Source organism: Cyprinodon tularosa, unplaced genomic scaffold (assembly GCF_016077235.1).
Source record: "Cyprinodon tularosa strain WSP-4 unplaced genomic scaffold, ASM1607723v1 ctg540, whole genome shotgun sequence".
NCBI classification, from domain to species: Eukaryota; Metazoa; Chordata; class Actinopteri; order Cyprinodontiformes; family Cyprinodontidae; genus Cyprinodon; species Cyprinodon tularosa.
This window is the reverse complement of record NW_024039275.1, coordinates 79,249-223,427: the sequence shown is the minus strand read 5'-3', so window position 1 is coordinate 223,427 and position 144,179 is coordinate 79,249. Positions and strand designations below refer to the sequence as shown.

The 144,179-nt window shown below is 37.3% G+C and overlaps 6 protein-coding genes across 6 annotated transcripts; 4 read left to right on the top strand and 2 right to left on the bottom strand.

Annotated features, from left to right (window-relative positions):
* Positions 1 to 47,125: 47,125 nt before the first annotated feature.
* On the top strand, positions 47,126 to 49,243 carry slc25a4 (solute carrier family 25 member 4). The gene is made up of 4 exons (XM_038304762.1): positions 47,126 to 47,335; positions 47,891 to 48,377; positions 48,461 to 48,601; positions 48,684 to 49,243. The coding sequence occupies exons 1-4, from the start codon at positions 47,225 to 47,227 to the stop codon at positions 48,842 to 48,844; spliced, it is 900 nt and encodes a 299-aa protein (XP_038160690.1). The 5' UTR covers positions 47,126 to 47,224; the 3' UTR covers positions 48,845 to 49,243.
* A 581-nt stretch (positions 49,244 to 49,824) lies between these two features.
* Positions 49,825 to 61,816, bottom strand: cfap97 (cilia and flagella associated protein 97). Its single transcript, XM_038304761.1, has 5 exons — positions 61,629 to 61,816; positions 58,935 to 59,653; positions 57,808 to 58,088; positions 51,032 to 51,185; positions 49,825 to 50,473 (listed from the first exon to the last, which is right to left on the bottom strand). The coding sequence occupies exons 2-5, from the start codon at positions 59,626 to 59,628 to the stop codon at positions 50,364 to 50,366; spliced, it is 1,239 nt and encodes a 412-aa protein (XP_038160689.1). The 5' UTR covers positions 59,629 to 59,653; positions 61,629 to 61,816; the 3' UTR covers positions 49,825 to 50,363.
* A 2,601-nt stretch (positions 61,817 to 64,417) lies between these two features.
* On the bottom strand, positions 64,418 to 77,420 carry ufsp2 (ufm1-specific peptidase 2). Its single transcript, XM_038304782.1, has 12 exons — positions 77,310 to 77,420; positions 77,041 to 77,122; positions 73,473 to 73,647; positions 69,762 to 69,828; positions 67,724 to 67,878; positions 67,390 to 67,582; positions 67,155 to 67,301; positions 66,870 to 67,034; positions 65,277 to 65,401; positions 65,114 to 65,190; positions 64,807 to 64,931; positions 64,418 to 64,721 (listed from the first exon to the last, which is right to left on the bottom strand). The coding sequence occupies exons 1-12, from the start codon at positions 77,406 to 77,408 to the stop codon at positions 64,635 to 64,637; spliced, it is 1,497 nt and encodes a 498-aa protein (XP_038160710.1). The 5' UTR covers positions 77,409 to 77,420; the 3' UTR covers positions 64,418 to 64,634.
* An 11,922-nt stretch (positions 77,421 to 89,342) lies between these two features.
* gucy1a1 (guanylate cyclase 1 soluble subunit alpha 1) lies at positions 89,343 to 103,784 on the top strand. The gene is made up of 8 exons (XM_038304763.1): positions 89,343 to 89,830; positions 89,925 to 89,992; positions 91,478 to 91,566; positions 91,676 to 92,391; positions 94,443 to 94,928; positions 98,197 to 98,340; positions 101,453 to 101,607; positions 102,168 to 103,784. The coding sequence occupies exons 1-8, from the start codon at positions 89,591 to 89,593 to the stop codon at positions 102,304 to 102,306; spliced, it is 2,037 nt and encodes a 678-aa protein (XP_038160691.1). The 5' UTR covers positions 89,343 to 89,590; the 3' UTR covers positions 102,307 to 103,784.
* A 1,275-nt stretch (positions 103,785 to 105,059) lies between these two features.
* gucy1b1 (guanylate cyclase 1 soluble subunit beta 1) lies at positions 105,060 to 133,010 on the top strand. The gene is made up of 13 exons (XM_038304765.1): positions 105,060 to 105,195; positions 105,480 to 105,553; positions 110,495 to 110,595; positions 110,700 to 110,818; positions 114,700 to 114,897; positions 116,647 to 116,877; positions 117,046 to 117,162; positions 119,071 to 119,204; positions 122,936 to 123,133; positions 127,218 to 127,455; positions 128,116 to 128,256; positions 130,859 to 131,013; positions 132,100 to 133,010. Exons 1-13 carry the CDS (start codon positions 105,193 to 105,195, stop codon positions 132,248 to 132,250), a joined length of 1,860 nt encoding a protein of 619 aa, XP_038160693.1. The 5' UTR covers positions 105,060 to 105,192; the 3' UTR covers positions 132,251 to 133,010.
* Positions 133,011 to 140,613: 7,603 nt separating this feature from the next.
* Positions 140,614 to 141,845, top strand: fabp2 (fatty acid binding protein 2, intestinal). The gene is made up of 4 exons (XM_038304711.1): positions 140,614 to 140,775; positions 140,998 to 141,170; positions 141,387 to 141,494; positions 141,628 to 141,845. The coding sequence occupies exons 1-4, from the start codon at positions 140,709 to 140,711 to the stop codon at positions 141,676 to 141,678; spliced, it is 399 nt and encodes a 132-aa protein (XP_038160639.1). The 5' UTR covers positions 140,614 to 140,708; the 3' UTR covers positions 141,679 to 141,845.
* The last annotated feature ends 2,334 nt before the right edge of the window (positions 141,846 to 144,179 follow it).

The window sequence follows — 144,179 nt, the reverse complement described above, 5'->3', positions numbered from 1 at the left end:
CATTCTTTAACTTTTAAACAGGCTGGATGTTGCCAACTCTTTGAACACCTTATAATTTCTATGTCATACAGAGACTGCTAGTTTAAATGTAAATTCTTTCATTACTTTCTGCTTTACAGAGACTCCCATCTCACTGAGACCTCCTAACAATTCATCTGCACCAAATGCAACCATTTAATGACCAACAATGGCATAAAGTCATGACAACAAAACATATGTATACAATTTCTGCTTATTTTATTGTAATTCTCTTGTGGAAACTCAATGCAAATATTTTATAAAAAAGTGAAATGTGCTTAATATACACATACCGTGACATACTTATTTGAAAATATCACTCTGTTCTTTATGTTTATTTATTTATTTATTTTATTCCAAAGTAAATGAGAACCACTATGGCAGGTCTGATGTGCCACTTGATCAACACGTTGTAAAACCCGACATCTGAACTCAGGAACATTTTTATAACTTGTGCATCATAAGTTAAAAAAACTTTTGTGTGCAGTGTGGCAGGGCTCAATCATTAGAGAAAACTAACTGTTACAGATATCTGATGAGGAGGCCTCCCTTTGAAAACACTCTGGTTTAGAAAAGCCTTGAGATCCCCCTGGCTAAGCTGGAGACTCTTGGTGGGGAGAAAGATGCCTGGCCTTACCTCATCAGACTGGTAATGTTGGACAGCAAAAAAGAGTGAACAGATGAGAAGACAAAAGCAAAAATTAAGAATTGCCAAAAAAGCAAAAAACATAAAAAAGAAGAAAAAACAGAAAAAAAGAAAAAAACAGAAAAAAGAAGCAGAAAATCTTTTTACCTGTGATGTTTGAAACACAACTGGAACTTCATGTTAGAGGTGGGATTTCACTTCATTAAATATCCAAAGACTGAACTCTTTTTGGGACATCTTAAATAATTAAACTGTGATTTTCAAAATAATTGTGAGCCTTTCAAACAGAGATAAAAATTATTTAGTTTGAACTAGTCTATAAACTTTTAATGTAATGGTAACATTTGACTTTGGATTGCTCAGGTTTTTGCTTCGCTGCACCAAGAGCATTCAGTAATGTCTGCAGCTTCAACCCAGTCATGCCTGTGAGGCTGCACAGAATGGTCCAGCCCTGTCATAAGGTGACACTTTAGCAGCGTGTGGAGGATATGAAATCTGACATTGTGAACTGGGAGAATGCAACAGGAGGCACCCTTATAAATCTGAAAGGCAGTGTGGGTGTGATATGGTCAAGTGGTCACCTGACAATCTTGACGCCCCTAGCGACACTTTGAAGAGCTAGAAAAGAGCAAATAAAACCCAGAGGTCCTAATGTGCTCCCTGTATGCTTGGCTGAATTTGCAGGGATCAGGCACAGTGTGTTTGCCTTTTTGTCCGGCAACATGACGGACACTCCTCTGCATTTAGTTGCTCCTGGGGGCCAGAGAGGGTGGACCCCAGGGCTCCTGAGGTCAGCATCTGAGGTCACCATGTGAGGAACCAGTGGAAAGAGAGAAATAAAGCAGAGGTGAGGCTGGCACCCAGTTGGACTTAGAGACTTAATTTCAATGACTGGGTGCAGCCAGACTGAAAGACATCCAGCTAATCAATTTTCAGCAATGGATTTTATGGTGTGACCAAACCAACAAAGTTCTCAGAGGTAAGGGCCTTGAAATGCTACTGAAGAAGCATATTCACATGCTGAACAGCAAAGATAAGAACCGTCCTAATCACAGGAGTCAGAGTCTGCAGAGAGAAGGCTTTTTTTGTTGACCTGCAGCAGTTTTACCTTTAAAACTGAATTTTCTTGGCGGGCTCAGCAGTCAGAAACCCTCTGATCTCACTGTGACCTTCACAGCTGGACACCATGTTTAACAAGCACAATCCTACAGCTCAGTGACAAACAGCAGAACCTCTGACTGATAAACAGAGCCTTCATTTCATTCATATGTTTAATAGTTAAACAAAATGCTCATAAGTGGTATATTAACAGTTTATGCTCAACAGGTTGTCTATATAGATTTATTCCCTGCAGATAGTAACCTATTTAGGATTTGCAAGTCAGTCTGATCAATCAGAGGAAGTTAAAGGTATAGTGGAGTATTTTTCGCGAATTTTTGAAAAGCCCTGTCCACGTAAAAAAAAAAGAAAAGAAAAAAGCCTGTACCTGCCCCTGAGAGTGAACGCCTATTAAACACGTGCGAGAGCGTGCATGAGCGTGCATGAGCCCATCTCTAACATATATGATTGACAATTAGAAGGACCACTTATTTAGATGATTCACCCGGAAAAAGAACACTCCACTGTACCTTTAAGTATGGAGTAAACCAGTTTTTTTATGCACACTTATTTTTGGAGGGACAGCTAGGGTGATATGTGTGTCACAAACAAAGACAAAAAAAACATTAATCCCTCGATGAAAGTTATGTTTATCACTGATTAAATGTAATAAATAAAGTATATCTTTTGAATAAAATTTGCGTTGATAGATATTTCATCTGCACAGAATGCTGGTAAAGATTCCCAGTCATGCAGGTCATAGTCATTCCAAAAAAGTTAAAAAACAATCCACTGGGCTTTGTTTCCAAGTTTGAAGACGTTTGGCTTCCCATCCAGGAAGTTTTTTTCAGTTCAAAAAAAGCTAAATTTAGAATTAAAAAAGCTTCCTGGATGGGAAGCGAAACGTCTTCAAACTAGAAATAAAAGTTTTGTGTTTTTTTTAAACTTTTTTGGAAGGAATCTGCAAGAGAGACACATTTATACATTTATTTAGTTTTGTATGAAATATTCTTTGTGTCTGAGCCTTTTAGAGTGTAAAGACCAACAATAAGATGTTGGGTACATGGACACTTACTGTGAAAATAGGCATTTCATTTAGTCATGAATGAGCTGCAGATAGGATGGGATCTCACTAGCCACCAGAGTGCAGTGTTGATGCTAAACTTCCATTATGGTGAAAACCTAATCTCTCAACCCATGTGTAAGCAGAGGTGGATGATCCAGGTCCAGAAATTAAAAACCCTGCCTTGTTTTCCTTCATCCTGTTCACTTAACAGGGCTGTTTTGTGGAGCTGGAAATGCAACTGGTTGGAACTGATCTCTGCACAGGCCTTTCTGGACCTGGATTATCCATTTCTGTCTTTAAGTCTAGCAGTAAAGAGAAAATTACGACTACATTCCCATGTTATTGAAACACTAACTACAAACACTTTACTTATCATTGGTTATTGGTTTGGATTCTTGATTTCATATTCAGAGTGAAAAAGCTAATCATTGCCATGGAGTTTTCTACATTTTGGAGGGTTAGAGCAACACAGCTTATTTTCATGAGCTAGACTTACATTAGATTTCTTAATTATGTATGTCTTATTTAAAAAAATATTTTTTTTGTTTGTAAATAATGTAATCATTTTTCACAGATTGTTCAATTAAATTCAGTTTATTTCTATAGCGCCAATTCAAAACACGTCATCTCAAGGGACTTTGCAGTTCACCAGATCGTACAGTCAAAACCTGTTCTGATATCCCTGATCAAAATCCAGTGAAAAAGAAATACTTTCAAAGGTTAACTTCATAATGATTGGAGTCAAGCTATCTGTGATCAATTTTCTTAGTATGAATAAACCATTTTATAAAAGTTTTAGAGAATATAAGCGATTAAAATAAAAAAACATGTGGACCAGGAAACAAAGAAGAAAGTACAAAAAGAAAGCTGTAGAGGTTAAACAATGAGACAAATGTTGTTCTAATAGAAATCATATATTTAAACTCATTTGTTCTATAAGTTTTTAAAAACATTTTCAGCAAAAAAAAAAAAAAAAGAACAGATAAGACCTCTGTGCTTTTTATTGTTCATTTATTATATTCCTATGGCTGCATGGATTTGTTAGGTTTTTCTCATTTTATTTAAAGATGTTTGATTGCTTAAAAGTATAAAAAAAAAACAAAAAAAGATTTCCATTAACTGTGCTAATGTGATTGTTGAAACAGTGTCTGAGAAGAACAGCTAAATTATAAAGCACAGAGAGAAACAAGGGGATTAAAACCACAAAACAACAAGCCTACTTTTGTGGCGAGAAGACACCCACAGATAACTTTCCTGAATGACTGCTTTTGCTTCTCCTTTTCTCCTTCCATCCTGAGACGGCAGACGAGAGAGAAAAGGACTAACAAGATGCACATTTTTCACATTGAAAACTGTTATTGTTCCTCTCCTAATCTGGCCCACCATCTGAGAGAAGGGCTGCGAAGAGAGCTTTAATGGGAGGACGACAGCCAATTCGGATGCATGGGAGGAGAAAGGGGGTGCTTTACACAGGGGATCAGTTGGGAAGTGCAGAATGGATGTTTCTTTTTCGCAATGGGAGAAAACTTTGTGTTTGACTGCTGATTGTATCTGTCACTCAGGGGCCTGATCCCTTTGGGCTGTGGCAGGGAGATACCTCGATATGTGTTTGCATGTGTTTACGTGCGTGTGTGAGGCAGAGAGGACTGATGGTGGGATCTACCCTTCTTCTTTCCTACAGCTGCAGCTCAGCGGATTAGCCGTCATCCACAAGGCAACATTACACAAGTAGCCTTTGAACAAAAGTCATGGATACCATTAATGATATGTTAATCCGTAATGGAGCTACCTCCCAGTAGTGATTATACTGACATGGGAAGAATGTCCAACAGTCCTGGATGCAACAACCTAAACAACACTGTGGCTATTGTTGCCAGACCTGGTCTGAGGCCTGCACCAACATCTACATCCCTTCCTCCTACACATCCACACACACACAGAGCCACAAACTTGACACCCATCCCTCCACACCAATCATCCAATGAATAAAAATGAAAACCCAGAAATGGCTGGACAAGGAAAGAGGGAGGGAAGGGTTGGGAGCAGAGGGCATAAAAACAAAGTGTCTTGGCCGGGATAAGCCAGGGATTTCTTCCTCTGCGGTTCCCACACACTGACTAGAGCTCTTCTCTCTCACAGCCCAGACCATCCTCTCACCTCAAGAGAGGACCACACAGGCACAGAAAGATTTCTCGATTCAGCCCCGGTCATTTTTGGAAACGATGAAAGCTGAGTTGGTGCTCTCCCTTTCAATTATACTTCTGTGGTGGCGTAGCTAGGTTTGATGTGGAGATGGAAGAAGGATGAGGGGGTGCTTGTAAGGGTAAATGTTCTCTGTCGGGTCAGAAAATCAGAAAGTTGTGGCATATATTTACATTGAGGCTCAGGGTTATTAGCTTCTCTTGAGCTCAGGCTGAAAGGCTTTTAGGTTTTATCTCCACCAGGCCTGACCAACTAGATTCCTCATTAAAATATATCTCAAACTTGGTCAGATTAGCTTGAGAGTGAACATAAGCATCAGTTTCCAGGTCTTGCTCCACTGGCAGAGATGGGAGATGTGGAGTCAACAAGTCATCTCCATGTTGTGTATTTGTTCAACCAGTGAACATGGTGAGTCAAATCTTCACAATTTAAATTACTGTGCAGATTGGACTCACCTAGTCTAATGGCTGTGAAGAACAAATACATGGCATGAAGATGACTTGTTGACTCAACAGCTCCCATCTCTGGTATCTGGTATAGCCCACGTAAAGCAAATGATTGAATCACCTGCTTTGTGGAAGTTATTTAGATTTTTTGCTTACACTCCTATGTGCGCCACCAGGTGTAACTTTGTGTCTTTGTAAAGTATCGTATATAAGGAAAGAACATGTGGTCAGGGTCATGCATTTCTGGACATAGGGACCAACACTGCAAAAATGATCTAGAAAAGTCATTTTTAACCTTATTTTTGAGTAGGTACATAAGATGACTTGCAAAAGGAATTAGTATTTTTACTCTTAAAGATATTTGCATAATAAAGAAATAAGACAATGCAATTGGTTTTTATTTTAAATGTAACTCGTATTGTTCCATAGGCTAAGTATCTCAGTTACCTCCTCAATTCAAGAACAAATGCACTTATTTTACAAAAAAAAAGTTACTTATCTACATTTCAATTTTTTCAAGTGAAAGCCTTTGACGTTAGCCTGACGTAGTCCGACTCAATTCTAGTCAGAATATGAGTCTGATACTGCTCCATAGAGCTGTGATTATGGGGCGTGTTTCGAATGAACCAGGAAAAAAATGCCTCTGCACTCAATTGGATAGACCTACAACCAATAAGAGCAACGGAGTGCGTGACGTATGTTAAGCGAGGCATAGTTGTTGTCCACAAAAATCAAAGCGTGCAGTTTCACGCCTAGAATAAGAAGATGAGACTTGATCGCGTTTCTCTGTTCCTCTTTTAAAATTAATTTGCTGTCGATATCTTCTAGAACAGACCTAATAACAGAATCTACTCACCCAAACTCTCCAGCGGCAGCCATTATTGTTGTCACCCAAGCGCGCTTTGGTCACGTGGTTGATAACGTTACTCTTGATCATCTGTCCATCATCGTATAAAGCCCGCCCTGACAATTTGATTGGATCGCCTGACAGTGGGCTTTAATACTCGCGCTACTATGGAGCAGAGCCAGACCGAACTTCCGCGAACTCAAACCTTGTGGGCGGGACTAAGTTCGGACTGGCACCCAGGCTACTTTGACGTGCTATGAGGTTAGGATTTATGTTGAAATCTAGAAAAGCAAACTGATCTATAGTGAGCAATAAATGCTTAAACAGACAATATGGGCACTGTTTGTCATGAAACAGGACTGAGGACCCAGAATTCAGGAAGAACAGATGGTGGAATAACTTTAAATAGTTGTTATTGAAAACAGGCAGGGAAACGGATTTGCAGTGGCTGCAGCTTGGGCATCTATAAGCTCTGTTGAAGAGAAACACAGGTTAATCTAACGGAGGATGATTATCCATGTAAGTTGCTAATCTGGTTTAACAGTTTATTCCATCACCATAGAATGAGGTAGGATCTAGCCTGTGGGCTGCCAACAGGATGCGGCAGGCCGCCCAGATGCTGTAGCCCTGGAGATCACGCAGGAGTCTAAAACCAGGTCAGCAAAACAGAACAGAAAAGGAAGCCTCAGAGGTCCAGGAGTCCAAAGACAGTTCAGGCAACGTGCTCAGATGGGAATAGACAGGCACAGCAGTATAGAAGCAGAACGGGTCAGGATCAGGAAATCAGAAACACTATGGTATGCTAAAAACTGCTCTCTCCACTGAGATCAGAGAGGAACAGGCACACTCACTGGATGAGAGGCAGAACAGGTCAGGACCAGGAAATCACAAACACTATGGTATGCCAAACAATTCTCTCCCCACTGGCCAGCTAGAATGATATGGCCCTGATGGCTGGGACTGAGCAGTTTAAATAGAAGCAGGAGCAGATCGATCAGAGTTACACAGGTGAGTGGAATGAGCAATTAAGCCAGCCATCAGTGCCAAGATCATGACACTGTTGGGGTTATTGTAATCTCTCAACACCACTGATTTTCATAACAAGAGGCATCTTGATAACCCATTGGTGGATTTAAACATAGGGTAACAGAAAGTGTTACACAAGCCTATTGATTGTTATTTTTTTAAACAAATTGCAGTTTTAAAATAGATCTAGCCGAAATTAAATGATCAAGACTCTTAGATCTGCAGGTCTGCACTGAAAAAAATGGAGTAGCATTTACATAGAAAAAGCTAGGTAACTTCATCAACTTCAACAAACAAACTTAAGCAAATTGACTACCAAATTTCTCTTATCAACAAAAAATTTACTTTTGTTTTGCCAATAAATTTTACACAGAGAGGCACAAAGAGATGCATGCGCACACAAGGAGAATCTAGAGAAGCCATTTAACCTAACAGCTGGAGAACACAGCGAGAACTCACGTATATATGTGGACAACATGCAAACTCCATGCATTAAGACCCTTGACTGGGACCTTCATGCTGCAAGGCAAAGGGGCCAAAAACTGCAACATCATGCAGCCATAAAAGGAAAAAATATCTGACCTAAACTTGGTTAAGCATGGAAAAAAAATCATCAAGTTTAACATATTACTTGCATCTGTTAAGTTGAAAACTTAACAATTAAATTGTTTTGTTTATACTCTTTGGTAAGATGAATTAAATTTACTTGTCCTTTGGTGGATATAGATTTAGAAATTGATTCTAAGTAACACATTAAATAAAATAAGTCATTTTGAAGTAAAGGGACTTGCATGGCAACTTGCAGTAAATTTTACATAAAAATAAAGGTAATATTTACAGGACCAAAAAGTCTCTTTTTTCAGGGTGTGTGCAGATGTCTGCCCAGATAATCCTTTTTAGGTAAAATTTGGTCGTTCTGCTTCCTTTGGTCCCCACACTGCTCCATCTATGGCCCACCTGCAAGACTCACCAGTGCACTCGCCATCAGACTGTCCATCCAACATGCCTTCTTCACTGGAAGTTCCTAAACATTGTCCAAACTTTCCAAGCTCAGCTAAACATGTTGGTTGATTCTCATTGTCTTCATGAAGGCTGAGACGCTGCCATCTTTTTATTTACAAAGCTGTCATCGTTCTACCTCCCATTGCCTTTCAAGTCTTCTCTGACTCAGGAGTTTGTGATTGTACAAGTCTTTGCTGTCAGAAATTATTTTTATTTTCAGTCCTGAGGTAAAGACCTGAAATGGGAAAGAAAGGCTCCTTCATATGCAGGTAATTTTGCTTAGAACCCTGATGTTGAAAGACCTAAAACATCACAATGACCCAGTCTGTCTGGATGGTTAAAAATGAAGAGTACTGGGTGATTTGGACACAGTTACGTCCATCTGTAATTGCTGTGCTTGATTTGGGGATTAAAAATGTCCATCTTATCTCTATTATTTTTTTTTATTTGTGTTTTTTTTTTCAACTAGGTTTAAAATGTTTCTGTTTCAATGGGTTTGGTAGTTTGATACCTGTTTGCTTTTCTGCTGTCCTGGCCAGAACATTTTTGGAAAAGAGATTTCAATCTCAGTAAGGCTTTACTTATCAATTAAGTTTGGATTAAAAAAAAAAAATCATCCTATGCCCAACCCAAGCAAATTGAGGAGGGTAAAGAGCATTCATTTTTTATGAATAATACATGAGGGGTAATGTTTGAATGATGAGCTGATCCAATAAAATTATATCAAATAATTTTAAGTTGACATTTAAACTGAATTATGATTGGGAAAAAATATAAGGTATTATTCCATTAGTTTGAAGAATAGCTGCATGCCATTGCTCATGGATCATGGATTAACTTGCATAGATTGTTGAAGAGCTAATGATGCCTTAGGCAATAGAGGAAATGCCCTAGAAACGACAAAGCAGAAAAGAATAACAAGGGTCCACCATAATCCCCAGACCTTAAGACTTTAGGGGTTATATAACAAATAATGTATCTGAGTCAAAACCACCCCAAAAAATAGTTGAGTAATTGTGGAAAAAAAATTCAATGGCCTCAGGTTAGGATGTATGAGCAATTTTCTTTGGTGATAAGCAGCTGGAAATTTGCATGCATGCTAGGAGTCAGAGATTAATGTAGAGTTAATGACACAATGCAAGTGAATGTTTACAGTCACAGTATGCTCATCCAGGAGTAGTAAACCCTGCAAAGTATTAAATTATGTATTAAATTTTCTCTGTAAAGTGAATTGGAGCTATAAAAATAAACTAGATTGAAAAATGGATTTGAATACTTTGTAACAAACAAATGCATAATGTATAGGAGTTTTAAAAAGAAAGTTAAAAACATAGGGAGGAAGAGCACGGTGGCAGATATAAAAAATATACAATAACAACAACATAAAATTAAATAGTATTTTCATATGTTGAGCTTTCATATCATTTTCAAGAAATTATATTTTTTGTTTACTTAAATGCAACGCAGAGGTGATTAAAACAGGGATATTACAATTTAACACTAATCCAGTGATCAATAGTAAAACTTTACTTTCAGTTTATAATGTAAATGTTTGTTTTTTGATTCAAACATATTGAATATTCTGAACTGTCCAACAAACCCAATGCTCCCCACATGTAGATTGATAAAGCACTTGATTGCTTTTGTTCCTAATTTAACTTCCATGTTATCCAGTTATGTTTAAGTTATTAAAAGCTATTATTAAAAAATAGAGCTTTAATCACTTTTCAAACAACACTATAATATTTTGAACCTAACCAGCATATACTGTGTGTATATATATATATATATATATATATATATATATATATATATATATATATATATATATATATATATATATATATATATATATATATATGGAAGTGGCGGAGTCACGGCTGCGGCACAGGACTCTGGTGGGGACAGTGGCTTGGGGAAGAGCAGGCCTTGGTAGCAGCACAACACCTTGCTGCGGGAAGGCAAAGGAGAAGAGGAGGAGGACGCTGCTCCAGGAAGAAGTGCGGGCAGCAGTGGAAGAAGAGCGGTCCGGCAGGGTGCTTGGAATGCGGCAGCAGGGAGCCTGGACGAGATGGGAGCAAGCAGCAGAGCGCAAAGTCACGTGGACTGAGCTGTGGAAAGCCGACCCCCAGCGCATAAAATTCCTGATCCAGGCTGTATATGACATATTGCCAAGCCCGTCTAACCTGTTCTGTTGGGGGAAGGTGGAGTCACCAGCATGTGCCCTGTGCCAGAAGAGAGGGACCCTGGAGCACATCTTGAGCTGCTGTCCGAGGAGCCTGAGTGAGGGGCGCTATCGCTGGCGTCATGACCAGGTCTTGAAGGTCATAGCGAACTCCATCTGCAGTGGAATAGCCCACTGCAAGCGCCTCCGCCCAGCGAAGAAAGCTATCTCCTTCATCAGAGCTGGAGAAGGACCACCAGCTGTTGCCAGGGTCTCTTCCTCTGGCCTGCTCACAATGGCACAGGATTGGGAGCTGATGGCAGACTTGGGGAAACAACTGAAGTTCCCAGAAAATCACTAAGCCATAACATCACTAAGGCCAGACGTGGTGCTGACCTCAGCAACATCGAAGCAGGTTGTGCTTCTGGAGCTCACGGTCCCTTGGGAAGACCGCATCGAGGAGGCCAACGAGAGAAAGAGGGCTAAGTACAGCGATCTGGTGGAGCAGTGTCGGCTCAATGGGTGGCGAGCAAGGTGCGAGCCTATTGAGGTGGGATGCAGAGGGTTTGCTGGCCAGTCCCTCTGCAGGGTGTACAGCATGCTGGGCATCACAGGGGCCAGCAAGCGAAGGGCCATCAAGGAGGCCACAGAGGCAGCAGAGGTTGCCTCGCGGTGGTTGTGGATCAGGAGAGGAGATCCGTGGGTAGGGTAGCGCTACCTGGACACAAGCTGGGGTCTGATCAACCCTGGCTGGGTCGCCTGGAGGAGAGTGTATGATGTTTGAAAGACCCGAAACACTCTATGATACCAGGTAATATCACTGATGATGTGTCCAGGTTGCATCACTAGTTGATGTATGTACAAAGCTATATATATATATATATATATATATATATATATTATATAAACAAAATATAAACAAAATTGAATAATAAATACTAACTGTACGGTTGCCAAGGTGTGCAAACAGCATCCAAAAACATGATACAACAGCAAATGCAGTAAAAGCATGATTTGCACAATTACAAAATCCTGCAGACACAACAATAAGGCTAACAGACACATCCAAACAAAAATTGGCTCAAAGGAAAAAGGGTTTCAATCATAAAAAAAAGAAACCCACTGAAATAGATAAAGATGTTAACACACAAAACACATGCAGAGGGGAAATGTTGCAAGTAGCAAAAACAACTACAGGTTAAGAAATGTTACAAACTAGCTCTGCATAACGTGATCTGAACTGCTAGAGGGAGAGGATCACCAACTCCTGTGGGAACAGAGCCTAAGTAAAGACATAGGAGAAAGGCTTAGACACAGTAAGTAATTAAAGCCCATAGCTGCAACTTTTTCATCCAAACAATAAACTTTTAAAGAATATTACATCTAAGGAATGTCTGGATTGGTTAAAAGAATAAAAGTTTTTTTTTTTACTGTGGGGATCAAATATAGTATATTTAAAAATAATAATTATTTTATTTTGATGGGTCCAGATAATAGAAATATTCATTTCTGGTTATGATGCCAACAGCAACACAAAAGATTTAGTAGAAATAGTAGATTGTTGTCACATCAGAGCTCCAAGATCCAGCCTTTAAAAACATCAGTTCACAATTTTTTCACTTTGAGTAAAGAGTTTTAACAGCAACTAAATCTTTTCCTAAGGCAAATATCCCTTTTGGCTGTAAGAAATGTTGCTTTGCAGGTCTCTGCTGTGATCCTTCTGTAGAGTTTAAATACTACCTTATATTATATGATGGTTTTCTCTGAACACTCCAATGCAAAGTGACCTAGTGGGTTCAATAAAATCCAAAAGCCACAATATAACAGTAAAAGCTACAACACAGCAAAAGCCACATCACAACTGAAAAAGGTACAACACAACAACCAAACAATAGGGTGTGGATCAGAATACAAAAAACACTGCTACAACAATGTAAAAAATAAATAAATCAAATATTATCTTAATAATAAAGGACAATCATCTTTCTCTTAAAGGCCTAACTAGCTTCAATTTTAAGATCACTTCTGTTGTAGCTTTTGCAGCTGTTTTGCACCTTATGCTGCCATGCTGTGGCATTTGGATTTTGCTGACCCCTCACCACTGAGGTATGTTAGACCAAAAACATTAATACTAACAATAATACACAGGAGGACACTGGAGACCCGTTTAGGGGTAAAGAGGTTTAGATGATGTACTGATTATGTGACAAAGATGATCAATACATCATATAAATTGAAGAACAGATAACACCACCCACAAGAAACTCTAGCAAGGCAGCACACAGGTCAATGGTGACTCTAGGGGAAGTGTGGAGACTCACAACTCTGTGACAATACAAATACCACTAATGTGTGACATGGAAAAAAACTGGATGAGAGATTAAAAAGTCGGATGCAACCTGTGTGACCTGGGGTTAAAACATAGTGGTGGAAGACTTATGCTATGGGAGTGTTTTTTTCTAGCATGGACAGGATAGCTGGACAAACTATTAGGAAGAGGGAGCTTAAAACTAAAATAATCCCATGATATCACCAGGCGCGCTGGAAGCTGTTTCAAGCGAGGGGGGCTGATGGCTGGGTTCGAAAACACATGACGTCATTATGTTGAGGGCTGTGGCTGACGTTTTTAACATATAACGAATATTGTAGGCCTATATTTGTCGCCAAAAACTGCCATTTAAAATGCAGCGGAACAAAGCATGAACATTTTAAACTTTATTTCTTCTCTTTTAATCATTCAAAACAGACAACAGCTCCCAATCAACAGGATCAGGAATACTTGAATAAAACATGGCCTAAATATAGCCTAAACTGAGCATTGAACGTCTTGAAAGTCCATTCGACTACGGATATGGGGAATGATTTCTTATCTGAAACAAAAAACACACACACAAAAAAAAAAAATTAACTAATTTCATATTTTGTCAATAAATAGCTTAATACAGACATAAAATTTAGTGATATGCAGCCTTATTCTAGCGTAGACTTCTTCAGCCTCAGGACTTAGATGAATAGGCACATAAATAATGCTAAATGCGGCAGTATAGGGGAATTAAAACCATTTCTTACCTCGAAATAGTCAGAAATACGTTTCTGCTGCCTATTGCTAGCCATGCCTAAACGAATGTGAGGTGGCGGAAGCCTCTGGGGGAGTAGCCTAGTTTTTTATGAAATATTAAAATAATGAATCATTAGTTTATATCTTATACACAGCCCATCATTTTAATCCCATATCAAACACAGTCTTTAAAAAAATAAATACATAAATAATTTCATGTTTTTAAGTACAATATTATGTTACTCCACAGCCCCCACCATGGGGGGCTGATGCTATGACGAGGGAGGCTGCAGCCCCCGCAGCACCCCCCTTCCCGTGCCACTGGATATCACCTGTCACTGGGTGCAAAAAGGGAGTCATAATTGATAATAAATTGTTGTGGAAGCCTCCCATCAGACACACACAAAAAAAGCCTTTCATACTTGAATAAAATCAAACCATATCTTAATGTGGATCCACTCTGTACCCTGTACTGTCCCTTTGTTTTCCCATATCTCACATATTGTGTGGAAGTTTGAGGAAACACCTACCAAAACACAACTAATCCTTTAGACACAGTACAGAAGTCTGCGATGCATATCATTCACAAGGGTTGGTATTTGGATCATACTCACAAGCTCTTTCTTCAGTCAAAGTTGCTCAAGCTTTGATATCTTGTCAAATAAAATTATTCTATTACCCAGAATATAAAGCATCTGACAAATGCTGAGAGTTCCAAAGAGGGTTTATAATTTGATAGGCTATGTTGAGTTCACATACCATAGTTCGACCATTTTGGAAAAGTTTTTTTTTTTGTGTGTGTGTGTCTGTATGTGAAGTGAAACTCTGGAACAGTCTGAGTTCACAACAATGAAAATGAAAACAATGAAAATTCACAGATTTGAAATCCTATTCAAACAGATTATTTGGTCACAGTAAGGTCAGAGAGGATCTTTTAAATGTATATAAGTTTTCTGTCAATGTGTGCTTGTAGTTCTTTTACCATTGCTGCTATTTGTCCATTACCATAGTTGTTATGCTTCTATACTATAGTTGATATTGTGTAAACTATTTCCATTGCTGGTATTAATAACTGCTTGTATGATAGAAAACAAAAAGCTACTATGTAATAACTATGTAACACAATTGTGATTTTGCTTATTTGTTCTCAGTACTGAAATAAATATAATTGTTTTATAATTGCTTTGCTTGTACAATTTTGTGTTCTAAGCTGCGGTTAAAAAAAGGAAAAAAGAAAAGAATGAAAACAAAAGTAGCTGAAATCGTATACGTTTACTATGAATGAGCAATAGGGTGGGATTTTATATGTTTTCTTCATCCCACTCCCTTTCAGGTCTTGTTTTTTCTTTTGCTCTTTTTACTTATATTATGTCTCCTAATTTTGAATTGATGAACTGGCATTCCCTTGGGTGTTGTAATGTGTGCAATTGCCTGAAATTAATAAAACTGGTCCAGCAAAGGCCAGGCCAGATTTTATATCAAAAACTGTTAAATTAGGTGCTAGATATGCAAAGCTGGTGTAGACAGCCCTCGATAGGCTGTAATTACTAAATTATGGCTCTACAAATTATTGATTTAACTAGTATAGACAGAAATGCATGCTGATCCCTTTCCTATTTGTAAAAGCAAAACATTTAGATATATATGCATCACTATCTTTACAGTTCATAAATATACTTTACTTGTTGCATGATTATCACATAAACATTAAGACAAAATTGAATAAAAATATTCAATTTTGTCTTAATGTGACAAAATGTGAAAAGGTCTGAATCCCTGTTGCAGCATCAGCCCTTCAGGAAAACAAACTGTGGTGAAAATTACAATTTAAGGTTTTGTGTTAAAAGAACTAGTTATTTCATCCATCCTTCTAAGGAGCATTTGAAATCCCACTTCTGCACCATTAGTCTGCCCGTTGAAAACCCCTTTTTGTAGCAGCTCTGTCCTTGCTTGACTGATATGTCAAAGTTGAGGACAAGACAGAAGGAAGAGAATGTGAATGCCACACAGGCACTGACATGGGGATCAATCCGATTGAAATGATTTAGCATTTATGCATTTTGAATAAAAATGAGTGCGCTAGACGGTGGAGCAGTTTGAAGAGTTGGATCCCTAAGTCCTCTGGAGCCTTCACCAGTAGAAGAAAAGTCTTCTTTCTCTCTTTTCAGAGGTCCCTTGGTTCCCCGGCCTTTTTCCTCACTGTTGGTATTACAAAATCCCTATTGAAAACAACCCTTGTCACCTGTCAGCTAAGCTAGGCCGCTTTGCTAGGTCTTTATCCTCAGCACATAAACTCACACATCTAGGACTGACTCCCAGCCCCCACCCCCTATTTATGCACATATCCCCTACATTCATACTGATGCACGGACACAACCGCAAATCCTAACTGCACACACACACACACACACACACGCCCACCCACTCACACACTAGAACCGCATGTCTGAGAGCTGTTACTATAGCGGTTTAAAATTCATTACCCTGTTCACTTTAACTAGAGAGCACACTGGGACGGGCCGATGTCAGCTGGGTTTTTGTGGCACAGCAAAATCCTGTCCGTTTGTATAGTGGGTCCCATAAATAGTCAGGGGATATCAGAGGGTTCTTAAGTTTGGAAATAAAATAAATATAAAAATTTAGGCTAATAATTTTCAAAGAAAATTATTTTCTAACCTCCTGATCAGAAACCAGCTCCAATATCATCCGATTGTATGATTTTCTTCCATCATTTAAGCAACAGTTTGTCTAAAATATGATGTCCTCTCAATGATGTCAGAACCAGGGTGAGAACAATAGATAGACATTTATTTATTTTGGTTAGTTGCTGGATTTATTTTAGACTCAAATATTTCAAATAAACATCTTAGTCCAAATGCTTATTGAATGATCCAGTTTAGTAGTTTACAGGTTAGGCCTGTTGTATACATTAAAGTTATTCTACATAGACACATCAGCATTTGGCCAAAAACATCTCCGACCCAGAAATTGGGAACATAAGAGGAGTCTTTGAATGTTCTTGCAAAATAAGAAACAAATATGTATGTATGTATATATGTATACATAAAGGTATGTAAGGGGATCATCAGAGATTTGGTTCAAAGCAGACCTACACTTCCTTCTTGATGGTCATGAACCAAGAACATTGCTGCAGGAGTAGCCTTTATGTTAAATACATACATTTTTGGGGCCTTTCTATAGGTAAACACTGCCAGTTGTTTAAACTGCCTTAAAAACTCAAGATGTCAGGATTTAAATACCAAATTGGTGTATATGCTGTCTCAGAATAAAGTTTTATGTAAATAAAGCTAGCAAAAAAAAAAAATAAAAAAAAAAATATATATGTATATTTTCTTTTTTAAAAAATGTAAATATATATATATTATTATTATTATTTTTTTTTTTTATTAGGGTAATATATTTCGTTTCATGTGCCCTTCAATAAATCATATAATTTAAATAAAACGTACCGTATATATTTGAAACTTTACACTCTAGTTTTAGTTCTATTTATCTTTGCTGTTGCAGGACAGCAAGAGCTAAAACAGCAGCTGTACAAACCTGAGCTTAAGTTCTAAATACAGGCTTCAGTCTGAGAAAGCCCAAAAGGGGCGAAGGGCATCCGACAGAATGACAGCAGAGGGTAGTCGTCCGGTCTGGCTACTCGGCATGGCCGTGAACAGCCGTCGGTCATTAACCCTCTGATAGGAGCTTCGGACACTGAGAAGCTCCGCCTCCACAGAAGAGGGTCAAGAGGTCAAACTGCCCACTCCCCGGCCATTAAATCAAGATGGACCAACAAGCGATGACTTATCCTCTAATCAAAGGGTCAGTGATGCACTGTCAAACACGTTAACAAACACCCCCCCCCCACACACACACACACACACAACTCAACACCCACAAAAACAAATTGATTTATCAAAAGCTTTAAGGCCCTTTTAAATCTAATCTACTTTCAAGGTTTAAGTTAATCTCAAAACATTTAAAGACAGACATAACAATATAAAGACATTACGTTTCCCTGAATTTGTGTGACATTTATTAGGGGTCAATATATTTAATCGGAGTGCATGAAACAGACTAAGCTGATTAAACTATCAGTAAAGCAACTGATTTGTTATGTTGTATATAAATGTTAGAGAAATTTGAATTTGTTAAAAAATCCACTCTTACCATTCAAATTAAATGCATACTAAGTGGAGACCAAATAGATGTACAGAAAGGGAAATTATTTGAAATGTCACTTTTAGATGATGGTCTCTTTATCACAGTGTTGGACCGAAGCTAAAACAAGTGGTTTAGTTAACCTGTAAAATAAAATTGCTGGAAATACAATTTATTTAAAAGAAATAAATCAATGTATAGATTTACACTTAAAGAAAGAAGAAAGTATGATTCATAACCTAGGTAAATCTTTAAGTTGGAGAATATCCAAATTCTAATCTTATACAAACAAACTTAAATATATATTAATTTAGTATTTGGACATTAGTTAATAAATGCCTTCTTTGTTTTCAGATACCTTCTCTTAATCTGCAAGATTAAAGAGAGTGATGGCTTACTGTGAAGTGCTGCAAGTATGCCCAAGAGGGAAGTATTGAGGTCCTGAGTGTCAGAGCAGTGATTGAGAGTGAGCAGGCAGGAGGAGAACATGTTCACAGTATGCCAGAGAATATTTCGCAAGGGAGTTCCTGGAAGTCAACTGGAAAAGCATCTTAGGGGAGATCAACCTGGAGGTAGAGAGCTGAGGAATCAGCTGGCAGGGAAGGGATCCACATAGAGCAAAATTCTAATTTTGAATTACTGGGGAATCTGTAAAAATACAGTAAAAACGCTGCAGGAGACGATGGTGATGATGCACAGATGTGCCACCTGACCCTGGGGAACTATGCCCTTCAGCAGAGATCTTCAGGAAACAAAAACAAAAAAAATCAGCATCCTGACAGTCCAGGGTGGATGAGTGACCCCCACTGACCTCTTGATAGGCACCACCCCCCTGAGACCTTTTTAAGGGAAAACAAAACAAAAACAAACGTCAGATTAATGTTTCAACAAGATATTTTGTGTCTTCTTGAAAAAAAGTTATCACTAGAGGAAAAAAAGGGTCTCTAACAACATAATTTTCATTTTAGTAAGGGCGGAGCCATTAATTACTTTTGCAATAAATTTGCAATTAAAAAACAAAACCCACTGTGGTCAAATCACAGAAAAACTTTTGGTCACATTACTTATAAAAGTTTAGACACTGACTTTCTTCCTCCTGGCCATTAGATGTCGATAAGATGTTCAAAGTCGAATTACCTCTGGACAGAAGGAAAGAGTTACTGATAGCATGCAGATCAATGCAGGTGAGCAGAAGTAAGCACTGTGACAATGGACTATGGACAAACAAGTTGTTACGGTCAATAAACAATAAAACCCTGCAGCTAAACATATAGTTTGTGCAAAAGATTTTCAAATCAAATAGCAATCTTGGCTAAAAAAAAATCACTAATTCGATCTAAATCTTTCAGCCCTAATTACTTTTTAAGATATATTGAAAAGTGAACACAGCAGAGCCTCATATTCCAATCAGAAATCTCAGTAATTAAATGTTCAAATCACAATAAATTTAAATACGTTTTTTTGATTATATCAGTTCAACTTGCATGTTTTTGTTTTTTTTTTGTAGTTAAACTTCATCTCTAGTGTAACACAAGGACTTAGGAAGTAGGGTTGTCAAAAGTATCGATACTCAAAAAAGTATCGATACTAAAACGTTGTATCCGGATACAATACTCATTTTCAAAAGTATCGATACAGCCATCTAAAGTGCAGAATACTGGAAAATGTGCTTTCTGAACACTGTTTGATTGAATAATTCTGTGCATTTTTCAGTTTCAGACTTTTTTTGTAACAGGTGGAGCTGCTGAGAATTATTTTTGTTTACCTGGTTTGGCTAGTATCATTGTTATGTCTGCAAAACTTAGCCAAGGAAGGAACACTTAATTTTAATTTTGTAATTTTTTTTTATCAAGCTTTGTTTAATATTGTGCACAGCATACAACCTCAAAATATTATTCTTATTGTTTTTTTTATTTATTTCTTGAATTTTTTTAGTAATGAAAATATTTCTGTTGAATTTTAGAGTCTTTGTTTTTATTCTTGTGGTATCGAAAATGGTATCGAGTATTGAATATTTTACGTAGTATCGGTATCGAGTTGAAAAGTTTAGTATCGTGACAACCCTAATAGGAAGTATACTTTATTACTCAGAATTCTTTATTGTATCAGGAGTAATTAACAGTCAGAGAGAAAAATCCTCCATTACCTAAAAATACTTCAGCTTCTTGGTATAAAAACTGTTCAGTAGAACTAAATGTCATTACGTGCTATATTGCCTTTCTGGAATTTATACATATCAAATTGGTTGGATTTACAACATGAATAGAAAAATCTTTTCTTTTTTTTTTTTCCTCATTTAGATAGCAAATATCATTATGTTTCTAGGATAATATTATCAATCAGTTCTCTGTTTGTCTTTGCTCTTACACTGATTTTTTCCTTATCTAAAAAAAATACTAATCATAACAAAAATGGGCAAAATTCACAAATGTTTCTTTTATGTATAAGACGATTCCTTTGAATTATAGAAATAGTCATGATATTTTCAAATAATTAATTAGTTAATAAGTTGCATTCATTTTGAATTATAAATAGGGTGAAGGGATTACAATACCAAGAGGGAAATGTGTAATAGCTGATAATACTTTAGAGCAGAATGGCAGAACCCATGATGCACATACTGTAACACAGGCAGGTGAGGACAGCTTTTCTGCTGACCTTGTTAAAAGTGTGCTACTCTTTGCAGATTGTTGGCGGTTAGAGAGATGATCAGGATGGAAAATAATAAAGTACTTTTTAGGTGTCAGAAGAAACAAATATTTGGACCGATGCAGACCTTAGAAGAGGTGATATCGATCAGGTAACCAAACTCTGCTTCTAATCAACTCTGAGTTAAGCACAACCATGCCCATAGAGGAAGCACCCATTAATGGAATGCAGATAATGTGGTTCGCCAAAGCAACCTGAGGACAGAAGCTTTGAGTGTGTATTTCAGTGCGATTGGTTTAGACAACATGAAGACAGACTATGCAGACTTTCAATGGAATAGATGATAAATGCAATCTATGTAAATCATTTAAAAATAACCTTTACTCATTAAGTAGCAAATTACCTAGATTATAATAGGTAAATCCCATCTATCCAAAGAATTATAACTGCAGCAAATGACACATGGAAATATCTTATAAAATGTAGCCTAAATAAGATTGTTGTCTGTATATAGCAATGTGCACATCTGCCAGGAAGTAACAGCTCTGCTGCACCCTTTAGAACAAAAGTGGCTTGCAAAAAGGAAACAGTGCAATGTTAAAAATCAGTTTTCATTCCTTTAATCTAATTACCGTATGTAAACAATAATTTGATCCAACCCTATAGGGCCTCCCGTCTGCATGGAGAATTTTAAGGTTATGCTTTGGAAATTTTACTTTTTCTTTACCTAAATTCTCTTGTGTTTTATAACAACTGAAATCAGATACACCTTATAGATAACATTTTTTTTTTTAATTCACATAAACAAACTGAGTACTTTGGTAAAATCTATAGATTTTTTAAAGTTATGTAACTCCTCTGCTGCTGCTGCTGCTGCTAAAGAATAAAAGCAAGCTTGGCAATCTACTGCAGTCCAAATCAATCTGGGAGTGACATATGAGAGAGAATCAAAGTTTTATTGCCCTCCTCACGGTATTCAACATCTGAGAAAAAATATATTTATTGTGTCATTTGAATATGAGGATAAGTGCAACACAACGGGTACCAGAAAGACATGGCAGTGGGAGAAGCTGAAGTAAAAATCACAGCTCAATCAGGTGAGATCCAGTTATAAGCTATTGCATTGTATGTGTGACTTTGATCCATGTCCATTAACTATATTTATGAAATGCGTACATGCCATGTTTCCCAAAAAAATCAATGTGTTAATTTGTGTCACACTGCTATTTTACTCTGCAGTTAATGGTAACATGAACATTTTCCCATATGTATCTAATTTAGAGTCTGCTATATATGTTGATCTGTTAACTTGCCACACCAAAATGGTCGAAAACGATTTTGAAACACCTGAAAAAGCGTAAATTAAATCAGCTGCTGTTTGTTAACCCCAGAAAGGGTCTAGCCTGCCATGTAAAACCCTTGCATGGGGGACAGAAGCATTATTTCTGCAAGATGAGGCTGTGAATTCGAAGGCACAATATAGGCTACGTTCCTCGGAAGAGACGTGGCTAGTTAAGGGGTGGACATCTGATGTCTTTATTAAAGTACATTTTTAAGAAGAGATATCTCAAATATAGCAAATCGTGCTCTGATCATCCTCTCCTGACAGAGATATCTTCAGATTATTGGTGCTCCAACCTCAACATTTTCTTTCAGAAAAGGAAACACGGTTTCCAACACTTCCTTGTTGAGATCTCAGCCAAGAAATAGGAACAACTCACCACTCAGGGTAGCTTCTTCCTAGCTTTCTGAGATGGAAAAGCCAGGGTCTGAGGGTATGCACAGCTGAGCTTACTCTGGATAACCGCTAACCCTGCTTTGTGGAATACTAAACCGATCCTCCAGTTTTCTTACTAGAATAGAAAACACCCCTCCCTCCATCTAAGTTGTGCAAAACACTAATTTTTCCTGTTGTTGGTGGTCAGAGGCCTGGTGATGCAGATTGTATATCAGCCTTGCTTCGTCAGCCTGCCCCAGGACAGATGTGACTACAGTGTAGCGTACGACGATCAGCGTTCAAATGTGTGAGAGTCTGACTAAATTTTGTGTAAACCCCTTTGTAGTCCTCAGACTTGATAAACAACTTTACAAGTACAGGCCATTCATCATCCTCTATTCTCTCACAATTAAGAGAGGCATGTGTTTCAGCAGCAAGTAGGAAAACTTTTATAACAGAAGAAATAAATCCTGCAAAATTATTAAAACAACATCCTCAGATCATATAAATGGTGTGACTGATTAGGATGATTTAAAAAAAATGCAGGAATTCTATATATAAACAGCAAAATACTATTGACACGCATAGGCGGATCTACTGGGGTGGCATAGGGTGGCAAATGCCACCCTAAATAACAGCCTTGCCACCCCAGCTGCCACCCCAGTTGGCGGTAGGGGTGGCGAGGCTTATAAATTATGGATCATTTGAGAATTACAACCGCTAATTTCTAATGTCGGACTGCAGTGAATGCAGCACGAGATGACGCGAGAGCAACTGAGACTGATTGTTTTGAAAACCGAATGGGGCAAAGCGAGGGAGCCAGGGGTCATGGGGAGAGGAGAAACGGGATGAAACAGGTAAAAACTGATTAACTATCTATCGAGAAATTAAATCATAATGAAAGCACAATGTTGCTAGCATAGCTGCAATGCTGATTTTGAGATGATAAAAATCAGGTTTTAGAACGTTATTTCTCTAACTATGATGTTAGTTAGGCCTGACGTCTCAGGCTCATAAAGACATATTTGCGGTCAACTATGACAGAAAAGAGACGATCAAGTTTGGTTGTACTCAAATCAAAACGCACAAAGGCATTGGATCAAAATAAAGTTGTGAAGCGTTTTGCTGAGCAACATGGAAATCACTGCATTCAGCTGTTATAGTCATGTTAACTTTATGTTATGGTCTCTGGTGAACCTTTACAGGGCTGTTACATTTTGTTTTGGCACCTGAGAAAATCTGATATTTCCTTTAATAAAACCAAAAGTGTTAAAAGTTAAAAATGTGATACTGGTGTAAATCCTGCTTAATATGAAGCAGTGTTGTTGTTTCTTTTTTGTATATATAGTATGAAACTATCCAGAAATGACCCGTATGAACCTACTCACAAGCAAAATGTATTTTTATGTTGCTTCTTTTCAGATTTGTGGAGATTTTGATGTAACATACAGAACCCGCCTTTTTGTTGATTTGTTGATACAGCAGTATGGAGGACCAACTCTGCCATGTTTAAAAATAAATACATAAATAAATAAATGCTCAATAAATAAATAAGCATACAATTAATTGCCACCAAAAATACAAACAACAAATAAATGTAAGTAGAAATTAAATTATACAGCTAGTCATAAAGGTATATAACTCTTTTTTATTTCTTTGCCTTTTTAATATTTACCCTATTTATTTTTTTTGTCATTTATTATCTTCAACTTCATTTTTTAATTACTTATATTTTTAAGTATTTATTTATGTGCATGTTATAATATTTTTGTCTGTTTTATTCTTCCTTTGTATTTTTTTACCCTAGTTATTTCTTCGCCGCTATTTCTTTCTGCCTGCCCTTTTAACATTTCTGCCTGCCATTATAATATAATTTCTAATTACATTTATTTGTTGGTTGTATTTTTGGTGGCAATTAATTGTATGCTTATTTATTTATTGAGCATTTATTTATTTCTGTATTTATTTTTAAATATGGCAGAGTTGGTCCTCCATATACAGCTCTATCTACAGCATATTTACATGCATGAAATGTCCCTTTCATGTTGCCGTAACTGCTGTATGTCAAGTTACTGAGGAACAAATGGGGTAAATGTGTGTTCAGAGTAAACATTACATAGATGTCCAGTACCTTGTTTGGGTGCCTTGACCCATTTATTTCTACTGTGTAGTTCTGCTCACTTTATTCCAGCTCAGTCCATAGATCTCTGATGGGAAACTTTTTCTTTCTATAGTTTCTTCTTGTGCAAATGCTGCAAAGCTGCCTCTCTGACAGTCAATCTCACACATCTACTACTCAGCACCTGTGTCTTACCTTAATACCTTTCCTGTCATAAGGCCCCTCTAGAAGTAGTGTTATCATTCTTCTATCTCCTATTAAGTGAGATCACATTGTACGATGTATTATTAATATGAACTGTTTCACATGAAACACTAGTACTGTACATACTATTCTCACCAAACTGTGATAACTGTGATTAAATTCAGTGTAAACAAATGCCATATGTTGCCACCCCTAAAAAATTCCTGCCCCCCTCTTGCCACCCCATAAATATTTTCTAGATCCGCCCCTGATCACGGCCCCAGAGGATGACATGCCAGAGGATGAGGAGGGGGAGAACGTGTTGGAGGCAGTCAGTGGTGCTCCATGGCGGGACCAGCTGTCTGCCGAGGTGTCTGCCCTGGAGGAGGGTCTACCCGACCACCGTTACATTTAGATGGCAAGTAGAATCACATTTTAGCTGTTCTCATTTCAGGGTTTTGAAAACAGTTTTAGTAAAGTCATTATTTTCTGCGTCTTTTTAAACTTTTTTAGTAACATGGCAGCCGTCGATTGGGTCAGCCCTGCAAACCCTGATGGACGATGTGGTGAACAGTGGAGAGAGGCACCCCGACCCCCCAGATGATGTCCCATTCGCAGTCAGAAGACTCCAAGCTCATCTGTGTGCTGCTCAGACACTGCAGCATCTAGCCCTGGTGTGTCCTCAGGGATGGAGGCAATTAGGACAGGTGGGGCAAAAGACGGCCTCTGTCCTAATACCTCATCCATGAGGACAAACCAGGGCCAGGTGACAGCAGTGGGCTTCCCACTGACCCCCTGCCCTGGATCTTTGCATTCCTAAAGTAGAGGAAAACAATTTGTATCAACAAATGATATTTTCTGTAGTGTTTCTTTAAAGCTAGAAAAAAGGAATGTTTGATGATTTGGATGGATTGATGAAATTCTACAGAAAAAGACTTTGGAATGGTAACCTGGAGATTACTTTTTCAAGCTTACTCAAAGTGTAAATTAACATGAATATAATAAACGAAAGATGTTATTGTTATTTCCCTACACACACACACACACCTATATTTACATTTACATATATATATATATATATATATATACGGTATATATATATATATATATATACCGTATATATATATATATATATATACGGTATATATATATATATATATATATATATATATATATATATATATGTAGACTGCCACCTAGTGGCTATAGTAGTCACATGTTTTTCACGCAATTCGTGAAACACGGGGAGCGTGAGTGAAGTGTCCATTTCCAACCAGCGCCCACTGTATGTACTGGTCCTGCCCCGCTCATGGTCATTTCTGGACAGATGTTTTTCATACAATATCTGGGTTGGCGGGAGTGGTGATAACACCTGGCCCTCTTCTGGCTCTGTTTGGTTTTAGTGGTGAGGGGTCGCCTTTACTGGCCTCTAAACGGCAGAACTGGCATTCTGCTCACTGTTAGCGAGGCGCACAGTTGTAACCAGGTGGAAGAGTGCGGCTCCTACAACTCACAAACAGTGGTTATTTGACCTCATGTCATGTCTGAAACTGGAAAAAATTAAATGTTCTATCCAACTTTCAACATATCCAGCGTTCGAGTCGATGCATTCAACTGGTTTACCTTGGATAGAAAACTTTAAATCAATCTGACTTGATGATCTGGTTAAATTGTCTCTATAAAGTGACCTGAGAAGACATGATGTGAATTGGAGCTATAGAAATAAACTGAAACTGAATTTAGTGAACAACTAGGTTTTTGATAACAGCTGACTGATTGAACCTTAGTCCTACGTCAGTCTGACGGACTATGTAAATGTTTATTCCTGAGAGATTAGAAAATGGTGAATGTATCCTTTTTCTCCTAAAAAACTCATGCAAATGATTTAAAAAACATTTTTTGTACATCTTGCTTCTTGCAAGATGTACAAAAAATGCATCTGCCCTATGCATCTGGGCTGATAAGATGATGAGACTGAGGAAATTTGGGTGCAACAGTGGCAAAAACAAGCAGAGAGAGAAGAAGAAATACATATTCAGCACATGAAGTAAAATGAAAATATTGGAAAAATTGGTTTTTGACTATGCGGGAAACCCAGCGTACCTGGAGAAAACCCATTGGGGGGGAGGGGATGGGGGAGAGGAGGCGAGACAAGGCAAGCAGTTTAAGTTTTGTTACCAACTTCCTGGTTGTTCCCAAATGTGGTGTTTTCTCTTTGAACCACGGTTGGGAGGAAGTCCCGCTGCCACCGAGCACTCAGGTTAAGGAAATCTCTGGAGATTCTTTCCAAGGCGCTGTTGACGGCAGAGACTATCCTGTTTTTTTGGGGTGCTTTGATTTTTAAGCTGGTTTTAAGATAATCCAGTAATAAAACATCAAATGATGTGTTTAAATTCAGGCCTGCGTTCATAAATTTTAGAATACTCCCATATTCATTAAAGATGTCCTTGGAAATCCTTTTGATAACCAATTCCAGCTGTTGGATCTGCGGCTGAGGGTGAGATTTGGTTTTATCGGGGCAGAAAGTTATTAGCTGGTACAGACGTTCTACTATGGTTTGAAGAGAACCTGACGGGAGGGACTTGCCCGCTGTCTTGGAGCTGTTTATAACATTTCTAATTAGTAGAGCCAGAAAAACAGCGTTGGGGTTCGGAGGCTCCTTCACCGGGTTGATAAAATTGAACGCATTCACTTGTTTAGTGTTTTTGAGTCCCAGGTCTTTTTCCAGACTTTTGATAAGAGAGGAATCAAAAGTCTTGTTCCGCGCCATGGCGGCCTGAAGCAAGTGTTTAGTTGAGCCAAATATTCTAAACAAGTCCTGAGAAACTGCAGTTACTATGTCTGATAGATTATCCTTTAGAATTATATCCACACAAGGCTCTTTTGTACACATTATCAGATTGGAGAGACGATTTCTAATTTTCTCAAAAGAGCTTTGAGGGATTTCATTCTGAACTCTTTTGGGGCAGTTTATCATGTTTCTGAAAACCAAGACAGAGAACAGAGCATTTACCTTGTCTTGATTTCCAGGGCTTACACATGCCAGATCGGTGTAAAGTTTATTCTCCATCCTTAAATACAGAAAAAAACTGCGACTTGACCACAGAATGTCCAAGGCTGGTCTGAATGAGTACAATTCCACTTACTCACTTAGATAGGCAATGGAATTCTGTAACCGCCCTTTGTGACGTCACAGCATATGGAGGGCGTGGCCGAGTTGTGACGTCACAGCATATCGCACAGAGTGGTGCGTGGACGGGATTAAAAGGCGGAGTCTAAGACCAAGATTGATTTTCTTTCTTTTTTTATTTAATTTTTTTTTTATGTTTTATTTTTAATTTTATTTATTTATTTATTTTTTAACTTAAAAGAATAAATAAATAAATAAAATAAGACCAAGATTGATATAAAATTCATAAATGTATATTTATACAGTGTGGAAGTATTAAATATAACAACTGAATTCATTTTATTTTGTTTCATTGTTTTTGTAAAGTTCAATTCCTCCTCACTTAGACCAAAAGAAAACATCAATATCAATTGAACAGTCCCAGAAAGTCCAGAAAATGGTTTGTTCCTGACTCAGCGGTCTTTGGTAACAGTCAGGTGATGCGCCAGGAAAGAAGGACAGTGATGAGAAATAGGAAATACAAAGAAAGGACGGAAACAGGGTCGCCCCAACCAAAACACAGAAAATTCGCCTTGAGCCTCGTTCTTCCGCTGGGGCCACATTTGCGCTTGTTTGCGCATATGCGCAATGGATGCGCCGTGTTGCGCTATACTGTGCGGAGGAGGGAAAGAGACCACCTGTAATCTGACCGTGCAATGCATGTCAGCGCTCATCTGATAGTGGTGCGCCTGCAGAAGATTAGAACATCAACATGTGCTCTTAAGAAAACCATGAAAAGCGAGAGGGGGGGGGGGGGGCAAAACATGAAGAAACGTGTGCTTCCCTTGAAGGAAGGAACATTTAGTAAATAAAACTTTGGGACACGAACACCTACGTTGCCTCTCAGAGGGTATTCTATTGGCAGCCTCTGTCTAAACAGGAGAATTTGACTGATTATTAAATGCCTTGTTCATGCCTTTTGAAGAAATGGAAAGAACACTGATTGAAATTAGTCCAATCATGCATTTGATGACAGAGGGAACAAAACCTAAATGTACATTTTTATAACTATTCTATAACTATTCGAACCTGAATTATGTTGTTTTTTTTTACTATAGTTTTTGTATAAAATAATACAACTATATTAATGATAATACTAAAATTCTAATAATAAATAGCAATGGGAGTCAAATCGATTTGATTCGAAACTAGAATCAGTCCAATTTTTGAATCAGTTAAGGACAATTTTACTTGGATATGGAAGGCATTAGCTAAAGAACTAATGAAACTACCTTTAGTAAAATTATGAATATTAAAATTAAACTTTCACCACATGCATCCACATTCATCATGTAGCCTACCTTTTATTCACCAAAACAAAAATACAAAAAAATGTAAATAAATTCATACCACAGCAAAGGCTGCATAAATAAAGTGCCTACAAAACATTGCAAACTTAAAAAACTCTCTTAATTTCCGTTTACTGTCTCACAAAGTTTTTCTGCAGATCTGAGTGATTGCAAAACCAATCTTTATCATAATGATATAATATGTAATGGTCAGGATCAAATGATACTGCGATGCCATACCCCCCCCTTTATTTTTTGGATTGATGCTTCACGTAACTGTCTGCACCTGAGTAAAACATAGAGTAGCTCCAGAATTCTCACAAGGCCACAGAAGCTGTTATCTTCAACCACGCTGTGGGGTTAAATTTCCTTACAGATAAATGTAGTGACAGCCTTCGTAATTTTCTGGGCTCACAGAGAGATTGCCGGTAACTTGCACACAAATGACTTCTCAAGCTGCATTTGCTTCGGGGCAGATAGGGTTTGCGGGTGGTGTCTCGTTAAAAGGTTCGTTGTGTTGCCACATACTTCACCACTCTTGCATACCATTCGGCTCTTATCCAGTTCATTGCTGCTGTCATCTTTTTAAAATCGGAAACATTTCCGATTTTGTTGGTGGTGCTTTCAAGGGTTTTTTTCAATCCTGTTTTTTTTTTTTACACTACTCACACTGTTGGTAACGAGAACTCACATTGTTTCCTGATAACTCACATGGTGGTTTAGGGAAAAGACATATTTAAAAGATTGAATGAAGGGTGTTATGAATCAATATGGATATGGAAAGGAAAATAAATTCAAATTGATTCATTGATTTTTTTTCAACCCATTCCTGGTAACAGGCCAGAACATTGGTGGTGCTAGCAGAAGTCGTATTGTATTATAGATTCATATTGGAAATATTCTGTCCTGTGGAACCAACTACCAGTCAATGAGGCAGACACCCTGTCTACTTTTAAGGATAGGCTTACAACTTTCCTTTTGATAAAGCTTATAGTTAGAGTGGCTAAAGTTATCCTGAGCTAACTCTATAGTTATGCTGCTATAGGCTTAGACTGCTGGAGAACATAGGGACCCCTTTTCATCATTGTGCTTCATTCTATCTCTATTCACCCACTCTGCAGTATCCGTTCTGCTCTCTCTGCTTTTTCTCATAGTGGCATCATCTGGTCTGTTCCTGTTTGACTGTGACTCCATCCTGGAGAGAAATATCAGCTGTGCTGCTGCCATCAACACCTATTTTTTTTTATAGATGTTGGAGATCAGCCTGTTTTTCAGTGTATTCCTGTTTCTCTGACTGTGACTGGCTGGATGTGCTCTCTTTCATCATCGGAGCTTGTCTGCCTGGCTGTGTGTTTCCTGGACGGGGCCGCCTGTGGAGCTGGTTTACAGTTACCTTTTGTATCTCTGCTTATCTTTCTGTCTGCTTCTGTCTCCTCGAACCCCAGTTGGCCTCAGCAGATGGCCGTTCACACTGAGTCAGATTCTGGTTCTGCTGGAGATATCTTCCTGTTCAAAGGGAGTTTTCCTCTCTATTGTTGCTGCATGCATGGTCGGTTTGATAGATTTCTGAAAAGTCAAACTAAATGCAAGCTACTATTGTTGCAACAAGCTCATCCAGGAGGATCATGTCCTGCACAGCCATGACTTGATGCAATGAGATGGTTTTCCTTGATAGAAACCTTTAACCAATCTAATTCAATTATCTCTATAAAGTGCCTTTAGTTGATGTGTTGTGAATTGGTGCTGTATAATAAACAGAATTGGAATTGAGCTGCTGGTAATCTTCTAAACTTTCCTTCATTAAGTCTGTCCTGTGTTTGTCAATCTGATTGAAATCATCCATAAAATAGGTCCAGACTGCAGTGAGGAGACATACAGAATGGATAATCTATAATAACATTAGCTCTATCCAGATATGCTACAGGTCTATGGATAAGGAAAAAAACATGCTTGCAAACCCCACATATCCTTAGCCAAACCATCTGGATGTTTTTCATTAGGTTGATAACACAAATTTCTTTTAGCTAAAATCAACCAATACAGAGAGACAGTTTCTTGTTATCAACCTAGTGAACACTTAACAACCACTGTAACACAAATAAGATCATTTTTATTTAAACAAATTTAACCAGGTCTTTCTTTAGCAGAAATCTGAATGCATACATGTTTGCAAGAATAATATTCCATTTTCTGTTTTTTTTATATATATTTTTGTACCAAGTTTCTTTGTTGTGAGAAAAATCAAATTCTCTCTTAAATTAACCAACTTGGTGATTATCCATCATTTGATTGCAAACCTCTTTTCATGAGAATCATGAAGATGTAAAGTAACAGCAGCATGCTTGGGCGAACAAGGGCTGATAACTTGGAGGATGAAAAGAAAGCCATGTTACACAACAAACGCTGCGTCTTTCTGTGGTGTGTTTCTTTATTTATTCCAGAAAATGATAACAGCATGTTTCAATGACTGAGGGCCGGGACGATGGTTCCTTTGCAAAGTCCAAAACCCATTCTGTATCCGTCTCCTTGGCAGTGATCTGAAAACAAGATGTAATCAGACATTATTACAACATAAAAATACTTAACTTATCATCGTAAGACATCATAATCTATTGCAGAGGTCTTCAACGTTTTCCAGGCCAAGGACCCCAAACTGTTGCCGAGATGGAGCGGGGACCCCTAATTATATATATGTATTGTATGAAATTCTGATATATCAAACTGGTCCTATAGTCACTCTATATATGGATTAATGAAACAAAAGTAATTTCACCCCGGGATTATTAAAGTATTACTGATTCTGATTCCTGTTTTATGGGACAGGTGTTGTGAATGAAACGGTGCCCAGCTTGAAAGAGCTCCTATGTGTCGCTGAATGCGTGTATTGATGACTGAAAGACATCTTTTGCCTCCATTTATCTGAATTCATGTTAATGTGTATTTAAAGACATTTCAATTAGTGGAAAAAATGCAGGGGGCAATATACAAAAATAAAAGTAAGCAACCAAAACTTTCCTGACCCCCATGTAGTACCTCTGTGGACCCCCTAAGGGTCAAGGACCCCCTGTTGAAGACCGCCACTCTATTATTTGGAACACTGTTAAAAATGTCCTCTATATTCAACGTGTTTAGTACGGTACATGTATGTACACACATGTAGTAGGGCAGAAGAAGAACCAGTTAAGATGCAGCTCTGTAAACTTCTAAATGTACTTTATCTAAAGGATTTATTTTTCCTTCAACATCATAATATCTAACCTTTGATAATTTGCTTCATCTCCATCCTTTAAGAATGTTCTAGTTTTTCCTTCTTCAACATCAATGGTATTTGATCATCTCCAGGACAGCTCCAGCATAGACTCAAAACTATTTGGATTTTGTCAAAATAAAACAGGTTGAGCGTTTTAGTTTTCTCTGTGCACTTCCCACAGGCCAAGAATGATCTGCTGATTTTTGGTGTTTAATGGGGTTTTAATGGTCGTAACTACCCTCCTTACATCATTTTAAACGTAAAAGTTTGGCATTATTGGAGAGTTACCTCCTGGCTGATGGATTCTGACCAAAACTGAAACATCTCCTCCAAACTGCCTTTTTTACAACATCAATTTCCCTTTACAGTCAATTATTTCAAAGATGTTAATGTTAGAAAATTAAAAAACAAACCACTGAACTTTGATTTCAAGTTTGAAGACATTTCGCTCCCCATCCAGGAAATAGCTTTGAGTTTGAGGCTTTATAGAGTAGCCCAAAACAATTCCTTGTTTTGGTTTAGAAAACACGCAAATTGACCCTAATGAATTAGTCCGACCCTAAGGAATGGGGTTGTTTGGCTTCTTTTTTAGCCTGCATTGCCATACCTGTCTATGCCTCTGAAAGGGGGTCGTTAAAGGGAATTGTTGGTCTGGCTGAATAGGCGAGGTCTTCTGTTCCCCTGTAAAGGGGATGGGCCTGCAATGATAGCGGAAAGGGATCAACACTATTGCTGCATTGTAGGTTTTTGAAAGCAGAAATCTGAGTCCCCCCCTATGTTTAAGTTGGGTTTTTTCTGTCTTAACATAGATGGCTTTCTTCTTGCCCCTCTCAAACCACCTATTTTATTAATCCAAGATGGGAACATTATGATCCTCAAAAGAATGTACTTTGTCCATAAGGTGTAGATGTACAGCTGAGTCTTGAGGTCGCTCTTCTTGTTGAGCCATGTGTCTGTGGAGAGGTTGTAATAAAGATCTGAGCATTCCTCGCTCATATTTGTTATGGGGGTTTTGTCTTTAGGATGCACTAGTCTCTGTTAAAGGGTCTTGTTTGGTGTGAAATGTAGTGGGATTTTGTGTTTAGCATAACTATGACCTGGATGACTGAGAATCTTCACCAGCATCCTGCCATGATAATAATAATTGAACTTTATTGATCTCACATCAGAGACATTTACCTCTGTATTTAACCCAGCAGTGGGCTGCCATTGTGCGGCGCCTGGGAAGCATTGTGGGGTTAAGGGTCTTGCTCAGGGACCAATAGTGGCAGTCCGTGGGAGTGGGGCTTGAACTCAGAACCTCTAGATTCCAAGCTCTATGCTATAACCCCTAGGCCAGCACTCCCCCATACTTATGTAGAAAAACATTAGTAAATCTTTCTAATGTCTGTTGATTGCTTTGTATTTAAGTTACACTAAATATGGTTTGCAGACCAAATTTCCATGCTTTCTTACTAGCATTATAAGAGCAGCATATTTTTGACGCTCTTGTTCCACATAACCCACCTAAAACCAGGATTGTCCTTTTATATATTTTACACAGGGTGTGTTTTGGCTCTTTCAAATTTCCTGAGGCAAGTGATAATAAAAACAGTGAGTTATTAGTAAGCCATGGTACCAGAAGCCAACAGGTCTCCTGGTCTGACATCGCATTAAGTATGTAGGTGAGCTTCTGCTTCATTGTTCAGTATATGTACTTCATACAGAGAGAAATAGTTGATAAGCTCATATAAAAAACTGTTTTTAATCACCAGTATAAAACCTTTGCCTTTAGCTTTAAAAATCAGATCTACTGTAGATCCTCCTCTTTCTACATAGTTTCCTATTTAAGAAACTGGTTAGTTTGCAGCATGTTCACCTGAAGATAACAGCTAATTCATCACTGAAACAGGAATTATGAAAATGTTCTAGATTTGTGGTCCCTTTTGAAGCATTTTGTGCTTAAATGAGCCTGATTTATACCTTGTACTGTACATTAATTAGCTGTTTTGTTCCCCCTCTGGTCTGCAGCAGCAGGACACTGCCTGTCTATCAGATATCTCTGCTGAAGTTTGAGCCTCTGTTTATTGAGATGAAAAAACACCTGCCAGCCGCCGCGGTGAAGAGGAGGAGACCCGCCCAGAGGCTGCTGTTGAATTAAGTTTTCAGGTAGAAAAATAGAGCGGGAGCAAAACTGAGTATGATTGTGCTTTATTCATGTATTTATTACAAAGTATTAATCAAACCCATCAAAGTCATCATCCTCTGTTTCTGAATTAAACAGCTGCGCTAAATCAGACATGCCAATTTCCCCTTCTTCGCTGTCGGAGTCACTTTCCGTGCAGCGCGGCTCCTCAGAAATAATGCCTGCTTTTGCGAAAGCTCGAACAACAATGCCAGCAGACACGTTAGTCCAAGCATCAACAATCCATCCGCAAACGGTGGCGTAACTTGCCCGGCGCTGCCTTCCACTTTTCATGAAACTGTGGTCTCCGTCTGTCATCCATCGCTCCCACGCCGCTCGCAGCCTTACTTTGAACGGCCGGTTCACACCGATGTCGAGCGGTTGAAGTTCCTTTGTCAGACCTCCCGGATAACAGCAAGAACAGCGTTTATTTGTTTCCCCATGTTTTTCACATCAGCTGTGAGATGGGCATGCATGGAGTCACAGATTAACAGCGATGGTGATGAGTGGAAAAAAAACACCTGGTCTCCTTACATTCACCTCCCTCAGCCACTCTTTCATCATCTCCTCCATGAGGTGGTCTCAAAAGTCGCAGTTACAACACACATAGGGCGCACCGCACCAAAGGGCGCACCTCACATTTTGAGGGAAAAAAAAGAAGTTTATGTGCGCCTTATAGTCGTGAAAATACGGTAAAAAAACTAAAGTATTTACTAGTAGACAAAAAAATAAACAATCTGCTGTTATTAGAACCAAATTAAAGGTACTGTGTAGTGTTCTACACATCGAGACATGGCTATGAGTTTGCATTCAATTAGGGTGGCCATTTCTATAGCACCAAAAAGGAGGACATTGTGCGGCATATCAATAAATTACTAAGGTGTACATAAGAATCGGGTAAAGTCACATTTATAGCACAATTCTTAGTAGTTTAAAGAGGATGCTTGTGTAGCTGAATAGAACAAAATATTAAAGAAATGTAAAAAAGAATTGGTTCCCAGCATTTGTATTTATTTAATACATTGTGGTGTTTAAAAAGTGACAATTTTTTAACACAATTAATATGCGCAGAACTGCTACAATTGATCATAAAGCAGTTGTTTGGAAAAGAAGCTCGAGAAAGAGCTAGAGAATAGGATGATGCAAACTGCAAAAAGTGGCTGGAAAAGAGGAATTCATGACATGGCTGCAGCCTGTTGAGAGTAAAGAAGATTTCACCATGTTCTCTATCTATCCATATCTATCTATATATCTATCTATCCATATCTATCTATATATATCTATCTATCTATCTATATATATATATATATATATATATATATATATATATATATATATATATATATATGTATAAACTTGAGTCATGGAACTGTGCTTACAGCTCCTTATTTCATGTAAACTAATAACTTGTGTACATGACACTTGTTGATGGCATTAAAATTATTTCTAATAGCATTAAAAGAGCATTAAATTAGAGTTCCTCATTCCTGTATAAAACCTGTGAACGCTTAATTTAATCTGACATATTAAAAAAATCCCCATCATCATCCAGCAGATGTTCAGTTTCTGCCCAAATATTTTCTTTCTGTTGTGGATTTTTGTAACAGGGATAACTAGGATCATACATAGTTTGTATGAACTCTGTTTATTCTCTGCTTCCAAACTCATCATCTCTTCATCCATTCCTGCAATAAGAATTTTCTTTTAAAGTTGTGAGATTCACTCTAGAATCTCACAACTTCTTCCTGGTCTGTTGAAGCACCAATAGTCTGCATCCAATTATTTAATTAATTGCTCTTAGTTTTTGGGAATATATACAAACTATGCTCTAATTTCTAGATACCGATCTGTTTTTACTATAATTTAATTTGACAAACCGGGTCTTCTCTACATTCTTTTTTCTGTTTGGTGCGATTGCAAAAGTCTTGATCTGGACGGACCGGAGGGGAGCAAAAAATAGCTCAGCTCCGTATTTTGACGGTGAAGGACGGAGAAGACGTACGTGGGCGGTGACGAGCGGAGGATGTGGAACAGCTCTCATTGATTTACATGACAGACAAGTACCCCGTACGTGAGCGGGGCGGAGCGCTGACGGAGTATGTGGAATCTGGGGGTAAAGGAGGACAAATACACGTCCGGCTGGGTGCAGCGCCGGACGCCGGACAGTGCAATGAAAATCCGGACTGTCCGCCCTAAAGCCGGACATCTGGCCACCCTACATTCAATGGACATCTCTAGGGAAAACAAAACCCTACAGTACAAAAGGCATCTTATTTCTTTAGGGTCTCCCTTAGAGAAAACTTCTTCAGACCTCAATTAAACAGTCGATTCAAGTAACAAATGAAACTGTTTACAAAAAAGGTGAAAAAATAAAGACGCTAATTAAGAGATATATATACATTTATGTCTCACTGTATAATTTAATTTCTACCTACATATTTATTCATTGTATTTTGGGGTGTAATTAATTGAATGCTTATTTATTTATTGAGCATGTATTTATTTATGTATTTATTTTTATATATGGGAGAGCTGTTCCTCCATACCTAAAAAAATCTTATCTCTGCAAATAAGCCTTAAAACAGATATATGTAAACATCCTGTCTGGTAAATTAGGCCATGAAAATACAATATCTAAGTTTGGCTACTGCTCTCTAATGAGAATATCTTAGTGGCACTCATCAGATTGAACTATCTGGAAATTAAAGGCGCCAATAAAGTTAAAGCTGATATATTTTTCTCATTTTTATTTCAAAAAATTGACTGCAGTTGCTTGTTTTAATGAGTGTTTGGCTATGTAAAACAAATGGCTAGTCTTGGCCACATGAGCTCTCTATGGTCAAGAACCGAAATTTGAACACATACTTTTTATCAGAGGATTCAACAAGTTTCAAAATCTCTGAAGATAAGGCGCTCTGCTCCTGTCTCCTCCTCCATGCTGTGTGTGTGGGTGTCATTCATTGAGTTCCTCTACAGTGCGCATGCGCATGTTTCGTAGATACAGACAGGAAAGGCAGAATAGAGGCTCATGCGTGAATGTCCAACGAATAACTCCGATTGTTGTTTCAAAAATAGAAAACCTGGTTTCATTTCTTAGTTATGCCCTGGATTTTGTAGCGTTTGTGGACGCTACGTCGCTACTTGATAAAAATAATAACGTCACTACTGGAAAGTTACTTGATAAATAAAGCAGCGGCGCTACGGTCAAGCTACTGGAAAATGTAGTTAAACTACTGTAATAGCTTCGCTACCTGTAGCGGCGCTACTGCCCATCACTGTATACCAGTTATTAAATAAACGTTTGTCAGCAGATTGATGAATATGTTTAAATATCAAATTTTATATTTATTTGCAAGTTTGTAATTTATTTGTTTGTAACTTTAGTAATTTGAATTGAATAGTTAAATGTGTACAAACCCTGTAAATAACTGACTTAAATCACTACTTTCACTATCACTAATGTTGTGTTGAGAAGCCAAACTGTTGAGAAATAAATCATTTTTTGTCTAAATTGTTATCCCCTTATTGCCTGATTTTATTTGCAATTATATATATAAAAAAACATAATACAGGAAAAAAATAAGTTAAATAGTGGATCTACATCAAGTAACATTTAAATTCTAATAAATCATGTAATAAAGATAATGAAAAAAAGATAGATGACTGAATAAAAGTAAATATTTTTGTCTTTTTTTTTCTACAGGTCATAACAGCCTGTGCTGTCCTGCACAACATCTGCCTGGGAGCCGGTGACATCACGGCCATAGGCGGATCTACTGGGGTGGCATAGGGTGGCAAATGCCACCCTAAATAACAGCCTTGCCACCCCAGCTGCCACCCCAGTTGGCGGTAGGGGTGGCGAGGCTTATAAATTATGGATCATTTGAGAATTACGACCGCTAATTTCTAATGTCGGACTGCAGTGAATGCAGCACGAGATGACGCGAGAGCAACTGAGACTGATTGTTTTGAAAACCGAATGGGGCAAAGCGAGGGAGCCAGGGGTCATGGGGAGAGGAGAAACGGGATGAAACAGGTAAAAACTGATTAACTATCTATCGAGAAATTAAATCATAATGAAAGCACAATGTTGCTAGCATAGCTGCAATGCTGATTTTGAGATGATAAAAATCAGGTTTTAGAACGTTATTTCTCTAACTATGATGTTAGTTAGGCCTGACGTCTCAGGCTCATAAAGACATATTTGCGGTCAACTATGACAGAAAAGAGACGATCAAGTTTGGTTGTACTCAAATCAAAACGCACAAAGGCATTGGATCAAAATAAAGTTGTGAAGCGTTTTGCTGAGCAACATGGAAATCACTGCATTCAGCTGTTATAGTCATGTTAACTTTATGTTATGGTCTCTGGTGAACCTTTACAGGGCTGTTACATTTTGTTTTGGCACCTGAGAAAATCTGATATTTCCTTTAATAAAACCAAAAGTGTTAAAAGTTAAAAATGTGATACTGGTGTAAATCCTGCTTAATATGAAGCAGTGTTGTTGTTTCTTTTTTGTATATATAGTATGAAACTATCCAGAAATGACCCGTATGAACCTACTCACAAGCAAAATGTATTTTTATGTTGCTTCTTTTCAGATTTGTGGAGATTTTGATGTAACATACAGAACCCGCCTTTTTGTTGATTTGTTGATACAGCAGTATGGAGGACCAACTCTGCCATGTTTAAAAATAAATACATAAATAAATAAATGCTCAATAAATAAATAAGCATACAATTAATTGCCACCAAAAATACAAACAACAAATAAATGTAAATAGAAATTAAATTATACAGCTAGTCATAAAGGTATATAACTCTTTTTTATTTCTTTGCCTTTTTAATATTTACCCTATTTATTTTTTTTGTCATTTATTATCTTCAACTTCATTTTTTAATTACTTATATTTTTAAGTATTTATTTATGTGCATGTTATCATATTTTTGTCTGTTTTATTCTTCCTTTGTATTTTTTTACCCTAGTTATTTCTTCGCCGCTATTTCTTTCTGCCTGCCCTTTTAACATTTCTGCCTGCCATTATAATATAATTTCTAATTACATTTATTTGTTGGTTGTATTTTTGGTGGCAATTAATTGTATGCTTATTTATTTATTGAGCATTTATTTATTTCTGTATTTATTTTTAAATATGGCAGAGTTGGTCCTCCATATACAGCTCTATCTACAGCATATTTACATGCATGAAATGTCCCTTTCATGTTGCCGTAACTGCTGTATGTCAAGTTACTGAGGAACAAATGGGGTAAATGTGTGTTCAGAGTAAACATTACATAGATGTCCAGTACCTTGTTTGGGTGCCTTGACCCATTTATTTCTACTGTGTAGTTCTGCTCACTTTATTCCAGCTCAGTCCATAGATCTCTGATGGGAAACTTTTTCTTTCTATAGTTTCTTCTTGTGCAAATGCTGCAAAGCTGCCTCTCTGACAGTCAATCTCACACATCTACTACTCAGCACCTGTGTCTTACCTTAATACCTTTCCTGTCATAAGGCCCCTCTAGAAGTAGTGTTATCATTCTTCTATCTCCTATTAAGTGAGATCACATTGTACGATGTATTATTAATATGAACTGTTTCACATGAAACACTAGTACTGTACATACTATTCTCACCAAACTGTGATAACTGTGATTAAATTCAGTGTAAACAAATGCCATATGTTGCCACCCCTAAAAAATTCCTGCCCCCCTCTTGCCACCCCATAAATATTTTCTAGATCCGCCCCTGTTGACACGAAACATAAAGAAACCTGTGAAATTAACATGATAAAGTTTAAGAACTTATTAAGCCTTTTTGGAACAATTATTATTATAAAGCATAACAGCTGTTGGGAGGAAGGATCTTTAATAGAGCGGCTTAGTGCAGTTTTCTGTCACTTAAGGAACATCCAACACTGCAAAAGCTTCAAACATTGGGTGGGCATCATTGTCCTACTGTGATGTGTTGTTGGTTTTTTTTTTTCAGAGTTCTTCTGTCTTCTGCCACCTGCAATGTGTCGATGGGGCGTCCCAGAATAGAGCTTATCTTTCCCATGAGCTTATCTAACCTCTTCCTTGCACCTGTAGTTGAGCTGCTGCTTCAACAAACTACACTAGATGGCCAGCGCCTCGCCACACTCCAGCACATGCTGCACCTGAATATTTGGAACCTGTCCCTGTAGTATACTTCCTATTGAGGGTTTGGCAGAGATGAAACACATGTTTTTTATTGCTGAAACAGTCCCTGTTTAACAACGAAAAACATCTTTATTTGCAAAAGAACACATCTATTTTTCAGGTTCTTATCAGTTACTCCTGACCAATAAACAGATACTAAAACTTGTAAAGCATCATCAAAGTATCCACCAGCTTTGCTACCTATTTTAGAAAAGTAAGTAAATTACTACATATTAATAAAGTAGTAAATGTTAAATATAATATTATTAAACATTTAAATGAATTTATTATAAAAGCTCAAAATAAAAATCTAAAACCAGAGACAGTTTCTCTTTAAATTTTGTAACATACTTATGCTAATTTGTATTGAAACATAATCCCATACATTTACTTCTATTTAAATCTTTCAGCTGTAGTTTTGATTGTATTTCTATAATGTCTATGCTGCAAGGTGAACTTCCAAACCTTGTCCAAACATGTTTCAGTTTGTAAAAAGTTGTCTTCCAGAAGAAGAGATGTGGAGTTCCTCAAGGCAGGATACATGGTGCTATAACTGTTATACAATTGCCTAATAACAGGGAAGGTCCCCTGCATGGAGCTTGCATGTTCTTTCATTACGAAGTACACATTTCTGTTCTGTTATTTTCTTGCGTCTTTAAACAATAAAAGCTATTTTTAACAGATACAGAATACAGGTTCTATTTTTAGTTAGACCATAAGGAATAAAAGTGGAATAAACGTTTCAGAAAAACTGAACAGTCCCATGCATGTGTGCTTTTTATTGGTTTTGACGGTTTAAATCCATTCAGAGATGTTTAATCTATTGTCTTTTTAAATCTACGGAGTAAAAAAAAAAAACAATCTTGTCACAGTTGATTTTCTTAACTGATAAAATCAGTGACTGCATTGGTGTGTTTGAGTGATGTGTAACGGCTGTCTGTATGTGTGTGTTTGCATTGGTGGGGGCTAACTGTCTGACACCTGCAGCTCTTCATACTCAAAATGCAAATCCTGGCTCACCCCATCCGCACCGTGACCCCTCCTTCAATCTCAAAAATGTGGGGTTACCGGGCAACGACTTTCAGTAATCTAGATCAGATTTAGATTAGAGTTGAAGGCAGACGGAATAAAACGTAGCAACATTTTGCTTAGAAAATCAATTTAATTTAAATCATAAAGTTAACCTTACTCTGATGTTATTTCCAGTTGTTTCCAGATGTAACATTTCTTTACATTACTTTTAACTGTAAATTATGATATTTTGATATGTCTTTAGCCCCTTTAAGTATTTTATTTCATATCTATTGTAGTTGTTATTGGTGTTGTTGATTATGATGAGATGTGAAAACTGAATCAAGTTCCTTATTTGTTCTCACAAACCTGCTGGTTTAAGTTAATTCTGATTCTGATAAATTATGAATTTGTAATACAAGCATCTATGATTCTAATTTTAATATTTATAAAAGCAAACCCAACTGATATGATTGTGTTTCATGTGAAGTCAGCTTTTAAAACTTTGAATAAAAAAAAAACATATATTAATAGTGTTATTATGCAGGGAAAAAGGTATTTTGCACAGAGACTGAGTTTTTCTTGGCCCAAAGCTGCAGGTGCTGAACTCCTAACCAGCTCTGGGGTCGCAGTCCTGAAGCTGAGCCTGACCTCTGACCCTTCTGCTTGGAGCTACTTCTGAATGTCTCCCTTTAGGGAACAAGTAAAGTGCTGAATTAATTGTTATTGTTGTCTGGCAAGTAAGCGAAGAAAGGCACCTGTTTTATCGGGTACCACATTTACTCCCTGGGGATATCAGGGACGCTCCTGTTTATTGTTCAGCTCTCTCTCACTCCCTAATGGGTCATTTGTGTATTTCAGAAACAAAGCAGGTGAATCTACCTCTAAGCAGCAGCGGTACACTCCTATAAAAAAAACAACCAAAAAAGCTGAACTTAAAAATAAACTATGAGAGCAAACCTCTTTAGCTAAATTACCTGTATAAAATTAAAAGTTTAGATTATTTTAAACATGTTTCAGAATAAAAGAAAAATAAATCCAGCCAGGTGAATAGCTTTATATCTTCATGTTTAAAATACCATTATCAAACTTGTGAAATTCCTAATAAAATTATGAAAGTTTATATAATCCCACTAGTCTTGTATAATTTTATCATCATTTTGTTAAGAGAGACACATATTAACAAATAAATATATAGATCATAAATCTATAAAATAAACACATCCCTTCTGTCAGTACTGGAATGAGTTTCAGGATAGTTTTCAATGTCGAGGCTCCGATTCAGCAAATGTTCACATTCATTCTTTAGAGCTTTTCTGCCTGAGCATCACACCATTGCAGGTTCGACAGCTTTACATCCCCAGAATAAAATTTCCCATTCCTCCACCTCCCAAAGATGCTCTGTCTCCTGACTATGGAGGCCTCTGGATTACAGTGAACCTGTTGCAAGTTTTGAGGAAATATATTTGGGATAAATAAAGCTTTTAGACATGATCTATTCTCCAGCTAGAAGCAATCTTCAGAAGATGGATACATTGAAAGTGGTGTTATTCATAAAGGGGTGGATATGATCAATAATTATACCTAGCTAGGTTGTGGTGGTTATATTGTGTTTATTTATAAACAGAAGCTCAATGTGCCCCAAAAAATAACTCCTTCACCATAAACCTCCTGTGAAAGCAGAATGGGGATGTCTTTTTATCACACATTATGACCCTGTCATCTGACTGTTGGAGCTGGAATTGATACACAGACACTTATATTTTTCTTTGATTTATCACAGTATCTACAGTATTAGTGTCCTATTCTGATAGGTGTGCTAATCTTTATGGTTTTCTGTTGGTTTTTCTGTTGGTTCTAAATGAATCCTCCTCATTCTCATGCTTGGTTTGAACTTTAGGAAGTCATATCTCAGTGCCTGAGTGCATTGAGTGGCTGCTATTATAATTGCTGTTTGTATCGGTAATATTAAGGATATTAAATAGGTTCACTTAATATATTTTCAAGCATAAAACTACACAAAAAAACCCTTCTCACTCATACCCTTGAAGTAATGATTTAATAAAACTGTAAATCATTTTGCATAGATGAAAAGGAAAGCAAAAATCGAATTAATAGTTCCATTTTATTAAGTCAAGGAATCTGCTGCAGTTGAAAATTTGCACTTATCTGTTCTTTTCTGCAGCCTCAATACCTTATTCAGTCATATATATATATATATATATATATATATATATATATATATATATATATATATATATATATATGACTGAATAAGGTATTGAGGCTGCACCTTCATCAACATGAAAGCTCCAACCTTCATCTTTTTGGAATTATTTGTAAGGAATCCGTATGGTCATTTGGCACCATCTAGTGGTTAAAGAGGAGACAGCACCACAGTTTTATTTTTATTTGTTTAAAAGGGCAAATTATAGCCTATTTTCCAAATTTGACCTTGTTTTTGAGTTTAATATACCTGTAATCATATGTTTACAATGTATTTTAAGGTATCTCTGTAATGAATTGTATTATCAATAACAAGTTGCCTAATCCCAGTGATCCCTGTCACTAGTTATGAAGAAACCTCTTGGATGAGAGGCCAAGACTTCACGTCCAGTTGCCTAAACTGAACTTTTTAAGTCTGAAACAGAACAATTACAACTAGATATAGAACAACAAATTTTAAATTACGATTAAAAAGATTACTATTTAGTCATATGTTGTATCACTGACATATATTGTCCTACTGTGTGTTCTGAATGCTATCTTGAATAAATAAAAATTGTGTTTATAGCATTTATTCAGGAAAGCAAGGTACAATTTGGCCACCTTTTCTAAATGATCATATAAAGGGTAAAATCACTCCTTAATCTTAAAAGATTATTTAGATCAACTCTGCAAACTATTGTATTTTTTTCTCTTAGACTCAGGCTGACATTCTCTTTTGCACTATTGATTTTTACCTGTATTACTCCTAAACCTGTTGAGCTACAGAACAAATGACGCGTGTCATGTGACAGAATAAACAGCACCACACTACAACATTTATTTTATTTTGTCTTTCTCCTTTTTTGCCGGTATAAGAAATTGCGTACATTTTATAGTTTCGATCATTAAAAGCTTTGTGATGATCTAGAATTTAGGATCCATTTTTGTCTTTTCTCTTTTTTCACAGTTGCTTCCTTTTTTCTGTAAGCAAAATATCATTCTCATCTAAATGATCAAATACATAAATCAAAGCCATTTCCCTCCCTTACTAACCTCTTTTTGGTTGGTTCCAAGCCAAACAGCTTCACTACTAGTGTAAACAGGATGTACTGTTCCTATTTTAGTAGGTCACTTTTTGTTACATTGGTAAGATGGATGCTGTTTTGATTTTCCTCCCCCTTTTTTTCCCCTTCAGTTTTATTCTTAAAATTGCATGCTGCACATTTTCTGTCTGCTTTGGGGTGGCATGTGAAGTGTGGAGTTTTTTTATTGGTAAAGAAATGTAATCTTCATCATGTGAAACTTTAACAGAGGGATGAGCCAAGTTTGGGATGCATCAAACTCTTTTTTTATTTCCTAATTCTTTTGTACATTTCTCCAATTCTCTCTGAACATGTTCTGCTAGATGGAGAATCTATTGGACAGTGAATGGCATCCCTTCTTTTTTCTTCATACATGGAATAAGGAAAACAGTTAGACTCAGACTTTCAAACATCCATGATCATATTAACACTTAGTAGTATTTGTAGTGTTGATAGTGTTTGTGTTCTGGACTTTCAACCTCTCATAAATCTATGCCTGCCCAATGTCAACTGTTATTAGCTGATCTCCTCCCCCTCCTTTTCCTAATGCAGGGCTCACCCATCTCAGTGTCTTCACACACTCTCACTCCATATTCCCAATTTCTCACACTAAAAAATGACAGACATTAAAACTCAACTTCATTCCACTTATTTATGTATAAAAAATACCATGGTGATCAAATTACAGTCTGAGTTTTTATACAACCTTAGTGCTCACACACGAGGACATGCCACCTATTCACTGTGTCAGATATTGAAAAAAGACAGTTGTTACGAGGTATGTCATTTTAATTTTTATCTTATCTCATCTGGACTAGGATAATTCTCTTTGTAAATCATTGAAGATTTTAAGTTCTTGGGAAAATATGAATAAAAAATACAGCAGCTTGCTTAAATTCTGTGAAGTCTGGGTGTAGGGTCAGGTCAAATGGAGTGTTTTCTCTTTACCTGGTGCTTTTTTGGTCCCAGTTTTAGTCCATGTTTTGCTCGCAAGTTAAATAATTATTGCTCAGTCTAGTTTGATAATCTCCCTTTGGAATCTAGGAGTAATTAAACAAACACTAATATTTTAATTCTTAAAGCTTTCAGATTTGCCTCTCAAACCCATAGAAGCTCCACAAAAAGAAAAATAATCATTGCATTTAATTTTTCAAAAGATCAGCCACCCAAGAAACGACCAGCCACATCCAGAGAGGATGTGCAGAACAGCTCAGTTATCCTGGATTCGTAGAGGAGAAACCACAGGGATGTTCTTCTTTTTTTATTACTTATCTATTCATTTATCTTTATTTTGGTTCATTGAATATGTTTAAAAACTTAATTTCCATCACACCTTCCAAACTGAAACATCCAGAGAAGTGCCGTCTCCTGGCATTGTGAGTTTTTATAAAATCTACAGCCTCCTAGAAGGTCGGAACTGTTTAGCTGTTTTGTCAATTATAAGAAAAACTAATAACATAATGAATAAAGCTTTTTAATCCTTAGCCTATTACCAAATACTCATACACAGTGTAGTTTGCATGGGATTCAATTGCACTGGTTCCTGTATCAGTGCCAGTAATCTAGTAATAGCTTATTAGTTTCCCATTGTTTAATTCACTTGAAATGCAGAGAATAATTAATGAGCAGAGTTTTGAAAATCTTAGTTTAAGGTATATTTAAGATGCAAGTATTTTAGTAGGACCCTTTCTGCTTTACTTCAATTCTCTAAAAATCACCAGAATGTAGAAAATAATGTATACTGTGAAAAAAATGTTCCACATAACTACAGACCACTTATTGTTAAATTCCACATTTTGCCACTTTGTTTTAGTTAAATCCTCTGAGAACCTGCAACCTATAGCTGCACCAGTCCTCATCTAACCCTGGGCTGCATGTCCAAATTATTTAAAAATCTCATCCCAAGGTTTGGTGAAAAGTTGGCAGCCCTGTTAATGACATTTTCTCTTTTAGTTAGATAGATAGATAGATAGATAGATAGATAGATAGATAGATAGATAGATAGATAGATAGATAGATAGATAGATAGATAGATAGATAGATGATAGATAGATAGATAGATAGATAGATAGATAGATAGATAGATAGATTCCTCTGTTAATGAGGGGGAGACCAATGTAGGAATTGTCAACAACCATCATATATAACGTATTTTATCATAGTAATAATCTGTCACCAACACAAATGTCCTTTAAACGTCCCCGGCTTAGGCCGACCCCCACTTCCATCCAGAAATATGGCGCAGGACCTGAACTTTAACCTCGGATATTTTTCCAGCCTCGTTCATCTGTTCGACAAACTGCAAATCCATCACTTAAACTTCTCGCGATAAACGACCTTGATATATAAGAAACAGCTAAGGGGGTGCTCAGTCCACTTGGTGGGGTGTACGGTTTCCCTTGAGGAGCTTGGGTCGAGATTTGGAACAGCTAAGTGAAGAGGGGAGACTGAAAACAACCAGCCATGTCGGACGCGGTGGTCAGTTTTATGAAGGACTTTTTGGCCGGTGGCATCGCCGCTGCCATCTCCAAAACAGCTGTTGCTCCCATTGAGAGAGTCAAACTGCTGCTGCAGGTAACCAGACTGGACCAGCTGTGAGTTGCGCTGTTAATTGTGCATAAAGTGTGTGTAATTGGTGCATTACTGACAACCTATTCATGTGGAAATCACGTTAAAAGATGAAAAGTTCCATTATGCACGATGATGGTTCATATGATCTCGTGCGTAATGGCACATGGCACGTGATTGGATCAACGTGGAGATCCTTTTACGCACAGGTCTGAGGGATGGTGGGAAGGTATAATGGTGTTGGATCAGAATAAAACAGTTACATTATTTGTCCATGATGTTATTTGAATATTTTTTACTTAGATTGAATGTACTTTTTGAACACATGCTCGTAATATGACGTGGAAAAGAATTGCTAAAATTAACCTAAAAGATGTAATCCAATACGCAGGGAAGTTTCAAGTGACTGGGATTTGCCTTTTAGACTACTGGGCAAACTAAAGTAGATAATCCCTGGGAGCTGAGGGAAATTCAGTGTCTCTGTTGAATAAAAAGGTTGAAATAAAGATTTTTTCCTGAAAACACACCAGGTGTAAACCCCTCTTGTTTATTCTCATTTAGGTGCAGCATGCCAGCAAACAGATCACAGCTGAAATGCAGTACAAAGGAATCATGGACTGTGTTGTTAGAATCCCGAAGGAACAGGGCTTCCTGTCCTTTTGGAGAGGCAACCTGGCCAACGTCATCCGTTACTTCCCCACCCAAGCCCTCAACTTCGCTTTCAAAGACAAGTACAAGAAGATCTTCCTCGGTGGCGTGGATCAGAAGAAACAGTTCTGGCGTTACTTCGCCGGAAACCTGGCGTCCGGTGGTGCTGCTGGGGCCACTTCGCTTTGCTTCGTCTATCCGCTCGACTTCGCCAGGACGAGGCTGGCTGCTGACATCGGCAAGGGTACCGCAGAGAGGGAGTTTACCGGACTGGGTAACTGCATTACCAAGATATATAAAACAGATGGCCTCAAGGGTCTGTACCTGGGCTTCAATGTATCGGTGCAGGGCATCATCATCTACAGAGCGGCTTATTTCGGATGCTTCGACACAGCAAAAGGTGCACAAACCAACCATCAACCAGTGAAATGCCTCCATCTGCTGTATATGTGCATTTGTAATGCCTTAACTTCCCTCCTACAGGCATGCTGCCAGATCCCAAGAACACACACATCTTTGTCAGCTGGATGATTGCTCAGACTGTTACAGCTGCAGCAGGCCTGGTTTCCTATCCCTTCGACACCGTCAGACGTCGCATGATGATGCAGTCCGGGCGTAAAGGAGGTGAGTTTCTCCCTGCTTGCAGCAGTTATTGAATCAATGACCAATTCGAGATATTAATGTCGATGTTTAAATCTCCTCCCAGCTGATATCATGTACAAGGGCACAATCGACTGCTGGAAGAAGATCTTTAAAGATGAGGGAGGAAAGGCCTTCTTTAAGGGGGCATGGTCCAATGTGATCAGAGGCATGGGTGGCGCCTTTGTGCTGGTGCTCTATGATGAGATCAAGAAGTTCACCGTCTAAGAAGACACTCCCAACCCCTCAAGGAAACCCCTACACTTTATTAGTCTTATTTTTTTTGTGATATGGTCACACCGACCTGGTGAATTAGGAATCTGGGTTTGTAGGCTACCTCTTCTGTGCAGCAGCTATGAGGGGGCAGTGGATCGGTGTACCTGACCTGGGTTTACGCTTCATTGCACGTGTATATAAAAACCATCAACCATATACTAAAAGGATGTCTTTTAGTTTTAACAGCTGGTGTACATGATGTGATGAGACAGACTATAATACAGGCCAAATGCTTCTCCTGTTAGAGTAAAGGAGCAGTGGAGGCCCCTATGATATGCTGTGACTACTCTGACCCTTGTATTCCACCTCACACATTAATTTATTAAGAATAAAGACTGTCTATAATCCAGACTCTGTTGTCGTGACGATCATTGCTTTAGCTAACATGTTTGGCTTTCATTAATCGCTGTGTTAATGGGTAAACCTGACTAATAGAACCTCGTAATTAGTTAAAAACAAAAAAAACAACATAACATTAAAATAAGGTCCAAAAAGAGCAGCCCTTACAAATACAACATTACATTTACAAGCTTATTTAATTGTTGATATACCATTATGTCGCTAATGTGAAGACTAAGAAAATTGACCAATTGATCACTCACTCACTTCTTTGAATCTTTTATAGAACCACCTATTGTTTCAGCTACAGCTGAAAATCTTTTTAGGTTATCTTTCTACAAACTATACGTCTTCTTTCTTAGCTGAACAAGACGAGCATCCCCACATCATGATTGCGCTACCTTCGTGTTTGAATGTAGGAAATATGCAGTGTCAGGTGGACTGCTTTACAAACTATCCCTTAACTGTATTCCTGACCAGTCATGTTGTTCTTGATGTTCCTAATGATGGAAACCAAGGACAACATGGTAGAGGACTTCTCAAAGTGGCTTTTTTTGCTCGATCATATACAATTACAATAAAACATACCAACATATTTCTAATTTTCATGTTCTATCAGAATTAAAACCTTCAGATGATGCTGTATCCCAAAAACAACATAACAGCTATGTGATGCTCCATACATCTTATAGCTTTATGTCATCTTTTTACTACAGCCTGAAAAAAGAAAAATGTGTGACATATTTATTGGCTTTCAAACAATCATTTGGTAGAATAAAAAAACAAACAAAAAAACATCACATCTGTAAACAACATCCACTCCTTTTTCCGTTCAGATATTAAACAGCAGCAACATTAAAGTGAAGTGACAACTTACATGTTGAAGCCAAAATATCTGCTGCAAAAGTGATTGTATTTAAAGGTTAAACTAAGGTAATAATTTAAATGGCTTTGATATCAAAGCATAAACTGCAGCATAACTGAACAAAAAAAGAAAGCAAACAATAGAGCAGCTTTATTAAACAATATAAAAGCTAAAATGTCCTAAGCTTTGCAGCATATAAATTAATCAACATCAAATGGCAGGTAATGTGCTTTGAAAGAACCAAGATGCTCTTTATTAGATGAGTTTTTAACACCAGGCAGGACGACTTGAGCTCAGTTTGCTTGAGCTGGGAGCAGATGTTGAACTGGAATTAGGGTGAGCAGCCCTGGAGCTGAGTGCCGTGGAACTCCTTAATGCTGGGAGAGAGAAAGAGGAACCCTTTTAGCTCATTTAGACATAAACAGTTATCGTTTTCAGCACAAACATTTCTACAAGTGAGTTATATAGTCTGCAAGATTCAGAAAGTGTATTTAATCCTCATTGAGATATGATTTCTTGCACTATAATAAGATAGAGATGATCAAAATTAAAAAGCTATGAAACAGTAGGAAAATTAGCATGAAACAAGTGACTGATAAATGAACAAGTGATTCCCAGTAAGAGCTTGCAGCTGCTCCAAACGGCTTTAATGTCCTCTCTTTGAGGTAATTAAATCTCTGCAGCCATCTGGATGCAGCAGCTCAGATGTATCATAAAACCTGCAGCTTGACTTTATGAAGACTGCTGATGATCCTCCTTTTCTCTGATTTAAAATCAACAATCCCCATGAGCACCGCATGCAACAAAAAAGTGGACCTACAAAGTATTAACTGCAGACTTAATGTCCACCACATGCTTTATTTCTTTCTATGGGCGAAAAAGTTGTCATTAAATAGTTAAACACACTGATCATGATCAGCTATGAAGAAATTTACCAGAGGATGTATTTCTGGTCCTACTGCAAGAGATCCTAGAGGCAGGATATGACGAAGCACCCACATATCCCTTCAGGCGCTGGTGGTCTGCCAGAAGTTTGGTTCGGCTAAGCCAAGGTGAGGGTTTGGTGGACTCTAGCTTCTTAAGAAGAGCCTGTAAGAAACAACAAGACCTTTATTCACTAACATCCTGCTAATAAATAGGCATTAATTATTTACACTAAACATTCTAAAAAGCGAGGGTGTTGGTGTCTTTAAATATACATTTAGCTCCTCTAGTTTAACCTATATGGAATAAGAGGTTTTATAGTTTTTTATCTATTTCACGTTTACTAGCATTAACATCTACATTAAAAGTTCCTCCAAAAAAAACATATTTGGGCAAATTATTGACCATTATCATATATATATATATATATATATATATATATATATATATATATATATATATATATATATATATATATATACACACAAATAAAAAGCATTAATTTTGCTCCAACATGGTTAAGCGAGAATAGTTTGGTTTGTTTTCATTATACGTAAATCAAATTAGATTTGACAAATAAAAAGGTAGGATGAATAATTTGCCCTGTATAAAAATTATTTGGACTCAAACTTGTTTAATAATATTAGCTTTTAAAAAAAAAAAAAAAAAAAAAACTGTCTGTAGAAAAATGCATATACAGTAAAAAGTCCACACATGTAATATGCGCAAATTGAGTACCACAGGGTCCCAGTATATTGCACACACGAGAGTTTACTCTTTCTCTCTCTCTTAAGGTTTATTTATTTCAATTAAATACACCTTAACTGTAATAAGTAATGAGATTTATTATTATTACTGTATGGTTTTATAAGTTTTATTCACTCAATGGCCTTAAAATATATTGATCTCTTCAGAAGCTCCTTAAAGTTAATATACCAGTTGCATTTTTAGTCCTTTATAAATGTTACATGTGTGATGTTCAGGGGAAAACACTGATCACACGGCAGATTCAATTACTCCTCTCTAAGAATAGAGGAGGCAAAGAGCACTCCTCACAAGATGGAGTTTGGAGAGAACAGTTAGTCCAAAAAATGACTAAAACTCCTCCTATATTGACAACCTTTGTCATCTTTAATCAATAACTAATATAACCTTTAATCAACACATGGAATAAAAGCATTAAACAAAAAAAATAAAGGGGATTATCACCGCAGCACACCATTAGCTGCCAGCTACTAATTTCTCTGTTTCCAGACAGATTCAGTAGCAGTGCCAATAATGTTAATTTGATTTAAATGCTAAATACTATAGTTAAAAGATGAAATATGAAGGGACTGGATACATCTGCAGTCTGAAAGGTCTCATAACGTGTCTCAGCAGCTCCGCTGCAAGCTGCCACCTGCTGCCATCTGTCATAGTTCATCAGTATCTGCTTTCAGGGGTCCCCATTTATGGAGGCAGACATCTTTGAACTACGGAAGCACAGAGCTGACAAACTAGTTACTGTAGAGAACGACATTACACTTGAATGTGAATCCAGCAAGTTAGGCCTGTGTAAAATGTATATACTGCACAGACTAATTAAAATCTCTAATACGATCTATGCAAACAAACCTTGTCATCAGTCAACAGAATAGGTGATGCGGATGTTGGGAAAGCTGCAGTCTGACCATTAGATATTGCTGACAATTGTGATAAAAAAAATAAAAAAAAAGAGAACAAAAAACGAAACCGGTTCACCCTCTAAAAGGAAGCATTTCTATTGGTTTCATGTTATAGGAAACTAACCTGCAATACTTTAAGATAAAACAATGAATAAACCTTTCAGTACAATAAAACATGCTTTGTTATTTAATGCTAAAGCCACAATAACTAATGATCAACACGAGACAACAGAAAGCTTAGACATTTTTTAGCTGCATCAGGCCGTCTATTCTGATTCTATAAATAAAATCAAACTGAAATTCCATCAAATTTGAAGACAACAATATAAATTTAGGAGAGAATCAACACAGAGAGGCATAAAATAATTACATCTAAGGCTCCGAGATTAACTCTGAGTGGAATCAATGACCAGCCTCTATGAGAAAATAAACACTAAGAGAATGCTGTCATAGTAAACCTGCTGCAAATCAAAGGCCTTCCCAAATCTAGTCTGGCAGGAAACAAGTTGCCGCCCATGTGTAGGGCCCTATAAAATCCGTTTTATATTTTCCCAAATTCCGTTTAATTTTTTCCCAAATTCCGCTTGTTTTGGTTTTAATTTTTGAAAATTCCGCTTTTTACGTTTTATGTATGAATTTCTGCGCTTCCAGTCAATGGAATGTTGACAAAATTTGCAAAACAATTGTTCACCTGACACGTAAAAGTATCGAGGGAACTGCTCAGCTCTGTACTCAGGGCTTAGCGCCGTGTTTCTCAACTTTTTCGCTGAAAGTGGAGCTGTGGAGAGCCGCTTCGCCATTTTTTCAATGTTTTGATGGGGGATGGTGAGCGGAAATGATGGAGCGGGAGGGGTTGTGTCGACCAGATTTGCGTCCCCTGGTGTGCATTTCCTCCGACGTACGTTCTTCTCCCACACAAAAACAGAATTTCATTTCAATTGTAGAAATTCCGCGTTTACACTAGATTCCGCATTCATTTGCCAGTTCCCCGATTCCGTGATCGCGGAAATTATAGGGCCCTAAATGTGAAAAGACAACAGGATAATACAGTCCCCAGTTAAGGCCACAACCTCCCTCTTACACAGTGGAGAGATAGAATTAGAAAAGTCTAGATTATGGAAAAAGCAACATCAAGACCACAATTTAAGATTGAGACCTTTGAAACAAAAAGGTAGCCTAGTAAACTGACCCCAACTGACTGTGTTTTGAATTTTTGGATGAAAAGCGGGTGGAGTTTTGAGGGTGTGACAACAAAGCTGCGCGACACTGGAGAAAGCACAAGGAAGATGGCAACAACTATTGAACAGTAGCATGCTCTGCGGCAGCAGCAGCTTTCAATGGAGCGCTCTATTGAAAGTTAAAAGTTCTCTTTTCTGTTGCTGTAGTTCAATAAAAGTACATTTTAAGATCATTTGAGGCCAGAATATTATACTTTAAAGTGTCACTATATGGTCCATTTAGCGATTTAATGCAGAATTAAAAAAACAATTTCCAAAGTTGAGAGGACCGCGGCAACCAGTGGAGCTCTGAGGCTAACGGCAGCCAGGGCTAACCGCAGCCCGTCTGCAGTGGCCCTGTCTTGGCATAGTCATGTGTGAAGGAACGCTGGCTCTGATGGCGATTTCTGACTCAGCTTTGGAATCAGTTTTGGAAGCATTAGGCTTGAGGTTTTCGTGGAAATGTGAGCAGGAAGAGGCTTTACGCTCATTAGTTTTTAAGAAGGACGTATTCGCAGTTTTACAGACACAATGTTTGTTGAAAAGCCTCAAAAGCAAAATTTAAAGGGGGTCTTAAATTGTGTAAAAAAATTTTTTAAATAAAATATTTTTTTGTCACTAAATGTTTTTGTAATGATCTCAGAATATTGGACCCAGAACAGCGAACAGCGAGACAGGCAGTGGTAAAGTTCAAAGCGTTTATTTAATAACAGGTGCGCAGGGCTGCTCGTCTGCTGCGGGGCGGATCTCTGATTCAAATTTCAGTTCGTTCACGGAGAACATCAGAATCCCGGAGGGTTTGACCGCAGTTGCAGCGGGCTTTGCCCCCCAGAGTTCCTAGAGAGCGAGCGGAGCTCGTTCCTAGAGAGTTCCTGGGCGAGCGCCAGCCAACGCCGAGCAGCAACAGTCCAGAAGGGAAATCCAAGGCCGAAGTCAGAAGACAGTTCCAGGTTCAGAAGCCGGTAGAATCCAGAACCAGATACCACAAACAGAGCAGACAGGGGCAAGGCAAAACTCGAGATCCTCAGGGCAGAAACTGGTCACAATCGGGAATACAGACAGACTAAAGATTGCTAGGTAACGTCTCACAAAAACACACGAATAACCTGGCGCTGATGGGAGGCAAGCACACAACCTAAATAGGGGAAGAACCAGGTTGAAATGATCGGCGATAATCAGCCGCAGAACCAGTTAGACAGGGGAGAAAGGAGCAAAGGAAAAAACCAAACCATCAGCGCCAAGATTATGACAGTTTTTAAGCTCAACATGTCCAGTATTTAAAATTCAAAACATTTATTCACAAATATGTTCTGTTTTTTGCCAAGTGCAGCCAGCCAATCCTGCTCGCGTATGCAAATTAGCCATGTGCTTTTCCGCAGTTAATAACACGGGCAACGCGGAACAGATTGCGCAAAGACAGCAGGTCTTCACTCCTGTTTGTGGACATCAACGGACCTCCTCTGGACAAATTCAACCCAGTTTCATTTGTCAGAAACTGGATTAAAGCAGGACATGTACGTGCATGAAAGAGAGAGACAGACAAAGAGACAGACAGACAGACAGTCTTTCTGCGTGCGTGTGTTTTCATAGACTGACTGTCTGTTCAGGCTCTTGCCCGCTGCACCAGATTCACAGAAAGCTTCATCCACCAAGCTGTCAGGAAGCTGAGCCCCCCCCAAAAAAAATCACCCCAGACAAACTGTCTCCTGCACTACTATTTACTATATTTATTTACTGTTCTTTTGCACTGTTGTTACTGTTACAAATACTATATTATATGGTATTTGTAACAGTAATTATATAATAATAATAATAATTATTATTATTGTTATTATTGTTATTATTTTTTTTATTTTTCTGCTGGCATTACCATCTGCCTTTTTGCACTAGCATAAGTATTGCATATTTTATATTATTGTACATTTTATATTTTATTGTGAAACTGAATGTTTAAATTTTAGTATTAGGAACTGATCTTATCTGTTGTGCCTGTGCACTTTATCTGTTTCACTGTTGGTGCATGAGAAACATCCTCTTGAGTCCTTGTGTGTCTGGTGAATGTAAAGAATTGACATTAAAGCTGACTTTGAAATGTTATAGGCCTACTGCATATTGAGAAAATTTAGATCGGTATTGCGCAACAATCGGGAGATGGGGACCCCCCCAAATAATCACAGGTATTTCGCACACTGATGGAGACCTATAACTAAATTCACATTGTAACCTTGACACCTCTATTTATTAATTTATTTGCCTTTGTACTTTTTAAATTTATTATGTATTATTATTACTGGGTACTTTTTTTACTTTAGACTTTATTTTCATTATCAGGGTTCCTACAGCATAAGGCAAGTTAAATTCAAGACTTTTTAATGCCACCTGAAATAAAAATCTAAGACCAAATTCACAAGAAACAGAAGAAAAACTTAACCCAACTTAACCCAAAGGTTTATTATAACATAAACCACTGCACTAATGTTTCAAATTTTGAAAAGTTTCCCATACAGGTAGAAAGCTAAAAACACACAAATGACAGATATATTTTAACAATTATTTAACTGAATTCACAAACTTTGTTTTGGCAGGGAACAAAACAAATCAGTTTTAAAGCCACAACATAACCAGTGCTAAGACTTTTTTGCAGCTATTTTTCTTTGTATCGTTTTCTTAGTATGTTTGATTTGGTGATAAGTGGAGGTGTTGCAGAGACAAGGGTGAAACAAAACTGAGAAATACCGGCTGTTTCTCGGTAACTCGATTTTGATGCTTTGTGTTTCGCGCTTCGCATGTGACTCCACTACCTTAATTCCCTTCATTCCAAGCTTGAATCACTTCTTGCACAAAATACACTGTGCCTAATGTGTGTTCTCTGATACTGGTTTTAACCATGGAGAAAACTCTTGGCTGGAGCCAATTTTCGTTACATTTACACTTGCTCATATTTTCCAGACAAAAGGTAAATGGCGCATTTCCCAAATGTCCCGGCCGTAGCCCCGTTTTTATCGGTTCCGCTATCGCGACGGAACAAATAATGGCAAGCCATTATTGTTTTTAAATAAAAAAAAAAGGTAAATTTTAAAGTTTTATTTAGATTACAAAAATAAATCATAATAAAAATAATCCTATTTATGATGTTTTAAAAATTAAGACCTACGAAAGACTGATGAAAGACATTTTAATACCAATTAATTCCTTAGTTTTATTTTGAAGAATTCAATGCCTTTTAAGACTTTCTAAGGACCCGCGGGAACCCTGATTATGTCTACTATTGTCCTTTTCACTGCAATCATTGTGATTTATATATCCATGGATGCTTTTAATGAGTATATGTTTCTCTTAATGGGGCTAATGTCTGAAGGAAAAGTGTCTCTGTTTGACTGTCTACTCCATCTATAATCCCTAAATAACGTTTGGCAGAGCTGGAAATTTAACAGCCTGTTTGCTTGGCGCAGGTGGAATGTCTGAAAGAATTGGAGTAAATAAGATGCTAAGGACCCAGCTACAGACACTCTCACACATTCATGGTATTCTCTGAAGATCTCAACAGCCCTTTCTCTTTGCTAACCTCCTCCAATTGTATCAGTTCATTTATTTAGGACCACTTGCAACCATCTGGAGTGCATGAGGCATCTAAGGAATTCAAAGGAAGCTATTTGTCTGATGCTGATCTTCGTATTTAAAAGAGAAAATGCAAGGAAACCCCTTTTGCTTTATTTTATCAAATATCTTGTTCTCCTCCTCATCCACCAAAAACGTTTTTAACAATCTGGTGAAATATTTCACAAGTTTAATTTGATGTTAATAATGGAAACAGAAAATGTCAGTTACTAAAATTTAAATTTAAGCCATCCAATTAATGCGGAATGAGGGGAATAAGTACCAAACAGTCAATGTTAAACAACTCACCAGGTTCTCCTCGTCGATGCGGCGCTGTTTACGCTGCCGGTTTAGCGCGCTGTGTGGAAGGTAAACCACTGGTGATATATTGGGCTCATTAATTTTCTTCCTTGCCTTTTTTTCCAATCTGATCCCTGAATAAGCATTTGAAATCCTCTGAAGAAGTCGTTGGTTCTCAAGATCTATGCGTTGGACCTCGGTTCTGGAAAAGGTGTAGTTCTTCCCGGGCCTTCTTATTGGACTTTGGAGCACCAGCTTCTTCTCAAGTTGACTTTCCAACCTAAATGAGCCTGAGTGAGAGCAAGAGCATCAGTCCAGCTGGTGTTCCTTCATCTTTAATAATAAGGATTCTTCAAATATAAAATAATGGCAATAATTAAGGAAAACAAAAATACTAAACTAATATGTCAAGAAGCGCAGTCTTTAGTCACACAGCCCATTTTTACATTTGTCATGGTACAACAAAAAGTTGAATATTTTAGAGTTTAATTTATTAAAAGTCTAAACAGATTTGTGGAAAATAAGATCCGTCCTGTTTTTTACTTATTTTTTAATAAACAGATATCTGTAAACAATGGATTGCATTTATACTTGCCCGCTTATTTCACATACCTCTTAATAAAATGACTAAAGAAAATGGCTGAAACTATTAACTGTGGTTGAACAATTATTGAAATAATAACTGAAGTATTCAGACTCTTGGGAGAAAAAAAGCTGAAATGTGTAAATTGAATCATTTATAAAGCAAACAGTTATTTGTGCACTTCACTGATCTCACCGATCTAGAGGAGGAGTTTTAAAAAAGCCAGACAATGTTGGTGTGCACTTAGCCAGAAGCAGACAGGATCAAGAGGGCAGTCGTTTCAAATAAGACCTAAAACACCATTCCCATCATCAAACACGGTGGTGGCAGCACATGCTGCAGGGACTGTTGATCCAAATCTGTTTCTATCTAAAGGTTCTGAGACAGTGATGTTTTCTCTTCCCTCCAAAGTAAAGAGATAAACTAACCTTGACAGAACCAAGTATGTATCATTTTTATGTGAAATCCGACAGCTGTTGAACCATGTCTCCATTTTGTACATCTGCCTTAAAAATAAATCAGAGAAAAAGAAGGAATAGTCTCTCTTACTCACATTCATACCCATCTGTATTCAGGTCTGCCTCTTGTGAACCAGGTTCAGGAGAGAAGGGGGGGGTCACCTCTGACACCAAGCTTGACTCATCTGTACTCCAGTTGGGCAAATCCTGGGATTCAGCTGGGCCTCTAGCTTTACGCCGTACAGACTTGATAGGTTTGGAGTGTGAATTACCACTCTGAGTGCTGCAACAACTCTCAGAGTCTATGTTGGCCTCCTTTGAAACAGAAGCTACATTTTTGGATTTCTTTCTAAGAAACTTTGGATTCTTCTTTCTTGACTCGGCAGTGAATGCTAAGGCACCTTTGCCTGTTTCTGTTACGCTCTGGTTTTCCTCTGCGTTTGGCATGTTTGCCAGCAAAGCCAGAAAAGCCCCGCTGGGTCTTTTAGAGTGAGGATTTGAGCCTTCATGTTTGGCTTCATTTGGGTAAGATGATACATCAGATTTCTGGCCCGTCTTGTTTATTTCCACTTGTCTCAAGTGCGTCCCTGTTCTTTCATTCCCCGGGGAAAGTTCAACAGCAAGATGTTCAGGAGGTTTTGCAGGTTCCCAGTTATGTGTGCCTGGGTTCTGCTTTTCCCCCTTCAAGTCCTCCTCTATTGTTTTCTGTCCAACATTGCTGTCGTCGTGGCAATCACTGTCAAAAAAGCTGTGATCCACCTCACCTTCTAGCTCATCAGGGTTCAACATAACAGCCCTCTCTCATGGACAGAACCTGCAAGATATTACAGGAACAAATAAATAATAAATTCAGGTTTGAAAAACATGAGGAATTGGTAAGCACGCTTTAGCCAAAGCAGGTGCCATGATAAGTGCTGTCCGTGTAGCGATGGCAACAAAGACGCGGTAGGAAAAGAAGCTTTTATGCTTCCTATCATAGTTCCTTCAGCAAAGGGAGCTTGTGAGGTCACTCACTGGTGCTAAAGAGCTACAAGGTATCCATCAAGCCTATATGCAGCATTTAGACACAGATCACCTCAGGAAAATAACAAAAAGACATTATTGCTTCACATGACATATTATTGTAAGAACTTGTGTTTTGGTTTTCATTAAATTTTTCTACACCAGATTTCTTCTAATCCAGTACAAGCACTGATATTTTAGAACTTGTCGGTACTAAGTATCGATACAAGTGCTATCCTTTGTCCAATAGAAAATGTTTGATCTTATTTTTTTTTTCAAATGCTAAGTTGACAAATTCAGACTTTTACCTTGGATCCAGTACAGCTTAGCTGCAGTATAGGGGGCTTTTTCCAACAGGGAAGAGCGTTTCGATAGCTGCAGCTCGGGCAACCTTATAGAAGTGGTATCGGTTCAGAGTATCAAGTTGTTTGTACGAGTACAACTACTTGGCACTTGTATTTGGTCCAATAATAATATCAGTATAAGTATCAGTGCATCCATTGTTTTTATAATAGAGAGCTTCTTCCTTTTGTTAATTTCTTGTAGCTTCTTTTTCCAGAAGGCTGCAGTCCTAGATTTTGACAAGCATCATCCCTTTAAGTGTTTCAGTCAATCAGAAGCTCCTTCCCTTCCCTATGATAAGAGTTCATACTGTAAAAACCCTTTGGTGGGGTTTAACAGTACAAATATATATATATATATATTTAATTCAGCAACAATTAGATGAAATCAGACACGGCCAGTGTATCCAGAGTTCTTCAGGTTCGCTGTAAAACAGGAGATACTTCCTGCATACATCTATTAACATCGACAACAGATTGTTAAAAAAAAAAAAAATCCCTTTATATCCCTTTGACCTCAGTAAAATATTTCTGAATCATCGCTGTTAACCAGTTAAGTCATTTTTGATTAAATATAAAAAGGATATTGATACCACCTGCACTTTCTGTGTCAGTTACTCTGAGTCTGTCTCTCACCTGTTTTGGTGCTGCGAGTACACCAGGCGTCCATGGCAAGGTATTTGTCACTAAAATCTGGACAATATTTCCGACAAAAAATTTGAGCTTTAAATTAAGGATGTTTTATTTGGATTTACAGAATAAAAAAAGAACTCTCTGACCATTTATTTTTATGTAATCTGTTGCTTCTCTTGGCCAAATTTGTTATCCATAAATGTAAAATTACTATGACTAAACCCTCATGTATTTCTTTCTTAAAGGAAGCAACTACATTATCCTCTTCCAATAACAAAAAAGGCTGTTAAAACTTTATCTCTATGCTCAAAATTCAAAATATTTATGTAATCCCCTTATATCCTTCTATGTCTTCAGTTTACTATTTTTACGTTTATTCAGTTATTTTTTTAATTTATTATTACTATTTTTGTTCAAAACCCTGAAGATTGTTCTTTGGAAATTGTACTTATATCTTCTTGTAGTACAAAATTCTTAATAGTTTTAAAAAACAAAGAAGTATTACTGAATTGAGCTCTGTGGATCTTGCTGAAAAACTGCTGCCTTTCAGGTTCGGGATATTTGTGGGAAAAATCAGCTTTGAGAGAAACGATTTGAAGAGTTGAGAGAACTTAAAAACACACACATTTTAACCTCACGTCACTTGGCGTTTCCAGACGTTAAACTGTTGTTATCATAGTCACAGCAGGGTGGAATAATTCAATTACATTTTGTTATTTATATTAGAAAAATGCTAAAAGTCGGTATCTAAACTCCGGGAAACACACGACGGTTGGCAGACATAACTGAAGCTAAGCCGGACACGGGCTGTACCGTAACAGGGTTTTTTCCTCTTCAATGGAGACTCGCATGTGTTCAGGTCTGAGCTGTAGAGAAAGCAGACGGCCTGGGTTTTAAGAAAACAAACACCTTTTGCTTCTGAAAACACAAAGTCAACAGGGCACGAAGACACATAAACAGAGGACGCAGCTAGTAGCTACGTGATGACGTTCCCTGGTAACGGTTACGCTGTGACCGGAACTATGGTTTGAAATTCAAAATAAAACCAATGCAAAAAAAAAAAAAAAAAAAAAATGATAAACTGAAAGGAAAAATGCTGTTAAAATATTCTATGCATGGTTAGAATAGAATAGATATCTAATGAAGAGAAAGAAAAAATGTAATGATTTTTACATTTTATTTCAGAATAATATGGGAAAATTCTGAATTGTGGGATTAAATTCAGAATTCTGAGATTAAAGTCAGAATTCTTACTTATATATATATATATATATATATATATATATATATATATATATATATATATATATAAAATTTTTAAATCAGTTAACTCTTTTTTTTTTTTCAGTGGCCCTAATCCTCCTCCGTAGTTATCATTTAAATGTTTTTTCTTTTTAGATAATGGGTCAATAAGGCTATATTTGTGTTAAGAACAAATGTTGTCTAGGATATTTTTTCCCGTTTTAAAAATCTGTGCAAGATGTTTCTGTCTACCATGATGCTATATTCATACCTGATAAACAAATTTAGAAAAAGTACTGACCATTTTCTCCAATGTCTTAGAAAAGCTTTATAAAAGACATGTGGAATTGCTCTACTGAATACACTGAAATCAGACCTTCCTTAAAAGGGTTTAAATAAATATTAATAAAAACATGATATACAAAACACTAGTATTTTTTTCCTCTAATAAATCCATCCCCCCCAGAGAACATCGGGAGCATCTTATTCAGCAATAAAGGTAATTATCTGACGTAACGTCCCCTGAAGTCGGACATTGTCGTGGTTCTACTCTTTATTAAACACTAATGTGATGCATGGTCATGAGCTACCAATGTGCTATGTCAACTGCACTTAGGGCAATCTGCGCATTAAACCTGACGGACGACCATCATAGAAAAAAAACCAAAGACATAAGGTAGAGATGGCGACTAACTGAAGGACATTTTTGCATCAGGTTCAAAGCTCTTAGAAATGGAACTCTGATTGAACAAGGAAATTTTCCATCATCTATCGCTTGTCTGTCAAGGAGGCCGGCCCATCAACAGTCTACGGGTGAAAGGCAGGATCCACTCTGGACAGGCTGTCAGTTCATCTCAGAGCAACACACGTGTGTGTGTGTGTGTGTGTGTGTGTATATATATATATATACATACACACACAACCCTGCACACACAACCTACCTAACAGCAATTTACAGTAAATAATTAAGCTAACTGTCATGTTTTTTGACTGTGGGAGGAAAGTGCCTGAATATAACCCCTACATGCACTTTGAGAACTTGCAAACTTTTATGCAATTGGTTAAGCTAAGTAAGGCAGATTTGAGAGGATCAGTGGACATCATGTTTCAGGTCTTGAAACAGACTGTTGAACAAGAAAAGCATCCACACAGGTTGATGTGTTTCATCGCAGGGATTTTCTTTTGCAAAATAGTTCAAGTTCTGTCCCACTGTAGCTACACACATAAATTGATTGAAGTCTGAACCTTGACTGGGATAATTTAAATCATGGATATGTTTAATTCAAAAATGCTTTCAGACACCCTATGGTCTATAACAGAGGTAACCAATTAAAAATCAGTGGGGTCCGAATAAAGAAAATCATCAACCAGTAAAGATCCGAAGACATTTTTAATTATAATCTGTTAATTTAAACAGAAATAAACACTGAAATAAAATGAGGCGTTTATGCATCCATGTTATACATTTAATTTTTAACTAATAAATATATAAAACTAAATGGAACACTTTTCAATTTTTTAATCTAAGGTGTTTTTTTAAGTAGAGAACAACAATCGTTCAGTTTTGTACATAGACAATATTTTATAAAACACCTGAACTGACCATTTGTCATTTTATTTATTTATTTTTTTATAGCTTAATGAGAGCAGTGGGCTTTAGGCTGCCCTGCAAGCCTTTAAACCTGGGTTTGATTGGCAACAAAGACATTCTCAACACATATCAAGGTGCTCATTTGTGAGCCTGGATCTCTATATTTGATCATGGTCATGGTGGAGAATCCGGATTCACAGCAGCAGGTTGAGCCAAACATACTCAAAATGTGCAGGGTCATCTTTGAACACACATTTCACTTTTCTTTCACCAGTTCACAGCGGTTCTTCAAAGTCTACACTTTCTCTGCTTTCATTTTCCCATCTTCTCCTTCTTTCCCATCGCCCGGCATGCCACAGGTTTTCCTGCTGTGTCTAAAAGTGGCTCGCAACATTGACAGTTCATTGGCTAATTTGTATCACATGTAGCCTGGTCCAGACGCTCCGGAAGGCTTTACCATATTAGAAATTTGAAGTTAGATACAGACGTTGGACAACATGCAGTAATTTATAAATGTTTTAAATCAGGTTGGGTCTGCTAATCAGTGAGTCTGGTCTACAATAATCAAATATCTACAAATTAACTTTTAAACAACTTTTAAAACTGAACCTCACCGACTGTATAAAGGCATCCCAGTATTATAGCAATTAGTACAGGCAAAGAAATATAACAGAAAGCAGTCCTATTCTTGCGTCGCAGAAATAAACTAACTTCCTAAACCTCTACTCACAGGAACTTACCCAGATTACCAAATAATCTCACAAAGATCTAAGGTAAAGCTATATCTTTAATGACTATTTGAGAGAGCACATCAGTATCCATAACAAATGAGACAATTCTTTGAAATAGAAATAGACAAAATGCATTTCTGGTTATGTGATGACTAGCTTGGCAAATCCAGTTTAAATTACCGGTAAGAAACCTGGATTTATATTTTCAGCCTTTAACCATTGTTAAGTGAAATTCATCTGAAAGTCTATTTCAGCTCAAATCACTCTTGGCCTCTGGGGTAAACACAGGTTGTAATATGCAGTTTGATCCCAAAAGTCTGGTCCTTTCCAGCCACACCAGCCCTGTGGAAGACAACATTCAAATAAAAATCAGGACCTGCATATCAATTCTTATCAAATTAGCTGAGAAATCTGCTGGCCGTCTCACCTTATCTGTAATAACCTGAAGATCCTCTGCTCCGGTATAATGTGGATCCAGGATGAGATAGCGGATTTCACCAGTGGTCTCACTCCAAGCTACGCCCAGGATAGTGTGAGCCAAAACTCCCCCACCTATAAAACACAAAATAAAAAGAGAAACATTGAAAAACTTTAGCTGGGGTTTCTAAATAATATTTTTCATAAATTTAAACACATTTTAACTGAACAAAATACTTATTTCTGGGATTTCAGGATTTAAAACAAACATTGCATTAAGAGACTCAAACTAATGTGGTTTTAATGTATCAGCTCACCAATCATGACTGGGGTTCCTTCAGACAGAAAGTGATTGGCCAGTTCTCTTCCCTTGGAAGCCAATTCAGATCCCTGACTGAAGATGACAGAAGAAAGTTGATTATTCTACAACATTGAAGAGGAATATTCTCTAAGAGGCTGTGTAAAGGAACGCAACCCAACCTCACAAACATGATTTTCGACGTGACTCCAAGCAGCTGGTCTAGAACAGCCTGAACCTCAATGGATCCAATCCACTGACGGGACCCCACAAAGGACGCCTGCTTGTCTCCAACATCCACCAAAGCCTGGAAAACAAGAACGCCAGTTAAACTTTGACATTTTAAACACCACAACTGGGCAAATTTAAGAGGAAAATATTCTTTCAACCAGAAACCCTAAAAAAGTACTAAAGTTAAATTTGTTCATTTTAAAAGAGAAGTTGGAGGTTTTTTGAAAGCACAATGTATAATAGCGATGTTTCCTCAATGTTAGACAGAAAATGTCTCTACCAAAATATCTTTGAGATATGATTGGCAACACAGAAAAGGATGCATTGAGTTTGTACACTTTGCAAGAAAGATCCGATACCCAGGATGAGATTGAGAGGGATTAAGGAATGATGGATAGGTGAATGGGACATCTGAAATTAATTTAAATTTAATTTCTCTCTGTCAACACAAACATCTGTTAACCTCCATGGATCTTTTTAACTAAACAAATCAGCAACAGCTCCATCCAGATGTTTGCTTTGCATATCAATACATTTCATCAGCTGCAGTAGTATTTTTCTCAGTGCCTACAGTACAAACACCACAGATATTGCAAATCAGAATTTAATATCCTCCCCGTCTTCCCAAAAGGGATTTTTAAGAGCAATATGCCATGTTGTTACATAACTCAAACTCTATAATACTTATAGATTTCAAGTTACATAACAGTACGTCCTTAGAATAGCATTTACGCACAGAGCAGTTAAATCCTCATAGATAAAACATGGACTAATTCTATGTTGAAAAGCAAAAATTTGAGAGGCCTCAATATTTTACACAATGGTGGTGTGGGCCTCTAATACTACATCTAATACTACATGATGCTGATGCGAACTGGAGCAGGAATCCTAACATCTCTGAATCCTGACAGATTTAATCTTTCCTTTTTTGTTTAAATTAGCGCTACATAAAAAATACTGTTGATACTAGAAATATGGAAATTGACAGATTTCTGCATGAAGGGATCTTTTAATTTTACCCTTTGTGTAAATTTTTATTTTTTAACTAACTGAAAGTAAAAGTAATGCTGCACATTAGGGTGATGATGACTAGGAGGCCTTCAACCTAAAAAGCTCATCAAAGACAGATTTTACTTATAATTTACTAGCAGAAACATGGCAAAAATTTGGCCAGCAATAAAAAGGTTCTGACTCCTGTTTTCTCAATGAAAATAGTCTGTGATGATTAAGAAAGGTATAACTTTTTTGAAAAAATAAAAACCAAAAATTCTATTTTAATCTTTTTTGATGTAACTCTATGGTTGTCTATTATTATCACTCAGAGAAGCCTTTTGAATTTCTCATCAAAAGCAAATGCTTTGATTTAGTCAACCTGTATGTAGGTAGACAGGAATTTCTATTGAGCAATATAAATCCTAAGGCAGGATGTAGTTGTAAAAGAGGAAAAAGGGAAACACTGTTAAACTGGGATATTTTCCACTCATAAAACCCAGCATACATGCAGATATGCTTCAATGGGAATCAGATTAATAAACAGGGTCAACCTGCTGGATCTCCTTGTGAGTGGGAACGCATCTCTCTACATAACCCTGCTGCTTGAACCAGGAGCAGATGGTCTGCAGGGACCGATAGGCACAGCCCCACCCATTGTCATCCATGCGGTCCTGCATATAGTGGTGGTAGCTGTAAATTCCCTGGACCAGGTATACCTTAAGAAAAAAAAACAAAAACATTAACACTGCCTTCTCCTGAGTTCTGATTTGTTGTAGTGTAACAACACTAAAAACTTTAAAAAGATGCAAAACATTATTATTGCTTTGTGAATTTACCTTCCCATTGTCAAGGGCAGGGTGAGTGAGAACCGCATGAGGGTTTCGGAGATACCCGTCTTTGTAAGGCTCATTAGGAAAGTGAAAAGTGTTTGCTCTTCTGAAGTATGGCTTGTCATCAGGAAGCTCAAACTGTTTATGAAGCTCCTGTTTTGTGAAAAGTATATTATTGTCACTGCCTGCTGAAATTTGTTTTACTTATCAGACCAGACTGTTGATGGTGATAAAACTGTACCCTGCGCTGTGCTTCCAACTCTTTATCTGGCAGATCTCTGGGAAAGACCACCGTCACCAGCCCGTTTGGCTCTGGAAGGAGGAAGTGAAGGGGCTCTGGGACAAGCACCATCGTCCCCCTCATATGTTGGAGAAACACCTTCTCCATCTCAAACAGCTGGCGAGTCAGTGCCTCCAGCAGTCGTCCACAGCCACTACAGAACCAGACAAGAAAACTTTCACTATTAGACAAACATTTTATTAAAGCTGAACCAGTGGCAACCCCAACATTATGCTATTTTTTTATATATTCCAATTAGCAACATGAAGTCAAATGTCTTTTAGATAAGACCTACTCTTTAATGGGGTCGCTGCAGCTGCTGCAGACAGCACAGTCCACTTGAAGAGTTGCGCAGAGAAAGTGGGACCTCTGGACGGTTTTAGTGAGGATCGGAGCAGAGAGAGGGCCTGGCTTCGTCACCTCCGTCATCAGGGAGAAGTTTAAGACACTCTAAGGAAAATACTTCAATCATTCACCAGCTCTGATTCCATCCCCAATCCCAAAAAGTGCATCTTTGCTGAGAACAATGCAACATTTGAAAACCTGATCTACATTCAGGAACTTGTGCTCCTGAAACTGTACATTAGTAATTTCAGAATCATTGCAATGAACCCAGCTAGCTCCTGCTGATGTTTTTATCCATTGCATTAACACCAAAAAGCTATGCTAACATTAGTAGGGTTCATGAACAGCTTTAAAAAGCTGGTGTTCTGTGAATTTTAGCAGGAGTGTACCAATTAGCAAAAACAAAACAAAAATGTTTATTTTAACTTTAAAGCTACAGTGTGTAACTTTTAGCGACATCTAGCGGTCAGACTGCAGACTGCAGCAACATGAACATCTCCCCCCCACCGCTTCTCCCCCCCAACAGTACGGTGAACGTTACGGGACAAAATGTCTTCTACGACGTCCGCATCACCTACCTTCTCAAGTGATGAGGTTTGTTTACATAGATCATTTTACAGATAGTATTTCATTAGTCTGTGTAGGGTATAGATTTCATGTAGACTTAAGATAATAAATATATCCGTTATTTTTTCTACATCGTTGTGACGTTTTGGCGATCTCGCAATCGCTAGTTTGTTGGCTCTGCGCTGCCGTAGCGCAAAGATGTCTGCCTCCATGGCTGCGAGACCTGCTCCTATGTAATTCTAAATAACGAATTCTAAGGCAACGCAAATATTAAGGTTAAGAGGCTGAGCTCGTAGATGATGATAAATAACATAGTTATGTATAATATATTACATTTCTGACTGTATATCCCTGTAATTATTACACACTGTAGCTTTAACAAAAGAAAATCAGCTTTGATTATACTGTTATTTCTTGGATGTTGAAAGAAATGATTGAAGTTTCCGGGATGATGAGAGAAGAAGCCTCTATAGTTAAAGCCATATTAGTCAATATTAATTTAAAATAAGTTACTTTTATAGTATAAAAAAAAAAAACCTGTGTACGGGATTTTAAATTTGGTTAAATTTTGTTTTCATGTTTAAAATCATAGAAAACATTGGCTGTGGTTTATTATTGTTACTTGGAATTCATTCAGTTTGGATAAAAACTAAGCCTATGCCAATCTGACAGTGTATGCCGTTCAGAAAGAACGCTGGCTTTATAAGTGGGCCTGTAAAATTCTTCAATGCGGTTACAGTTAATCAAGTTCTTTAAAGTTTGATCCATGTGTGCATGTTTAGATGCAGCTCTGCTCTGACACAACCCAATTGATTGCTTTACCACTGCAGCAGTCACAGTGTGTGACAGATGCCAATAAGCCAATCATGTCAGGTGTGCCACTGCAGGGAAATGCCTGAAACATGCAGGACTGCGGGCCCTGAGCTTGATGCATATTGGAAACTGTCTAATTAACATTCCGGGTTCCAGTGTTATCGGCTGTAAAAAGCATCTGCTGAGGCCAGACTGCAGCATTAAATGCTTTGCAGTCCGACAACAAAGATGAGGTCTAACGAAGCAGGCTTTCTATTTTAATGCCATCTATAAATAACGATAAAAGATTTTTTTTGTTTTTCTTTCCCAGTCAACTGATGGTTGACTTACAGTCCTTTGCTAAAATATTTACATCCCACAAACATGTAGTATAAAGCAAAAAACAAGTTCTTTGTCTTTGTCATGTTTCTTTATATTTGACAAGTGTTTAACAATGTGTTTATGTTTGAAGTTTGAAGGAACAGAACATGTTTTTTTTTTCCAAATCAACATAAAATTGTGGTGCGTTTTTAAATTCAAACAACAGAGAAGTTTTACTAAGATTTCAACAAAAAGTTTTACTTCATGGTTTTGTTCCCTGCGACAGAATCCCTATGGAGTATACTCACTGCTGAAAAACATTTTCTGTTTTTCTTTTTTGTTGTTCTCTTCCCACCGGACTCCTGGTCATTTGTTCTAGAAAAAAAGATTTTAGGAACACTTGCTTAAAACACATCCAAAAAAGTAAAAAAATAACAGTTTAAGGTACTTTAAATAGAATTTGAAAAGCTAAATAAAACCTACAATAAAAAAAAGCATGAAGATAAGTGCTGTAGCCTTTTAGAGATAAAGACCATCTGTTCTGGGTTGTCGTCAGTGAAGCATAATGTCTTCTAGCCAACTGATCTATCCACTGGAAAATACTTGAATACTAACATCTTAAAAAATTGCTATTGTGAACCAGAGGCTTATTGCACAAAGTCTGAATTGAAAAATCTAATATAAGAGTTAAATCCAGGTTTGACCTAGAATGATGGAAGCACTCTGACTTCATAACACACATTTCTTTTAGCTAAAAACAATAATTTAAAGAGTTACTTGTCATTTTTCTGAAATGAACAGCTTTTACTTTAAAATTAAAGTGGAAACTAATGCTATAATATCTTACATATCCTGGCATTTATTCTCTGTGGTATAAGTCTTACCCTTGAATGTGAAAGACTCAGGATCAAGCCTTTGGTACATCACGGGATGCATAATGAATGCCATCCGACAATGAAAAAGTTTGCCAAGCAAGGGATATGATTTATCCCTTTCTAGGTGACCCATCTTTTTTATATTCATGCAAAATAATTAGAATAGTTTGCAGTTGATTCAATGTACTAATGACTTTAAAATGCCTGCACACTTATTTGATCCCCTTCCTTATTTTAGGTGTTAAAAGAGGCTCATATGTCTGGCGCAGAGGTTGGCTGACCATCCCCTGCATTAATGCCAGCAGGATATCTGGCCTTTAACCAGGGAGGGAAGGCTTTGGAAGTCATGGACTGAGCCTCCCTGTTGCCGAGGACGCAGTCAGCATCAGAGGCTACCTTCATACTGCAGGCCTTAATCCTCAATTCCGATTTTTTTGTGAAATCAGATTGTTTTGTGTGGTCATTCACATTTCCAAATATATGCGACTTGTATGTGATCTCCTGTGTAAACTGCATTCATACAACTAAACAGTCTCGCATGCGCAGTTAGGGCTGGGTACCGAACATTGGTTCTTTTATGGTACCGACCGAAATGCTTCGGTTCTACAGAGTATCGAAACATGCCTCGTCTTTCGGTACCAAGTTTCGGTGATTGGCTGTAACACTTAACGTGATTGCGTCATCCAGGAAAAATACATAGTTGATCACGCCTACAGCCAGGGTTCATGTGTATCTGTTGTGAACTGGTTGCGAGTGTCGTGGAACCCCTTTAAAATGCCCCCCAGGTCAAAAGTGCGGCTTCACTTTATTAAGACTGATGCCAATAGTGCGCAATGCAATACATCATGCACGGAAACAATTTAAGAGCAGAAAGTTGCTCGGTGTTTGACTGCAAGAAGAGCGGACCGCAGCCAGCGCGACCATCCTCCTCTCAGCAGCCCGTGGGCAGAGCAAAGCCAGAGCGGAGTGAATCATGGTGCTTTCAAACTGGACGCAGTTAGAGCAGCAAAATCGCATCGGCTTCCTTTTTGCTGCTTGTACCAGTTAGTTCTGACGCGCGGCTGAAGCAGCTTTGCTGCCCTGGCTGCGCTGTCGAAAAGTGGCTCTGACGCGCGTTATTTGCCTTGCAGCTATATTTGCAGTGGGAATAAAGTAGTTTTATTATGTTTTTAAGTGAGAAAATTCACCTGACAACTTAATCAGTGCAGTCAGTTCATCCAGATTACCATCCTGCCTTCCAATATTATTTCTGTCGGAGCCGCTCAGACTCCCACATACCAGCGGTGCGCTGTCAGTAGGAATCCCATTCAATGGGCTTGTTTGTCTCCTAAGAAAGCAGACATGTTAAGAAAAACTGCTAAGTAAAAAGGTCCTCACAATGTAACAGTGAATATTAGACACTGACTTGTTTGCAACTGTTTTTCAATGAAAAAAAAATGTTTTATGTAAGAGGAAAAATGTAAATGGAAAAATTAGAGCTTAAAATAATACTCAAGATTTGTACTTTATTATGTTGTGTAATTTTCTTTTTCTTCGAATTGATATTATAAAACTGGTATCGAAAAAAGCATCATTCAGGAACCGGTATCGGTATTGGTACCGGAACCGAAAATTTTTGAACAATACCCAGCCCTACGCCAGTAGAGGATGCAGTGAAGTTACTCGTAACAAGTGCTCTCTCCGTTTACGGAAGCAAACATGGATCATAGTGTTGGAACGCATCTAGTTATCTTTTATTTCTAACCTGAGCCAGCGCATTAACACAGTCTTTTTAAGCAAATCAAAATGAAATACTGCTCTCCGCATTATCGTCCGCCATTGTTGATTTTCTTCCTGCTTCTGCTTAGCAGAAGAATAGAGACCTTTGTGGAGTACTTATGATGCAGGTCGGATGAATGCCACCTATCCGATCAGGCACAGGTTGCACTTTAAAAGATCAGATATATATTGGATTTAGGAGCACATAGCTAAGTGGCCTGGGCTGCATTTGAAAAAAAATCAGATCGATGTTGTTCAGGTTGTCAAGAAAAGATCAGATACATAAAAAGAAAAAATGGGATTTGGGTCACTTTAGGCTGCTGTGAGAACACAACTAGAGATTATCTTAAAGAGTCATTTCTTTACTGAAAAATATATTAAAAATACCATTATTATTTGACCCTTTATGACTAATATGCGGTTTGATGACAGAATGACACCTCAGTAGTTTAGCGCTGATGGATCAAAGCCTGGAGCCTATTTTCCTTAATTTACTCGGCAGCTTGGACATCAAGATGTCCATGTTAAATGAGTCCGACCAAGCAAACGACCAAAGCCCCGAAAATTCAAGATGGATTTGGTGGAAACTCCACGGCGAATGGCATCCTGCTAAACTCAAGACACCAATGGCAACTCCACATAATGTGTACACAGAGAAAAAAAAAAAGAAAAAAGAAAAAAAAAAGCAACTTGTCAAGTATGAGCGCGAGGTATGAGAACAAGCTGAAGAGTGTTGCAATTCTGTGTTTTTGCATCAGGTGGCAGTATCATTAGAAAACTTTGTAATTCCTCTTAAACCAATAAAGTGTGTTCTAGTAATAAAATTTCCATAATTATATGAATTTATGTGTTTGGCAGGCCTGTCTATAATTCACTCTGACCTGAATTTGTGTTGGGCTTAGTTCTTTAGATAATAATGACTGCTATTAGCCGCATCTTCAGAAGTGTATGTTTGGCATAAAAGGGCACATCTTTTTTAGTACGGGCGGGAGTGGTCACCTAGTGTTTAGGGCATAGAGCTTGGAATCCTGAGGTTGTGAGTTCGAAATCCACTACCACAGACTGTCACTCTGGATGTCCGAGCAAGACCTTAACCCCACACTGCTCCCTGGGGGCCCCATACTGGCAGCCCACTGAACATGTATGGCAGCAGGCTTAACTACGCTCGACTGCTAACCTGGAACAGGCTAGCTGCAAATAACGAATTGCGATGGTAAACCGCTTGTTACTGTTTTTGTGCAACTGAGTCAACACTTCATTAATCAAGAATATCTGGAAAATCTTAATTGCTAATCTTGATTTTGTGAAATAGGCATCAGAAGCTCAAATGTAAGATTAGAAAAAAAAAAAAAACAGGTCAGTGTGTTGATTTAATACATAACTTACTGTATCCACTGAAATATGTCTTCACATGGTGTGTCTGGGCTTATTTCTTCATAAACACATTTGTTTGGCCAAATAAGAAGAGGACTGTCGCAGATCGCCAGGACACAGGATTTGGATTTTACCTGCAAACGAAGTGCCTCAAATGCTCTGGAGATTGCTTTTTGCATAAACACCACTGGAAGAAAACAAAAGAAAAGAGTCAGTCAGCTTTTAGCTGCTATTACAGTTTTAAAATGCTTTAGTGGATATGGCTATTTTTTTGTACCGGTAATAAACATGAATCTTTCACTGCAGTCACAATTAGTATAGCCAATGTGTTTCATATTAGCAGAAAGCAGGGCTGGGGGAACATTTTGGGAAAGCTTTTAGTATTGTGGGCAACCCTAGTGAAGATGTTTAAAAAGACTGAAAATAAATAATGGTCTCTGGATTAGCATAATATCCCTCTAAAATAATAGAAGAAAACAAGTTGTTGAACATGTAAAATCTGAACAATTAAGGCACAATAAATGGAAATGGAAGATCTGGTTAACTCTAAGCAAATGATCTCATTTGTAAGGTTGTATTAGTGTAAGTCTTTGCTTTCGTTTGCTTGCAAGTTATGGATTTTCTGTTCACTACATGTGTCTGATTATATAAATAAGATTATTCAAGAACAAAGATAGCACACTGATTATGTTAAGGCCTCATAAACTCAAATATTATACATCTGGTGCTAAAGGATGGAAAACTTGAAATGCAAAAAAACTTTATTTTGTTGAATAAAATGGCAACAGCTTTTCTTATGAGAGATATTAAAAAAAATGTGTATACAGGTGCTGGTCATAAAATTAGAATATCATGAAAAAGTAGATTGATTTCAGTAATTCCATTTAAAAAGTGAAACTTGTATATTATATTCATACATTACATACAAACTCATATATTTCAGATGTTTATTTTGTTTAATTTTGATGATTACAAATGACAACAAATGAAAATCTCAAATTCATCATATCAGAAAATTAGAATATTGTGAAAAGGTTCAAAATTGATGGCCCCTGGTGCCATACTCTAATCAGCTAATTAACTCAAACCACCTGCAAAAGCCTTTAAATGGTCTTTCAGTCTAGTTCTATAGGCTACACAATCATGGGGAAGACTGCTGACTTGACAGTTGTCCAAAAGACGACCATCGACACCTTGCACAAGGAGGGCAAGACACAAAAGGTCATCGCTAAAGAGGCTGGCTGTTCACAGAGCTCAGTGTCCAAGCACATTAATAGAGAGGCGAAGGGAAGGAAAAGATGTGGTCGAAAAAAGTGTACAAGCAAGAGAGATAACCGCACCCTGGAGAGGATTGTGAAACAAAACCCATTCAAAAATGTGGGGGAGATTCACAAAGAGTGGACTGCAGCTGGAGTGAGTGCTTCAAGAACCACCACACACAGACGTATGAAAGACATGGGTTTCTGCTGTCGCATTCCTTGTGTCAAGCCACTCTTGAACCACAGACAGCGTCAGAAGCGTCTTGCCTGGGCTAAAGAGAAACAGGACTGGACTGCTGGTGAGTGGTCCAAAGTCATGTTCTCTGATGAAAGTAAATTTTGCATTTCCTTTGGAAATCAAGGTCCCAGAGTCTGGAGGAAAAGAAGAGAGGCACTTCATCCACGTTGCTTGAAGTCCAGTGTAAAGTTTCCACAGTCAGTGATGGTTTGGGGTGCCATGTCATCTGCTGGTGTTGGTCCATTGTGTTTTCTGAGGTCCAGGGTCAACGCAGCCACATACCAGGAAGTTTTAGAGCACTTCATGCTTCCTGCAGCTGACCAACTTTGTGGAGATGCAGATTTCATTTTCCAACAGGACTTGGCACCTGCACACAGTGCCAAAGCTACCAGTACCTGGTTGAAGGACCATGGTATCCCTGTTCTTAATTGGCCAGCAAACTCTCCTGACCTTAACCCCATAGAAAATCTATGGGGTATTGTGAAGAAGAAGATGCAATACACCAGACCCAACAATTCAGAAGAGCTAAAAGCCACTATTAGAGCAACCTGGGCTATCATAACACCTGAGCAGTGCCACAGACTGATCGACTCCATGCCACGCCGCATTGCTGCAGTAATACAGGCCAAAGGAGGCCCAACTAAATACTGAGTGCTGTACATGCTCATACTTTTCATGTTCATACTTTTCAGTTGGCCAACATTTCTATAAATCCTTTGTTTTTATTGGTCTTCAGTAATATTCTAATTTTCTGATATGATGAATTTGAGATTTTCATTTGTTGTCATTTGTAATCATCAAAATTAAACAAAATAAACATCTGAAATATATGAGTTTGTATGTAATGTATGAATATAATATACAAGTTTCACTTTTTAAATGGAATTACTGAAATCAATCTACTTTTTCATGATATTCTAATTTTATGACCAGCACCTGTATGTGTCCTTAACGACTTTTATTTTGCTGAGTTTGGGGCAAAGAAACTCGCTTAAGGGGATATTTTAACTGCTCTAAGTGATTGCTTCTGGCATAAAAGATTCATTGTTCTGTCAGATGAGCTTACACGGTCAGACCAGCATACCCATAGTCAGTACAATATATATATATTCCTTTAGTTTTTCCCCGTTTATCCCTCTAGTTTTGTACGAAAAAAACAAATTTAAACTACGTCATGGGGCATGTGTCCCTTCATCTGATCTCACCTTAAATTGTTGTTTTTTTGTCCATGACTAAAGGGATACACGTCCGTTGAGGTATTTTAAAGTCTATTTGTAGATGACGTCTTGCGCATGTGTATTGGACTATGGGTATGCTGGTCTGACGGGGAATGCTCATCTGACAGAACAGCAGAGAGCGTGATCCTGTTGACCACGGTGATCGCCAAAGAAGTAGAGAAAAGGATAAAAGATATCCTCCCTGCATCACAATATCTTAAGTATTTACTCTGCATGGATTTTTTTTCCCTCAACCAACTACATGTAGGCTACTTCAGAATATTTTTCTCAAACTAATTTAGATTAAAATTCTATTATTTGAGGACGTTAATGATACATTTTTAGAATTTACTACCATATATGCGTTAAACAGCTTAACAGACGTTTTTACTGAACAGATCTATTAATCTGTCAATAATTTTTTTGATGAATCAATCAACAATCAGATGGCAAAAGGTTTCTTAAAAAATGATTTTTTGCTAAATTAAACCAGGTGAAAGTACAAGCAAAAGGTTTACATATATACATATATATATATATACACAATTTTGGTATAATTGCTGTTCTAGGTGGGTTTCTCTGTCAGCTAAAGAGTCTCTACACTCCAGTTAACGATTAATTACTAAATTAGTTGAAGATTATTTCAATAATCGATTAATCACATTATTACGATTAATTGTTCTAGCCTTAATACAATCCCAACAGCGCTTTTCTACAATCCAAACTACTTATATCTGACATTTAGATTTACTGTTATGAATAATAATATGATTGGTACTATTCACAGTTTGTAGGAACACATAAAAATAGTAATATTAAGATCCAGCAGCAGTGCAATCTGCTAGAAAACGTCTCCGTGAACACACCATCCGTGCTGTCCAGCTGACACTTGAGCTCCAGCGGCCCTCGGAGTCGAAGAATGACCGCCGACTCGGAGCCGATAATCACCTGCGATAACACAGGATAACCAGACGGTTAGCTACAGGGCCAGCTCCCCGTATTTACACACACTTCTGATTTCACCAACGTAAGGAAGCGTATTAATGTCATTTGAGAAAGACTACAGGCTGAAGAGTCTCAACAATGTGCTAAAAAAACAGTGACAGTTCCTTAAAAACTGTATAAGAAAACTTACCATGTTTAAGTAACTTAAATTGTGGGAAAGCTCATTGTATTCATCCAAAGGAAGTTGACATGTCTGTAACTCAACGTGTCTTTGAACGCATCTTTCCATTGGCCGATTTTGGCTCCGCCCATTCAAAGATGCGTTCCATGTACCTCGGAATAATTATGGTACATTTAAGAGCACTAAAATGTCGTAAAAACTCGGCCCTTAACTTTTTATATTAAAAAGGCGTTCATTCTGAAATTCTCGTCTTGCCCCTATTGAGCCCTTGCTGTATCGTGTATAAAAAAGTACATTTTATAGTAGTTAAATTATACGTGGTACAAATACAGGAAATAATGTTGCATAAGCTTGACCTATATTTTACTACATCTAATCACTGTATCTAGGCCTGTAGCTATCTAAAGCTATAATGTGCTATAGAAAGGAAAATTTTGTACCACTATATTTTTCTTTTTATATTATAATATACGATTTATTAAAAATACAATAATGCTAAAAAATCTGAACTATAATAGTTAAGGTCTCAACTTTGTTTTCTAGTTTCTCTGTGTTTGTACAATCATGCATTTACACTTTTTTTTTTAAACATCAATCTGCTTTCCTTCTGTTTTAACCTTGCATTTGACCAAAATATATCACCTAAATAATTGCAGTGTTTCTCCTGTCTGATAAGTTATTTCACATCTGCTTTATGGCTTCACTTTAGATAACTTATATTCATATTGTTTAATCTACTGTTTAGGTTTGAGGTCCTCTGTCTTCATCTTTTTGGATTCTGTAATGCCCTAATGTCCTCATTGTGGGACAAGTATTTCTTCACCGAAAATGTTCTCTCCAAAAAGGTAGTAGCTCCTCTACTATGCTGATTTTGGATGATGAGAATATACTTTAAAAAAAAATATAAATCTTTTATAAATCTACTAATAATTCCAGCTTACAGCCACAAATATTTTTTATTATTATCATTATTTGATGAAATTGTTTATCAAGGTGAATTCAAGAGATTTGATACATGTCATGATGAGAAACTTTTGATGCTATATTATTTGCAACAAACTTGTACAATGCAAAGCTGTCATAGTAAGTGATTATGGAAAGTACAAATATGTAGAGTCACTGACAGCCCTCAATAAAAATCTAAAGAAACACATTACAAGCTGTTACAGCAATCATTTAAAGATTTAAAGAGCATATCAAAAGCAAAAAGCTAGCAAGAGATGACTGCTTTCTGCCGACTTGGTGTGCTGGGCTTAGATTTGTGACAAGGTTTACTCTCTCTGTTCAAATCATTCTTAGTGAGTGTTTGCAGGAACTAAACATACCATAGCAGCATGCGCTAAAACAAACGTACATTCATCATTCACACATAAGCAAAGCTAAACCTTCTTCTGTTTGTAAGACAAAAACAGACAAATGGCAGGATGAATCAGTGCTGATATATACAACTATTTTTGGTGCAAGTATGACATCAATGAGGATATATACTGGTGCTGGTCATAAAATTAGAATATCATGAAAAAGTAGATTGATTTCAGTAATTCCATTTAAAAAGTGAAACTTGTATATTATATTCATACATTACATACAAACTCATATATTTCAGATGTTTATTTTGTTTAATTTTGATGATTACAAATGACAACAAATGAAAATCTCAAATTCATCATATCAGAAAATTAGAATATTACTGAAGACCAATAAAAACAAAGGATTTATAGAAATGTTGGCCAACTGAAAAGTATGAACATGAAAAGTATGAGTATGTACAGCACTCAGTATTTAGTTGGGCCTCCTTTGGCCTGTATTACTGCAGCAATGCGGCGTGGCATGGAGTCGATCAGTCTGTGGCACTGCTCAGGTGTTATGATAGCCCAGGTTGCTCTAATAGTGGCTTTTAGCTCTTCTGAACTGTTGGGTCTGGTGTATTGCATCTTCTTCTTCACAATACCCCATAGATTTTCTATGGGGTTAAGGTCAGGAGAGTTTGCTGGCCAATTAAGAACAGGGATACCATGGTCCTTCAACCAGGTACTGGTAGCTTTGGCATTGTGTGCAGGTGCCAAGTCCTGTTGGAAAATGAAATCTGCATCTCCAAAAAGTTGGTCAGCTGCAGGAAGCATGAAGTGCTCTAAAACTTCCTGGTATGTGGCTGCGTTGACCCTGGACCTCAGAAAACACAATGGACCAACACCAGCAGATGACATGGCACCCCAAACCATCACTGACTGTGGAAACTTTACACTGGACTTCAAGCAACGTGGATGAAGTGCCTCTCTTCTTTTCCTCCAGACTCTGGGACCTTGATTTCCAAAGGAAATGCAAAATTTACTTTCATCAGAGAACATGACTTTGGACCACTCACCAGCAGTCCAGTCCTGTTTCTCTTTAGCCCAGGCAAGACGCTTCTGACGCTGTCTGTGGTTCAAGAGTGGCTTGACACAAGGAATGCGACAGCAGAAACCCATGTCTTTCATACGTCTGTGTGTGGTGGTTCTTGAAGCACTCACTCCAGCTGCAGTCCACTCTTTGTGAATCTCCCCCACATTTTTGAATGGGTTTTGTTTCACAATCCTCTCCAGGGTGCGGTTATCTCTCTTGCTTGTACACTTTTTTCGACCACATCTTTTCCTTCCCTTCGCCTCTCTATTAATGTGCTTGGACACTGAGCTCTGTGAACAGCCAGCCTCTTTAGCGATGACCTTTTGTGTCTTGCCCTCCTTGTGCAAGGTGTCGATGGTCGTCTTTTGGACAACTGTCAAGTCAGCAGTCTTCCCCATGATTGTGTAGCCTATAGAACTAGACTGAAAGACCATTTAAAGGCTTTTGCAGGTGGTTTGAGTTAATTAGCTGATTAGAGTGTGGCACCAGGGGCCATCAATTTTGAACCTTTTCACAATATTCTAATTTTCTGATATGATGAATTTGAGATTTTCATTTGTTGTCATTTGTAATCATCAAAATTAAACAAAATAAACATCTGAAATATATGAGTTTGTATGTAATGTATGAATATAATATACAAGTTTCACTTTTTAAATGGAATTACTGAAATCAATCTACTTTTTCATGATATTCTAATTTTATGACCAGCACCTGTATATATATATATATATATATATATATATATATATATATATATATATATATATATATATATATATATATATATGTAATATCCCAGCTTTCTCAAAATGGATGTAGAGACACTATAAAACCCAGATATAGTGGTCCTCTTAAACTTTATTTGTGGATATCAAAGTAAAAATGGCTGAACACAAACACTCAGCATACATTTCAGGTTTTATTTTTTTTTTCAAATACTTTTTCATGTCAAATATGTATAATATTGGTTTGTTGTCCATCAGAAATGGAAAAAAACTACTAAATTTCTTTCCTTAGAATAAAAATGGTTTATTAAAGCAGCCTTTTAGTATGTTATATAAAAAACGTTAAATAAAAAATGCTGACATGTCTATATAAATAGACATATCATCATAAGAATCTGCCATTTCGTTTGCTTTATTTTAAAACATTAGTGAAGCAAACAACGCGGAATGTAAGTGTAGAAGAAGGAATGTTTTTTTCTTAGGTGGAATAAAGCCTTTTTTTATTCTCTTATCTATCGGGGTGAAACAATTGTACAAAAACAATTAACATATATAGTGTCTATATTTGCTTTATTTAAAAGAATCCCAGTTTAGACCAAATATGTTGACCACAGCAGTGTGACTCTGTCGGTTTCAATTATCTATACCAAGGACAAAGTTTTACAAATATCCTTTGTTTGCAGGCGCTGACCAACGGACATACTTGAGTTGATGAAGAATGATGTCCTCTTCAGAAAAGTAGATTCATAGCAACATTTTAAATGGTATATCTCAGGGTCACTGGGTATTATAGCCATTTCCAGTAGACACCCCCTCCTGAGGAAGGCCGTAGAACAATAAAATATTACAATAAATGAGGCAATAAATATACTTGTTTTTTTGTGAGAACATATTTTTTTTTAGTAAGTGACATATTCAACAAATCATTAACATATGATTAGAATCTAGATAAACGAAAGACTGCCATTTGTGTATTATGCCATTTGGAAACTGCCTAAGCACAAACTGATTGATTTGCATCTCTAATCATTACTAACACTTATCTTTTCACTATTCATCAAATAATAATGAATAAAAAGTGGAGGCTGAAAAACCCAGGGTCAGGTCACACCAAAATCGTTTTTAACTCTCCAGCCCTGTTTATAAAAGTCTGACCAAGCTAATCTGCTGAGCTCCTGAGGGTATCTTGGCCATATGCTGTGTCCAGTTCTAGCTCGAAGTGTGAATTATCCTGTTCCTAATCAATCTCTAATGAAATCCTAATGAGAGAAAATGAAACTACCTTTAAATTAAAATCATGTAATGCCCCCGTCACGGATTTTAGTTTCCCAAAAAGTCAAAAACACCCATTGTGCTTCTCTCTGGATATTTATTTTTTATTATTATTTTTTTTTATCTATAATCTATTAATCTACAGTATCTTACCTGCACTCCACACCCAAAAATTACCTCACACCTTACAACAGCAACCTGCTCCGGTCTTGTCAGAGCCTCTCATAGGCGGAGCCTCTGAGCAACATGTTTGATACGATTACCCTTGTTATGTCCCCAGAGCTCCTTCTCAATCCTGTAAAAATGCAAATCATGTTAATGTCACATCAAAAACTATTCTAGATCATTTCAAAATGTCACCATACACATTCTACCTCACATGCATTCCACATATAGGACAAACAGACAGACATTGCCACATAAGGTTTGTTTAATACATCAGTATAAATTTTTTGATCGATCTTCATAGAGGAATTTTCAGCCTAATTTTAACAAAAAATCATAATCTCTTCACCAGTCCGGTCGTAAGACCTCTGCACCAGTGCTTTTTAGCCTCATTTTAGGATCCTTGTTAAACTACACATGCACATTTATAGAAACCCAAGATATATTTGCTCACGTTAGACATCAAAATAAGTTTTCACACCAAATGATTTCTAATGTAAGCGTCCCCCAAAACTGACACGCTAGAATTTTCAAATAGGAGAACACCTCTAATGGGTTCTGAAAAGTGGCACGTTTGTTTTCCGCCTGAAAATTCCATTACCTGTGTAGTTTTTTGGGAGAAAGAAAAAGAAAAAGGAAAAATGGTACCTCTCAATTTACTCAAATACCTATATGTAAACATATACACTGGCCAGTCGCCAGTTGGGCACGTTACTTTGAAAAAGTAATTAGTTATAGTGACTAGTTACTTCTTCCAAAAAGTAACTGAGTTAGTAACTGAGTTACTCCACAATAAAAGTAACTAGTTACTAGTAAAAGTAACTATTGCGTTACTTTTGTGTGGGCCTCTAAACCCCGTCAGATAGAGTTCCTCCTGCTTAACATGGGGGGAACGCTATCTGATGGGGTTCTAAACCCCGTCAGATAGCGTTCCTCCTGCTTAACATGGGGGGAACGCTATCTGATGGGGTTCTAAACCCCGTCAGATAGCGTTCCTCCTGCTTAACATGGGGGGAACGCTATCTGATGGGGTTCTAAACCCCGTCAGATAGCGTTCCTCCTGCTTAACATGGGGGGAACGCTATCTGATGGGGTTTACCTACCTACCTACCTACCTACCTACCTACCTACCTACCTACCTACCTACCTACCTACCTACCTACCTACCTACCTACCTACCTACCTACCTACCTACCTACCTACCTACCTACCTACCTACCTACCTACCTACCCATCCAACCATCCATCCATCCATCCATCCATCCAGATTTCTCCCTTTCTCCATATAGGCTAACATTTGATCTTTCACGCTCTCCGTAGTTCCCCTGTGGCGTGAGCACAGGGCGGCTGTCACACGCCTTTAGCGAGCATGCGCGTTTCCTGTTGCTTACGCGGTGAATCATGCCGCCAGCGCTGTGCGGAGATGCAGGGGAAACCGCATCTGATGGGGAAACGCAGCTCGAAGTAACACCGGTATTTCCATCTGGAAAACGCTCTCTTGCTGCTGGAGCCCTCCTCACTCTCCATCTCTCTGTGTGTGCTGTACGTTAACACCCGTAACAGCCAATCTCATCCTCCCATCTCTCACAACAAGGCGTGCACGAGTCCTATCATTAAAAAAAAGGTTCATTGTGCGACCTGAGTAACGTGCAGTAACGGGGTGTCTGCAATGCTAACTGCGTTATAGTTACAGTCAAAGTAATTAGTTAGATTACTCGTTACAAAAAAAAGGTAACGGCGCTAGTAACGCCTTTACAACTTTCAACGCCGTTACTCCCATCACTGCCAGTCGCTCGCCAACAACTTTTAGATTAAACAAAACACGTTGCCTAACCGGGATAAGTCTCTCCTCTTTTAAGGGGATTATTTTATTGTCTCTCTTTTTCCCTTTTATAAGAGAAGATAAGGAAAAAGAAAAACACCCCTAGAGTCAGTTTCAACTCGTATCCCCTCGCTTTTTCTCTGCAGCCTCGCACTCGCATTAATAATCGCTTACACTTCAGACGATACCGCTTCTTTTGTAATGTCCTTAAGGGAGGGTACGGGGAAAGCGCAACCCAATAACTATCGTCTCTCCAGTCTCGGTTTTTCGTAGAATCCTTAAGGGAAGTATACTGGAAAAACTCTAACCATATGTTGACTTGTTTTTCAGAAATGCATCTTTCGTGTCTGCAGGCAGACCGAGAATAAAATCACCGTCCCTTACTGCATGCAGAAACCGTTGGGCTCTCCAACCAAATTATCCTACTGAGCAGTTTAATTTTTGAAGGTGTTTGCGCAGGGCCTTCAATTTGACTTTCAACCGCTCCCCACAGCAGAACGCACGACTTACTTTTTTTGTCTTTTTCTTATTTTCTGGTGTACACGTTTGCAAGGCAAAAAAAAACAACAAAACAAATCACTCTGAGCAATTTCTCTGTCCTCAGATGTATTAAAAGCTTCAGCTCACTTCAGAAAATCACAACACAGCCAAAGTGTTATAACATTAAAAACACTGAAGGTATTTTGTAATAAGGAATCTCCTCACCTTGTAGTTGTTGTGGCCGCAAGCTGTGGAGCTTTTTCTGTTGGTGGTTATGTTGTTTTGCTTCCAGGTCACGGGCGGAAACACCAATTGTTTAATGAGGAAGTATGTCCCCCAAAAAAGCCGTTTTGCCTCGGGGGCTTCCTCACGGTTCTTTTCCTGGGAGCAAGTTATTTACTACTCTTAACTCAAACTGGGTAAAACCATATAAAAAAGGACTATAAAAACAGTAGTAAAAAATTACAGAGTTTATTCCAGAACAGGTTGTTACAGGACAGAGAAAATGCATGGAGCTTGCACAGCTGTGGGCTCAAAAATCACGTCCGCGAGCGTCTGGCAAAGATTGAGCCCCGAACAAGGTCCTCTCCTGCTTCTTATACCTTATGAGTCTATGTGTTGCATCATGTGGATGCTTAGCTGTCCATATCAGAAACTGACACTCCATGCATGCCCAAGGATTACAGATAGCTCTCCTCTATCAGTCCGGCTCCAAAATGTGCCCATATCCTGTGTATTTTTAAAGACACGAAGGCTGTCCGGATTAGATGACCTCCGTACACACAGTGACATCCACAATGTGAAGGAAGGCCATCTACTCTTTCTAATCTGGCTAATAAAGTAACAATGCACATGATGTATAAAGAATAAACCAAACACACGTTTCTGTCCCCCCCCCTCTTTTAGGGAGAAGACGGACACACATCAAATTTTATGGGGTTAAGGTCCAGTTTTGCAGAATTTTTGTAACATGCACAGGAGAAGAAGGCATCTGTTACCAACTAACCGAAATACCTAAATATTACGATTGTTTGGCGTATAAAATAACTATTGTGTCATGGGTAGAATTGGAATGTGCTTTGCTATATTTTGGTGCAAATATGTAATTAATTTGATTAAATTAATCTCACAACTCCAATAATACATTTTGACTTCATTTTAACTTGTAACAAATTATTTCTTAAGATAGTAACATTTGCTGTTTTGAGGAGAAATTACTAGTATATCTTTTTTGAATTTGAAAACAGAAAACAAGGAATTTCTTTTGCAAAATATAAATTCTTCGTTCCTCTTCTCTGAAATCATCAGAACAGAGAATTGTTTCAGAGGTGTACATTTTGGAGACATTTTGGAGACTGTAAAAATTGTAGGATTTTCATGAATAAAGCACTACTCTGTTTAAATATTGTCAACATCTTATATCCTCTTTTTAACTGTTACCTTAAACTAGGGTCGTATTTTTTCATTTATTTATAGGAGGGTAAGGCATGCTACAGTGAGTGAATTATTTTCGTAAAGTTTAGAGGTTTCAGTCCTATCTTAAAACATTTTCATAAAAATATAAAAACTGTTAAAATTCATTGCAAATTATGGCTGTATAGATGGTTGGACGGAAGGACAAACTGGTGGACAGATGGATGGATGCATGATTGGATGGATGGACGAAGGAATGGGGGGACGGATGGATGATGGAGCGCTGAATTGACGGACGGTGGATAGATGGATGGATGGATGGATGGATGGATGGATGGATGGATGGGGTAAAGATGGACGGATGGATGGACATTTTTTTAAATTTTAGCTAAGGAAATGTAAAATATTATTCGCAGTCCTGTGCTCAGCCAGCCTTCACTAGCTTCTCATAATGTTCTAGTTGTGGTAACATTCTGGGCTGTTTCTGCTTGCCTCTAGTTTGTTCTAATATCACCCAGTCTGGCCAAAGCCTGCCTCCAATCTGTTCAGTCATCTTTTCCCTCCTCAGGTCTGCAATCAGCCAGCCTTCATCTGCCTCCTCAAAACTGTAACCTATCTGTTTGATCTGTCACCAAACAGTTTTCAATGAACCTTTTTAAAAGTCCTGCATGTGTGGCTGAATCCCAGATTCTCAGAGGTGTTCTTGTTACAGTGTGTGATTCTGCAGCCTCATCAAGGTCATTGAAGTCTATTATGTGATTATTATTAATACATTTCCTGTAAAATGTTTAACTGCACAAACATTTCTTGTTCTTCACGATAATATTAAACTCAAACAGTCCGATCTAGCTGCTGGCGTAATAACATGTGCGGATGATTGTTGCTCTTCCATTCAAGGGAAGCTCATTCATGTATTTGTACGTATATGTGGGAAATGTTGAAAGTATGTTGTAATGTGGTCTAAGAGCAGCATTTCTATGTTCAGTAATGCTGAGAACAGTTTCTATTTAGGATAAAGCTGTTCAAAGATATGTGTTGCATGGCATGAATACAAATTTACAATTAGAGACCAGCCTTTTTCCTGAAGGGCAAAGGTAAGTATGATGTTTATTTAAAAAAAATGGATAAGTATTTTGAATGTAGTGATATTTAAACTCTATTTAAAATTTATGATTCTTTAACTTAATTCAGAATAATTTCTGTTAACTTTGATTGTCTCCACAGCTGCCACCGCCATGTGTTCAGTAAATTGTGTTGGTCTGTCTTGAATAATGTGAAAAAAAATGCAATTATTTTTAATAGCAACCTTTATTTATTTAACAATTCAGAAGAACAGCAAATATTCTTCAATCAAGTTCATTTTTGAGAAAAAGGAACGTTTAGCAAATAAAAAGTGTTATCTCTACTTCATTTGTTCAGACCAGGTATTTGCTTCTAATTAGAAGTTATTCCCTGCAAATAAATTAACATATTTCTTCCAACAGTTTTAAAAAGACCAGAGTTTCATAAAATAGTTGAACCTGATCTGAGATAATAGCTCACAAAAATCTTTAACATTTAAATGTAGAGATCTTTCGGATAATGATAACAATATATAAAGAGGAATGAATTCAGACATATATAAGATGAAAATCTCCTCTGAGGTGTCTATTAGTTGAGAGTATAAGTGGTTGCTTCTCCTTGGGTCAGCTACCTGGACCTCTCCATATACCATTCTTTACACAGCTGCCTGTTCAACCTGCAACGATCCACTGCTCAACCATCATCTTATTCCCCCTGGAGAAAAAAAATAAACATCATTAGAAATCTGCTCAACACATCTCAAACCCTCAACCTCGAGCCGCAGGATATTCCTTTCTTCCCCTGGATCCTCACCATCTTTGACAACAGAAAACCTCCATCTTCTTTCAAAACATGTCACGATCTAAAAATTTACTTCTAGCAATAACATCTTACCTCTTTTCCTCATTGATGTCCTGGAACAACTGACGCTCACTTTCTTTGTCGTATCAATCGATCATTTCTCAGCATCAATGTTCTCGCCAGCAACCATCAGTGTAATTTTCCATTCACCTTACTCTGTTCTATAAAGAATAAATACCTGAAAAGTGTGGAGCATATATTATGTAGAACCACCTGTTACAGCAAACACATCTGCAGGTCTTTTAATAAATATAAAGCTGGTATGAGCTCTGATCAAGGTCAGTTCCCAGTTTCTGTCATGGATTTGTGAATTATAATTATGTCTGCACTTGAACTGGGCTATTCTTACAAACATGGTTTGATAGAAATCATCCCATTGCAAGCCTTTAGTCAGCCTCTAAGAGGTTTTCTTCCTGGACTGCCCTACATTTGACTGATTTTATTTTATTACCAGTTCTGCTAGCTTCCATTTCAACCGGTAAAGACAAGAATACCCATAGCATGATGCTTTCAACACCATGTTTCACAATGGAGACGTCCAGCTGAAGGCCATGTCCTGCATCATTTTATACCATTCCAGTTTTTCTTTTCAAGTCAAAAAGCTCTTTAATTTTACAGAAGAAAACTGCCCCCAACAACTTCATACGAACAGTCACTAATATTAAATTAATCCAAAGGGTAGTCTTTTTGCTTTAGCTGATTAAGCAACTTTAAAAATTACGTTGGTTTCTAAAACATTTTTAAAGCTTTTATCCTTATATTTCACATACAATACATAGATGTCTTTAATGTGACAAATGGTAGTAAAAAGAAAAGTTTAATAGGTATTAATATTGAGTTGGTCCACAATTTGCAAACCTATGAAGTCTTCATTCCAATTAGATCAGCATACTGCTATTTATTTTATTGCAAATTCTTCTAGCTTCTATTTCCCCGGTAAAGATTACCCATAGCATAATGCTTTCACCACCATGTTTCACAAGGGAGACGTCCAGCTGAAGGCCATGTCCTGCATAATTTTATATTATTCAAATGTTTCTACTCAGGTCAAAACTTGTCTAATTTTACAGAAGAAAACCGCCCCAAACAACTTCACACGAACAGTCACACTAATATTAAATTAATTCAAAGGCTAGTTTTAGCTGATTAAGCGACTTTAAATGGCATTTGAGGCACCAGAGGGTATCAGGTTGAAGGGGGGCCTAATAATAATGATAAAAATTACTTGGTTTGTAAAATATTTTTAAAGCTTTTATCCTTATATTTCACATAAAATACATAGATGTATTTAATGGGACAAATGGGAGTAAAAAAAAAAGTTTAATAGGTATTAATATTGAGTTGGTCCACAATTTGCAAACCTATGAAGTCTTCATTCCAATTAGATCAGCATACTGCTAAATCTGTATTAAATGCACTGCAAAAAAATATAGAAATAAGTAAAAAAAAAAAATGGCATAAATTAACTGTATTTTCCCCTAATTTGAGCCGGTAAATAAGATGACCTGCCAATGAAATGGAATGAAAACAAGAAAATTAGATAATATACACTTGAAATAAGAAAGCAATAGTTTTTTTCTTATTTTAAATGTAAATTGTCTTGTTCCATTTGTAAAGTGTCTCACTTACCTTCTCAATTTAAGAAAAAATGCACTTAATTTGAGCAAAAATTACTTATTTAGATTTCAATTTTCTGCAGTGTGATAGCTTGTAAACATCAACCGCTCGATATTACAAGGTATCAATTATTTCCTCCGATCAGTCGGTTGGAAATAATTTCTCTGGGTTGATAGGCTGCTCACATAGTCAACCCCAGCCCCTTTTGCGCATGCATTGGACCGCCGTCCTTTTCCACCTAGTTGCTCATTGGCTTTTGGCAGCGCTGGTTCCCTGCTATCAGCTGCCCATGCAGCTTCCCAATGAATATTGCATGGGGCTCTCAGGCTGAGCTTTTGGTGCTGATGACTTGAATTTGAGCCTTGGCGGAGTGGGTGAGCAGAGGATGGGGATGCTCCCAGAGAGCGCAGCAGCTCGCTCCCATCTGCCCCCCCTCTGAAATGTGATCATAAACCAGTGCAGATCGCTCGCTCAGCAAAGGGGGGAAGATGTTTTGCGCCAAACTGAAAGAGCTGAAGATATCAGGAGAGTGCCCGTTCTCCGGCAGCGCCAAAAACGACACGCTGGGGGACTTTGAGGAGAGCTCTGTTGATTCTGCGGATTTATCGCCTATTTCTAAAGACGTGCATGGAAAAATAAATGAGGATGTACCTCGACAGAAGACAAGCAGAACCAAAGTTAACCTGCACACTCTTGGAGACAGCATCCGAAAATTGGCATGTCCTGAGGTAACTTAATTGTTTCATGATGTTTTTTGCATCTTATCACTATAATGCTGATCATATGATGACCTTTTAACTTGCTGGATACTTTCTGATACAGTTTCAAAGGCTGCACACTGCTCTCCAAAGAATGATGACACTAGCAGATCACAGCAGGGATATTGGGAGGTATTTTGTTTTTTCGTTTTTTTTCCTGGTTTCCACAAAATAAAACAGGCAATAACCACTACATTTATTCTGGCTGTCTGAAAAAAACATTTATTTTCTAGACCTACATTTTCCTCCACCCAGCATGATCCTAGATATGTAAAAAGCTGCAGACCATTTGTTCTCCCCCTGTTTGCCAATACCTCACAGTCCTCCTATCACTCTCACTACCAGACTGGCACTAATGAGGATAATAACAATAAGGGCGATACAGACTGGGGCTGCTATGGATACTGCCAGTAAAAAAAAAAAAATTACATTTTCTCACCTAGAAAAAAATGGAAGACAACCCCTCACACACACATCCATATACAGACACACACATATATGCTGTTTTCTTCTAAGTATCAGAATCGAACTAAAATTATTATTCCTTCACATTCTGTTTGCTCTGACTTACCTTGTGATATGTTTAAGTAGATCTTTTCAACTGTGTTACCAAAGCTGATTAGATTCCACAGTATAATGATTATATGTGAGTGCTGGCTTAAAAATGAAGGTTTATTTTAGGGGAATATGTTTCAGACAGTTCCCAAAAGGTGTTTATTGTCAGTTTATTGTCAGAGTAGCAGGCATGGACTGGTATGAGATTGTATATATATATATATATATATATATATATATATATATATATATATATTTTTTTTTTTTTTTTAAGAAAAATGCATGCTATTTATTTTTTTCTTTAAGTATTTTTATAGCCTTTTTGAGCCTTAAACAACGATTAAACTAAAAACAAATGAATAAACAAATACAAAAATACAGCGATTTCACCAAAATTAAGTATCATTATGCCTAAGAAATTCCATTGGAGCTTTCAGATCATTTTCAAACTTTCCTGTTTTATCTTTTACAATACAGGTTAGATTTTTCTATTAAAGGATGAAATTGCCTTTACCCACACACGTGCTAATGGCGAGTCGATTTTTCTCCAGGTTAGAACAATGACACTATTTGTCTGTAAAAGCCCTAAATTAATTATCACTGAGGGAACAAGATTTTTTGTGTAAATACTCAGGAGACAGAATGCCAGGAGATCATCTTTTCAACTTTTAGACGTTTTATAAGCCCTGATCAGCAATTTATATAGCAACAGTTACTGATTGTTAACTGTATTTTACCATGTCTCCACTCTGAGCAAAACTTATAACAAGCTTATGTTATCTGATTATGTTCCTTTTTATTTGATAGATTTTCTCAGTTCCTAGTTTCAAAGACAAGAACACCAATTCTGATTAATGAAAGTTAGATTAATACATGGGTAAGTTAGGGATGATCAATCATCTGCATTAAATATGTAGAACATGTTGAACCTGAGGCCATATTATCGGAGACCTTTTAAAACCTTTGAAAACCAAAAGCCAGTCCATGCCTACTGAACAGTATAAACATGTTTCCTTGGGCACAGCTTCGACTGACTGATTATGCTATCTGTGGGTTTTCCAGTCCAGCAGCTTGCTGTGCTCGCTACCAAAATTCCAGGGATGACCTGGAGCATTTACTTGAGATGATGAACAGTTATTCAACCAAAACAGGTAATCACAATCCTGGCAAAGGATTGCACACACAATATGGCAGTTGCTTATTTGAACACAGAGTGGGTTGCGTCATGCCTTCATCTGTTTCTCCTCATGCGTTTGACAGCGATCCCGATGGAAGCTTTGGAGATTGCTCTCGGCGAGGAGATCTTCAATATGTGCTATGAGGAGGACAAGCATATTCTGACAGTGGTGGGGGGTGCTCTGCACGACTTCCTCAACAGCTTCAATGTCTTGTTGAAACAGAGCAGTGTGCCGCCCAACCCAGACAAAGAGGATTGTGTAAACGAACCATCGGTTCTGTGCTTAGACAAGGATCCTGACCTGCTTACTGTCTATTTCTTTAACCCCTGCCCCACCACTGAGCTTTTTTTCCCAGGTGTCATTAAAGCCGCTGCACGCCTGCTGTATAACACTAGTGTGGATGTGTTGAAAGATCCCCCCAATGCTAAAGACAGCATCTTGCAGTCCAGCCCTCAGCCTAGTCTCCTGTACACAGTTGTAGTGAAGGATGCTAAAACCCACAGCCCAAGTCCACTTCGTGCCACCTCAGCTGGGACCCTCCCTACGTCCTTGTTCTCCACTATATTCCCTTTCCACTTGATTCTTGACCAGGACTTGGTTCTGGTCCAAATAGGACACGGACTTCGGAAGAGACTGTGTAGGAAGGATGGACTGAGACGGCCTTCCAATTTCCAAGAACACTTCTCCATTATCTCTCCACAGATCAAATGCAGCTTTCAGGGTATTCTGACCATGCTGAATGCACAGTTTATCATTCGGATCAAACAAGGGGTCTCAAATGCAGAAAACACAGGGAAGGTAGGTAGAGACAAAGAATGGTAGAAATTCACTCATAAATCCACTTGTAAACAGAATCAGCTTCCTCTTACCCAACCAGTTAATCTGCACTGTGAAATTAAAAACATATATTCTTTCCTGCATCGATATGGGAAACAAACTGAGTGCTTGATGACAACCTAATGTGAAAAGGTTACTGAGAACCCTTACAGTTAGCTATTTGCAGTTACAGTATAGTGAGATGTTTAAATTAAACATTAAACATTTAAATTAAAGAAAATTAAAAATTTAAATTAAAGAAAACATAGAGAGGTGGGAATATATGCTATATGTTTTGGACCATGTTTAGGCTCATGGAAGTCATAAGAGGACTATACTTTAAGCAGATAACAGGAAAACTACACACAGATAATGCTGTGTTACTAATTACTTACTCCTCATAAATAATTAATACCACTGTTGGTGAAAAAAGGCTAGAAAACATATTTCAAATGCATTCTCTATATTCCATTAAAGTGCAGTTCTTAAGGAAAAACTGCAATCCAGCATCAGCAGGTCATAAATGGACTAGAACTGGCCACAGTGTTCTGATTGGTGTACCTCTACTTACAAAAGGGATGTTACCGATTAATGAGGCTGAAAATCTTCTCATGATTATGTTGATGTTAAATGGAGTGAGATAGAGGGTTAAAAATTGAGCTGTTTACAAGCAGTCAGGCCTATTAGTGTTGTACTTGAGCACACTTGTCCCGAGGTGAAGATCAACATTATACCCCCAGTGGAGATCAGACGCAAATGTCAAAGCATTTTACCCATCAAATGCAGAGCCATGCTGGTGCTTTATCAGCAAGAGTGCTCAGCAATCGGTCACCCTGACAGGAAAAAGAGAAAAAAACATAAATGAGTAAACGTGATGGTGGCGTGAAACAGGTGGAAATCTGTGAGTGAGCAGACACGGCAGCGTCTTTCATCTCGAGTCAATGATGCGTTACCGACAGATCCCCTGAGTAAAAACACAACAGCGATGTCAGTGGAAGTGACACAATTAACCTGAATTATGCTGCAATTTTTAAAACACTCCTGCTGCTCTGCTTCGCCGCCCACGCAAGAGACGATCAAAGATAACAAACAGTTGGATGGAGGCATTGTTTTGCAACTTTGCAGTACATTTTAAATTGATAACACAAGATCATTTTAGGAGGACACATTTTTTTCAGTTTGTCACTTTTTCTTTTGAATAGGACGAAAATTATTTCATAAGTTCAAATATTTCAAGCTTCGATTTAAATACGTTTATTTAGTATTTAGAAAATTACACAGAAACTTAAAAAAAATCCAACTTAAGATGGAAATAAAAATTTAAATTCTCAGTAGGAAAAAAAATCAAGGAAAACTGAAAAGTCACACAAGGAGTCTCACTGAACTGTATAGAGAAACCTCAATATATGCAGACTGAATAATAGTTAAAGATGAAAAGCAGGTGTATAATTCAGCCCGTGCAAATACAGTACTGATGTGCATTCTTGATGTCTAGTCCAAATATAACATCCTTTTATTCCCAACTACTGAGCCCAAAAGGAATAGGTCTGTACTGCAGTGGTTTGTTAATGAATTAATGGCATCTCACTTGGCTATGCTGCAATGCACATGGTAAAAATGGCCTCCTATTAGATTATTTGAATTGGAACATAAATAGAGGATTTAGCACTCTAAAAATGTGCCTGACAGAGACCCTCATACAGCTGGGGTTTTATAAATACAAAGTTTGACAAGTTTGGGTACGTTTTCTCTCATGTTTACATCTATACAAGGTCATAAAATAGACTGTGTTTACATATGCTGGGTATTTTAAAATACATGGACGTAAAAGGAAGGAATTTGCTTTTATTTTCTCATATAGTGGAAGATAAGAAAAAATTTAAAATTGACTTATTTTGAAGCTAACTGTATATCATGATCTCAGATCATTTTGCTGAGGATGTAGCCACGTTGATTCTAAAATAAATCTCTAGCATAACTTTAAACCAATTTCCTTGTAGTGATTCTTCATCTTCTTTACTTCTTTCTTTTAGCCCATGGACCTTAAAGGCCAGATGATTTACGTCTCTGAGTCAAATGCCATCTTGTTCTTGGGCTCGCCTTGCGTAGACAAGCTTGAGGAGCTAACGGGTCGGGGCCTCTACCTGTCAGACATCCCCATCCATAACGCCCTGCGGGATGTGGTCCTGGTTGGTGAGCAGGCAAAGGCCCAGGATGGTTTGAAGAAGAGGCTGGGAAAGGCCAAGGCAGCCCTGGAGCACGCTCACCAAGCCTTGGAGGAGGAGAAAAAGAAGACTGTGGACCTCCTCTATTGCATCTTCCCTGGAAAAGTGGCACAACAGCTGTGGCAGGGTGAAACAGTCCAGGCTAAGAAGTTTGAGCAAGTTACAATGCTGTTCTCTGACATCGTTGGATTCACGGCTATTTGTTCAGTCTGTACACCGATGCAAGTGATCACCATGCTCAGTGAGCTGTACACCAGGTTTGACCACCATTGTGGAGAGTTGGATGTATATAAGGTACGCTCATGTAGAGGCTGTCCTTTGTTTTCTTTAGATGGCTCTCAGATGACACACGTTATAAACTATTAACTCAATACAAACCCTACAGGGGCCCATATTGGCAATGAGGTAATCCTGTAAGGTTTTAGATTTTTTAAATTAAACACAGAATTATAACTTGCCATATTTTAACATCTTTAAAAACAAATTTAAGAAATACAGTTATAGGTAAAAATCAATTCACTTTTCAGCCTGAAAGATACTATGATTATACTGTAGGTATGTATAAATATGTTCACAATATTAAGTAGTTATAGTAATAGCGTCAGTCTGTTTAAGTCTGCTGTCAGATTTGCTCTGCTTTTGTGCTTTTTGCAACATCGAACTGATTCAGTTCAGATATTTATGTACAGGTGCTGGTCATAAAATTAGAATATCATGAAAAAGTAGATTGATTTCAGTAATTCCATTTAAAAAGTGAAACTTGTATATTATATTCATACATTACATACAAACTCATATATTTCAGATGTTTATTTTGTTTAATTTTGATGATTACAAATGACAACAAATGAAAATCTCAAATTCATCATATCAGAAAATTAGAATATTGTGAAAAGGTTCAAAATTGATGGCCCCTGGTGCCACACTCTAATCAGCTAATTAACTCAAACCACCTGCAAAAGCCTTTAAATGGTCTTTCAGTCTAGTTCTATAGGCTACACAATCATGGGGAAGACTGCTGACTTGACAGTTGTCCAAAAGACGACCATCGACACCTTGCACAAGGAGGGCAAGACACAAAAGGTCATCGCTAAAGAGGCTGGCTGTTCACAGAGCTCAGTGTCCAAGCACATTAATAGAGAGGCGAAGGGAAGGAAAAGATGTGGTCGAAAAAAGTGTACAAGCAAGAGAGATAACCGCACCCTGGAGAGGATTGTGAAACAAAACCCCTTCAAAAATGTGGGGGAGATTCACAAAGAGTGGACTGCAGCTGGAGTGAGTGCTTCAAGAACCACCACACACAGACGTATGAAAGACATGGGTTTCTGCTGTCGCATTCCTTGTGTCAAGCCACTCTTGAACCACAGACAGCGTCAGAAGCGTCTAAAGAGAAACAGGACTGGACTGCTGGTGAGTGGTCCAAAGTCATGTTCTCTGATGAAAGTAAATTTTGCATTTCCTTTGGAAATCAAGGTCCCAGAGTCTGGAGGAAAAGAAGAGAGGCACTTCATCCACGTTGCTTGAAGTCCAGTGTAAAGTTTCCACAGTCAGTGATGGTTTGGGGTGCCATGTCATCTGCTGGTGTTGGTCCATTGTGTTTTCTGAGGTCCAGGGTCAACGCAGCCACATACCAGGAAGTTTTAGAGCACTTCATGCTTCCTGCAGCTGACCAACTTTTTGGAGATGCAGATTTCATTTTCCAACAGGACTTGGCACCTGCACACAGTGCCAAAGCTACCAGTACCTGGTTGAAGGACCATGGTATCCCTGTTCTTAATTGGCCAGCAAACTCTCCTGACCTTAACCCCATAGAAAATCTATGGGGTATTGTGAAGAAGAAGATGCAATACACCAGACCCAACAATTCAGAAGAGCTAAAAGCCACTATTAGAGCAACCTGGGCTATCATAACACCTGAGCAGTGCCACAGACTGATCGACTCCATGCCACGCCGCATTGCTGCAGTAATACAGGCCAAAGGAGGCCCAACTAAATACTGAGTGCTGTACATGCTCATACTTTTCATGTTCATACTTTTCAGTTGGCCAACATTTCTATAAATCCTTTGTTTTTATTGGTCTTCAGTAATATTCAAATTTTCTGATATGATGAATTTGAGATTTTCATTTGTTGTCATTTGTAATCATCAAAATTAAACAAAATAAACATCTGAAATATATGAGTTTGTATGTAATGTATGAATATAATATACAAGTTTCACTTTTTAAATGGAATTACTGAAATCAATCTACTTTTTCATGATATTCTAATTTTATGACCAGCACCTGTAAATTCTATTACTAAACAACCTTTTACAAATACAAAAACATTTATCAGAAGGAAAATAGTTTTAAAATACCAACACAGTCAATATGAAGAACTAATAGCTCCTTAGCCTTATCCTTGGTGGCAAACACTGCTGTCACATACATACATCTCTTCTGACAAACTCTTTGCAGAATTGTGGTAAGGGAATGTTTTCAATCCTCTTAAAGGTCATTGCAAAGCCGCCTTCTTTTTCTTTGTTCATCACTTTAGTGGTGGACATCCTGGTGGGCCTTGGATCAGTGCTCTGCTACATAATCCAATTGAGGATGACCTTAAGGTTCTCAATTTCTTCCTCTGGATTTTACAGTAAGCCAGGGAGAAGATTTCATGGTGTCTTCAATTATAACATATTGCCATAAGACTTGCTTTTAGCAGCAAAGTCCACATCATCAAACCATTACACCTCTATTGGAAATGTTGTGTTCTTTCTCCAGATGTAATAGAGCAAGTCTGGAGTCGTTATCAAAGAGAACACAGGCAGAAGAGATCTTGAGGGGGAAAATGCTTTTCTTTCTTACATAGCTATATATTATGCATGGGTTTTCAAATGGTAAGAAATGACTTCACATACTTGTTCCCGGTTACAAAATTGCACCATTTTGCATAAAAAAGGCAAAGTGTTAGTGTAGTTCTACCAGCAAGGATAAAGCCTGCTGAAGGCTGCTAACCTGGAACAATGTTGGATAATGTAATCAAAGTGTCAGAGAAGCAAAACAGAAAGAGAAGAATGTTTGTCAAACGTCTTGTAAAAGGCAAGAAGTCAGAGGCTCCTTGAGGACCCTGTTTCTACTCTGCATATATAAGACTAAAAATAGTTTAACTTTATCTCAGCCTTGTGGCTAAGAGCTTAAAAATCCGGATTTACACAAATGATGAGGAGAAAAGATGGAAAAACATTTGACTTTCTAGCATGTCTGAGGATTAAGTGCTGTTACCTGTAAATACTTTGCTTCTGACTCCATTCCAAACTGTTATTTTCCTTCTCAGACTAGAAGCTACAATTCTGATGAATGGCCACTTGACATCAATCGTCGTGTTTAAGCCTCATTGTCTGCATTTTTTTATTTTATTTTTTAGAAATGACTTTAAGAGCTCATGGTATCTAACTAAGGGGCTTTACATGTTTTATATATAACTTTGGCTTGAACAGCCCACATAAACCTGCTGAGAGGTTTTATTCTGACTTAGCTAAGAAGTCAAGCAATGGTTGTAACAGCATTTTGGCTCTGTTCAGGTGGAGACCATCGGTGATGCTTATTGTGTGGCTGGTGGCTTGCATAAAGAGAGTGAGACTCATGCTGTCCAGATTGCACTCATGGCTCTGAAAATGATGGAGCTGTCAGACGATGTCATGACGCCAACAGGGGAACCGATACAGGTAGGGGTCAAGCACCACTCATGTTAATACACCTCATTATTTCTAATTTTGAAGATTCCAGTTCAGTCTGAGAGTATTCTTGTGAAGAGTTTTAAACAGCCAAAGATTTGTCTGGTCTAGGAATGATTTCTCTTCTGTTGCAGTAAATAACAGACTGTCAAAGTTAGGAAAAACAATCACTGTATTTTCATTAAGGGCTTCATGAAGTTCAATGCTTTTGTTTCCACATAAGAAAGAGATCTCATCCTGTCTGAGATTTGTTTTTAGGATTTTTTTATTGTCATGTTGCACTTTTACAAGCTTTTAAAGATTGTATCTGGATGTAACACAAAATAATGCATTTTGTAGAGAAAAAATGACACGGAAAATGATACAAGGTTTTCAAGAGTTCTTTTATTTATTTAAAGGAAAATTCCTGGTTTTTAACACTTTTAGCCCCTTTTCTGTAGTGTCCAGGATGAAATCGAATGATCGACACCAAAATTTTGACGATTGGTCCTGTCTCGGCTATTTGGCTCATGTAGAATCCCCCCCTGGCTGCTTCAGAATGGCTTGCATAGTGCATGTCAGATAATGTCCTTAAAACAACCTTAAACGTTCTTTTTTTAAAATATGCTACTCACCGGGTCGTCAGCGCTGTTCAATGACGTTCCAAAAAAAGTTTCGTGAAGAAAAACCGTTCCTGTCTTGTTTTATTTAGCATTTTGTAAATCCCAGAACTATTTTTTCCGATACATCACAACCGCTTATAAACTTCCGCTTCCCGTTCGAATCTGAAGCGTTTCACACTCCAGACCACTAGTTGGCGACAATGTCTCTATACTTTGGGAATGTAAGACCACTGTGTATTCCATTTTCAGAGTTTTTTAAAGTGTTTAACAGAGACGTTAGCACCTCGACGTCGGAGTACACAGAGTGAAGCAGAAACACTTGGGCCTTGCGAAAAGACTACAACTAAGCGTAAACAGGCCCCCTTTCCGTTTCCGGTGGCGGAGGGATATTGACTATTCCAACAGAACTCAATGGGATTTACAAAATGCTAAATAAAACACTACAGGAACGTTTTTTCTTTACGAAACTTGTTTTTGAACGTCATTGAACAGCGTTGACGACCCGGTGAGTAGCATATTTTAAAAAAAGAACGTTTAAGGTTGTTTTAAGGACATTATCTGACATGCACTATGCAAGCCATTCTGAAGCAGCCAGGGGGGGATTCTGCATGAGCCAAATAGCCGAGACAGGACCAATCGTCAAAATTTTGGTGTCGATCATCCGATTTCATCCTGGACACTACAGAAAAGGGGCTAAAAGTGTTAAAAACCGGAACTTTCCTTTAAGGTGTTTTTTTTCAACTGTTTTGAAAAATTAACAGTGCTTCTTATTTATTTTAAGTATCGATAAGGGTATTGATAAAATACCGAACTGATAAGCAGTACTGTAGTATCCATAAATCCTTAGTGATACCCATCCCTTAATAGAGAACCTGTCTGAAATAATACATATGAGGTTAGTTATAAATCTTCATTTTTTTGTCCAGTTAACAGAACCAAATCCTCTGATTTGGTTGTTTTATAGGTTAACAAACTGTAGGTGTTTCTCTGCCTTGTTTTCGCTCGTTTTCTCACTTACAGGATAAAGTGGTTTTAAAAAAATAGGATTGTTGCAAAATGCATGATCAATGCATTCCACAATTATATTATATCTTGAGATATTAAAGATGTAATGTCTGTCCAGACTAATGAAAATGAATCTTTAGTTCAGCAAATGATTCCAAGATCAGATAAAAAAAACAATTAATATCACCTCACTGTGTCCTAGAAAATAAAAGATATCCAAATGTTTCATGGATACATTTCACTTGGTCTGGGAGAGGCAAGACCTTTTGAATATCTGAATAAATAAAGTCTGGGTTCTCACACTTCCCTGCTTCTCAGGCTACATATTTATCCTACATGCCATCAGTGACATTTCTTTAATGGTCACTATCACTCTCTGAGTTCCACTTAAAATACCACATCCTTAGACCGCTAGGGCCATGAGTGATAACGTTAAAATACTAAACATGGAAATGATGATACAAAAGTAAGATTTATGCTTTATAAATAGTATTCTAGAGTTTTTTATTTTTTTATTACAGCTCCATCCCTATGCCTTAGACATACCCATTGATCTTCAATTTATGGGTCTCCAGAGCCGTGATCTTAGCTTGATGTTGAGGTTAACCAGATTATCATGCTCATGTTGTTCATTACTTGGAGTTGGTGACAGTTATTAAGACATTAACCTTTTTTTGTATGCTGTTTAAAATTTTTTGCATGTCCTTGAAAGCTAACCAATTGTTTCATTTACTTAAAACAATTAAATTAACCCTCCATTTTTTAAGATCTAGCAATGTTGACTGCTGTGTTTCCAAATCACCCTGCTGGAGTATGACTTTACTATCTGAAAGAAATGTGGATTGAACCAACCTTGAAGCTTATTCATATGTAATGCATTGCATTGCAATAGTATTCATACTGTACCACTACATTCATTGCGCATTGTGCCATGTTTCTGGCCACAATGTTATTGCTATCCTATTGGGATATTTCGCATTAGAATAACGCAAAGTAGCGTATAACTTCACTTAAATGACATGTGATTTACAAGCTACCACAACAAGACTTTGGAAAAACTAAAAAGCTTCCAAGCCACCAGCCTCCACAGGGAAGGCAAGGAGAGCACTATTCCGAGAAACATCTTAAAGGCCAGTGGTAAAGGCAAAAATTCCTAACTTTAGCTTGGAGAATTTATGAAAAGAAAAGTTATTAGTTATGCACTCTACAATTTTACCCTATATGGAAGAATGGCAAGAAGAAAACAATTGATGACCAAATTAACCAATCTGACTGAGCGTGAGCTATTTTGGACAGAAATTCTAGAGGAAATTTCTATTGCTTGTTAAGCAAAGCTAGTATTGTGCTGTGATTGCAGTGCAACGAGCATATTTAGATATTTTTTTGGTTGTATCTGTCAAAATAAGAAAGAATGTTTAATCAGAATAGATTATTTTGCAAAGCTACAATTACCAATAGATGTAATAAGGAAAGTCTTTTTTTATTTTGTCCTCCAGATGCGAATTGGGCTCCACAGTGGCTCAGTGTTGGCAGGTGTAGTTGGAGTGAAGATGCCACGTTACTGCCTTTTTGGGAACAATGTTACATTGGCAAATAAGTTTGAATCGGGAAGTCAGCCGAGGAAAATCAACATCAGCCCTACAACCCACAGGTGAACATATGTTTCAAGTACCCATCCTCAGACTGAATCTTTGCACCTGTCCCTAAAGGCATTGTTGTATATAAAGTCTCAAAGACATTTATTTTACTATATATTTACATTTTTGTATGTAGTATATTTTATGGCGTCAGAGGCAGGAGTTTGCCCTGTAACCGGAGGGTCGTAGGTTCAAGCCCTGGCTCTGGCTTTCAATGTTGTTGTGTCCTTGAGCAAGACACTTCACCCCCATTGGCTACTGATGGTGGTCAGAGGGACTGGTGGCGCCAGTGTATGGCAGCCTTGCTTCTGCCACTGAGCCCCAGGGCAGCTGTGGCTACAATGTAGCTTGCCATCATCAGTGTGTGTGTGAAGGGGTGAATGAATGGATGTAGACCGAAGCCATTTACCATCTTATATTCACATGACACATGGAAAAGAACAGAGGAAATAAGAAATAAATTGCTTTCGGCAGGATGCGTAACTTTTAAAAGGGAGCTGCGTTTTCTCTTGTGTCAAATAATTTGCCACATTGTGTTTAGCCTGATGCTTTATTTGTGTGTTCTTCATCCCAGATTGCTGAGAGGTCGTCCAGAGTTTGTCTTTGTTCCCAGGAGCAGACAGGAGCTTCCGGCCAACTTCCCAGAAGAAGTCCCTGGTGTTTGTTACTTTCTGGAGGCGGCCACCAAAACTTCCCGACCTACAACTTTATGAGGCCTATATGTTAGATAAGGAAAGGCTTCAATGAAGAACACAGCTGTATTGTTTAATTTGATTTGAATCTTTGTTGTTTTCAAGTAAAACTTTCACAGCTGTTAAACCGTGAAAATGACAGTTTATTGTCAAACATGCCTTCACTGTACCCATTTGTAGAAGAGATAAGCCCAGTTCATCTTTCTTCCACAATGAGTCATCTCTGCATTTTTGAGATCTTTCAAGCAAGTGTTGTCATATTGTGCTTATATCAGAGATGTTGATAGTCAGGGCAAGACTTAGGGACTGTTTTTTTTCTTTTTAAGCAGCAAGGTAAAGCTTAAAAATAAAATGTGTTCAATAAAAAAAGCACAGGATTTCTTTTTAAGCATCTTGCACAGTATGATTGTTATTGTCATGTGTTTTTATCATATAGTGAAATTTGATACAAAAATAAATTTTTGATGTAGCTACAGACTTGTGTTTAACAGTTCAAATGTTTAATTTGCTTTTGTATAAGGCTTTTAAAAATATCTATACAGTCGGAATATAAAATAATGGTGCGTTTGATTTGTACACAAAAGTCAGAATTTTCAATTTCTATCTTGGAAACATTTAATAGAAAAGAAATTCTTATTCTATTTGATTAACTATATAACCCTAAATGGCTTTTCTATCTATTAAGCATAGCTACAACTGCACAAATGATTTGTTTTTAATCATAATAGGAAAGGACACATAGTACTGTAAAATGTATGTACATGTTTCTTTAACATTTAAAAGAAATAAATGTATTTAATTGCAAATTACTGTTAGCAGTACCAAGGTTAATGACACTCCCAGTGGGTTTTAAATAAAACTATTTGTTTCCATGAAAAAATACAACGCATCATTTTAACTTTATATACCGACAAAGTCATCATATAATTATTTTACCTGCAAATCGCACTTCTCTTAATGGCAGTGATTCAACATACATTTTAGAGGATTTGTGTTCTAAGAAATATATCTGATGATGTTTCATTTAAAGACATTTACCAAAAATTCTATATCTTTTGTTCTAATTTTTATGAAATTCTGTCAATGCCGAGCAGATTAAGGTGCCTTATGGGAAGTTCACAGACATGTGCCAACTAGATGAATCATGCATATAATCAACAGAAATTATATTCATTCTGAAATAGAGTACAGTAGTATACCGGATGAATGACATTTCTCCCATAAACAGAGTAATAGAAGTATTTATCTAAATGTGTGTAGTTTGTTGACACAGAGCATTGTCTTTATACTAGTTTCCTAATGAAGTATGCTTTGTATTTGTACTAGTCTTACTGTGCACATCTGTACCTTATTTGTTATGAGTTGTAAAACACACCTTTACTATATTATAAAGATAAAATACAGAACAAGTTCAACTAATGTCTTTCTACCATTCACAACAATGTGCTTTACCTGTTATTGATATCTATCGAGGTGCAATAAATATTGTCATGAAAAGACTAAAGTGGTCGAGTTTGTTGTTACCTGCCAGAAACTATAGAAATTCGTCACAATGCCTTGTAAAACAGATTTGTATAAAATATATTTTTTTCATATTGGGTTTTTAGGTAATCAGTATTAAGTAGTGCTGATGCTAAAATAGAATGATGTTGGTACATGTTTTTTTTATTTTGAAAAGTAAAAATCAGAAAATATGTTATATAGCTGTATATTACAACTCTGAGTCAGTTTTTTGTGTTTATAGTCTTGTGGGCTGTGTCTCTTCTAGCCTTGTGCTTCTAGAAACTAAACTTTCCCCCCATTTGTTTTGATTGTTATTTTTAACCATCGCTTCCTGCTAAGTCAGAATGACTCAACTTTGAAAATCAGATTTCAGGTTCTGGATGGGGTTCTTGGCTGGAATCTGGACTTTCACTGAGCTGTTTTAACTTTGATTTGCACCAACAATTTCATTGTAACTGAAGCATTAAAAACAACCGCATCTTATATAGCGTTTTGGTGAAGACATGTTTTCTTCCAGTGTTGCCTCTGCATTTACTTTCCCCCAGCTTTCATTAAACTTTCATCTTTCCTAAAACAGGTTGAGGGAGAAAAAAAAGTTGTGTCATTGTCTTTCCATTGTCAGAAATTGGTTTAAACATTTTAAGACATCTTGTGATAAGCTTCCCCTAGCTTCCCTTCAACTTCATCCCTGAACCTGCATGTGTTACTCAGTCTCAATAATTTTCAATCCATAAGAAACCTGTAAAAGTCCCAGAAAAAAATAATTTATATTGAGATCAAACAGAACTCAGATACTTGGTGACCTTTTAAAGCTATTTTTTGTGCTGGATTATGATTATTGGCCTGAATATAGCATAATACACTATATATAGCACAGTACAGCTGTTTTTATTTTTGCCTGTCCTGTACAACAAACTTTTATCTAATTCACAAACATCGTTTAAAACATATTGTTACTCTAATGTAATTAAATGTATCGAAAATAATTAATTTGAAATTTCAAACTGCTGTATATCGTATTTATTTAATATCTTACATTTTGTATTACGGACATTAAGGGAAACATGATCTCCAACTAAAATGTTTATTTTATTCAGATTAAATTTACGCATCTCAAGGTTTAGCAGGAAAAAAAAGAAGAAAAAAAAAACATCTGGGGGAATCAGGTTGACTAGTATCACTTAACACGACGCTACCTTTATCTTCTGTTTGATTGGTCGAACACAGCTTACGTCACCTCCTTTGCGATATGCTATTGGACAGATCCGCTGAGCGTAAAGACGCTGAGAAAAAAAACAGTTGAGATGGACGCAGAGGCTCTCAGCATCTGGACCTAACCATGACGGTTTGGCTTCATTCTACGGTTGTAATTGATAAATAAAGAGGAGAAAAGCGACACTTACGATGGTACGTACATTCGGTCTTTTCTCTACTCTCTAAATGCTAAAGAATTAATTTTTTTTGTCGTCGTAGTGCAGCGTTTGACATTTCCTGTTGCGAGTATAGCGGTTACACAGCCTGCACTGATTTTATTGGATGACAAACACCACAGCACCGCTGTAAACAGGTGTACACGATATATGCATTTATATAAACAGCAGAGATGCGCCACATTCAAGCTGTATATTAGCTTGGTTGTTCGAGACTGATTTCATTAATTAATTTTGACCCTCTTTCCCCTTCGTCTCCAGTACGGGTTTGTGAATCACGCCCTGGAGCTCTTGGTTTTAAGGAATTACGGCCCAGAAGTGTGGGAAGACATAAAGTGAGTTTTGCATGTGTCTATGCTGCTGTGCAAAAGATTCATCAGTTGCACTGAATTAATGTGTAAACACACTTGCCTTTTCAGTAGCTGTGGAAGAAAATAAAAATAAATTACTATGGAGGTCTAGATGTAGTTTAGAACTTGGGAAAGTTGCTGCATTTTAAAATCAATTTATAATGTAGAATTTATTTGATTTTTTTTTAGACATTTGAAATAAATGTTTAACAGATATTTATCTTGTTTCAGCAGCTGGAAAATAAATAATCACTAATTGACATGAAGATGAACATTCAAAGTGTAACTCTGCATCAAACATTATGACATTATTTTTGTTTGCACTAAAGATTGTTGTTATTCAATCTCAGCAATAAGGTTGTTCTTGAAAGATTTATTTTAAAGTATTAATAGACTTTTAAACTTTCAGATTTTTCTTTGAAAGTTTTGGGGGAATTCTGAAGGATTTGCTTTGAGTCGACTGTTCAATCAGAAGGTTCACAACAAGCAAATTTAATTTGCTTTCAATCGATTATTCAGTTACTGATTTATTTGATGGTTATTTAAATCAATTCAATTGATTTATTTCTACAGTATAGCACCAATTCACAACACGCCATATCAATGCACTTAACCTAGAATTCAACAATATCATACAGTCGATCCGTTCCGTTTTTATCAGGGGAAACCAGTTCATTGCATCGAGTCAATGACTTGCAAGACATGCTTCTCCTGGATGAACTTGCAGCGACAATTATCACTTGCATTTAGTCATTGACTCTTCAGTAATCCCTCACACGGGGCGTGTATGTAGCCACAGTGGAGAGGAAAACTCCCTTTTAACAGGAAGAAACCTCCAGCAGAATCGGGTTCAGTGTGAGCGTCCATCAGCAGAAAAAGACGCAGCGATACAAAAGTTAAGGGTTAACCAGCAATGGAGGCGACCCTGTACAGGAAACACGTGACCAGGCAGATGAGCTCTAAGCCAGCTCCCATATCAGAGGCTAACAGGAGATAAACAAATAGAAAGTAAATGGGTTTATATTAGTTATAAGAAGGAATTGTTAAACCTTTAACTCAGGAAAGTAATTAAGGGGCATTATTTAGTCAAGCAGCATAACTTCAAACTAAAAAAAAACACAAGATAGGTCTACTGATAATCCTTTTGCTGCAATATTCTAAGTTGAAATAGAGAGTGTAATTCTATGCTGCAGTCATGTCAGGGGCATATATGTAGAATTAGTTCAAAAAGAGATGATTCTTTTCAAACAAATTGGCTTTAGGGAGCCTAGACCCTCACTCACCAAGCTGGCCTATTCCTGCTCATTATCAGTGCAGCATAATTACTTTCCCTGTCCCTGTTTCGACCTATTATTCTTTATTTAAACAGAAGTTTTCACGCTAAAGGATGGCATCACAAAGAACTGTACACTAGAATACAAGCAAGAAGCAACAGCATTTTGGAATGGCCATGATGATTCACTAATTCAGTTGCATTATTCATTTCAAATATGTGATACTGCATAATCTTAAAACTCGGAGGGATGACAGGAAAAACAACCAGAAAAAAATAAAATAAAATGACACAATGTTCTTATTCACATACTTTAAAATGAGTGAGAGGAAACACAAACTGATTCAATCCATTTAATTCTTCAACAATTCATTATAGTTCTGCTACTATCAAAGTCAGACACAAAAGGTCTAAGGCCCAAACATCATCCCACTTTTCTTAATTATGAGAGAAAAAGAGAGAGATCCTACATTGTTACTGTTCCGTAGTTTTACTCTACAGGGGGAAATGCTAAATTTATACGCTAAAAAACATAGAATGGGTTGAATTCACTTAATTTAAAATTAATACTTTGGTAGCAAAACAACTTTTACTTTTGCAGCAATGAAGAGTGTCTGGTAACTTTATTTGAGCACAACTCAATCACATCTCTTTCAAAATGATTTCATCACTTAAAACCAAACATAATCCAGAGGAAACAATCCTGCTATTTTATCATATCTTTTCTGTTGGTTTCCCTTAGTCCTCTGACTTGTACAGGTTTACAGATTGTGAAGTTAGGTTTAGAGGACAGCCGACTGGTGTGGAAAATACTCTTATCCATGTGATTCAGCAAGCTCAGCTGGAACAATTGGTGTTTTTATCATCTTAAACATGAAATCTGTCTCTCCGTGCACAAGAAAACAGTGATTACGTATTTTATTGATTCACATTTGTGAACTCATGCTTATTTTGTTTTCTTTAGGATACCTGTTTTCACAAGGAAACTGACTGATTAAATTCAGTTTCTATTAAAATGAATCAAACTTGCAGACTTTTTATATAATGATTTCTTTACTTAAAATTCTAACTTTTAAGAGCATGAAAAATTATGTTCAATCAAAACACAATATGCAACTGCAGATCCAACAATTGCAATTGTTTTTTTTTTTTGTCTACATTGCAACTACACAATTTCAACAAGTTCACCTTAAAACATGAAACACAGAATTAAAATAAAGAAAAATGCTTAAATAGATATAACAGATGTTCAATACCTTTTAAGTCAGTGTATCAAGGTTTATAACCGGTCATTATAAGTAAGTAAAGTATCCGAAATTAAAACTCCTCTCCCTTCCTAAAAAAAAACAATAATGAACTTTTTGATCCCCAGTTGGTATCATTGTGTTTTATTATCTGGTAGGTTCTTATGTTTTTCTGTTAATTTTTTTATTTTCTATTTGTACTAAAAAAAAAATGTGCGCAATAGTGTTTAGCTTCAAGTTACAAAAAGCTCCTTTACTGGCAGGTGGTCCAAATGAATAAAAGCCTTAAATGCTTAAGGTGATGGTATTTAGTTACTTAACACTTTGGCAAAGTAGAAAAGCACTCAGAGAGCCCAGACCTCCGCCAAATAGCAAATTTCCCCCTAAGTTTTGTGATTTCCACCTTAAGTCAATATCTGTATTCACAGAATCTTTAAAAAAAATCCTGGAGCCAGATGGTGATCATCACCAAAATGTTCATCATTCTTCATCATAACCTTCTCTGAAATGTTTCAGCAAAATTGATCCATAACTTTTTTTTTAGTTATTTTGAAAACAGACAAACCAACACAGATGAAAACATGGTGGAGGTAATAAACAAGTGCTGTTAGTAAAGAAATAATCATAAACTTTTTCTGTCTTAAATGTTTATCTCAAAATATTTTTCATCGTTATCTGATTTGATGGTGAATCACACTGCAAAAGTGTAACATGTAACTGTTCATTCAAACTAATGCTTTTCACTCTAAACTTGATAAAATGATTGATTTGATTGTGTAACTCATTCTTTTTGGATTTTGTGACATCAAGTTTGATTTAACCGAAAACTAAATACACGTAAAAAAGGACCCAAAACAAAGTTTTTGATTTCTCTCAATATTTATATATTTATTCATTGCCTGCAGGTAATGTTTTTTTGTTTGAGTCAAATGTGAACGGCGCTTTGCATGCAGTCAGAGCACGTGATGAAGTCCAAGTCCCAGACCATGACAAAGTGGCTCAGTGCTGCAGTGGCTAGCACTGCTGCCTTAAAGCAAGAAGGTTGTGGGTTCGACTCCTGGCCCAGGATCTTTCTGCATGAAGTTTGCATGCCTGGGTTCTCTCAGGGTACTCCGGCTTCCTCCCACAGTCCTAAAACAGGATTGTTAGGTTAATAGGCTTCTCTAAATCCTCCTTAGGTGTGTGTGAATACCTGTGTTGCCCTGCGATGGACTGGCAACCTGTCTAGGGTGTATAGAGTTTGTAAGAAGGGAAATGGAAATTTCTTTTGAAGTAAAGTCAAATGATATGTGAAAAATCTAATTTGGTTATATTTAAATTAACTGGTTTCTATACAAACATTAATTCTTGTTAATTTAGTTAAATGTCAATATATTAGTTTGGTTAATCAACTGAAATGTTCAGAAAATCATTTGGAACAGGGCAAAGATTTTAAGTTGTGTCAAGTGCAGTATTATTGTTTACATCAACATAATATAATCGGGTCATAACAAGCGATTAAATTCAGATTCTGTGAAGTCAAATATTTTAGATGTGATATCTGGACATTTTTTTTTAGTTTGTGCAAGGTTATACTTTTCCCAGTGCATTTAAACATTGAATATCTGAAACTCACACAATTTAAAGAGAACTTACCATAAAGCTGACTTTTGTTTGACTGAATGAGCATCTGCACTGTATGCTGCATATCTGATGAGTTGTGTGATGAATAGAAGGTAGGGTTTGACCAGGTCCAGTGTGGGTTCCTCCCAATGCTTCCAGATAACTGTAACATATTTTAGTGTTGAAAAATTTGGCTCACAGTGCGATTTTTATTTTTTCTTATCTGACTGCCCTCTGCTTGACCCATCCTGAAATAGAAAGCAGAGGAAACTAGAGCAGCAGCTGCCTTATGTAAATGTTTTCCAAGTAGTCAGCCACAAAAAAAAAAAAAAAAAACGAATATGCATGGACCATGGACGTGTTTAATGTCTCCATATGGTACTCACTGTTAGTTAGAGCAGGGCTTATAAGGTTTTGCTCTTTTTGTTTCAATTATCATAAGCTGAGCAAAGCACAACTGAATTCTTGTTTTCTTTGCAAAACATTTCAAGGCCTGGTATGTTTTTGCAGCTGTAGCTCATTTTGATAAGACTTTGGTTGCTCGTCAGGCCTGTAAATCCTTCAGTTTTCTTTGTTTTATCTAAACACCGTCGGCCTCTCGTTTGTTTTCTCATTATTTTTTAGAAACCTGTTTTCAAATGGATAATTATTAGGTCAGTCTCTGTTAGCTATTTGTTCACCTATTGGCCGTAGCTCCGGGTTTTACAACAGAATACTGACGGTTTTACGTTGAGTCATTCTTTTAAAAGGTAAACAACACCAAAGCTGCAGGCTGTTCTTCCTTAAAAGTATTTTTTCTGTTTGCAGGAGGGAGGCTCAGCTCGACATTGAGGGTCAGTTCCTTGTTCGAATCATATACGAAGATGCTAAAACCTACGATCTTGTTGCGGCTGCAAGTAAAGTTCTGAGTAAGAGGCTGCAAATGTTTTGTTTGTGTAGCAAAAGTGAATAAAAGAGAAATAATTAATGAAATGAACAAATGATGACTTATCAACCTATTTCTGTTTTTCAGAGGTCGATGCAGGAGAAATCTTGCAGATGTTTGGGAAGATGTTTTTTGAGTTTTGCCAGGAGTCGGGCTATGACACCATATTACGTGTGCTGGGCTCAAATGTCCGGGAGTTCCTGCAGGTAGGTTCTCTCTCACTTTGCAATCACTTTATGTTTCTTGTCTCATAACAAGGGCAGGAAAACCTCTATCTTTAGATGAAGACGGCTTTAGTGTGACAAGCATTGTGGCTAGGTGGTGTTTTACCATCAAGGTTGACCCACTGTCAGATTTTACAGGAATAGTGCATTATTTGGTCTGAAATAAAAGAAAAACACCTATTGTCATCCTGTTTTAGACTATGAATTAAACTTTTTTATTAATCTTTTTTTTTATTTTGTAAAATTCAAATCTTTTTAGAAATATAACAAAGCAGCAAAGAGAGCCTGGAAAATAACAAGGAATTCCAAAGTGCTGGAGCAATAAATGAGTGAACGACAAACTCTGCAGTAGTTGGAAAAAATCTGCAAGTTTGAATCTAAATGAATTGGAATTGAATAAAAATTCTAGTTGCCATGCAGTCCTTTCACATGTATTCACATTCTCATTGAAGATGAACAAAGATCCCTCAAATGAGCAAATATTTTATTCCAGAAGTTCCTTTCTGACGCTGAAATTAAAAAGTGAAGTTACAGCTTTGACCCTTTTTTGCAGGTATTTTGCAGAAAAAAACAATACTGTGTCAGAAATTATTTATAGATTTTACTTATTTTCTATTTTTTCAATCTGCATGGTTTTGGTACCCTTGGAAATTTCATTAGTGTAAATCAAACTGAAGCAGTTGTAATTTCTTAGTATAAGTATCAAGAGGCATTTATTTAGTCTGACTTCAAAAGGGGAAAAATAAAGGAGCTTTTCTGACAGATGTGTGTAGATCTTCATGTATGCAGATGCAACAAACAAAGAAAAGGATGGCGAGGGAATTAGATTTATTTCCCACACTGTTAGAGTGCTGCAATGTATTTTTAGTGTGGGAATTGTTACAGTAATAAAAGATAAATATGCGATTGAAATTTCTTTCAAGGTCCCTGGTACTTTGTATCTATGTAAAGTTAAATCTTTCTATTGTTTTTGTCCTTATTATCCGTATTGTGTAACAAGAAACATCAACACATGTACAAACATCTCACTCATGAGGGAGCTGTTCCATGCTGCGCCTCACTGACTGTGAAGCAGTTACTGCAGGGAAGAAACGCTGCAGCTGCACAGAAAAGAAGAGGAAAACAATCCCTAGATCTACCAGTTCGGTCTTTCAGGATAGATGAAAAATGTGCTTTGCTTAATTTTTTAATGATAAAAACTAAACCAGAAAATTTTAAAAATACAGGGTACTGTGCCGAGCAATGCAGCGGCATCTTTTTGATGAAAATGGTTTAAACACTTCAGCTAATGAGCAGCTTCTTCTTTGTACTGCTGAGCAGGCTGACTTCTGTGGTTCAATCATCAATAATAAACCAAGTTTATGTTATTAAAGCCTCCTGTTGATTACAACTTCCTGTCACACAGCCTAACAGGAGCAGAGTAGTGCCGTCCCTCAGTGCTGTATGTTTTATGTGGTTGGCCTCTAGACGTTGGCCCCTGTGTAGTTAGTCTGTTAGCTGTGTGTTCACAGAACCAAAGGTGAGGCTTTGCTGCTGCAGGTCATGGGAACATGCTGGGGTATTTCTAGAACTCTGTGAGGAATTTCTTGTTTGTTAGAATAAATTCTTCTGTTTAAATAAAGCTTCAAATTTTTGTTATTATTCAATTATGATATAGCTTTGTGAAAGCTATATCATCATTTTTTAAGAAGGTTTTTCTTCTTATCAACATGGAGGAATTCCTGCACTAAAGGATTTAGAACTGATTACCATAATAATGTTTTCCTTTCAAATGGAAAGCAACCCATCCACAGCAAACAGATGGCTAATGTTAGCTTTACTACAAAACGATACGTAGTTTACTGTACTGTAGTTTGGGCAACATTTTCATTTCTGATTGGTATTTTTTAATTCCGTAAAATAAATAAAGCAAGCAGTGACACCCAGACAGAGGAGTCAAACTGTGATTAAGTTTTGTGAGTTGGTGTGCAGCTGACTTTCATTATGTGCTTTCACTAGAGAAGCTGAGAAAGGTTATTTTAAATGTACATTTTTAGGCATAATTTTAACAACTATTTGATATGGGCTGTGTCCAAACATCCGCCCTAACCCCTCAATCCCTGTATAGGGGACTATATAGTGGACTTTATAGTGAACTCAGTTAACTGACCACTCGGACAGATGAGCACTACTTTTTGCTCCCTGTTGGTCATCTGACTCCTGCTCCCCACACAGTGCTTGCGCCATCTTTATTCTCTTTTGCCACAAAACAAATCCCATGATGCTTTGCAAGGAAAACTCTTGCAAAGCATTCTAGGATATATCTGCTTATTTAGTGACCAATAGTAATTGGCTTAAACCTGCCTATTTATAAAGCCAGAAAAATATGTTTTGGTTTTCCCGGCTGCAGCAAAGAGTGATGTGTGAGAGATGGGGTATTATCCAACCATTTGTAGTTATATTTGAAAAAGAAATTTCATGATGAAATTTTACTTATTCAGACAGTGATAAACTAAATAAGTCTATAAACCTCTAAAACAGACAGTGTGGCTGGGAATTGTTACCACAGCAGCAACATTTGGATCTACTATGATTTGAGGTAAATATGGTTTATTTTTTATCTTAAATTCTTGACAATGATAACTTTAATGATTTTGTTGTTATACTTTTGGTCATTCATTATATTGTAACCACAGAAGATGCAGTTTCAGGGCCTTATATTCCATCCAAATTGAGGTGGCTGCTTTACACGTGTCAGTTTGTTGATTGGAAATGGTACAGCCTTTCCTGTCATGCCATATAGAAATACAGTTATTTTACCAATCTCTGTAATGTTTCTAAAGTAACCTGTACATTCACATGCAGGAGGTTTAGATGGTAAATGAGGAGCCAAACTTGAATATTTTAGCTGTCTTTGAAACAGACGTTCTCTTGGCTTCAGGGCGGATCAGGCCTACATCAATCCAATTCAAACCAATCTTTAAAATCCCTTGAAGGGGATGTGCTGCACGATGTAAGATATCAGCCAGACAGCAATAGAAATAATAATAAAACAAAAATATAATGAAATTAAATGTACCTAGCTCCAAGAAAACAGACCTTGAAGAATAAACAAATATACAAACTGCCTATCTTACAAACACTCAAAGAAGAGAAAACTGTAAGGAAACAAAAATTAAGCTTTCCCCTTTATATCCAATATGACTGAAATGTTTTATTGTTGCAAAAGAGTTATAAAGGCATTTAAGCCTTTACCTATATGGGGAATGGCTATCAAAAGCAGCTGTACATTCATATACCTCACTGCTAATTAATGATAGTCTTGACGCCATGGAAGCAAGCCCCATATGACGAGGAAGGACAACCCTAAAGTAGATCACGCGACATAACGTCATTAAAAAACACCCATTCTGAGGATTTAAAATGGGTTTGGGACAAAAAAGGATCAGTATATAAACATACCCAATGCAAAGCATGGTGGAGAATTTGTGGTAATGTGGACCAGTTTCTCTTTCAAAGTCCCTGTGAATCTTGTTAGTGTTCCTGTCAGAAAAACTAAAACGAGTCATCACTGGGTCCATCAGGACAGTGATCTGACACACACGGCCAGTTGTTCATCAGACACCCTACATTCCTCAATGGACGTCTCAGGCTGCAGAAAACCTGGGAAGAAGTAAGCACAGGACCGAGAAGCCAGATCAATCTAGACAAGGAAAGCATAGAGGAACGGTCAAAGATCCCCATCTGTCTATCCCAAAAACTGTGAAATTTAGCTTTTCATCCAAACTGAATCCTTTCTAATCCTTCTCTGTTGTTTATTCTTGCTTTATTATAGTTGTGATTATTTGTCAAACTTTGTTAAATATTTGTGACTGAATTTTCAGAACCTGGACGCCCTACACGACCACCTGGGTACCATTTACCCCGGGATGAGGGCGCCATCGTTTCGCTGCACAGACGCTGAGAAGGGAAACAACCTGATCCTCCACTACTACTCTGAGAGAGAAGGGTTGCAGGATATTGTGATTGGCATCATTAAAACAGTCGCTCAACAAATCCACGGCACAGAGATAGAGATGAAGGTCAGCCTCGTTATTTTCCTGCTCAAGTGAAAGCCACTGCGCTAATGGTCTACTCTGCTGCTGCTGCTGCTGATGGTGATGATGATGATGATAAATGAAGCCGACTTAAAGCTTCCTCAGCTTCTTTCTGATTTATGACACAACGTTCAATAAAGCTTTGAAGTATCTGCAGTTCTTTGTATAAAAATATGATGATTTATGTTTCAGAATATAATGGAAGAGGTTCTGATGTGGAGATTAAACAGCAGATCCCCTCTTGAATAACCTAAAAGGAAAACGCTGTGATAAATGCAGCTCAGTTTTTGGCTAAGGCCTCTGAGTCAGAGGATATTTTTAGATCTAAGTTATAGAGTCTCAGGCAAGAGGCTGACTGGCTTTTCAGGGGTTTTATTTCTGCTCTTCACATCTAGTTTAACTATGTCTATAACTTTGGCTAAAATATATTCAGACTGGCTAATTGGAAATTGATTGAAAACAACAAGCGCCTGTCACGCCTAATGTCTCAGCTAGGTGGTATTGGTATTTTTAATTGTATCTTTGTGTGCATCTGACGGATCTTGTGTTTCCAATCACAGCAGCTTGTCAGGTTTTATTTCTCCTCAGACATCCTGTGAGCTCGCATTGGTTTTGCTCTTTATTACAACAGTGACATTTTTCTCCCAGACCTAATCTTGTTGGGTAGACAAGGAAATGTTTTCCAACAGTTGTGTGTACTGCGAAAGAAGAGAAAATGGCAGACGCTCCAAATGTGACACCCAATTTTCTGAAAATATTAGCCACCGTTGCTATGGAAACAGGGTGCAGAGACAGCAGCTCGACGTCAGAGCGCCTTATGCTCATAAACCCACAGAAATGCCATTCATTACCCTCCTGATTCAATATAGAAGACATGGAATTAATGCTGTTTTCATTCAGGTTTTGTAAGAAGATGAATTGTTCATGGTTAGAGTATTTCATTTAAGGCTGTCTTACGGGTGCACCTTTACATAAACCCATCAGACATTATTGTGCATCATTTTAATTTGCTTTTAAATTTAGTAATTTCTTTGAATTACGTTTTGCAGAAAATGTTCCTTTGTTTAATGTCTGTCTTTAACTCTTTGTAGGTGGACCAAAAATAAAAAAATACAGTTTGCAGCTTTGACATGTCTTGATCGAGCCAAGCTCATTTCAGACAGGCATCACTCAATAGAAAAATTATCAAAATAGGTAGAAGTAGTAGTATTAGGGGGAAAATTATCTCACAATAATCAATAGAAAACTTGTGTTTTTATTTATTTATATATATTTATTTATTCTACTGTTCATACATTTCATAACCCACATTTGCTATTATCATTATTAGTATTATGACCTTTTAATCAGATATTTTTTACCACAATGGCATGAAGAAAAGGTTTATTGAAGTAAACAGAAACACACACAAAGAAAAAGAAAAAATAACATTGCTGCTAATCTTTGACCTGTTCACAATGTATTTATAACCCTACTATTCATTTGTTATTGATAGTACTAATTACTGCCTTGCATTCTCTGGTAATAAATACTCAGAGTTTTTAAGTATTCAACAGGTGTTTAATGCAATAAAGGTCGACAGTAACCAAAGGTTTGCTGGTTTTTTCGAGGTGAAATCAAAAGAGAAATACTGATGTAAAATGATTTAAAGACTGTTTTTTTTAGAGGGTGGTATATTTCAGAAGGATATAAGCATTAAAGTGCTGTAGATGGTGATGGATTCATTATGTGCAGGTGATCCAACCCAAGAGCGAGGAGTGTGATCACATCAAGTTTCTGATTGAGGAGAAGGACTCAGAAGAGGAGGCGTTCTATGAAGATCTCGACGGTTTTGAGGAGAACGGCACGCAGGAGACTCGAATCAGCCCGTACACCTTCTGCAAGGCTTTCCCCTTCCACCTTATGTTTGATAAAGACCTGATGCTCACACAATGTGGAAACGCCATCTACAGGGTGCTACCACAGGTGTGCATGTGTGCATTCACATCCATTCTTATGCACCTTTCCTATCTAGGATGTGGAAACTGATCGCGTGGGCACTTGTTTTTTTTTTGTTTTTGTTTTTTAGATATATTTAAACAGCCGTACTTCTGTTTGTTTTTTTGTAACTGACTCTTGTGTGTTATTCCCCAGCTCCAGCCTGGTGCCTGTATCCTTCCATCCGTTTTTTCCTTGGTTCGTCCCCACATCGACTTCAGTTTTCATGGCATCCTGTCCCACATCAACACTGTCTTTGTTCTTCGGAGCAAGGTAGATATTCAACTCAATTCAATCCGAGAGACACTTTTCAAAGGGAAACTGTGTAGAACAGCTAGAGGCAAAAAACAAAGACGTAATTTTGACATAAAACTGATATGCTGTGCACAGAGTCAATACAAATGCATGCCACACTTTCGAGATTTTTATTATACTTAATATTAATATATTACTTAATATTAATATTTACTTAATGTTAATATTTATTTGCTGCTTTGTTATGATGTATTTGTCACAATAACATAACTAATGTTTGCAAACATGTGTAAAAGCTGAATACTTTTGCCAGACACTGAATATGGATAGTTTTGTAGACGCAACAAATTATAAAAATGCCAATTTATTTCCTATTTATACCAATGTGCTAATGATCAAAACACGTGTTTTTTTTTGATAAATCTGGATCCCAGCCCTACATATTAAACTGGGTCCATTGAGCCTTCTTTGAAGGAGACAATCCTGTCATCTAGACTATTTGCAATCCAGTTCATTGTAATTATAATCCAGTCAACAAAGGAAAACTGCACAATGGAAATGGAGCCTTGATTATAGGTGTGACCCCTTTAAAGATCAAATGATTTCTTGCCCTTTTTTAAATGCACAGACATGTTTCTCCTGTTCCGCCCGGCGACACGGGCTCGCTGCCAGCTTCTGTTCAGCCTTCATAATCAAACTAGAAACATTTGAGCAGATAGAGCTTTACTGAATCATTTTTTAAAGAGTAATAGTATTTTAAGGAAAGCCAAAAGCAGCTGACTTGCGTAAGTATTTTTATTAGCTTGAGAAAAATAACACACACAATTGCTGCTATTCTACATGTATCTCATTGAACAGAGTGTTTTCTACATTCATTTTAGGGTCGTTTTTTGCTCTGGTGTTTTATGTAGATTTTTTTCGGGGGGTGGGGGGTTAAAGATGGCATGAACATATGTGAAGTCTTTCCAATAATCGTTAGAAGGTGAGACATGAATGTGGAGGACTGACTGACAGCTCATTTCTGCTTATAGGCGAGACATTACAGATCAGGAGAAATGAAATAAAAGCTAATTGAATTCAAAACCCACGCCTGCTAGACTTAGACTTAGACTTAGACTTCTTTATTTGTCATTTTGTATGCACAGGGTGCATACAGAACGAAATTGCGTTACATACAGCTTATGAACGTTGCATTGATATTTCAAATGGCACGAGTTATAGAAAAATACAAAAAATACTATTATGATATTGGATGGCATGCATTTAATACCTCATAACAACCTGTTAGTCATTGAGAATTTATTACTGTGAAAGGAAAGAGTAATAGTTCAAAAAAGCACAGCATTTTTTATTTTATTTTTTAAAGTAGAGCTCGTTTAAACCTGCTTATCTGAACAGAGCAGACAATCAGAAAGAGATAGAGACCTTTTAAAGGCCTGGAGTTTAAAAAGCATGTTTCAGTTAAATGATCAAGCAATGGACCTCAAGAAATAACAGTACTCTCTTCCTTCTACACTTAAAATGAATCCAGTAAAGCTGGACTGGTACAGTTGCAGAGTCAAAAATAAAGGCGCTCGACCAGGCATAATGCCTCTTCTTAAATATTGATAAGATCGCTGATATTTTTAAAAGCAGCATCATTGATGCTTTTAATTCCGATGACATGATTGTGATGAATTGAAATTTTGTAAAGCATTGGAGAAAAATACATTTCAGTGGCACAGAGCAAAGTGATTCAGAGATCAAATTGCACTTATATAAACATTTTAAAGCTACAGATGCTAAAAACGTCTGTGTGTGAAAGATGAGTTTGTTTTGCATGCATTAAAACCCAAAATCCAAACAGCAGCTCGTAGATTTGAAGGAGATTTGTTAAAGAACCTACAGTGTAATGAAATATTCATCAGTGTGATGTGTTCCTGACAGGAGGGCCTGCTTAATGTGGAGACTGTGGAGAATGAGGATGAGCTGACAGGGGTGGAGATCAGCTGTCTGAGACTGAAAGGGCAGATGATTTATTTGCCTGAGGCAGAGAACATCCTTTTCCTTTGCTCGCCCAGGTAACCGTGTCGTGCTGTTTTCACACGTCTCATAGCTGAATGTGTTCACCTTAAAAAAGTAGCTTCACTTTCTGGTGTGTTTGAATCCAACTGGATGATGAAACCAACATGGACAATTGAACCAATGAAAGCGTTGGCTGTTTGAAAGCTACTTATTACCTGAGCGGCTCCTTTTTTAAATACATCACTAAGCTAATTTTATAATAGCTCTAATGGTGAAACAGTGGAAATTATGTTGATATAATTTTTTTCACTACTCTCTTAAACATGTTTTCAATTTGTTTTCATAGCTCACTCCCTAAATAGTTTTCAACACTTTTCCATTCTTACCTGACTGTAGCAGAGTGTGCTCCAATGGGGGTATCTAAAACAAAGAAAAAAATGGTTACTGTCCTTTCATCCTCTGTGTAATCAAAGTCTATTGTTTCTTCTGGAAAAAAAAAACTGGTATGATGTGAATCTTTCCACCAATTTTTGCTTTAATTAGCCCACCTGCTGACCAACCTAGTAGAAGTCAAGATCCTACACTTTCTTGCCACAAGGTTTTGGCTCGTCCATCCAAATTATCAAATTCTGATCTTCCAAACATTTCCATGTCCACAGATGTGTAAAACCCAACACCTCAACCATTAATGTTGCTGGTATTCTAATTTAGTAGAAGCAGCTGGGAATAGCTGTGTTTCCATTAAAATTCAAATTGTCCAAATTTCCATATCTCATGGGAATAATTTTCTGCTGCTGGACCTCACTGCTGCGAAAGAGGACAAAGAACTAGCTGAAGTATTATGGCGCCCACTAGAGCCATGCTGAAATATGAATTATCTCGTGTTATTATCTAATATCCATTATCTCATGTGTTATCATTATCTATAATATGCATTATCTCATACATCCGCCACAGCCATGTTGTTTTCAGAGTTATCGCGTGAACAAATGCATTGACAAGCAATTTTAATTGCAATTGTCATTCACTGGAGATAACGTAATTGTGAAACTTTGCATTTTCAAAATGAGAAAAATATTAACATAGATATGTGCACAGTTGTAGTGGAAACATAACTAATGACTAGGGCTGGGTAAAACAATCGATTTAATCGATTTTGAATCGATTCCTTTACATTTTTGCAAAATCTATGTCTAGGAAATTAGATCAAGTCGTTTTATAGTGACGCGTGTGACGTTCACGTTCAAATGAGCAGGAAAGATGCTCTCAAAGATGACTTCCAGCCAGACAGCTGCAAATATAGCCAATAGGTTGACTAAAGACATTAATAAATGGGGGCTGACCAGCAAACACCCTGTAGTTGTTACAGACAACGCTGCACATATGGTTTGTACAGTGGAGATAATGCAGCTCATGCATGTCTGCTGTGTGCCCGCTGTGTCATGTCTGCTTGCTCATGTGAGGCTTCACTTTTTCACTTTTTACAAACAGGTTTGCACTTTTGAGATAGTTTTGAGATAGTTTTGCACTTATTGTTTAATATGACAGGAAAAAAATAAAATGCATGAGTATTTTGAAACACAATTGAACCATTTTCATTATTGTAAAAACAGATTGAATCGAAATTCATCGATTTAGAACTGTATGAATCAAAATCGAATCGATTCAGGACTTTGGCGAAAATACCCAGCCCTACTAATGACAGTAACTAAGACATGATGCAGCGGAAGGGTAGAATCAAAGAGCAGAGTCAGCAGATGATGGAAAACAAAGTTCTCTGAAGTCGGCAGCTTTCTAAAGGTCAGTTGCTACAGACCTCCAGTCCTCATGTGGCCATCAGTTAGTTCAAAAACACCACATAGAGAGCTTCTCTCAGGGTTTCTCATGTCCGTACAGCTGCATCCAACATCTACATCACCAAAGCTGTCATAGGCAATCATGGATAGACAAAAAGATTGGAATGCAAAACAAAAATGAATAGGTAGAAGTATTCTAAACATCAATTTCTATGTTTGTTTGATTTATACTTGGAGACTAAAAAATACGCCTTGCAGCAGAATGCAGACCAATGCAAGCACAGCCAAGACCTTAAGTTACACCTTAAATGCAAGCTTTCTAATGCGTATAAATCCCCCTGTGTGGCATACAAGCAAACCAATCTACACTAAAGTTTAGCTTTATTTTGTTCATAGGTAACATCTTTTTGTTTATTTTAGGGTGGACTCTGTCACACAAAGGGAGGGAGGTCAAAGGAATTAATATCTTAGCTGCCTCAGCTTTAACATGAGTGTAATTGCTTCCCTCTGTAATGAGATTTCAAGTATCCATATTTGGACTTTAGCAGGATATAAATTTTCTTAAGCACTTTATTGCATTCATTATAATCTAGTCTTATTTCATAGGCAAAGCAATACTTTCTAGAGGTATGAAAAATGTTTATACAAAATCCTTCATAGCAAAAGAAGCGAAACAAGTAGACTGAACAAAAACGCCCCATCCACTGCTTCCTTTACATCCAACCTTTCTGAGCCTAAATATCCAGATTTGACCCTGTCAGGATGCAGATTTGTTAGGATAAGGAGTGAGTGAATCACATGCTGAGCGGAAATGGAAAAAAAAAGAGTTGCTGTTGCAGCAGAAGGTCGGTGAGAAGAGGCTGTTCTGTTACAACAGTTTATTATATAACCCAGATTCGATTGGTTCTGCCACAGCTTGGCATGAAGACTCCACAAAAATGTAAACATGCAAGGAGGAGATTAGAATAAGTCGTTTGAAGACTGATCAGGAATCCAATCCCTTCGCATTAAAACATTTGAAGATTTTGTGACGTTACGCCTGCAAACAGATTGTGGTTGCTTGTATGTGATGGACTAGAACACATTGTATCATGTAGAAGTGGGAGGGAAATATTACAAGATTTGTATTTAATGTTAAATATTAAAAAATGAAGTGTCTATATACAGCCCTCGTAAATCAGTCATTTTCATAGCTATCATTATGTGGTTACCTTTCAACTGTAGCCCTGATTATCACTTTAATTTTATTTCTCTGAATAGTCAACCTTTGCTCCAGACTAACATCTTTTATAGTTTGTAACAGGTTTTCCTCCAGAATCACCACATAGCTTTATATATCTTTCCATCAGCTCCATCCAGTTGCTGTTTTGCTGATTGGGCAAAACCTACCCCCAGCATGATGGTGCCGCCAAAGTGTTTTGTAGAAGGGATGATGTTTTCAGGGGGTTATGGAATATTGGCCTGACACTACAAAAAATTCAAAAGTGCTACCAATTTCTAATCATGTCCCCTCAGGCTTTTATGATCCCAAATGCAGTTAAATTATAAAGGACAAAAATATGCTAGGGCACGACACGAAGGTACTCGGTAGGATTTGTTTTGGCCTCCGTTAGCCTCCGTTGTGACTATTCAGGGAATTTACTGACATAATTGATGCAGGAAAGCAGTGTCCTTTGGACATGGTCCCGTTTGTCTAAACAGGCTTTTAAGTGGTTTTGCTAAAAGTCTGCCTGTTCCCGACAGAACTACGAGGAGCAGTCTGTATTCATCTTATCAGGCAGAGCCATATAGAGCCATGTCTGACCTCACTGTACAAGAAGATCATTTATCAACAGACAGACGGCTCTGCCAAGACGCTGACCTCACCGCTAGGGCCTTATGATCTATTTATTTGATAAGAGTATCAACAACCTGTGTGTTTTATTTTTCTTTTAACAGACAAGAGCATTTCTTTTATTCTGTCCCGTACCTCTCTGTGATTTTGTGGTTAGTGTTATGAACCTGGATGATCTGACGAGGAGGGGGCTCTACCTCAGTGACATCCCGCTGCATGATGCCACGCGTGACCTGGTGCTGCTAGGGGAACAGTTTCGTGAGGAGTACAAGCTGACCCAGGAGCTGGAAATTTTGACAGATCGTCTTCAGCACACACTGAGGGCCCTGGAGGATGAAAAGAAGAAGACAGACAGGTTTCCTTTTCCTTATGCTAACAAAATTTGTTTGAGTGTGTCTCCAAAAGCCTTGAAATATCACATTCTCTGATGGCGAATTTCTAAACCCTAAAATGATTCTTTTTCAGAAGTTCACGAGCATATACATAGATATATATTCTTAAACCCATCACATTTTTTCCTAACAGTTCTGTTTGCAAGTGAAATGTTTGGTAATTGCTCTGACTTAACATTTGAACAAGGAGCAGTTTTCTAACCTCTAATGAAACAGCATGTTCTCTTGGCTTCCCGTTTTCAACTCTAGATGAGAGAAATTAGCCTTTGTAATATTCATTCCCTAGAACAGTCGTGTCCATTGGTGTGGGCCCCAAAGTCCAATCCATTAAAAGTTCAATTGGGTTCACAAGCAAAGATGTTCATGCAGCCAGATGCAAATGAATTAAAGCCAAATGTTCTCTGACGAAATGAATATGCTTGGGAAGATTCTCAGTCATCTCAGGCAGACCAACAATTGCCCCTAACGACCCCTTTTCAGAGGCATTGACCAGTATTTGGTTTTACAGGCTAACAAACAACCCAAACGACTCCCCATTCCTAAGGAATGGAGCCTTTCTTCTGATTTCAATTTGCATGTTTTCTAAGCCAAAACAAGCATTTACATAAATGTGAGATTGTGCTATTTATGTATAACATGAATTTATTTTTAAGGATTTTAACAGGTTTTACTGGAGAGGCCACAGAGTGTCAGCAGTAGAGCTGGGCGATATGGTCTTAAAATCTTATCACAATATTTTGTGGTATTCATATCAAACTGACAGTAAAACTAATGACACTCCTAAAAGAATACTATGCAAATTTCTAATATCTTCTTCAGGAAACCAGTTACATAAAGAAGTGTAATTTAAATCACTAAACATCCCTTATTAGCCTAATTTATTCAACTTTTTCAAATTTGCCAATGCTCAAATAGAAAAAAAAAGAAAGAAGAAAAATATTAAAAACAGTTTTTTTTATCATATCTAATTCCAATTTTTTTTAGATAATAAATTGTTATCATGATAAACGCCCATCTCTAAACAGCAGCTCATTAAATAACATCTGAGGCTTTTAAATGAGGAGGTAGTCTATTTGTTCCCCTTTATATGAATTGCTCTTAAATTAGTCTACATTTTATTACTTGATATCGCAATCATGTGGTTGTTTATTTAGTTATTTTTGCAAATGGCGCCAGTAGTATTTAATAGACGTAGTTTTTGTTTTTGTATCCTTTTGTTTTGTCTTTTTAGGTTAAAATAAATCAAATAGAAAAAAAAAAAAAAAAAAAAAAACTAAGCAGATGTAAGGGATTCTAACAGTTTCCAGCTGTAAAAATGACCAAACACATTGTTATATTAACTCTGATCTCTGTCAGTTTTACCACTTTCTCTACAGTCATGTATCAAAGTGCTGCTCCTGGAGAGAAAAATATGTTTTTGTTCTTACTTTTAACCTACTTACAGTTTGTTACCTGAAGTTACTACAATTGTTGCTTTGACAAAGTTACTCAGTTGTTGCCAGTAAAGAGATCTGCCTGTTTCTCTTTGAGAGAACAAAACGTTTGCTGTAGGAGGATATCTAATGTTTATATATTGCTTTAGATGTACCTGACCATATGTTATTAAGTAAATATACCAACCAGAGCTTCTTTAACCTTAGACATATATTTTTTTTATTGTTTAATGCAAAGCCTGAAACTCTGAGCACTTTTACGACAGCTTAGGTATTATGTTAGCGTTGAGTTGAGAGTCTTGTACCCGTATCTTGTTTAGGGTTTTAGTGGCGTTGGAAGGCATGCAGATCAAAGTACAGTACGCACCGATGCTCTTCCTACACATCTGGAACCATAGCAAATAAATTTTAATCTCTAACTAATTCAGGTTGACTCATTTTTCAGAGTAAAAAAAAAAAAAAGATACACATATGCTTTGAAAGAGGAGCTACATACTTAGGAGGTAGACATATTTTATATGATCATTTAGACATTTCGGGTTTTCAAGATGTCATGGTACTATAGGAAAACAGTGTGACAGTAGCTCTGTGTAGTTTAATCAGCTAGTGAGCACCTGAAATCTCATTTAAGTTTGTTTAGGCTCAGAAAAGCAATTTTTCTTTTATTTTTTTAATCCAACGAATTGTTTGAATATGTTTGTAGACTACTTATTTACTATTACTTTTTACTTACTGCTGATTACTTTTTACTACTTATTTCTCCACAATTTACTTTTTTCTTTTCTTTTTTTTATAACACCTATTACAAGCATTTTGTGCACCCCTTCTCTGTATTGCATGCTGTAGGAAATTAATTAGAAGCTTGGTCATTATCTCGATGTTGTGAGTCAGCCTCAGAGTCATTATGTTGCTGCACGGCTGTTAAAACAAAGTGTCAGAGATTGTTCATTAGTGCATGTTGTAGTGCAATGATAAAAATTATTAAAAAAAAGTTGCTTCAAGGCTTCCCTTTTAAGGCCAAACTGCTCGGAACAAACTGCTGAGATAGAAAAAGAAACAGGTTTCATTCTCATGCTGCTTTGATAATGCTGCATGGCAACAGGAGCACATGGGGTCAGACCTGATTAAGCAGGCTGATATTTACCAACACTAATCTTCAGGCCCTATTAGGATGAAGCTGGTTTTAGGCTTTGACCTGTCATAGCAGTGGGCAACAGCTGGATATGATCACAGAAGTATGATGACATTTAAGAAACTGACATATTCGTTGCCATGGTATAGCTACAGTATTCTTCTGGACACGCTGTGGTCAGAGGGTCTTATCCGCTAACCATAAAGTCCTCTCAACACTTAGGTAAGCAGCAGCCGCTTTACAACTTCTTATGTATGTGGGATTCAATAAATAAATAGATTAGTGTAATTTTGATTTAATAAAAAAAAATATTTAATAAACTAATGATCAAAATTAACAAAACAAAACCCTTATCCAAAGCACTCTCATTAGATCAATGACAAAAAGAGCCCAGCTTTTCAGAATTAAATATCCAACTTTATTAATAAAGGACTTAACAAAACAGCACTGTTTAAAAAAACTCAAAACATGAAAATAGAAACTTGAATCATAAAAAGAACAATCAACAGTATCTCTAACAGCATGTTAATAAATCTAAAAAATTACAGTATCTTAGAAGCAAAGGATATTAAATCTGTTTCAAGAGAACTAAAACCAGAAAGTTCCACCATTGACTGTACTCACAGCGGAAAAAGAGCATTATTCCCAAACATGTCGGTGGCTGTGGGATGGACCAGTACTCTGCTCTCTATTTGAAATGTCAGAAAGCTTGTGGCATTAAACTGAAACACTCATATAGATGTATGTATAGAATTATAGACTAAGCTGCATTTGCTCCTAATCAGACAAAAACCACATCAAACATCATACTTTTTCTACATTTTCCAAATGCAATCCATCCATCTATCTATCCATTTTCCGTCACGCTTATCCCTATTGGGCTTACGATGGGTGCTGGTGTCTATCTCCAGTTGTCTACGGACGAGAGGGTACACCCTGCACAGGTCACCAGTCCGTTGCAGGGCGACACAGAGACAAACAGGACAAATAACCATTCATGCAGAAACTCACACCAAAGGAGAATTTAGAGAATCCATTTAACCTAACAGTCATGTTTTTGGACAGTGGGAGGAAGCTGGAGTACCCAGAGAGAACCCACGCATGCACAGTGTCCATGCAGAAAGACCCTGGGCCGGGAATCTAACCCAGAAACCTTCTTGCTGCAAGGCAGCAGTGTTTCCCACTGTTAAACTGTGCAGCTCCCAATTGCATCCCATTAAATGCAATGTTTACATTCAATGCTTTTGATAGGTGAATGTTCGGTGTCACATCTTCTGCAGCTACAAGTAGAATGCATCAGGGAAGTTTTTTTTTGCTTTAAGCAATGCAGCCATGATCTAACCGTTACCATAGAAACACTGTCCATTTTTTGCGTGAGCAGCTTGCATGGTGAAGTGACCAAAAGGTGGTGGGGAAGGCAAAAAAAGAAAAAAAAGAAAAAGATGCTGGTTCCATGCTTCTCACTCCTCTTCTTCTTTTCAGACTGCTCTACTCTGTTCTGCCACCGTCTGTTGCCAACGAGCTGCGCCACAAGCGCCCGGTCCCAGCCAAGCGTTACGACAACGTCACCATCCTGTTCAGCGGCATCGTTGGGTTCAACGCTTTCTGCAGCAAGCACGCCTCGGCCGAGGGAGCCATCAAGATAGTCAACCTGCTCAATGATGTTTACACGCGCTTCGACATCTTGACAGACTCTCGGAAGAACCCTTATGTATACAAGGTGGGAAGCAGGAACGTTTGTGCCGTCGTTTGTCAGGCTTTTGTGTAATCTTATTTTGTACTAAAGGAAAACAGGAGGGATTAAGAAAGGGAAGCTAGACTTTTTTTTTTTTTAAGCTGACACATTCTGCTCTGGTTCCCCGGTGATGTCTACTCATGTGATGAATAGTAATTATACAATCATGCACATACAACTCAGTAGGAATATTTATATCACTTGACTTGATTTTTTCCCTTTTTTTTTATGACCGTTACTTACTCCTAAACTGAGAGTTTTACAGAGCGACTGCACAGTTTTATAGGCCCGGTGCTGCAGATTTACTCTTCAGGCTTTCAGACAAGAATGCACTTTGAGAAGTCAAACAGACCCCGGCACTTCCAGAGGATGGGCTTCAGGCACTGGGTCACCAAAAGAAGTAATATTTACTCGACAAGCACAATGGCTTGGTGGTCCTGAGATCTTTGCAGGACTCAGACCTGAATGTCTGGAAGCTGATGTAAGTGTTTACCACGTGCCATTTCAGTTCATCCTGGCACCTAAAGCAGGCTCCCCCATTAGAGACGGAGTGAGAACTAATCATTTTTCATGTTCCAGAAAGATAAGAGAAGCTGGTTTAGTTGTGATTTAGAGTTGAAATGGAAAAATGTTTGTCTGTTACAGGTGGAAACAGTGGGTGATAAGTACATGACAGTGAGCGGTTTGCCGGAGCCTTGCACGCACCATGCCAAGTCAATATGTCACCTCGCCCTCGATATGATGGAGATTGCGGGACAAGTCAAAGTGGACGATGAACCAGTACAGGTGGGATTGAGACCACAGAATACTGGTCTACAGAAAAAAAAAAATCCAAAACACTTCACATACAGCTAAGGATTCAGAAGGTTATGTGGCTGTAAAAGGTATTGGAGATATCTAGGTTTGGACAGGGGTGGGCAGTCAGGGCCTTCAAGGCCTTCACTGCTTGCCTGAAATCAATCAGAAACCCTAACCTACATTCAAAACCTAATCTTCAATTTTCTTCTTTCCAACTGTATTCATTTATTCCAAGCAATCCATTCTCTTAATTTTTTTAGCGTTTCTTTCGGCTGTGCTGCTTCCATTCCATTTATGTCGTTGCTATATTTTTGTCCAGTCGGATTTCAGCCTCTGTGTGTTGCTATGTCAATCAAATCTACCCCTGGCCTTCAAAATCAGCAGTGCTGGCCGATGATACCATAACAATATGTTTACAGCCAAGTTAAGCTAGCAACAATCTGCATTTTAAATTGGCTTTAGTTAAAAGCTTTTCTGGTCTCAGTGGCTTATATTAAATGGAGAATTAAGACTTCCTGCACAAAGACAGAAGCATTGATTTTGTTTAGAAACAATCAGCATCTCTGTTGAGTGTGATATATATTATTTTAATTCTTTATTCTCTTTAATATATGCTCTATAATACATTTTAATGCAACTATTCTAAAAAAGTTTCATAAATTATCACAGGCTTCTAAACAAGCTTAATGATTATAACCCATCCATCCATTTCCTCTCTAACTAATCCCAAGCGGGGTCACGAGGGGTGCTGGTGCCTATCTCAAGCTGTCTAAAGGGCGAGAGGCGGTGTACACCCTGGACAGGTCGCCAGTCCATTGCAGGGCAAAGCAGAGACAAACAACCATTACATTACACACTCACGCCTATGGACAATTTAGACAAACCAATTAACCTAAAAGTCATGTTTTTTGAGTGTGGGAGGAAGCTGGAGTACCCGGAGAGAACCCACGCATGCTCAGTGAGAACATGTAAACTCCATGCAGAAAGAGCCGGACTGCAAGGCGCCAGTGCTACCCACCGTTCCACTGAACAGATGATAAGCATAATACTTTAGAAATGCTTCTCTCTTTTTTTTGTTGTGCAAGAAGGGTTTTTGAATTGAGAAGGTCATATATTTTGCATATATACTGCATGGTTTTCAATTAAAATCGAACTAATTCGTTACAGATCCTGTAATTAACTCAATAAAAAATTTGAATCACTTCCCACCACTAATGCTGGTAGAGTCGGATAGATACCTAATTTAAAACAGAATGATTATTTCTGTTTTTTTGTTCTTATGACAGCATAAGAGTTTATCTTTGGTGGAGAAAAAGGCAAACAGCATCATAGATTATTCCACATACTTTACAGTATGTCTGAGGCGCTCCTCTTTACATTCATGTGTTTTTTTAAAATCAAAACCAACCAAGTTTTTTATTTTTTTTATTTTAATCAAAAATAATATTTTAATCTCATGTGACCAAAGCACTTAGTAAAGTTTAGCTCATACACAAGATCAGACTGGTGACAGAGAAGTCTCAGACTTCACTGCAAAGATATCCTGTGCAATAATCCACTTAACTATACATAAGATGCTGTTTGTATATATATATATACATACATACATACATACATACATACATACATACATACATACATACATACATACATACATACATACATACATACATACATACATACATACATACATACATACATACATACATACATACATACATACATACATACATACATACATACATACATACATACATACATACATACATACATACATACATACATACATACATACATACATACATACATATGCTGTTTCTTTTCTTTTTTTTCTTCCCCTGAATGGATAGCTCTGTTCAGTTTTCTCCTCTTGATTGTTTAGGAATAATTTAGTGACAGGTTAAAAACATTTGTTTTACTGATTGCTTTCCATTATTTAGCTTTCACTGCTGAGATCTAACCCTGTGAGATAATATCTGCTTAACAAATGCATGTTTATTTTAGGAGATGGCCCTGGCAAAAAGATGAGTCTGGTTTAAGAAGCAGGCGCTTGCTCAAACAATCTCATGATGCTGAGGACGAAAATAGATGCTTGTTCGTCCCAGAGACTCATTGCACATTTTAGGCTCTCAAGAAACAAGCTATGAAAAGTGCTCACAGCACAGAGGATAAATATTATTATTTTAATTAGGTAAAAGTTTGCTTAGAAATATTTGTTTCTGTAGATTTAAATGAGAAAAAGGGGAGCATTCTTTTTAGCATTTTTCACTGGCGGATTGAGTCGTATGTCCACCCACTAAATGTTACACCTTTTTATTAGATGGCTAAGAGTTGTAAGAAAAAAGGCTGAAAAGGTACTAAAAATATAGTTTGCAAGCTCCACACAAACACTTGTTCATATTACTATTTACAATGTTACACTTTTTCTGTAGTTTTTAGTAAACAAATCAGATTTGAAAAAACTAATTTTCACATTTGGAGTAATAAAAATCTAGAGGAGGCTCAAACACCCTTATTTTGTTTTTAACGCTTTGGTTTATCATAAGCGACCTATTTAATATTATATGTTTAATCTTTTTCATAATCCTAGATTACGATCGGGATCCATACTGGAGAGGTAGTGACAGGTGTGATTGGCCAACGGATGCCCAGATATTGCCTTTTTGGAAATACAGTCAACCTCACAAGTCGAACTGAGACGACGGGCGAGAAGGGAAAAATTAACGTCTCAGAATACACTTACAGGTGAGTCCCAGTTTTTTCCTTATCGATCATCAACAGCTTACTAACCATGTTTTTAAGTCCTATAAAACATCCATTCATTTTATACAGACAGCAGAAAAAAATATTTACACGTACTGAATAAAAAGGTACCCCCCCCCCCCCCCCCCCCCTTTTTTTTTTATAAGTTTTTACGGCACTAGTGGCCCGTTTTTCTGACATTAGACTGACAGGAAAGGGGGTAAAAGAGAGGGGGAGAGACATGCGACAAAGGACCAAAGGCCTGATTCGAATCCAGGTGGGCCACGTTGAGGGTTAGGGCCTCCGTACATGGGTGGTGCGCACTAACCACTGCGACACCTGCATGCCCACCCCCCCTTTTAACTTGTTTTTGATCAGTAAATACTGTTAAATATTTAGAAATTATTTTTAAATTCTTTTTTTAACTGTCTTGAAATGTACATTAAGCATTGCCCCTTAAACTAGACGGCTTTGGTCAAACCTTTTGGGTAACTTCTCCCAATAGTTTGATGAGCTTTAACCCATCATGAGGCTGCCACCCCTGTTACTCACAGCTTAAGGGGTTTTCTCAGGCTTGTAATCCCCCCTTTTTTTGCTCCTAATAGAATGGTGGTCTTAACAGCTTAATTATAGGTAATAAAACTGTAGAATACTAGTTGAATACTAGTGAAAGTGAGAAGTTTAACTGCGAATGTTGACTTTTTTTACTGATCCTTAATGATATCTGGGTGGATTTCTTCAAAGAAATATGCAATGTGTTTGCGGTGCTGCCTTATACATACACAGGTGAGCCTCCATGTTGCCAATTAACTTATCAGTAATAAAAGATCATCTAAAAATAATCTCTCATTTGGCTGTCCGTAATTTTATTTAATCAAAAATGACCTAAAAAGGAAAAGAAGATGACTTTCTTAATGTCAGACATGTATTAAAAAGGCTTGCCTTACAGTATATACATTTTAAGCTAGTGTTATATGAAGGGAAATCATGCTTTAAACTGTATGATGTATTGGATGAGGCATGCTAAGGTCTATGTAAAACAGCAGCCAGGGAAAACGATGCTCTAAGCTTGTTAATGTTGTACTCCAGGTGTTTGCAGTCCGCTGAGAACGCCGACCCCCAGTTTGATCTGGAGTACCGCGGCCCGATCACCATGAAAGGAAAGAAGGAGCCCATGAAGGTGTGGTTTCTTTCTAGGAAGACCAATGACACATCAGAGTCTGCTGTGGTTAAACTTTAAACCTCAAAAATCAGTGTTATTCAACAAGGAATTCAGCTCCTTAGGTTCTTTTGTCATTTAAAAAGATATTTTAATATATTTAAAGAAAAGTGTTTTAAACTGTATTTGAACTCATCCTCCCTTTTTCCCTCACAAACTTGATCCATTGTTACCACACTTTAGTTTATAGAATCGTGCAGTGTTTATACATCATATAGCTTGGTAAATTCAATGACTTTCTTATTTTAAATAAAGTATTGTATACAAAATGTAGGTAACTAATAAGCTAAATATTTAAAATCAGCAACAAACGTTTAGAGTGCCAAGTGTTGGTGGTGTGTTTATATCACCTCATTATTGCCAAAATACTGTTTACATTGAGAAAGAGCTTATTGCCGTCATGATGATTGATTGTGTTTCTTTATCAATGACATTAATTTAGATGTCAGATGTTCTATGTTTTTGGCTGATTTCATTAATTTAGATAGTAAACCAATAAGAAGAAAAAATAAAGATAAAGTTTTTTATAGTCAAAGATTAAAAATTGTTGTATTACCATCTTTGCCAGAACTATTGAAATAGCTTTGTCAATAAATATGAACACTAGTTTTATACATTTATTCCACCTGGCTCTGATTGTTTCTCATTGTTCCCTATTTTATGGTTCCTGCAGCACAATAATACAAGGAAACAGTTTCTAGGTCTGCAGTTTCTTACAGAAATCGTCTTACTATATATTTATTATTTGTTTCATTTTATCTAGTATTTATTCTTTTATGTACCGGTAAAAGAAAAAATAACTTGAGATGTAGTGATCACCTGTAAAAAAAAATAAAAATGAATAAATACATTTTACTTGGACTGAATCTGCTGATCTGATTATTTCTTGTTAATAGTTAAGGTAATATGTGTTTTATTTATTTTTGATTCATTCATTATTTTTTGTGTTAGATGGTTTAGTTCTAATAGATTTAAATTGTTTAACCAGCTTAATGTGCCTGATGAGATCAGTGTGTTTCCCTTTTATTTGAGTTATCTCATTTTATTCACTCACTTGATTTTTAGCATTTGAGATGTATCTCTATTTATGGTTGGCCATCTGTTTGTTTTCTTTCTTGAGGAGGGGCTGATAAAATAAACAGTTATCTTAATTTTTGTTAAGTTGATTATTTGTTTTGTATTTTTCTCATAACATATGAGCAATTCTTAGCAGACAGGAGAAATTACAGCTTGTTCATCACTGAGTTGTTTTGCTCTGTAGTCACTTTGCTGCTTTTCACCACAGAAAGGACTTGGCAACATGTTTAGTTTGTAAAGTGCGCCATCTCGTGGATCAACTGGGAATCACAATTAACTTTTTAAAGACTTAATTTATTTAAAGCTACAGCTGTGATAGTAGTCCCACTGTAAACTGTTATTTATTCATTTCAGTTGTGCATTTTCTGGCAGAACTTGCTTATGAAACCTTGTAGGCTCTTAGTGGTTGATTAAAAAAAAAAAAAAAACAGGGTAAAAACACATCACATAATTTTACCAACACCTCAAACACAAGCAACATGAATCCATAAAGGACAATTGAAGGCAGGAGCATTATCAAACATCACAAATGTTCACTTTTTAAAGTTTGATTTTTGTTATTTAGTTTATTCAAAATCAGGGGTGCTCAAGTCCAGTCCTCAAGAGCTACTGTCCTGCAACTTTTTTGATGCAACCCTTTTTTAACACCAGAATCAAATGAGTGGCTCATAACCATTTCTTTGATGGGCAAAATGAGGGGATTGAACCTTTCGATTCAGATGTGTTAGGGAAGAGATGCATCTAAAAGTTACAGGATTGGTTCCTCTTGAGGACTGGACTTGAGGACCCCTGTTCTATGCTGCAACATGACTATAGGTGTAAGAAGTAGTCTAGTTGTGTAAAAACGGCGGATGGGGGTGGAATTCTTTTTTCTTTTTTTTTTGATGCATTAATAGTCTAATTAATATAGTCTATTAACTTAAAGCAATATGCATGGTATGGTTGTTACATGTCAGGTATACCGGTCATTGACCTTGACCAAAGCACCTTATAGTAGAACTGCAGTCAGTTCTACCCTATTATAGTGATAGCAGTTCAGGGCTATTGCTGCCCCTAAATAGTTGGGGACTAATATCCTACTGGGATCAGCTTAATATTCATGTTAGCCCACTTCTTTTATTTTATTTATTTTGCTCAAGCTTCTCGTAAGCCAACAGCCTGCCAAATGTTGAAAGGGAAATAATATTGTCATTACTGTTAATATATAGTAGAAATTCTACACATTCAGCAAAGAAATGTCACAGAGGATAGTATGGGGGGATGGTCATTTAAGAAGGGGGATGATTTTTAAGATTGTTGTAAGGAGGGGGATGCCGCCCCCCCCTCAACTTGAGTGCTGGGTGTAAGTGTAGCTCTGTGCAGAAAGTGCAACTCTGTGAATACTTTCCAGGTTCACTCAGAGCAGTTCCTGGAAGTCTTATTATAGAACAAATATTGGTAATTTCTGATAATAATCTGATTAAATGTCAGAGAACTACTATAACTGGGGAAAAATTTATTTTCCAGCAAGATAATAATTGCAAACATGCAGTAAATGCTTTGCAGAAATGGCTCAAAAACAACTAAATCAATCTTCTGGATTGACCAAACTGAAACATATTATATATCTGTTTTTATGTCAGGGTTATCTAATCGGGATTAATTCTGCAATCTCTGTTGGGGTGGGGGGGGGGGGGAAACAAGTCAAAATTCAAAGTTCAGGCACCCCTAGGTAGGAGAATTACATAAAATGTCTGGTTTAGGATGCGTGATGATTTAGGTAGAAAAACTCAGACTAGGCCAAATATGGTAGTTTGGATACATTACACATGTTTTAGGTTTTTGCTGCATGTTGTTCATCACATTATCATAATTACTTTTTTATTGAATTAATTGTATAAAGAGGACGCAATGTAGCAGGTGAAGTCTAACATTCTTGGGTTAATGTAAAACCAGAGCTGATGGAAATTATCCTCATTCAACGGTAAGTGATAAGAGTCAAATCTTTTCTCCTCTTTAACTCTTGGTAGGATAGAAACAATGCATTTGATATGAGGTTTTATTTTCAATAGATGTAAGAATTTATATTTGATAGAAACTGAAATAATACAATACTCAGCTGTTGCAATAGTTTATGATTTTCAAAAGAGTTAAAGCTCGGTCTAAATAAAGTGCTGCTTTATCTGCCTTGACTAGCTGATAAGAGGCTGTAACACATGGGGGGGGGGCTGTTACTTGCACTTTGGAAAAAAAAGATTATCATTTTATCTGACCTTAGTTTACCTTTTAACTATTAACATCTGAAATTGCTAGACACACTGCCCCCTTCTGGCAGCACTTCACACAGCAAGCTGGACATACATATAGATTAAAATAATAATTGAACTTTATTGATTACATTTTAAATTTACCTCTGCATTTAACCTGTCCCCTTGGGGAACAGTGTGGGGATAAGAGTCTTGCTGAGAGACTCAAAAGTGCAGGCTGTGGGTATTGAACTGGGTACTTGCAACCTGCTCAGAGCGCAAGCGCACTGCTCTAACTAGGCCAACACACCCCAAAGCATGATGAACTATGACCATAAAAAGTTAAAGGGAGCAGGGTGTCCCACAATGGCAACCCACTGCTCCCAAAAGGGATGGGTCAATTGCAGAGGTAAATTTCTCCAATGTGAGATAATTAAAGTTATTATTATTAATAATAATTATTAAATAAGCATACTGTAGGTAATTACAGAGAATTTTGGGAGTCTCTGAAAAACTCAAGATGATTTTCTCTAAACACAAAATCCCAGTACATTTCAAACCAAACAAGACCCTTAGACAAACCCCCCAAACCAAATATGAGAGGAGTCGTGTATGCAGTTCAGTTCAGTGCAGTGAGAAATGCTCTGATCTTTATATAGGAGAAACCAAACAACCTCTCCACAGACACATGAACCTACACAAAAGAGCTAACTCCTCGGGACAAGAATGCAGTACATCTAAACCTTGTTGAGAAATGACATTCTTTTGAAGACCAGAAGGTTCATATTTTGGAAGAAGAAAATAGGTGGATTGAGAGGGGTGTGAAGGAAGCCATCTATGTTAAGAAAGAAAAACCAACCTTAAAGGGGGGGGGGCTCAGGTTCCAGCTTTCAAAAACCTACAATGTAGTGATAGAGTTAATCTCTTCCCGTTATCATCGCAGCCCCACCCTGTGTCCAGGAGAGTGGAGGACCTCATCTATTCAGCCAGGCCAACAATCCCCTTTAACGACCGACCTTTCAGACACTTTCAGACGGGTATGGGGTATTGCAATCCAAATGGGTGGAACCTTTCGTCTGTTTCGAATTTGTTGGGCTACTCTATAAAGCCTAGAACTCAACACTATTCCTGACATTTTTTATTTGAAAACGTTTCCTGGATGGGAAGCAAAATGTCTTCAAACTTGGAAACAAAGTCCAGTGGATTGTTTTGAATTTTCTTTTTTTTTTTTTTTGGAATGACTATGACTGAAAAACTGAAGAGAAAAGACAATTACTTTGTCTTTGGTGCTCACACCTCAACAGGAAACATAGCGCTGAATTTTGTTTGATATGCATGAACAGGAGTAGAGAATAGGGCTGTTTCCCCCCCAGGCCTGAAACTGGTGGTGGAGTGGAGATGGATGAAGTTGGTCTGTCTGTGTACTGCTGGTTAGCGAGAAGGTATGCTGAGCTTTATGGGGAGACCCAGTGAATTGCGTGAGCTGATACTAGAGCTTCACTCAAGGACCTGGAAGATGGAAGTCCAGCTTGGATAACACAGGTTAAGAGAACCTGTCCATGATGAGCAAGCATGAAGCGACAGTGGAGAGGAAAAACTCCCCATTGGGAAGAAACCTCTGGCAGAACCAGGCTCAACATGGCGGTCTTCTGCCGGACCGGTTGAGTTGAGACAGGGAACACAGAAAGAGTCCGGGAGGATTGACACTCTGATGAAGCTTTAGCTACGATGGTGGAGGAGGGGCTGGAGGTGGGTTGAGACAGTGGCATCCTCCACCTGCGCACAGAGCAGACAGGTGCGTATCGGAGGCCTTTTAAGATGAACTTTGGATGCCGATTGGCTTTCATGGAGGTGTGGTTCAAAGCTGATTGGCTGCGTCGCAGGTGGAATTAGGAGAGCAATGAGTTTCTTCAGTTGAACTTTCACCTAGGCTCCATATCATGAACATAGTGATGACAGAGTTAAATGGAACACAATAATAATAGCATTTTAGGGTTATTATTAATATTGGAAATGTGTCTGATAGCAGCTAGATAATTTGAGTAAGAGAATGTAATGTACCTCTATCTAACATATAAGCATACTTATAGAAACACTTTGCTTCTACCTGCTTCTGTTTAAAGTTTTTGTGATCTGTTGGTAAATAATAAACAGCTTAGTTGTTCTCATTCCCATTTTTTGTTGACTGATGTACTCTGAGTTATATTACTTGATCAACCATTTTTTTTTTATAATAAAAGTGTGCTTGATTTGTGCTGATATTTTATCCTGTCAATATCGGTATGGGTCAATATTGAGAGCTGCAATATTGGCATTGCTGGTGAAGATTCTCAGTCATCGAGGTAATAGTCATTCCAAAAAAGTAAAAAAAAAAAACAAGCCACTGGACCTTGTTTTCCAAGTATGAAGACGTTTTGCTCTCAAAACATCTGGAGTAGGATTTGAGTTCCAGGCATATAGAGTGGCCCAAACAAAAGCCTTGCTGTGGCTTAGAAAACATGCAAAATGAACCAAAAAAACAGGTCCAAGAAAGGAAGCCATTTACACTAAGAGAGGAAAAAACAGCTTTAAACAGAGGGGTTGGTCTCAGGTTCCAGTTCTTAAAAACCTGAAACATAGCGATAGAGTTGATTCTTTCCTGCTATGCAGGGGACCAAAACATCTCGCCTAGTCAGCCACGCCAATAATGACCTTAATGACTCCCCATTACAAAGGGGTTGATCTGTTTTTCAATTAAATTTGCATGTTTTCTAAGCAATAAGAAGGCTTTTGTTTGGGTTACTCTATAAAGCCTGGAACTCAGTGCTAATTCATCGATTCATTTTGTATTGAAAAAGCTTCCTGGATGGGAAGCAAAACATCTTCAAAATTGGAAACAAAGTCCAGTGGATTGTTTTTAAACTTATCTGGAATGGACTTAGACTTACTTAGACTTAGATAACTCTTATTGTCTATATCAAACGCATTGATATGGAAGTTTCGTTTTGCACAGCTATCATAACATTTCCATTCCTTAAAGTGCAGCAGTGATCAAATGTAAACAGTATGGGAGAAAAAACATAGTGCAAAAAATGCATTGATATGGAAGTTCAGAGCATTAAACATGTATGGTGCAAATATTCAGTATTTTGGTTTGGTGCTATCAGTGTTATATGGAGTCAGTGACAGGATTAAGAGCTTTTACAACAGTTAAGCTGTCTGATAGCGGTGGGGTAGAAGCTGTTGCTGAATCTGCTGAACCGCAGGGAGCACAGTCCGTGACGGGGGCATGAGGGGTCATTGATGATGTTACGGGCTCGGGACACTATTGGTATTGTATTGGAAGTGAACAAGTTGTATATGGTCAGCCCTAATAGTAATGCTGACCATGCAGTTATATAGATAAAACGTAGGGAGCCATTGTACTTTATGGTTAATAATCTAGGAGGGAAAATGAGGCTGATAATTGAAAATTAACAGGCTGATAGGTTTCTGTTAAGAGCCTTGAGGTGAAATTTGTTGTGAAATTGAACTGATATAACTAAAATGCATCTTAACTCTTAGGATTACAGCTTCTCTGGAGTGAAGCAACTTTCCTCACATAGTAGAGAGCTAGATTTGGGTTAGCCAAATGTGTCATCTTTTATACTATCACGTTGCTTTTCCTTCACCAGTACAACTGATAAGACAATTGATAAAAATACTGATACTATACTTGAGATAGACAGCTTAGGATATAAATGAGATAACGATACACCTCCCAATGGACCTCATCAAGCATGTTTCCAGCTCAACTGTTTTTTTTCTCTCATCATCTCAATCGAAAGTCTTCACTTTGATAAAAGGGTAGATAATGAGGTGAAGGTCAGGCAATGGTTCATTATGTCATATTGGACAAAAAAGGAACTCCAATAAAAAAGGTCACTGATCAGGGACAAGATGGAAATCACTGACAAGTGAAAAACTTTTATCATTATGTTGCAAGATGCTCTTTGGTGGATAAAGTGCTGATTGTGTAGATATTTATGTTCTTCCAACCTGTAACAGCTAAGAAAAGTTGGCATTATAAACTTATCTTGCTGATTTTAAATATTTAGCTTATTAGTTACTTACTTTTTTATACAATACTTTATTTAAAATAAGAAAATCAATTAATTTACCAAGCTACATGATGTATAAACACTGCATGGTTCGTTGAACTAAAATGTGGTAGTAATGGATCAAGTTTAGAATAGAAAATCCATTTTTTGTTCCACAATTGGGAAATTCTGGTGTTTACAAAATTCACCAAGATATCACATATAAAGGCACATTTTATTCGCTGTCATAGTTAAAAAATGTTGATACACGCACCAAAGATTGTTGCTATCTTTATCGAAAGGTTATTTGTAGGAAAATTTTTTTAATCAGTAATTTCCGTCACAAAAATAAGCGCTGTTATGAAAAACCAATAAGTGCAAACAGCAAAAGAGCGAATTAATCTCTACTCAGAGACCTTCTAAAAGCAGCAGAAGTCTTGGGAAAAGTGTAAACTATGTTTTGAATTTCAGAGCTTCAATCATTGTTTAAATTGCTTGAAAAGAAAAATGCTTGAATTGAAAAAAATAAATTTCTCTTAAATGCTTTTTTTCACTGTTTTATATCTAAGGCAACCATTTTGGATTTAAATGTTGGAGTTGGTGGAATCTTCTGACTTGGAAGTTCTTTATTTGAAATTCAAATTAATCTTGACATCTTCGAAGTTAAAAACTGCAACCAATCCTTCAACCAATCATAATTTTTCTATCATAATGAAATTAAATATTTTAAAATGTCCATCCGGTGGTACGAGGAAGACCATTTACCCAAGGGGCTGTAAAAGGTTAGATCCAGTGCTGTTGATTTCCTTGTTTAAAGTTTTCTTCAACGGTCAGAAATCTACACGCCCAAGTACCACTGTGTTGCAATGATATATCAGTTTGCTGAACACACAATGCCACCACCCTTTGTAAACACACACACACACAAGTTGAACAGAAAGGCAAGCATTCAGTTATTCATAAAGAGTTTGCCTTTGATAATACCTTGGGAAAAAAACGAGCTTGAAACAGCCACATCATCACTTGGTCAGATGACGAGATAAGAGTGCACGGCTATAAAGAAGCATCAGAATAGCAGCAGGACGCTCCTTTCTGCACAGTTGCCCTCACACAGTCACCATGACGTTCAACGGCACCTGGAAGGTTGATCGCAGTGAGAACTACGAGAAGTTCATGGAGCAAATGGGTGAGCTTTTGGAGACATTAACCTCCTCAGAACTGATAAGATGTTTAATGAAGGACTGATAATCTGATAATCACAGTTCAATGTGTCAGCAATGAAGTCTGAACACAGTTTTGATTGCAAACTATTGGTTGCTTCTGTTCTTGACTTGGTTTTTGCACCTTCTTTGAGACAACAAAGACACAAACTTAACCAACTGAACATGTTCAATGTGTCTGATGATAGGAGTTAATATGGTGAAGAGGAAGCTCGCTGCTCATGACAACTTGAAGATCACCATTGAACAGAATGGAGAGAATTTTCATGTGAAGGAGAGCAGCAATTTCCGCAGCATAGAGATCAACTTTACCCTGGGGGTCAACTTCGAGTACAGCCTGGCAGATGGAACTGAGCTATCAGTAAGAAAAAAGGACTATTACTCAAGTAACTTCTGTTATTCGTATCTGACGGCTCAAGGCTGCACCTTCATATCTGTATTAATGATTGATTAGGTCCTACAGACTTTAACAAGAGGATTAAAAGCAGTCATCCCTCTGAGTCTTGGTCAAAATATATATCTATATAGATATATATAGTTGACAGATATATAAATATATGTGTTTTTTAACCCACAGGGTGCATGGAACATGGAGGGGGACACACTGAAGGGGGTTTTCACCAGAAAAGACAATGGAAAACAATTGACAACAGTCAGAATCATCCAAGGAGATGAACTCGTTCAGGTAAGGGATCTCAATTCGGTTGCTATGCAAGTCTGAGCGCTTCACTTTAACAAAGTAAAGTACCATTTTACCTTCCAAAATTGTCTGAGGTTGTAAGCTCTAATGTAGATTTTCATATTTTTATTTCCAACAGAGTTACAGCTATGAAGGTGTGGACGCCAAGAGGATTTTTAAGAGGGGTTAGGTCCATCAGCTCCAGGAAATGAAACTAATTTGTGTTTGATTTTAAAATTACGTATAGTATTTTGTTGAACTGTCAAATTCTCTAACAGTCAAAAGATCCAGGTTTACAAAGCACTTTTATACCTGTATTAATACAATTAAAACTGCCTATTTTCTGATTTTTTTCAACTGTTTTGTTTTGTTGTTTTTTAGTGAAAACAAAATATCTTTGGAGCTATGGGAAATCATAACACACTAATAGTGGTACAGTCATTAAAACTTTATTCAGCAATAAGTAAAAATAAATTTATATTATCTTCAATAGTAAAAGATGAAGACATGTTTAACAATAAATATTTTGTTGAATTAAATCTGCAATTCGACATGTCAGAAAGCATGGAGGGGATTCTTAACAGCTCCCCAGAGCAGAGCAGATAGCGGCATAAAGGGAGGATCCAGTAAAACTCCTGCATGGTATCTGAAAAGTTACAAGACCCAAGAGCCTGCACAAGATCGGAAAAGATCTTTGACATGATTTGGAAAATATCCTCTTTAGCTCCGTCATTGGGGTTGATGAATATAAAGGAAGTTGATTATGACGCAGTGTTTTAAAACACAGGATATGTTTTACAGCAACACTGTCAACGCTGTCAATGCACACAGAGCCAACCCAAAGTTAAGTAAGCTAGAATGGTGAATAGTTAATAATGAACCAACTTTAATTTTCCAAGGTTAACCTGTAACACCTTTAAGAAAATTAAAACGTATTCAAGACATAAAACAAGTGGCAAAAAAGATAATCATAATGTATGCAGAGAAATTATGTTTATAATCAAATTATAAAGTTGCTGGAGTAATATTTCATGTATGATGTGTAATTGATCTACAGCAATTAATAGAAAACACTGAAACTTTGTATTGCAGAGATAACAGAGTAGACGAGTGCATTGGGCTCTCCATATGATCTTAGGCTCTGGCTGTACAAGATGCAGGAAACAGCCTTATGACCGACCACCTTTGTTCAACAAACACATTCTTACAACTGCAATAATTTAATCAAACCTTGAGTAAGCAAATGCATTTATTCTATATACAGACCCTTTATGTTTAATAACAAACACACATAAAAGTGGATGCTACAGATTTATTCTCTGCATATTAGGATATAGTAAACTTTTCCAACCGTCTGATTTTGTTGCTTGCTGTCAGAACCGTATCCATCCAGAAAAGAGATTTTAAAAGTTTTTGGTACAAGAAGTAATATGTCTGATGCGTTTTACATTTCATCATATCACAACCAGGAGCTACAGGGCATTCTACTTTGGTTTAAAGACATATATGAACACAATGTGGTGAAAAATTGTGGAAAGAAAAGAAAAATTTCTAGCTTTTTGTATTAATCTTTTAAAAAAAATTTCAGTGCAACCGTCCATAAGAGTTTGTTTTCGGTAAGAAAAAAGAACTAACATCATGAAGACACAAAAAAAAACAGCAGCAAGGCTGGGGAAAAAGTAATGACAAAATTTAAAGCATTTAGGTTATAAAATAAAAACATTTCATAGAGTGCTGTTTAATCAAATCTAAGACAATGATTAAAAAAAAAAAAAAACAAAGCACAAAATGTAGAGCTTTGCAACATTGTAAAGTTTTAGATCAAAGTACCATGTTTTAAAACCACCCAACATAGTTCGTTGATAAAACCGAGAACCATGGATGGACTTAAAAACCAACTACATACATTCTTTCCCTTCAATCTATTTCGCCTGCAGAATTGGAAAAACATTTTAGTCAATAGATGTGCAAACTTTAGAGAGACTTTCCTGTAAATGCTTACAGCTAAAATTTGATTACTTTACATTGAAGCTTCTGGCTGTAGCTTAAAAATGAACAAAAGATGAAAGTAGTTTCTACTGTACTGGCAACTGAAAATTGTATTTCGTTTTCTCTGCATTATTTCCTGACACTGGTTGACTCGCAAAAAGACACACGAGACATACGTGTTGCACTGAAAATGTAAAGGCACCGCTGTTACAACCAAAGACGCAACATTTCGTTTTTTAAACAAAAAGAGATTAAATAAAAAAAAAAAAACTGCAGTTTATGTACTCTGATGAGTACAGTATTGCTGTTAATTGTCCAAAAATCTCAACATTTACTTTTTTAATAATATTCTCACTACAGTTGATCATCACTGCACTTTAATAAGTTACCAATTAGGATAAAGCCTGTCCAATTTGACTTAGTGTTTTGCAGTGCAAGATCTGTTGAAGATCATTAGGAAATCAGAATATTCATGCTTACAGGACATTCCAAAATTAATCTCTAAATGTTTTAATTTGGCGTTTGATAGCACTAACACGGCACACACACATTTATTGCTTCGTTGAGCTTGTGGAACAAATACACAAAAAAAAAAGGAAAACAAACAACAGATTATGTGCAGTATGGTGAGCGAAACAAAAATTGATTTATAAATATGTTTATCTGAAAGTAAAACAACATAAAATCTTATGTTCTTGGAGA

Bases quoted from the DNA above. Each gene is read 5' to 3' on its own strand.
- slc25a4 (XM_038304762.1), top strand. From the start codon at position 47,225: ATGTCGGACGCGGTGGTCAGTTTTATGAAGGACTTTTTGGCCGGTGGC. The intron at 47,336-47,890 runs GTAACCAGACTG...ATTCTCATTTAG, and splicing joins GAGTCAAACTGCTGCTGCAG to GTGCAGCATGCCAGCAAACA. The intron at 48,378-48,460 runs GTGCACAAACCA...TCCCTCCTACAG, and splicing joins ATGCTTCGACACAGCAAAAG to GCATGCTGCCAGATCCCAAG.
- cfap97 (XM_038304761.1), bottom strand. From the start codon at position 59,628: ATGTTGAACCCTGATGAGCTAGAAGGTGAGGTGGATCACAGCTTTTTT. The intron at 58,089-58,934 runs GTGAGTAAGAGA...GCTCTCACTCAG, and splicing joins GAATACAGATGGGTATGAAT to GCTCATTTAGGTTGGAAAGT. The intron at 50,474-51,031 runs GTAAATTTCTTC...TCTCTCTCCCAG, and splicing joins GACCAGAAATACATCCTCTG to CATTAAGGAGTTCCACGGCA.
- ufsp2 (XM_038304782.1), bottom strand. From the start codon at position 77,408: ATGGAAAGATGCGTTCAAAGACACGTTGAGTTACAGACATGTCAACTT. The intron at 73,648-77,040 runs GTGTGTTCACGG...GTTTTCTTCCAG, and splicing joins TCAGCTGGACAGCACGGATG to TGGTGTTTATGCAAAAAGCA. The intron at 67,879-69,761 runs GTGAGTATACTC...TATTTTCCTTAG, and splicing joins ACAGAAAATGTTTTTCAGCA to AGTGTCTTAAACTTCTCCCT.
- gucy1a1 (XM_038304763.1), top strand. From the start codon at position 89,591: ATGTTTTGCGCCAAACTGAAAGAGCTGAAGATATCAGGAGAGTGCCCG. The intron at 94,929-98,196 runs GTACGCTCATGT...GGCTCTGTTCAG, and splicing joins GAGAGTTGGATGTATATAAG to GTGGAGACCATCGGTGATGC. The intron at 98,341-101,452 runs GTAGGGGTCAAG...TTTGTCCTCCAG, and splicing joins CAACAGGGGAACCGATACAG to ATGCGAATTGGGCTCCACAG.
- gucy1b1 (XM_038304765.1), top strand. The intron at 110,819-114,699 runs GTAGGTTCTCTC...CTGAATTTTCAG, and splicing joins ATGTCCGGGAGTTCCTGCAG to AACCTGGACGCCCTACACGA. The intron at 119,205-122,935 runs GTAACCGTGTCG...TTTTGTGGTTAG, and splicing joins CTTTTCCTTTGCTCGCCCAG to TGTTATGAACCTGGATGATC.
- fabp2 (XM_038304711.1), top strand. From the start codon at position 140,709: ATGACGTTCAACGGCACCTGGAAGGTTGATCGCAGTGAGAACTACGAG. The intron at 141,171-141,386 runs GTAAGAAAAAAG...TTTAACCCACAG, and splicing joins CAGATGGAACTGAGCTATCA to GGTGCATGGAACATGGAGGG. The intron at 141,495-141,627 runs GTAAGGGATCTC...TATTTCCAACAG, and splicing joins AAGGAGATGAACTCGTTCAG to AGTTACAGCTATGAAGGTGT.